The sequence below is a fragment of the Python bivittatus genome, unplaced genomic scaffold (genome assembly GCF_059951505.1).
Source record: "Python bivittatus isolate LINGU-HERP-01145 unplaced genomic scaffold, Pbiv_v1 ctg000070_np1212, whole genome shotgun sequence".
Classification (NCBI taxonomy): domain Eukaryota; kingdom Metazoa; phylum Chordata; class Lepidosauria; order Squamata; family Pythonidae; genus Python; species Python bivittatus.
This window is the reverse complement of record NW_028277034.1, coordinates 15,518,362-15,660,178: the sequence shown is the minus strand read 5'-3', so window position 1 is coordinate 15,660,178 and position 141,817 is coordinate 15,518,362. Positions and strand designations below refer to the sequence as shown.

General features: G+C 37.4%; 3 protein-coding genes across 3 annotated transcripts; 1 reads left to right on the top strand and 2 right to left on the bottom strand.

Moving 5' to 3' along the window:
• Positions 1 to 16,992: 16,992 nt before the first annotated feature.
• On the bottom strand, positions 16,993 to 23,264 carry LOC107326569 (methylsterol monooxygenase 1-like). Its single transcript, XM_088133258.1, has 6 exons — positions 23,191 to 23,264; positions 22,397 to 22,704; positions 20,503 to 20,651; positions 19,787 to 19,913; positions 18,192 to 18,346; positions 16,993 to 17,953 (listed from the first exon to the last, which is right to left on the bottom strand). Exons 2-6 carry the CDS (start codon positions 22,652 to 22,654, stop codon positions 17,746 to 17,748), a joined length of 897 nt encoding a protein of 298 aa, XP_087989384.1. The 5' UTR covers positions 22,655 to 22,704; positions 23,191 to 23,264; the 3' UTR covers positions 16,993 to 17,745.
• Positions 23,265 to 49,476: 26,212 nt separating this feature from the next.
• LOC103059956 (methylsterol monooxygenase 1-like) lies at positions 49,477 to 57,806 on the bottom strand. The gene is made up of 5 exons (XM_088132580.1): positions 57,525 to 57,806; positions 54,361 to 54,509; positions 53,645 to 53,771; positions 51,990 to 52,138; positions 49,477 to 50,333 (listed from the first exon to the last, which is right to left on the bottom strand). The coding sequence occupies exons 1-5, from the start codon at positions 57,780 to 57,782 to the stop codon at positions 50,060 to 50,062; spliced, it is 957 nt and encodes a 318-aa protein (XP_087988706.1). The 5' UTR covers positions 57,783 to 57,806; the 3' UTR covers positions 49,477 to 50,059.
• Positions 57,807 to 60,555: 2,749 nt separating this feature from the next.
• On the top strand, positions 60,556 to 112,412 carry CPE (carboxypeptidase E). The gene is made up of 9 exons (XM_007437913.3): positions 60,556 to 61,240; positions 91,857 to 92,053; positions 93,887 to 94,054; positions 97,148 to 97,265; positions 98,535 to 98,717; positions 101,554 to 101,693; positions 105,918 to 106,017; positions 107,479 to 107,597; positions 109,222 to 112,412. The coding sequence occupies exons 1-9, from the start codon at positions 60,922 to 60,924 to the stop codon at positions 109,318 to 109,320; spliced, it is 1,443 nt and encodes a 480-aa protein (XP_007437975.1). The 5' UTR covers positions 60,556 to 60,921; the 3' UTR covers positions 109,321 to 112,412.
• Positions 112,413 to 141,817: the final 29,405 nt, after the last annotated feature.

The window sequence follows — 141,817 nt, the reverse complement described above, 5'->3', positions numbered from 1 at the left end:
ACTAAAGTGCATTATCCATCAAATCAAAAAAGGTCGTCGGTGTCTTATCTTGGGTAGTTTTAATTTTCTTCTTAGATTCTAGTTGTGGAGAAACCACACCATTCCAATCTCCCATCAAAATCCAATTCTCATATGTAAACTTCTGTAAGTCTTTTATAAACACTTGCTTTATCTTCATTTGGAGCATAAAGTCCCAGTAATAGAGTTTTAAGTCCATGTCGTTCAATTTCCACCCCCCCAAACCTGCCTTGTTAATCAGTCATTATTGGTTGTAGCCTTAAATGGGATTAATACATAATACAACTCCACTAGTGGGTTTTTTTGGTCCTGCTGAAAGAAATTCTTCTCCTAAATGTTTACATATTAAGTACTTTGCATCTCTGTTTCTTATATGAGTCTCTTGCAAAAAACTACATCTTGTTTCAGTTTTTTCAAATACTGAAGTACATTTCTGTGTCTGTGAGGGGAATTAGCCCCATTATTATTCCATGTTAGGCACTTACAATCCGTCTTTAAGCAAATAACTTAGAAAAGTCCATACCAGTAGCACCTAACTCCGAATCTTCCCTCTCTAACTCCTCCCCCCATCAGAAATCTTGGTCTGTTTTCTCTGCAATTTCCATTTGGACCTCTTCCAAATCCCCCTTAATCTTTTGCAAACATTCTTTAGCCTTTTGAACAATATTCATTTGAAATCTTCTCTGTTGAAAAGGAAAAGTTACACCTTCCAGCTTCTGCCAATGGAATGGAATCTTCTCTAATACCTCCTTTTGGAAAGGGTAGTCTTTTCTTTACCGCAAAATTCTAATAGGGATTTCTTTCAGAATAATTATATCTATATTGTCAATTTTCAATTTTGATTTAAAATGTTGTTGCAGAACCTGATCTCTTGTCCTCTCCTAACAAAATGTACTATAAGATCACTTGGCACATGTTTTATTGTAACAAAACAAGAATTAATCCAGTAGGCTTTATCAATTTCCTCTCCTTTCTCTTCTTCTTCGCAGTCTAAAAGTTCCACCGACAGTTGAATCCTCTTTCTCTTAATATTATCATTTGGATTCTCTGGGAAGGCTCTAAATCACAGACAGAACTCTTTCTCTCTCAATTCCAACAAAGCCAAATTATCCATCCCTCTTTCAAATTCTGAGTCTCTGATTGCTGATTTATTCTCTAGAATTTCCATCGTATCATTAGTTTTCTGAATTTCTTCAGACATCTGTTTCATATCTACAGTCACTTGTTTTACAAAACTATTCATCTTATCCATTTTTTATTCAAACCTTTTTTCAAAAGTCAAAAATTTAGCATCCAATTCAACATCTAGTGACTGAGTCAATTTGGCTCCCATTTCATCAATCATCAGTTTAAGACTAGCAGATATTGATTTATCTTGTCTTTCTTTATCTTTCTTTTCCACTGGAAACTCCATAGAAGTTCTTCTAGTTTCCAAATGGCTTCTGCATATTGCCATTATGAAAATTCCCCCAGAAATTATAGCTGTAGCACTGTGAAGAGAAAAGAGAACAAGGAGGGGGAAAAAGCTCCCCCCCAAAAAAGGAAAAAAACCCTCAATAGTCCTTTAAAATTTAAAAGTGTAATTCCAAACACATGACAGCAGATGTCTCTACTGTAGCTAAGCTTCACTAAAAAAAGGGGGGGGGCGGCAGAAAGGGAAAGGAGGATAACTACAGCAATTGCCAGCAGGTGTCTCTCAAAAATAAACTCAGCTAAAAGTAAACTAAATTGATAATCCCAGCCAACTGCTTCTACTGTCACCTGCAGTGTTATATCTCGTAACAGCGAACTGTAGGTCTTTGAAAGTTTCAATTCACAGGGTAAATAACAAGCTACTTATTTGGCTTCAGATTTTAATCTGATTGCACAAGGCCATGTTGTTCGGTAGGCCACTATGAAATTCAAAGAAATAAGGCTACATCCCCAAAATTGAAAGAAAGACCAGAAAATTTGGACTCCGAAAAAGCAAAAATTCTGTTCCTTTCACTTTCTGTTCAGTGTGTGGTATGCCTTGGGAATGCAGCTTCTGGAAATCCTCAGAATTGGGTTTTAAATGAGTAGCAGTATTCTGCATTGAGAGACTAAGGCCATATGAGTATTGAAAATGCTGTTCACGATGCAGACTTTAACTGCATATATGCGTAGCCCTTTCTTGGCTGGTTAATGACTGCATACCCAAATGTGGGACAATTTAGTCACCAACCAGTTTCTCAAAATTGGTTACAGATTAAAAGTGCTGATGATGATCTTCAAAGGTGAAGCAGATGGGTCTTGCTTGCAGAGGGTGCGTTCTGCCCCAGAAGAATTGTCTTGTCCCTGACATTTCTGACTTTCTGGGGCTGTGTAAGATTGCTCTTTGGTTGGTTGGTGGAGTTGTATTTTTACATTGGAACAGAAGGTTAGTCTAGCTGAGATACTTCTTGTGTTTCTGCTGGACACTGATAGCAACCCTATACGTTATTATCATATGCAAGCTTTGGGCACATCAGTGTGGCATAGCTTAGTTTAAAGGTAAACCTAAGCAAGCCCTGCTCATCAGAACAGGGAAGGCTGCAAGCGCTGGGAGATGAAGCGTTTGTGGAGTGCAGAGATGGCAGCATCGGATACACTCAATGACGCTGTTCGGCTGGCTGAAGTCATTGGCACAGCATACGGTGTGCTGCAGCCTTCGCTCCTAGTTGCTGCTGGAAGAACGCAAGTAGCTAATTGCTGGTAATGTTGTCCTATTTGCTTACCTCTTCTGCTGCTTTGCTCATTTCATTACCAAATTGTTTCTCTCAATATTCGATAGTATTTTTGTCAAGATTTTGAATATGTGTTTCAGTCAGCAAAAACTATATATTTGTATCTCTATTTGTATTTCAATACAAAAACAATGTTTTGAAACAATCTATTTCAACATGATAAAAAGGGAGATTGTTACATACGTGGAGATGAATCATTTATCTGAACTTGATTAAATAGTTTTTTAGTTTGTCCAGGTTCTTTTTAGCTTGTTATTCTTATTTTATGTTATTTTATGTATGTCTGTTTAAAAGTTTAGTTTAGTTTATTATTGTTGATTAGCCATTAGGCCATATCAGGATGCAGAGTATAAAACATATAAGACATAAGACATTATTAAGACTATATATTAAAAATAGGACAAGAGAAACAAATTAAAATTATAAAAGAAAAAAGATGGAAATCATTTCTGTATCACCCCTACAATTCACTCCGATCAGATCTGTGCATATGCAGATCTCAACTGTAGTGTTTTGTTCAAATAAAAGGCCGTAATATATGTAATTTCTGAATTCGAACTGCACGTTAAATGTGTTGTTCTAATATAAGGATCCCAATAGATCATTCATCTAATGGGCAGTCCAAGATACTGATACCTCTCTTTTTTATACAGTTGACATACAAATAATATATAGTATATGTTATGTCTTCTATCTCTGGAGCTCTGCGAATACAAGTGTGTTCATTATAAGGGACTTGGTTAAATCTTCCATATTTAACCATTGTGTCCAACTGCTCAAATTCTGTCGAGCAAATACCGCTCTAAGATATTTGGGCATTTCTGTGTTTAAATACTTGGCAATTTGGAAGGTGCGTTTATAACAGCTCATCCATTTCAGTGAGCCAACCTTACTAAGGGTGGCTATATCTTTCTGTGCTTCCATATCCAAGATTCTTTGTGCAGCAATCTTTTTAGCTTGTTCTCTGGAAACAACTGGACATGAGACAGGGAGACCACAGCTCCTGGTATAATTTGTCAATCGTACTATCCAAGAAGTCTGTAACTGAGATTTTGTCTGTTCTAACAGACACAATTTTGGGAGTCTGTCAGTTTCCATAGCCTTGATTCTGCACCAATAATTATAAGCCCTGATTTTAGACAAAGAACAAATGGTATGGATTCCCAGTTTGGCTCTAACTGCAGCAGCTGAAGTTGTTTTATCCACACCCAGGATACTTCTCAGATGCTGTGACTGTGTTTGTTCTAATAGTGATATGTGTTTTAAGCCCCAAACTTCAGCACCATATAAGAGCATAAAAGTAACCTTGGCCTTGTATACTGTGATGATCGGGGCTAAGAAGCTTGGATAGCTATGATTTATTAATTTGAGCAGTAGGTTCATACGTGCCCTTGCTCTAAGTGAGCTCCTTTGCTGATGAGGAAGCCAAGATCAGGTGTCTGAGAAGACTACTGCTAGGTAAGGGAAGGTATTAACTTGCTCTATTGTCTCACCGTCAAATAGCCATCTATGGTTATGATGTCATTTTCCAAAGACCATAATTTTTGACTTTGATTTCTTAATGATTAGAGAATTATTAGGACAGTAGGAGCCAAGTCTTCGTAACAACCTATGCAACCCAACTTGTGAATATGATAGTAAAATCATATCGTCAGCGTATAGCAAGTTGTTACAATATGTGTTTAACACCTTAGGCATATGTTCTTCAGGGTCCTTCATTGGTCCTGGTAAGTTGTTCGTATATAGGCTAAATAACAATGGTGCAAGTATGCAACCTTGTTTTGTCCCTTTACAAGTATCAATCCTTCTTCTCATGGCTCCATTAATCCCAAACCGCACTCTCAGACTAGTGCTTGTATAAAGGGCTTTGATCAAAGCCAGCAATCTGGGTTCTCTTTTGAGAACAGTCAATTTCCTCCATAATATTTCTCTATTTACTGTGTCAAATGCTGCACTAAGTCCTATAAAGGCAGCAAACTTTCCCCTTACTGATCTATTTTATAACTAGATGGTTCAGGACAAAGCAGTTATCAACAGTAGATCGTGTTTGTCTAAAGCTGGCTTGTTCTATGAGAATACACTTTTTGTCTACCCAGCTCTTGACTCTGCTTAGGAGGAATCTAGCATATATTTTAGCCACAATGTCTATTGGGCAAATGGGCCTGTAATTGCTAGGGTTCTTTTTATTCCCTTTTCTGTATATAGGAACTCATATTGCCAACTTCCACCCAGCTGGGATGTGGCAGGTATTATTTATATGTGTAAATCAACCTGCCAATAGAGGGCCGCACTAATTGGGATATTTTTTGAATAGCTCAGCTGGTAGAAAATCCTCCCTGGGAGCTTTATTGCTCTTCAAGCCTTTTATGTTAGATCTGATCTCCTTTTCTGATACTGGTTGCCAAAGAGGTGAGGTTTCAGGAAATGATAAATCACTACTTAGAGATTCTTTCTCAACAGGTTCTGATAGAGCAAACAGGTCATGATAGTAGTTTTCCCACTCCTCAGCAGAGATTGGTATATCGAATGCAAATCTCCATTCTTTCAGGATTCTGGCTACAGAATGCCAAAATATAGCCTAGTTAGGACTTTTTGCTGATAGCTCAAGTCCAGACCAAACTGAGGCAGCATAGTTTTTTATCTTTGACTTAATAAATTTCTTCTATTTGCTTCTTAGAGACAGCATCTTAGCTTGTATATGTACAGAGAGATGCCTTTGTGCAAGTCTCATAGCTGCCCTTAGTTTCTTTTTCATTAGATGGCATTCATTGTCAAACCAAGGAGATCTATCTATAGGGAAACCTTTGGAGGAGGGTTTAGTTATCAGGTGTTTCTTTAAGGTATGGCACAAATCGGTGAATGCGTTGGAGACTGACTGCCAGTCAACCATGGAGGACTGGATTAGTAAGGTCCAACTGACAGCATTCTCTGATTTGAGGCTATTCAGCATTGGCTTGGTATCTACTTTGGACCATATTAAGCTTTTATTTTGACTCACCTCTGAGGTAAAAGTAACCCACCTATCAGCCATGTTATACAATCTCAAATCTGAACAAGCTGAGATTTTCACACTCACTGGCTGATGATCACTTTTTCCTCTTGGACAGACAGTGACCTCTGAAAAGAGGTCAGCTATACCTCTTGATACACAAATTAGATGTAGCACACTGCTTGACTGGACTGAATGAAAGGTGCATGGATATACATAATTAATATCCTTACCTCCCAAACTTTGAAGATTACATTTAAAAATCAGCGATACCAAGTATAAACCAGCAGTATTACTTTTGTTACCTCTTGAAAACCACTGTGAGTGATTATCAAAACATTCATTTGGAACTCCACTGTATCGAGCAAAATCATGAAGAGATTGGCCTAGTTTGGCATTAAAATCACCAAGTAATATGATTATGGCTTGAGTATGCAATGTACTTATTTCTTCCAATATTATTTCTAAACGTACCCAGCAATCAGAGTTATAATAAGAAGATATATTTGGGGGAATATAAATATTTATATTTATATAAGCTCAAACTCTTTATTGCTGAATTTCACGGCCAGTACAGGGGGGAGTTTATCCCCATTATATAATTTCTCACCCTACCATTGCAATTCTTCCGTAATAAGAATGCATAAGCCTCCAGAGGCTCGCCCTTTATTCTTTAATTTTTGGCCAGGGGTATACCAATACTGAAAACCAGGGAGTTGTACTGGTACATCCTCTCCTGCTAACCAGGTTTCTTCTAAGGCTGTTATCTCAAATTCGGAAAGGAATCTCACCAAATCACTGTCAACAGACCCTTTCTACCCAGCTACGTTCCAGGTTACGATTTGTATAAATCTTTCTGAGACTAAATGGTCTGGGTAGGATGATTGGATAAAGGATAAAGATTCACACAGTCAGCTTGTTTCTGGGGCTGGAACAATGTTGTCAGTACTTCCTGTGTATACACAGTTGTTATAAAGTTCAGCTTTCCTTTCTCTAGGTTGTGATTGTTGATCTTCTTTATCATAGGAGTCATTATTCAACAAACTCTGATCTGGTACTGATGACTCTGTATCTGTGAGCCCAGTAACTATTGCTAATAACAATAGACCAAGTCCATCCTTCCCATTTTCTAATTGCTGACCCTGAGGACAAGTAAGATCAGACTGAGAGCTGATAGCAGAGAGCTGCCCCAAATCAGGGCTCCTATGGGTAATATTGGCTTGCAATGGTGAGTGGCAAGGTGTAGATGGAATATCTCCTTGGGAAGTAAGATCAGAGTTGTGGACAATGCTGGGGTCAGCTGTTGGAAGCATTTCTGGGGATTGCTCAGACTGATACTCAGGAGCCAGCAATATTAGGTCATCAGCTACAGGCTTATCTTCCAAATAGTGATGTGAAGATTGTGCTACATTGACCCATTGGATGTCCTTTTTCTTTTCTATACTTTTGCTTTGGGCTGGCACACCTTCTTTTTTTATTTGCTGGGGATTTTGTGCTCTCACAGGCTGGAGTTAGCAGCATTTCCATGGAGGACCAACTAGAAGGAAGTAAGGTGTTAAGAGTCTCAGTTGCAGTGGTAGCTGACTGCAGCATAGGTTGAACTGTTTCTAGCTTGCTTAAGATCAGTTGTTGTTCCTCTGGGTGGAGAGTGGCAAACAGTTGAGTTAAATCTTCCTCCTCCTCCAAAAAATAATCTAAAACCTGTGTCTTTCCTTTAATTAGATGTGGGGCATCTCTTTGCATTTTTCCTGTTCTGACCTTGGCAATAAAGGAGTTCTCCATTTTACAGATAGTGGACGGTTGTGATTAGAGGCTCTAGAGCTCTTGCCATCCCTGGCTTGGCTTTCCTCCCAGAATTTAGCAAAGGCTGGATACAGCTGTTGTAAAAAGCATGTATTGGCAGAATGTGGAACTTCCTTAAACAGTTCTTAAGTTTGAAAAGCACTGATGGAAAAGTAAGCTGCTTAAGAGTTAACATTATCCTTTTAGATTCATGCCTGTTGGGAAGCCAGGAGATATCTGTAAGTTCATTAGAGTGTACCGTACATCAAAGAAGTGGAGAAAGGGAGTTTAATATTACATGTCCATTTTGCCACCTGCCCTTATTCAAAGGCGTATCAGCAGCTTGAAGGAAGATCCTTATCTCTGGAAGATTAGTTTCTCCCCAGTATCTCCTTTAACTGGAAATTTTTGTACAGACTGTATTGTTCCTAGGTTAGAGGTAAGTTTTGGAATGTATGAGTTGCTATTTGTTTCCTGAACTGATTTGGGGATATGTTTTTCAATTAAAGTCTTTAATTCATCTATTCTTTTGTGAGCATCCAGAAGCTGATCAAATATAGCAATGACTGTTTGAGCTGTTAAGAGGCAATTTTTAGCAACCAGATCCAGATCTCCATCTAAATTCTCCCTGATATAAACACCATCCTCCCCTCTATCTCCGAGTAGAGCCTTATTTTCAGAGTAAGGGCAGTCATCCGCTTCCCAGTCCTAAGAAGAGTAAGAATTGTTAATGGAGCTTACAAGTACAGAAGGAGAAAGAAAAGGAGACTTTCATGCTGTGTCCTTAAGCTGGAAGAGGTCCTTTATCTTTGGTTGCCTAAAAGTCATTGTAGCCTTGTCTTGTTTAGGGTTTCCTCTCAGCTGGACCTCTGGTTTGTGCCTCTTTCTAATCTTTCTTTTCAAATTCGTTTTTGTTCCTGCTGTATAATTTGGCATCCTTGATTAGAGTTTGAAGTTATGATAGCAATGTAATTACTAAAACTACTTGAATAGAACTAAATAAAAGCCCTAAAATGAGTAAAAATTCACGAGCATTTTACAGAGCTGTCACTCTATCACCATCTTGGGTCCACCTCCATGTGCAAAAGTGGATCAGAACAATTTGGGTTTTGAGGAAAAAAGTGTTGGTTCTGGGAGTGTCAGGTTCAGCCCAAGAAACTCCATGAGACAGTACTGGAACAGCTCAGTTACTTTATTAGCTCACACCTGCTAGACAAATCTCGCCAAACTAACTCTAAACTCCCAAAGCCTGCAATAAAATACTACGAATTCCTTAGGGTGGTGCCAGTCTCATCCTCTTCACTTTCCCAGGCTCAGGCCGTGGGCTGAGGAAATGCTTCTGTCCTTGAACCTCCCCATTCAAGTCCTCCAACACAGGCAACAGTTGCTTCACACCTAGTCAGCCATTTCTTTTTTTTTATTTCTTTTTTTTATTTTTTATAAAACAAACTTTATTATTTAAAAAAACAAACGTATAACCATATAATTATAAATAAACATATATATAAAACACATAACATATACTAGCATTAATTACAAAATTACACATAGAAGAATACATACAGCGATTTCCAAATCTCTTCACAGTGAATCTATTACTATTAATTTACTATTTTCTTGTCTCATTATACTATTTTATATACGTTTTCCACTTCTATATTACTATTACATTAAATATCAGTTATTTTTATATTTTTGATTCTTCTATGTAACTCAAGAAAGAGAACCATTCTTCCATAAATTTAGCCACATCTTTATCTTTTAATTGGTCCGTTAACTTTGCCATTTGGGCTAAGTCCAAAACCTTCAGTAACCATTCTTCAGTTGTTGGGATGATCTCTTCTTTCCAATGTGTAGCATAAATTATACGAGCTGCCTTAATCCAATATAATAGAAGCTTTCCCTGGGTCCTTCCCAATTCTTCATCTATAAGTCCCAGTAAATATATTTCTGGTGTTTTTACTATGTTTAGTCCCAGAATCTTTTGAGTAATACTGTGCATTTCTGACCAATACTTTTCAGCTTTTATACAAGTCCACCAGATATGATAAAGAGTACCCTTTTTTTTTCTACATTTCTAACAATGGTTTGAGACATTTTTATACATTTTAGAAAGAATATCTGGAGTGATATACCAACGATACATCATTTTAAAAAAGTTTTCCTTCAAATTGTAACTTAATGTAAACTTTAAACTTTTTGTCCCCATTTTAGTCCAATTTTCATATGGAATATTATATCCAAAGTTTTCTTCCCATTTTGCCATACAATTTTTAAATTTGATATCTTCCATTTTAATTTGTAATAAAAATTTATATAATTTCGTAATTAGATGTTCGCTGGTACCCTCTATTTGGATATCCCACCAGGATTGCTCCCTTGAAAATCTAAAGTTTTTTTGGTCTTATTTGGATTGTTCTTTTAATTGTATATATTGAAACCATTGACACTGATATCCATTTTACTCTAATTCTTCCCTTGTTTTCAAGGTAAATTTATTTTCTTCATATTTTAGTAATTCTGTATATTTTAACCAATTATAATTTGTACTACTCTCTCTTCTCCCAAAAGCTTCCTGGGGGGATATCCATAACGGAATATTTGGTTCTAATATCGTTTTATATTTATTCCAAATTCTTAGAATGGATCTTCTAATACTATGATTATTAAATAATTTATTTGCTTTAATTTTGTCATACCACATATAACCATGCCAACTGCATTTTAAATCATGGCCTTCTAACTTTAATAATCTTTGATTTTCTAAGGTGTTCCATTCTTTGGACCAAATTAAACCACATACCTCGTAATATAATTTCAGATCCGGTACACCGAAACCTCCCCTTTCCTTATTATCTTGCAGAGATCTGTATTTAATTCTCGTTTTTTTCCCTTTCCATATAAATTTAGATAAATCTGCTTGCCAAATTTTAAAAGTTTTATCTGTTATTTTTATTGGTATATTTTGAAATAAAAAGAGAATTCTTGGTAAAATATTCATTTTAATTGTTGAAATTCTTCCCATCAGGGATATATTCAAATTTTCCCATCTTATTAAATCTTGCTTAATATCCTTCAATATTTTAATATAATTATTTTGAAATAGATCTTGATTTTTCTCCGCAATCTCAATTCCTAAATATCTGGTTTTCTGAACACTTTTAAATCCTGTTTTTTGTTCCAGATTTGTTTGATTAATCTGAGTCATATTCAACTTCATCATTTTTGTTTTTTGTTTATTTATTCTAAATCCCGCCAATTCTCCATATTCCTGTAATTTTTCCATTAAATAAGTAATAGAGTTTATTGGATTTTGTATAGTAATAATTAAGTCATCGGCAAATGCTCTTAATTTATATTCTTCCTGTTTTATCCTCATCCCTTCTACACATTTGTCTTTTCTAATATCTTCATTTAGAACCTCTAATACTAAAATAAATAGTAATGGAGAAAGAGGGCATCCCTGTCTTGTGACTCTCTCTATTGAACAATCTTGAGTTGTTTCTTGATTTACTATAATTTTAGCCTTTTGGTTGGTATAAATTGATTTTATTCCATTTATAATTAATTCTCCAAAATCCATATACTCTAATGTTTTAAACATAAAATCCCGTATATTATCGAAGCCTTTCTCCGCATCCACGAATAGAAGTGCTATTTCCTTATCTATATGTACATGTGCATATTCTATTATATTTACTATAAATCTTAAATTATCTCTTATCTGTCTTTGTGGTAAAAAACCATTTTGATCTCTTTTAATAATTTCTTGAAGTACCATTTTTAATCTATTTGCAAGAATCAAAGAGAATATTTTGTAGTCACTATTTAATAAGGAAATTGGTCTATAATTCTTACAAAAAGCTGGATCTTGACCTTCTTTCGGTATCAAAGTTATATTAGCTACATTCCATGATTTAGGTATCTTCTTTTCTATTAAAATCCCATTTAAGAGATCTTTAAAGGGGGAAATAATTTGTTCTTGGAAACATTTGTAGTAATCCGCCGTAAAACCATCTGGTCCTGGTGCTTTACCAGTTTTTAATTTTTGAATTGCCTCCATAATTTCTTGGGTCGAGATGGAGTTATTCAAAATTTCTTTTTGTATTTTCGTTAGTCTTGTTAAATTCTGTTTTGTCAAATATTCATCAATTTTATCTAGAGGAATCTCCTTTTTTATATATAAATTAGTATAGAATGTATGAAATGCCTTTTTCATCTTGTCATTATCTGTTAACTCAACTTCATTCTCACAAATTTTTGTTATTACTTTCCTTTCTTTTCTTAATTTGTAGGCTAGCCATCTACCCATTTTGTTAGCATGTTCAAAATTTCTTTGTTTAACATATCTAAGTTTTTTCTCTATTTCATCTGTGGTCATTATTTTAACTTGCTGTTGCAATGTTAATTTGTAGTGCTAGTTCCTTTTCTTTTATTTGGTCCAATATTCTTTGCAATTTATGTTGCGACCTTTTTTTATGTATACCATTTAAATACATGAGACAGCCTCTCATATATGCCTTACACACATCCCATACTACTGATATCTCAACTTCATTATTTAAATTCCTCTGAAAAAACTCAATTAATTTCTTTTGACAATCTTCCACATATCCTTTATTTCTTAATAAGGTTTCATTAAGCCTCTATCTATATACTTTTGGATATGATTTTATTAATATTTGAACTGGGTTATGATCTGAAAGGGTCTTTGGTAGAATTTTTACATTTGATATATTTTTTGCCAAATTTACAGAGAGCCAAAGCATAGAAAATTATTTTAATCTATCTGAGAAAAAGGTATAGTCTCTAGCTAATCCATTTTTATGTCTCCATGCATCCACTAATGCTAGATTCTCCATCAAATTAAAACAGGATTGGGGTAAATTTCCTTGTGTACTTTTAATTTTTTGTGCCGATTTTCTATCTATACTAGGGGATATAACCCCGTTCCAATCTCCCATTATAATCCAATTTTTATATGGTAAATCTAAAATTTCATTTAATAAATTTTGATAGAAACTTTTTTGATTGCCATTAGGAGCATATAGCCCCACTAAAACCACTCTAGTTGTTTGTATCTCAATTTCTATCTTTATATATCCACTATTTTTGTCTTTCTTAATTTATTGAGGTTTTAAGTAAGGCTTCACATAGCAGGCTATTCCATTTTTTTTTTTTTTCATTTGCGGCTATAAATTCAGTTCCCAATCGTTTATTTATTAACGATTTTTTCTTTTCTTTTATATGTGTTTCTTGAATACATATTATAACTTGTTTAAGTTTCTGTAGATAGTGGAAAATTTATTTCTTTTTGCTGGTGCATTTGCACCATTGATGTTCCATGTTGTACATTTTAGTTCATTCATTATTAAAGCAGCCTTCGAACTCCTTAGTGGTTAATGTTGGTTTTCTTATGTTTAATTCTTCTTCTGTACTGACAAGTTGCTCTAAGCTTTCTCTTCTTTCCTGTCTGTCCTTTTTGTCTCTATTTTATTCTGTGTCCATTTTATATGTCTTAAGGAATTCTTTAGCTTTTTGCATTGTATTTAGTTTAAATCTTTGGCGTTTAAATAATACGTTGACACCTTCTATTTTTTCCCATCTAAATGAGATTTTTTTTTTTTTTTTAGGATATCTGTGAGAAAAGCATATTCTTTCCTTTTTTAAAAAAATTGTATGGGTATTTCTTTAAATATCTTAATCTCTACACCTTCAATGTCAATTTTTTTCCAATAAGACGTTTGAATTATCAATTCCTTAATTTTTTTCCTTGCAAATTCGATGACAATATCTCTTGGTTTTTGATATTTAGTTGCATATTTGGAGTTCACTCTATACATATTTTCTATATCCTCTTCCAGTCTTTCCTTATTCCAATCTATTAAGTTTGCCAACATTTGAATTACTATATCCTGAATTTCCTCTTCCTTCTCTTCCACTACTCTCTTAGCCTAATACAGTATTCCTTTTCTTTCATTTCTAAAATTGTTAGTCTATCCCTTTCTATACTTTTTTCATCCTCTATTTTCTCCATCCTTTCTCTTACTTCTAGAATTTCTTCTTTTATTTCCTTATTCCACAATTCTAACTTCTTATCCAATCTCTTTTCAAAACCTTGTAATTTTTCTTCTAATAAGCATGTTATAGACTGAACAGTTTTTTTAGTATAATCTTCAAACATGGCTCTCATACCTTCTCCCTCAGTAGTTTCTGATTTTCTTCGAAGCTGACCTCTAGTGTTCATTTCCCAAATAATTAAATATTTTCACTTAAAATATTATATTTCCTGGCAAAAGGATTCCTTGTTTTCGGACTAGGCACAATAACAATGTCAATTATAGCAAAAATCACATATTACAGAGTTCTATTTTAACAGACCATTATCTCCTTAATCATCCAGTAGCTGATCACAAATATGGTGATTGTTAATTAATTAATTAATCCCTACATTTCTTGTACCTTAGCGAAGTGGAGATAGTCTCACCAAAAAGTTTGAAGTTTTCTTCACTGTCAAGGAAGTTTCTTTTATAGTTAATACAGAAGGTCCCTTTTAAATAGAGAAGAGAGAGGCAGCGGTTCTCTCTGACAACAGGCTGGAACGCGGCTTCTCGAAATCTTTTACTCCCTGCTTCCCGGCTGTGTTTTCCCTCTGGCAAGAATAACAAAGGACACAGATGCAACAAACTCTCTCGCCCAGCCGTCCAGAAGCTTGCAGAGTCTGTCGCTCGCAGCCTCTTCTTCCCGGGGCTGCCTCCATGTCTTGCACTCCTCCACCAACTTCAAAGCCACATGTTTTCCACGTCCCTTGAATGAATTGTGAGAGCTACAAAAAAGCACAACCTGCCGCCATTCCCCTTCCACACCTAGTCAGCCATTCCTGAGTCATATGAATGGGAAATAATGCCACACCTCTTGCCTATTTCTTTCAAATCGGCATTATCTGTTGTGTGAGTTAGTACAGATAAAAAAGTAGTTGTATAAAAACCAGATGTTGTTTATAATGAACTCATGTCACACCTGACCCAACTTTTCTTAACGACATTCTTGTCAGCAGACAAGCACGTTAACTGATCATGAGTTTGCCATAGTTGTACATAAAGCTAGACCCTCCCTTGTGCTCTTTAGCCTGCAGAGGAAATATATATATTTATGTATATTCCTTCCTGGGTAGCAAGGCAAAGGATTGCTCCATCTCTTCTGTCAAAGCAGGAGAAGTAGAGGGGTTGACTCATCGTGGTAAGGATTTTGTTTTTGTCTTCCCAAAGTTAGCCTCTCTGGGATAGGGACCTGGTTCTTATCTGCAAGTTTTCCACCAGTTCTGCTCTTGGCAATATGGCCAGAATCAGAGGGCACTAGCAGAAGCATAATTATCAGATCCTTGAAGATGTGATTAGGAAAGATTTGGAAAGAAACTGGGTAGTTCCTCATGTTAATTAACGTAGATGGAATTATACAGACATCAATTTAAGTCTAATGCTGAAGACATCCCTGAGTTTGGAAGCCACCCCACCTCAGTTAAAGACACTTGAGAAGCTGAGATACACAGCAGCAGATTTAAGGAAATTGCTGCTTTCTTAAATGAGTTCCATCTGTAGATGTTCATTGCATTATTTTGCACAGCGATCATAATTTGAACTGCTTGTAAGTCAAATAAAGCACTTATATTGCGGTCAAAGACCGGTACAAAATAAAACTCAACAGTATAGAACTGGTTACCTATAAAAAAGAACAACTAGTAAAAGTAACTGGCATATCAATCACTCACCTGGGCATTTGGCAGACAGGCAGTCCTAGCCTAATGGCCATGCATTCAACGACCATTCGAAATTATGACAATGCTAAAAAAATGGATTTATGCCCTGTGCGTGAAGATGCCATTGTTGCAACGCCTCTGTGGTCACGTGATCAAAATTCAGGCACTTCGCAGTCTGCCCACACTTATGACTACAGGGTCGCTGCAACTCCCCCCACCCACCTATCTCCCGCTCCATCTATGCCCTTTGGCCGCCCTGCGCAGTGGCACTTGGGGGGAGTTGCAGTGTCCCTGTTGTCATAAGTCCTGCTGGGCCAGGCTGGGCAGCTGAGGATCCCAGGGGAAGCTGTGGCGTCCACTCCCACTCACCCTGAGGCACCCCCATGCTCCTTACCTGGGACACTCCTTAACGGGCTGCAGTTCTCACTTAAGAATAGCAGCCGGGAGTGCCAGGATTGCAGTCGCTAAGTGAACTGGTCACATGACGTCTCATAACTAGCACATTGCTTAGCTACCGAAACTCGGATCCCGCTTGTGATATTTAAGCGAGGACTACCTGTATGATGTAGCAGAATTTAACTAGCTTTAGAGTTATAAAGTCATGGATATCTGAGAGTAAAAAATTCAAATAAAATTGATCAGAATGACTAGGAAATTGGTTTCAATGGGGAGTTATCAGCTCTGACCGTGTGCCGCATAAAACGGCCAATACAATAAAATGTGGGTGACGATTTCTAACTGCAGCACGATGGCCATCCAATCAAACCAAGGAAAAGGCCCTCTTATATTTAGGGAATGTAATCTGACTTCGGTATCTAGCAGGTCTGTGGAGGTGAAGAAGATGTTTGGAGTATGTTCTTGAGAAGAGATGCCAGACCTAATTGGACATCAATGTCTTTAATCTGCGGCCTCAACGTTACTGTTGCACGCTTCTACCTAAATGTGCAGGGCTGGGTTTCTGGTTGTAAGGTGTAGTGACACAGAGGGATTCATCTCGGTGGAGTAAATTGGGCTGATTCTCCTATCTACGTGACTAAACAGAAACAAAATAAAAAACACAATACAAATTAAAACAAAAATAAAGCCTAAAAGTGTGTGTGGGGAGAGAGATAATGAGGCTTGCAGTGGCATCCTGCCATCTTGGGAAAAAATCTGTAAGAATAAATGAACACACGTAGTTTAAAACCTTAAGGCAACTCTTGAAAGGAAATGCAGTTCCCCAACCAATCTTGTTGTATTCAAATTTAGATTTTTCCTTCACTTTATTTCATTTGTGTAAATAAAACATTTTCCCCTAGAAGCCCCTTCTAGACGTATACTGTGTTAAACTGTAAATCACTTTTATTAGTAGGAAAGCAAAACAAGCTTTGAGGGAACATCAGAAGTGGAAAAGGCTGGCACTTACACACTGCTCACTGCCTCAAAGCTGCACAACTTCATTGTCTGTACTCCGCCTAATCTGTACAGCAGATGTAGATGACTTGAGGGGAAATTCTGTGGCTCTCTAAAGCTAGAGTCCAGATTAAGCAGGTTCTACATATTCAGCCTTTTCCATCCTAGGTCAGGAAGCCCAAGAAGTATCCAATATAATCTAAGGAAAGTTGCTGCAGTTCCACCATGAACTTATCGAGAGAGAGTTTTGACTGTATGTGACAGACTGGAAGTTGTACATCATCATCTACGGTCTCCACTGCTGAATTTCAGTGGCCTCATTCCCTAATTATCAGCAGCTGCCATTGCGTAGTGGCAGAGAACAAAGTGGTTGCTGTGGACATGGTGCTTTTTCAGTCCACGATTACTGTAACTTCCGAGAAAGCTGGTATAGATATAGATGCTCAATGTTTAAGAATACACACCTGCAACTATTACTCAGAAATCGTTACTGGGTTTATTTTGCTTGAATAGTTATAAAACAGAACCAGGAAATAATAGCCCAGACCTCAATATCATTTTCTTTGCTGTAGAGGAAGCTTGAGACAAATCAGCCGCCATCCATAAGACAAACTATCTTAAGAATCAGATCAGTAATTTACAGTTATGCGTAATACAGATTACAATAATTTTTTTAAAACCAAGTAAAACTATTCCTTGTAGCAAATTAAGATGTTTTCTTCAATCTACTTTTTTAGATCTCATTAGGAAAAGGGATTGCCACAACAGCTTTATTTAGTGACCCCAATGTGGGTGCTCTTTTTAAACTATAGGGTTGGCATTAATCGAAAAACAAACAAACAAACCTCATTTTAATTTTAATGTACAGGATAGAAAAAGGACGATCATTTGGGAAATGCATCAATGAATGTTTTTTTCCTGCTGGATACCCAAGCTTGGTTGTCTGTTAAAAGCTTTATTTTTCATTGGACTACAATATCTGTTAAGTTTTCTAATTTTAATCAAAAGAAAGACAGGAACCATTTGCCTCTTGGATGCTCCAAACAGTGTTGCAAATGGGAGATTTATTCCATCTTCTTTTCCACTGTGCGTTCCTGTTTCTTCCTTTTCTCTGTGTGAGACTTATATTGCGAATCAGTACCAAAGAGTTTATCCCACCATGTGAATATTGAGGAGTAATTGCCATTGAGGTTCATATGGTGGAAGTCATGAAATCGAGCCCCAGCGTAAAAAGGCAACAAGTTTAAAGGATTCAGAGGAATATCATAGCCACTAAAAAGGAAAATAATTGATTGCACATTTTAATAACATGAAGCCATTTCTCACATTTATTTATTTATTTATAAATCAAATGTATACCCCCCCCCCATCTCACTGTATAATTGACTCAAGGCAGCTTACAAATCAAAGCAATAAAAACAGTAAGAACCTCAGGAATAACCCCCAGTTCCCTTTGAAACCCCACCAGATCCATCAGTCGCCAGAGGCAGACTAAGTAACAAAACATTACCTGTGAGCATCAATGCTCTGAATCAAGCGACAAATTATCCCTGCCCACAGCAAAATCACGTGATTGCAGAAGACCATTATTCCAAGGGAAAACCCAGAAAGAAAAATAACACTTTCTAGAGGATGTAAATATGCAGTTTGGATCCCAAATGGTGCCTGAGGAAAAGAATATATATAGAAAAAGTATATATACTGAAGAAACTATTTCGTATCTATGCTTCAATATTTCCATATTGTTCCAGGAGCTTTTTTTCTCTCATACGCTAAACTTCGACTCACACTTACTTTCAGGAAATGAAGGACTGAATAAATTGAATTCATTTCTAAATGGAAGAATATTTGCTACTGTTAACTCCAGAAAGTTCCTTAAGGCAGTGGGTGCTATAGAACCGTGGATATTGTCTGAGTTAAAGGCACACGAAGAAGAGTCTACAGATCAGCAAACTTATATAATGTGTATTCAGTGAAGTTTTCTGTGACATTTTAAAAAGGTCATGCTAAAGAGGTTGCTTGAACCTAAATTTCTTACTCTTATTTCAGAGACACGAATCAGTTATTCAAGGAAAGCTGACAATATAATAATATTTCACAGTGTAATTTTTTGAAAAGATGAAATGTAAGATGGATCTTGGAGAGAGGATTGATCTCAATGGCCAGATTCTGCAGAAATCCTCTGTCTATCTCCACTTAAAGGATCTAAGGCATGAAGTGATGGAAAAGATTTTTCTTGAGAGCCTGTGGAGTTGTTGCTGGCAGTGTTGTCAATATTAGTCTAGTGGACAGATATAGAGGTCATAAATAGAATAGAACAGAACAGAACAGAACAGAACAGAACAGAACAGAACAGGGCATATATAAAATATATAAAATATAGTGCAGATTATTATGTTTGCAGTTTACATGGCACTCATTACACACTCAGGCGAAATTTTCTGAAGTTATCAGAAATCATCTCAGATTGCAATTTGCTTGATTTGAGGCTACTACCATTACAGAAGGAAAGATATGCCCATCTTGTGAAACTGCATCTGACCTTCAATTATATTACAATGTATGATGAACCGAGGCTGGTTAAGATGTATCACTCCCGTTTCAAAGGCAGCGCAACTGAACACGAACCAATATAGCCCGTATTGTTGGGGCAGTGCCAGGAAGGCTAACATTCATCATGAGGTACGGTTGGTAAAGGATGCTAAGAACAAAAAGAGCTCTGTGTTCTCGATAAAGAAAAGAGACAATATACTTCTTGCTTAATAACAGGTTAGCTAAGAAAAATGCTAATAGGTAAGAAAGAGAAAAATTGTTGGTTTACTGCGATGTTTAAGTTAAAACTCTTCCCCTTCTCTTGTAAATCACTCTGGCCTGATACAAGAAGAAGAATAGTAAGGAAATTATATCAATAAATAATATGCTTTCAGGTTTCTTCTCCCTATTTCCTAAAATATTAACTAACACATGCCCATTGCAGCAAAATTTTAAGGTTGCAATCATACACAAAAGCAGGTCCCAATGAGCTTCATGGAACTTTCTTTCTGGTAAGTGTGTATAAGATTACAGCTTAACTATGTAATCCAAGAAAATTAAGGCAATACATACAGTAAATTCATGATGTACTTTGTGGATGTATTTATATATTCTCTTATGATGAAGGAGTCGATGCACGAAATAATCCCAAGTATCCTCAATCACAGCACATCCCAAACACTGGGCAAGTATCACAAACCTTTAAAAGAAAATTAGTTCCGGAGATACTCACAGATTAGTAAAACCTATCTGGAGACCAAGACTAGAAACCAGAGACATTTAACTCACGCAGAACTTTTATTCAGTTTTTTTTCCTCTTGGGGTAACAAGCACAGCAAAGTAAATCATTGCTCAAGCAAGATAGGAAACTTAGGAGTTACACATGGTATAGTTTACATTAGGTTTAACATAACTCTTAGGATTCGGTTCACATCGTGCATAACGGAAACCCGTTATAACCTATTCCATTTTCATTTGTTTTCTAGAACAAATAAAGAAATCACAAAATTTGCACAACGTTGCCACAATTTAACAGACAATTAGGAATAACACACACTGCCTCCCTGCAACTAGTCTGTTAAATTAAGGCTTCACTCTCTTGCCATTGTATTTTTAATCAGCTTGAATCTACTAAACCAGAGAGTAGAAAGCATTTTGGGTCAGAACGTCTAGAAATTTCTCCCAAAACCCAGTCCTTCATCAACATAGTACTTACATTTTTTTTAATCTCTGAAAATACATATTTTAGCAAACAAATTAATAGTGAAAAACAACTGGATATTACTTACCATCTTGGCATGCTTTCCCAGTCATAGGGAATATTAAAATATTCTGTGAAATAATAGATACCAGATATCAGAGGCAGGTGAATAGCACAGTGATTGAACATAACTCGTTTGAGACATTTCCATTGTCCTTCCCACGTTTCTGGTCTATCCTATAAGAGCAGCAAATAAAGAAAAAATAATTAAACAATGCATATAAGAAACTGTTTACATCTTTCCCACAACCATCTGTTCCCAACTACATAATGTCAATATCACAAAACATGTATCGCAACATAGGTTTTGCACTTCTGTACTTGTGTTACAATGTCTCCTACATGTAAAGGGTGGAGGATGCACGTTTTCTCCTTGCCCCCACCCCACATGCCTATGTTCGTTCCAGTTACCGAGACGAGAGAATTACTGCCCATTCATAGGGTTCTCTTAAAAGTGCAATGCTAGGCATGTTTCCTTAGGAGTTTAACTGCCACTGTGGTCAGTGGGACTTTCTCCATGGTAAATATGCACAGGACTGCAGCAAAGCAAGTTGCTTCACTTGGGTTCCATATATTACCCTGCAAAATGTAAAATAACTGCCAATTCCTTGGGTGTAACTCCTGAAGCTTAGCATTTCTTGTATGGAATGCTTCAACTTTCACATCTTTTTTTGCCCTTAACAGTTGTATGTTATCTAAGACACATCTTTGAATAGATCATTATAGTTAAGAGTAGTCAAATAATATGTTAGTAGGTTAATTTAATTTAATTTAATTTAATTTAATTTAATTTAATGACCAGAGTTTGAAGTCTTTTTTGATCATTGCTTTCAACAGTGCCAGCCAGAATTGAGATCGGATACTAACTTTTTGCAAAAGAATCAATAGACACAAATTTGACATTAGGACCCAAAACCAAGGACAAAGTAATGTCAGAGCATTTTCATCTCCCAGGACACTCTATTGCAGTCCTCAAAGTGACTATTTTGAGTGAGTGGTTGCTGAAGTGACATACAGCTAAAGGTTTCAAGCAATCACAGAAAGTCTCAACAAACACAATGACTTTTTAACACACTATTATTGTTTAATCATAATTTAATTTATATGTAAGCTGCATCTGAGTAACCAACATCTTTCCCCTTTCTTCACCCTGCCTCACCTCAGTTTAAATCCTACATAAATCTAGTCACTCTATGGATCTGATGAAATGAGTTTTCAATGACATTTGCAGGACAGTAAAAGAGCTATCAAACTCCTTATTTTATTTTACCAATACAGACTAACACAGCTCTCCACCTGCAGAGGAGGAGCACCACAAGAAGTACTATGTTCAGCCAGGTGGAACTCAAATCTTACCAAAAAATTGACACGGGAACGAACATTTTTCTAACCAGATTCAAACAACGTGGCATCATACATATTCTATTGTCTATATACTGCACAGAATACAGTCAAAGATAAGCCCATATTCTCTCCCAGGAACTCTTCAACTATCTGGTCAGCATCCTTTACCACAAGCAAAAGTTAGTATCATAGCATTTCAACCTCCCAGGACATTCTATGGCAGATCTCAAAGTGCCAGTTTTGGAAAAACAGGACTTTAAATCCATCACTGAACGAGAGGTTACTGAACTTGCGTATATCAAAAGTTTCAGCAATCTCAGTGAGAAACGCAGAGTTTTTTTAACCCCTACAAATGCTAACTGATAGGTACAGCCTAACTAACCTGTTTTGCCCTCCCTTCCCCTGCCTCAGCCCAATTTAAATCCTACATTAGTCTGGTGAAGTGAGTAGCAAATCATGAAAGTTTATGCATTTTGATAAGATTGGTTAGTCAGATAAGGTGCTACCAAACTCCTCCTGATCTTTTGCCACTATAGTCTAACAGGGCTCTCCTCCTACAATGTCAAATTCTATCTTACCTGTTGTATTTTATATTGTTGCATGTAAGGTATAAACTGAAATAGAAATCCAGGTAAGCATATTAAAAAATAAAAAAGCTCATAAGTGAGAATGAACCCCACAATTGCAATCTGAAACTTAGTGTAGTTATTCAGCATACAGGTCCAAGCATTTTTAAATGGTTGTTGTAGTGGATTCTCAGGCAGCAAAGAGTCTATGTATTCTGCAGCAAGGTAGGCAGAATCCAGTATCTCAAAACTATCATTATTCGCCATCATCCAGTTCTGGCACACCACACCGATAGCTTCTCAACAGAGTTTCTATGAATCTGTAAAGTGTCAAATTATTGAGAGAACTCAGTAAATGAAAAGACTTAAAAAAAAACAGCAGTACAATATTAATCTTTTATCCTATAAAACAACTCTTCAGGCAGCATATATACCCAATCAGATTTGTGATGGTTACAACTTATGTTTGCAGATAAGTATGTTTCGACAGTGTTTTCATCTATATCTCACGTAAAAATTCCAAAAAGAATGAGATTCATAATTGTCCTCATATTGAACATATGCATATGATTTGCATTTGAGTATGGTGTCAGATCAGGTGCCTGTAAAACACAATTTTTACACATCTAGGAGCCAAAACGTTTTACAGGACTAGTTGCAATGGATCACTGTGTGTTTACAAATTACTGATGGAATATGATGGTGGTTTCACATGGAGACAAGGTAAAAATAATTGGCTACCTCGTGGATATGAATTTTATACAGACTTGTTTTAATTTATGTCATTATTTAATATATTCACTTACCAGAAAAAGTATTTTGGATGAGGTAATGTGGTATCGCTGCAGACGTCCCTACTTCTTGCTTCCAGAAGTGTTGCGATACAATTCTAATAGCTCACCCCTACAGCTAAAGAAGATCAGCAGGCTGGGGAAGCTTTGTTTGTAATATTTGGCTAGGATTGGGAAACACAGATTTTAATCTTCACTAAGCAATTTTAAAATATTTGCCCACTTTAATCTACAGCTACGCTGGACTTTTGTGAAAATAATGTGGGGGACAGATACATTGCCTTGAGTGCCGCATAACTTTGGGTAGGGTAGTGTTTGAATGTATTAAAACGACACTCTCCTTCTAGATCTCCCTCTCAGGATTTCTCTGTCATGAAAGTCCGTTTAACTTTTATATCCTAATGATTATCCTTGAAATCTTAGTTTGGGACGCATTTAGGGATTATAGGCTAATCTTTGATATTTATATGAATAAATTCCCTTCTGTCCAAACTCTGGAAATCTAGAATGCTAGTGAAGTGAAGTGAAATGGAAGAATTTAGTTAGATGCCTGGCCAGTGGGGGAAAAAATGTGGCGAAATCATAAAGAAAACAAGAAATACGGAGAAAGTAAGATGAGAACAAAGTTAAACCATGAACCTACACACAGGAAGGGCTGGCCCTACACCCATCATGCTAGGCCATAATATAGTTTGAGTTTTGCTTTGCATACTGGGTAATCCCACCCATGGCAGAGGAAATCAGTCTTTTCTTCGCTGAAATGTAATGTAAATACGTATTTGAATAATTTAGATCTGGTAGGTCTAGGTTATTACTATAGTTTGTTGACTGCTGGTTTACATCAACACTGATTTGTAAACCCTGGTTTGTGTGAACCCAATCAATTTGAGTGTAAGAAACCTTGCTTAAAGAATCCATGACTTAGTACAATCCCTGCCCCAAATTATTGTGCCCTACTTGGGGGAAGGAAGATGTATAATGAAAGAAAGAGGAATTTGTTAATAAACTAGAATATCCTAGTTACCTGACAAAATAACAACTGCCCTGTGCTCTATATCAAACTACCTTTGAAATCCAGTTCAAAGTGTTCCAGAATCGTTATTTGACAGACCTCCTATTTCCAATAGTTTCTTCTCACCTACTAAGATTGAGCAGAGTGGGTGTTCTCCAGGTCCCTTCAATTAAACAATCTCATCTATTAGGACCTAGGAAGCAAGCCTTCTCTATCATGGTGCCCGCCCTCAGTCACAGCATTCCCACAGAGGTCTGGATGGCTCCACCCTGATCATGTTCTTCTTTTTAATAATAAAGTTCATTAAAACTTAATAAAGTTTTAAAAAGCAAAAAGATAAGTGCTAACAAGTACTAAAAATCAAGAAGAAGGGTAGAAAGCAAGAAAGTTAGAAGTAAAGAAAGAAAACAAAAGTGATGGAAAGTAGAGGAGAAGAAAATGAAAAAAATGCAAAAAGAATAACTTCTGACTTCTATTACAGTAGATATACATGCATCATATAATAACCTCTTATTCTAAAACTACTTCTTAACATGTATATTTTGTATAGTCTATTAATTTAACTAATCATCAAATCCATATATCATAATTCCATGCTTTTTTTTCTTTTTCCTGCAAAAAGTCCAAAAGTGGCTTCCGACTGGCATTAAAGTTAGTCAAATGTTTTTTCTTTAAGGAAAGATGTCAGTTTCACCATTTCGGCTAACTCCATCAACTTCACTATCCATCCTTCCATTGTAGGTAATGTCGAATGCGTCCACCTTCAAGCATATAAAAGTCTAGTTGCAGTTACCATATATAAAACAAAGGTCCGTGAGCTTTTTCCAATTGTTTCTCCATCAGTCCCAAAAGGAAAGTCTCTGGTTTTGACTGCATATTAACCTTCAAAATCTTCTGGATTAATATATGTATTTGAGTCCAAATGTTTTCAGCTTTATTACATGTCCAGCAAAGATGATAAGAAGTCCCTTCTTCTTGTTCACATTTCCAACGTATATATGAAACCCCTTTATACATTTTTGATAATCTTTCCAGTGACAAATTCCATCTATACTACATTTTAAAAAAATTCACCTTCAAATTATAACACAGGATAAAGTTTAACCCTTTCATCCACTTATTTTCCCATTATTCCATTGGTATATTATATCCAAAATGTTTAGTCCATTTTCTCTTACAATCTTTAACTTGTTCATCTTTTGTTTTAAATCTCAACAAAAACTTATATATTTTAGCAATAAGATATTCATCATTAGTACACAATTCAGTTTCAAAAAGTTTTGTTCCATATGTCTTTTTATCAGCCGTATGTTGATAAACCATATGTCTTTTTATCAACTTTAAATTTTTCTACAAGTTGTACATATGAAAACCAGTGACATGGATGTCCTTGTAAAGTCAAATCCTCTCTTGATTTTATTTTAAATTCTCCTTGATGAATACTGAGGATATCGCCATAAATTAACCATTTCTGCTTAATTACTATTTCTTTCTTATAAAATGCTTCTTTTGGAGATAAGCATAAGGGTATTTTTGGACACAGTCGAGGTTTATATCTATTCCAGATTCTCAAAATCTCCATATCTAATAAAATGATTCTGAAAATCTACATTAACCTTAACTTTATCATACCATAAATAGCCATGCCACCCAAATCTCAATTCATGTTCTTCCAAATTCTATAGTGTGGTATTTCTCAACAACACCCATTCTTTCAACCAAACTAGACAACAGGCAGCGAAATACAAATTGAAATCAGGCAAGGCTAAAACTTGTCTTTTTTAGCATCTTGTAGCACCTTCTATTTAACTTGTGGTGTTTTTGCCTTGCCAGAAAAATTTAGTTATATCTTTCTACCATCGCTTAAATGGTAAATCAGTAGTCACAATTGGTATTGTCTGAAACAAAAAATACACCCTAAGATAGGGTTAGGGTTAGGGTTAGGGTTAGCCTCTGGGAAGGCTCTAAATCACAGACAGAACTCTTTCTCTCTCAATTCCAACAAAGACAAATTATCCATCCCTCTTTCAAATTCTGAGTCTCTGATTGCTGATTTATTCTCTAGAATTTCCATCGTATCATTAGTTTTCTTAATTTCTTCAGACTTCTGTTTCATATCTATAGTCACTTGTTTTACAAAACTATTCATCTTATCCATTTTTTATTCAAACTTTTTTTCAAAAGTCAAAAATTTAGCATCCAATTCAACATCTAGTGACTGAGTCAATTTGGCTCCCATTTCATCAATCATCAATTTAAGACTAGCAGATATTGATTTATCTTGTCTTTCTTTATCTTTCTTTTCCACTGGAAACTCCATAGAAGTTCTTCTAGTTTCCAAATGGCTTCTGCATATTGCCATTATGAAAATTCCCCCAGAAATTATAGCTGTAGCACTGTGAAGAGAAAAGAGAACAAGGAGGGGGAAAAAGCTCCCCCCCAAAAAAGGAAAAAAACCCTCAATAGTCCTTTAAAATTTAAAAGTGTAATTCCAAACACATGACAGCAGATGTCTCTACTGTAGCTAAGCTTCACTAAAAAAAAGGGGGGGGGGGAGGCAGAAAGGGAAAGGAGGATAACTACAGCAATTGCCAGCAGGTGTCTCTCAAAAATAAACTCAGCTAAAAGTAAACTAAATTGATAATCCCAGCCAACTGCTTCTACTGTCACCTGCAGTGTTATATCTCGTAACAGCGAACTGTAGGTCTTTGAAAGTTTCAATTCACAGGGTAAATAACAAGCTACTTATTTGGCTTCAGATTTTAATCTGATTGCACAAGGCCATGTTGTTCGGTAGGCCACTATGAAATTCAAAGAAATAAGGCTACATCCCCAAAATTGAAAGAAAGACCAGAAAATTTGGACTCCGAAAAAGCAAAAATTCTGTTCCTTTCACTTTCTGTTCAGTGTGTGGTATGCCTTGGGAATGCAGCTTCTGGAAATCCTCAGAATTGGGTTTTAAATGAGTAGCAGTATTCTGCATTGAGAGACTAAGGCCATATGAGTATTGAAAATGCTGTTCACGATGCAGACTTTAACTGCATATATGCGTAGCCCTTTCTTGGCTGGTTAATGACTGCATACCCAAATGTGGGACAATTTAGTCACCAACCAGTTTCTCAAAATTGGTTACAGATTAAAAGTGCTGATGATGATCTTCAAAGGTGAAGCAGATGGGTCTTGCTTGCAGAGGGTGCGTTCTGCCCCAGAAGAATTGTCTTGTCCCTGACATTTCTGACTTTCTGGGGCTGTGTAAGATTGCTCTTTGGTTGGTTGGTGGAGTTGTATTTTTACATTGGAACAGAAGGTTAGTCTAGCTGAGATACTTCTTGTGTTTCTGCTGGACACTGATAGCAACCCTATACGTTATTATCATATGCAAGCTTTGGGCACATCAGTGTGGCACGGCTTAGTTTAAACGTAAACATAAGCAAGCCCTGCTCATGAGAACAGGGAAGGCTGCAAGCGCTGGGAGATGAAGCGTTTGTGGAGTGCAGAGATGGCAGCATCGGGTACACTCAATGACGCTGTTCGGCTGGCTGAAGTCATTGGCACAGGATACGGTGTGCGGCAGCCTTCACTACTAGTTGCTGCTGGAAGGACACAAGTAACTACTGCTAATGACAATAGACTCAGTCCATCCTTCCCATTTTCTAAATGCTGACCCTGAGGACAAGTCAGATCAGACTGTCCAAGCACTCTGTGATAATAATGTATACAATTATCATGCAAAGACACATTGCCAGTGCAACTTCCAATTAACACATCTTGTTTAGGAAGCATTTCATACAATTGATTAACCAATTCCCCTCTAGCACATTCAATTCCCTCTTTACGTACATAGCATTCAGAACCTTGGAATACAACAGTATAGCCAAGTTTAGTTAATACAGGGACACTGAGAAGAGAATAATCAAGTGTAGGCACACAAAATACATCAGAAACCACTTCCCCCAAACAAGGAATGAACACGTTACTTTGCATAGTGACCTTAGCTATAGAACCATCAGCCAAGTTAACTTGTTGAATTTTAGGCCTGCATTTGGTCAGTAACAACTGCTCATTGTTTACAATGATTTCACTACAAGCAGAGTCCAACAACCACTTATCAGTACAATGTTTGTTTCTGTTAGACATCAAGGCAGACACCATTCTAGTGCTTGCTTGCTTTTTAACAAATTGTCCTTTTCCACAACAAGGAGCCTTTCTGGAACTCTCAGTAGGCTGATTTTTCATAGGACAGTCTTTTAGAAGATGTTTGGTAGACTGACAACGAAAGCATTTCCTCACCATGCACGGAGTCTCTGTGCCAATAGAAGAGCGCTGCTTTACGTTATCAAGCCTCTTCTTTGATGGTAATTGTAAATCCCTTGAACTCTGAATTTCTTGCAATCTGTTTGTCAGGTAATCAACAGTAAGATCTGCAGGTGATAAAACATTCATAGCTTCTACAAGCATATCAAACAAATCATCCAGACTCGAAAGTATTATACATGCTTTTTGATTCTCGGGAAGCTGCATATTCCGATCTGCCAACTCCGCAAACAAAGTTTTCATCTTGTTCAGATGCTCAATCACATTAGCACCTTGCTCCAATTTAAGGTTATACAACTGCTTTGACAAACCTACGATGGCAGCTGAAGTCTGTCTTGCATAGATTTCACGCAATGCCACCCAGCATCCATTAGCAGTCTCCAAATTACGAACATGCACTAGTTCTGAAGACTCAAATCCCAATATAAGATTACCATATGCACGGTCAAGCAAAACTCTCTCAGCATCTGTAGGAGCTGCTGGCCCAGGATTGTTTACAACTTGCCAGAGCCCTTCCTTCATGAAGAAAGATTTCATCTTTATACTCCATGTCTGGTAGTTCTTTGAATTCAGTCTTTCAAACGGAAGACTCACCGTTGTCATTGCCATGTTTTATTCTTTATAACAGGCACTTGACACAGAAAGAATCCAAACTTCAAACAAAACGTTGACCAGATGCTCACAAGCAGGGTGATAAATCCATAAATCTCCCATCACTTAGGAATGTCAGTCCTGGCTTCCAGCACCGGCATCCACGGCAAAACAAGCCTGGAATTTCACGCCTGGGCTAGCACACGCCTGGGACCACACTCCTGGGACTAGCACTCCTGGAACCAAAATGCTGGGACACTACTCCACACCTGGGCTGGCACAGCACCACTGGCCATAACCTGGGCCCATAACCTGTCGGGCAGAGTGATAATCACAAACACTCCTGTTTGTGCAGAGCGCAGCAAAACCTCCAGGAAAATATTTGCCATGAAAGCAAACACATTGCAATGTCCATTTCTTGTTTCCCAAAGAAATCCAGTCAGAAAATATGTACTAACTGGTGTTTATTGATAAAAATGCAAAATTCCATAAAATGCAAATATCATACAAAATATAAAGAAAAACACATCTTCTCATTTAATGTAGCATCCAAGACTTATTAGCAACACAAGCTTAACAAAATCTCTAGCTACAAACTCTTAGAGAAGAGGTACACTACTTGGTACTTTGTTACAACTACGTAGCCCATAAACCCTACATAGTGGCTAACACTAAAACAACTAACAACTACTAAGAGAGACTGAACATTTTCCTCTCCTTGTATTATAGCTCTATGCCACCCCCACTGGGTAACTAGCATACACACCCCAATAGGTGGCAGTAAATAGCACAATACACAACACACAATAACAGGTGTTTTTCACATGATCTCTGTAGTCAAAATATTATTTTTTATTGTTGTAAAGATAACGGGATGAATCCTTTCCCATGAGAAAGAAAATCCTGACAGTTCGGCTGGCTGAAGTCATTGGCACAGGATACGGTGTGCGGCAGCCTTCACTACTAGTTGCTGCTGGAAGGAGACAAGTAACTACTGCTAATGACAATAGACTCAGTCCATCCTTCCCATTTTCTAAATGCTGACCCTGAGGACAAGTCAGATCAGACTGAGAGCTGATAGCAGAGAGCTGCCCCAAATCAGGGCTCCTATGGCAGAGAGTGGCAAACAGTTGAGTTAAATCTTCCTCTTCTTCCAAAAAATAATCTAAAACCTTTGTCTTTCCTTTAATTAGATTTGGGGCATCTCTTTCTTTGCATCTTTCCTGTTCTGACCTTGGCAATAAAGGAGTTCTCCATTTTACAAATAGTGGACGGTTGTGATTAGAGGCTCTATAGCTCTTGCCATCCCTGGCTTGGCTTTCCTCCCAGAATTTAGCAAAGGCTGCATACAGCTGTTCTAAAAAGCACGTACAGTATTAGCAGAATACGGAACTTCCTTAAACAGTTCTTAAGTTTGAAAAGCAGTGATGGAAAAGTAATCTGCCTAAAAGTTAACATTATCCTTTTACATCCATGCCTGCTAGAAAGTCAGGAGATGTCTGTAAGTTCACTACAGTATACCCTACATTGAAGAAGTGGCGAAAGGGAGTTTAATATTACCTGTCTATCACGCCACCTGGCCTTATTCAAAGGGGCATCAGCAGCTTGAAGGAAGATCCTTATCTCTGGAAGATTAGTTTCTCCCCAGTATCTTCTTTAACTGGAAATTTTTTACAGACTGTACTGTTCGTGGGTTAGAGGTAAGTTTTGGAATGCTATTTGTTTCCTGAACTGATTTGGGGATATCTTTTTCTATTAAAGTCTTTAATTTAAGAGGAGTAAGAATTGTTAACGGAGGTTACAACGAGAGAAGGAGAAAGAAAAGGAGACTTTCATGCTATGTCCTTAAGCTGGAGGAGGTCCTTTATCTTTGGTTGCCTAAAAGTCATTGTAGCCTTGTCTTGTTTGGGGTTTCCTCTCAGCTGGACCTCCGATTTTCCCTCCTTCTAATCTTTCTTTTCAAATTCGTTTTTGTTCCTGCTGTATAATTTGGCATCCTTGATTAGTGTTTGAAGTTATGATAGCAATCTAATTACTAAAACTACTTGAATAAAACTAAAGAAAAGCACTAAAATGAGTAAAAATTCAGGAGCTCTTTACAGAGCTGTCACTCTATCACCATCTTGGGTCCACCTCCATGTGCAAAAATGGATCAGTACAATTTGGGTTTTGAGGAAAAAATGTTGGTTCTGGGAGTGTCAGGTTCAGCCCAAGAAACTCCATGAGACAGTATTGGAACAGCTCAGTTACTTTATTAGCTCACACCTGCTAGACAAAATCTCGCCAAACTAACTCTAAACTCCCAAAGCCTGCAATAAAATACTACGAATTCCTTAGGGTGGTGCCAGTCTCATCCTCTTCACTTTCCCAGGCTCAGGCCGTGGGCTGAGGAAATGCTTCTGTCCTTGAACCTCCCCATCCAAGTCCTCCAACACAGGCAACAGTTGTGTCACACCTAGTCAGCCATTCCTGAGTCATATAAATTGTAAATAGGGGGGAGGAAACAAGATGGCGACGAGGCTGCAGCTTTAACAACGAGCTCCCACAAAAAGTTTCTCTACTTCTAAATCCACATATCCTTTAAAACTTTAAGATCTACTTACAATATAAGATGGTACAACCCTCCCTTCTGGAGTATTTTTGGATAACAGCTAAAGCTGCAACTAACTCCTTGCGTTATGGGGAAAAGGAAGAAGCGACAAAGAATACCCTCCGCAACGCAACCTTCAGCAAAGCCACTGAAGCAACAGAAGGTAGATAAATTTATAACCAATAAACGTATCTCTTCGGCAAGTAATTCCTCCCTACTTCACTTATCCGACAGATATGATCCATTAGAGTGGGACTTACAAGCAGAGATAGAGAGTCAGCAACTGGTGGAGCTTACCTCTTCCCTGATAGAAAATGCCCCCTTGCCACAGGCTGTTGCTGTCAGCTCAGCTGCCGAATAGTTTACCCAGAAGGGAGTTGGAGCTTCTGACCTCCAAAATTTGAAAGATCAAAACACTGTAGATTTATTATCTAGACAGTTTGTTGATGGCACAGACAGGAATGGCTGACTAGGTGTGACGCACAGACAGAGAGAAAATTGTTCTCTCAATTTTGAGGTCAATCCCCCCCCCCTTTTGAACATCAAAGTAAACGGGCAGATGGAGTGGAACTTCCCATCAGCATTGATAAAGATGTGGTAAAGATACACAAAACACAAAAGCCGGTTATAACATTGGAGTCAGAAGTCCCTAGTACGCATAGTGCCAGCTTCAATTTCTTCCAGAAGCAACAGGAAACTACTAGAAAAAAAATATTAACAGTGGCTCAGATTCATGAGCAACCCTCTGATACACCCAATCCTGGACTTGCAGAAGATAGATGTACTGATGAGATGGATCAGATAGAGGACTCCGGCAGGGAAAGTCCTTTAACACAGATGGTTTAGCAGCACGCGGACCAGTACAAGGCAAAGCCCCTTAAAGATTATATCATGGAATTTAGCCGGTTGGCATCGCAATAATGGCCTCAACCATCTTGAGTTTTTGTCAGACATGGATGTTCTACTGCTGCAGGAAACTTGGACAGCTGATGATCTCCTATTTAATGGGTTCCAATCATATAAATTGGAAGCAACTGAAGGTAAAGGCCCAGGGCGACTAAAAGGCGGTCTGGGAATTCTCATCTCCACCGCCCTGAGAGTTGCCCCTATACCTATCTCCCCTCTTAAACAAATGGCCATGGCAATACTTTTGAACATGGGTAGTATGCATTTGTTAGTTATTAATGTTTATCTTTCTCCAAAGCAAAAAAAAAATGAAACTGCGATAAGTTGGCTGGAACTAGAGGATTATGTTGGCAATCTTCTTTTGGAATTCCCTAATGCCATGGTTCTTCTTGGGGGTGACTTCAATGCTAGGCTAGGCACCGATAACCACGCACTATATTCTAAATTCCATCAGCATCCCCCTTCTGTTGTGCCTAATCTACCGCCTACCGTATTGGTGCGGCTCTCTAGAGATAAAAAAATCTAACTATGCTGGAATACGACTCGCCAAGTTGGCAAATAAATTTAATTTACTCATCCTAAATGGCTCCATTACAAGTAACTATCCAGGTGAGCTCACTTTTATTGCTGGGTACAGAAAAAGCACTATTGACTATATGTTAGTCAATTCAAATCTAACACACCTGGTGAAGAACTTTGAGGTACTTCCACATCCAGAAAATGACCATCTCCCACTCTGTTTGCAGCTGGAGACTCCAGCTATTCAGGAGCTTCTGGTGAGTCATTATATTCCTGGAATTGTCCCAGAAGACCAAGCCAAGTGTCGTGCCAGATGGTCTCCTTCTCTTGACCATAAGATGAGGTCAGCACTCGTAGATTTACAAACACTTTGGGCATCCATTATGTCAACTGATAACATGCAGGACCCCTTGAGGGTATATAAAACATTAATACAAAAACGACAACCTATAATAACTCGCACCCCAAATTCAGTGGCCAAAAGGGGGGTAAGTTTTTCCAAGCCATGGTTTGATAGAGAATGTGTTGACATTAAGAAAACACTTACACTGGCCTACCATCAGTATAAAAATGAAATAGAGAATAATAGCACCAGCACCAAGTCACTTGAACACCTTCTTAATATTAAAAAACAGTATAAGAAACTGTTGGGTAACAAAAAGAAAAATGATATGAAATCCACCTGGCAACGACTTATTGAAGCTGCTAAGATGAAGAATTCTTCCTGGTTCTGGCATCTACTTTCCCATCGATCTGCGAGAACCTCTACCATGTTAGACTCCCACATAGCCCCAGAAATATGGGAAGTTCACTTTCAGAGACTATATGAAGATTCCTCCGCTGAGATGGAAATACAAATGAAAGATGGCCTAAACGAGTGGCCGCCTGTCTCAACAGCTGAAATCAAGATGTTGATTGGTCAACTAAGAAAAGGGAAGGCCCCGGGAGCGGATTTTATTCCAGCAGAAGTATTGAAAAATTTCATGGAATGGTGGGCTCCTATGCTAGCATCTCTCTTTACCTACATTGATAAGATGGGACGAATCCCGGAGGATTGGGGCTTGGCTATTATAGTCCCAATCTTTAAAAAAGGCAGGAGGGATGACCCTACAAACTATAGGCCAATCAGCTTACTAAACACACTCAGCAAATTATATGCTAGACACTTGCAGGAAAAACTCAAGGACTGGATGGTCCAGAATAGCAGATGAGATAGCAGATGAGCAGGCAGGATTCAGAGAGGGACGAGATACCATCGAACAATGTCAAGTTCTTCAACATCTGATAGAAAAGTATTCCAGCAACAAGATAACATCACTGTATGCTCCCTTTATAGATCTCAAGGCAGCCTTCGACTCTGTTTCCAGGACCAAGCTTTGGGAGAAGCTGGAAGCTGCATCAATAGACAGTAGGCTTCTCTATCTAATTCGGGCACTACATACTAATACCACCCTCAAGGTCAAATGTAATAGGCAAGGGTTTCCTTCAAAACCAATTAAAGTGCAAAAGGGGGTGAAACAGGGATGTATCTTGGCTCCCTTACTCTTTAATTTTTACATCAATGACATGGTGAGATACCTAAACCACCCGGATTTTCACCCACCTAAATTAGGGGTTCGTAGCATTGCCCTGCTGCTTTATGCAGTTGTCCTTTCTAGGACACCGATTGGTCTAAGAAGAGCTCTGAGAACTCTGGTCCAATACTGTGCAAACAACCTTCTAAATATAAACTATCAGAAAACAAAAATTATGGCCTTTTCCAAAAGACCAAAACAACACGTCTGGACTATCAATGGTCATAGAATAGAACAAGTGAATACTTTCAAATACTTAGGCATAATTATGCATTCCTCCGGATCAAGGAGAGCTCATTGTGAATATGCAGCTGATTTAGGTCTTTGTTCCGCTAATGCCATTCTAAAATTTTTTCGAAGTAAAGGGGGGTATTTTGTTCTAGCAGCTCTCAAACTTTTCCAGGCAAAGGCACTAGCCCAACTTCTCTATGGGTCTGTTGTCGGCTCTCCAGCTTCAAGTGTGGCATACATGGAAAGAGTCCAAGCTAAATTCATCAGGGCGGTCCTGCAAATCCCCAGATGTGTCTCCAATGCACAATTACGCTTGGAAACAGGCACGATAAAGGTCGAGTCGAAAGTGTGCCTAGCTTCGCTGAATTTTTGGCTAAAAATAAAGCACTACTCGCAGAGCCTATCTCCACTTATCCTTCAAGATAAATTTCAATCCTTGTGGAAAAAGGATATCGAGCTCAACCTCTCTAAGTTAGGCTATTCTTCGGCTGGGATTCTAGCAATGGATTATGAGCAGGCAAGAATGGCCATAAAGCAAAGGACAGAGGATATTGAACGTCAAGCAGATTTAGGGAAGGTTCCATCCTTTTTGTCCCCGCCATGTAGCAAGTATACAGTCACTGCTGCCAGATATCTAGCGCAGCTTGAGCTCCCCACTCAGTGGAAAGCATTCTCTCTAGCCCGCTGCCATGTTCTTCCTTCAGCGGTGCTGGATGGCAAATACAAAAAAATTCCATTAGCTGCAAGACTTTGCCCTTGTGATGCCAAGGAAGTAGAAGACATGGGCCATGTTCTCCTCCGCTGTATTTTTACCAAGTCCCACAGAGTAAATTGCTCACACCCCTGATCAGCAAGCAGCCTGGCCGTTAAGAATCAGATTATCTTCAAATGCTTCTCATGGATGACCGGCCTTACGTTACAGCGCAGGTAGCCAGGTTCTGCGCGGCGGCAATAAAGATCCGTCAACATCGGATAGGAAGCTGCTGAAAGGTTTTGCAGTAATGGATTATAGCCAACTAGTATTTTAGTTTGCATTAACAGTTCCCAAAGAGACCTGAAAATACTACTTTGAGAGTCAGGGGCCTTGCTGAGTGGAATCGATTTGGTACGGGTGGACTAAGTAGGTGATCATGAAAAACAGACAGAAATATCACCAACACATTTCAATTTTAGATATTATCATTTTATCATCACCTTATTTTAGCTAACGATTAATAATGGTAGGATATTATAATTTAAGGAGTAATAATTATGTAGTGTAATAAATAAAACTATAGGATAGGCCGTTTGACTTCATGTATAAATAACATTTCGGTGGCCAAATTATACTTATGATATAGATTTTGCTTGATATCATTATATCTAAGATATTTAAGTAGACATGTTATGTGCATTTTTAGTTGTATTGGTCTATGACTGTAATAAACTTTTTATTATTATTATTATTATTATTATTATTATTATTATTAAATTGTAAATAATGCCACACTATGTAGTTCTATGTAAACCAGATGTTGCTTATAATGAATTCTGTTTTCCCGGAAAAAGGCAGGAACAGAGTGAAAGGATCACAGAGGCTTGCTTGACTCAATCATTTACGTTGTTTACTGTAGCTCACCTTTAGCAATGATTTCTCCCTAGAATTTTGGAGGGTGATAAAGAAGGATTGATACCTAAGCTATAGATAAAGGTGACCAGTAATCATTTGGCGGTATTTTTCTTACTACTGTGCCAAAAAACAACCATTTGGATTGTTAGTAGTCAGAGCTCGGAGACGTTTCATAGATCAAGAATAACATATAGTCATGTATTTTAAAATATTCAGGAAGAGAAAAATTTGGAATATACTAGTCGAAATTTCGAATTCTGGAATAAGATATAACTTTAGTACCGATATTCCCAAGAACATTAGCTATGGGTTTGTTACTTTTTCAAGAAGTTAAAAATGGGTATACAAACCTTTTGTGGATGGAAAGGTATTATTTTAATTCCTTTTTGGTCTCCAGGCACTACAGTGCATGTACAAGGTAATGATACTGTTTAATGGGAATGAGGGTTTTTTATTTTTGGGGGGGGGGGGCATTTTAAGTGTATCTGAGTGATTCACAAAAATTTACAAATTCCAACTACTTGGCAGTAGCAAGGGTCAACTGTTTCTTTTAACTATCTAAAATCTGAGTGATAAAGTGTGAGCCCTGTGGAATTCTGTTTTTAAAAATCAGTTCCTCAATGTAGTGACAAACTATGTTCAGAGGCACTGTCATTCCGTTCTTCAGTTTTTCCCCCCAATAATTTTATTGAAGATTATATTATCCAGATAAAACTAATGCAAACTACATAGTATAGAAATATATATTTTTAAAAAATTAAAAGAGTGAGGAAAAGAAAAAAAGAAAGAAAAAAGAGAAAAAGGAACCTCCCCCTTCATCCCCAGTAAGTATAACTGACATTAACAACTCATCAGTATCTCTTAAAATAAAACCAAACAATTCTTCATTTCATACCTCACCCCATTCTCTATAAACCCATCTCTAAAACCTCATCTCTCCATACTAATCAACAAAAGTTCATTAAGGGTTATTAGAAATAATAACATAAGTATTACAAACATATTTTTGGGCATATGTGCCAATAATTATATAGCCGAAATGGTAGTCCTTGCACGCATGTCGGAGGTAATGGCAGGAGCCATAGTGGAACTGTGGGCAAAAGTATCTGGGGACAAACACATTCTAAGGAGGAAGAATGGAGTACGCTGACAGTTAGGGAGGAAAGCTGAACTCCGTGTGGGAAAAAGCACTGGGAAGGTATGTTGCTAATTATCACCGTTTCCTGCACCTTCTAGTTCAAGGAAATAGACACCACTGAAGACAGGTGACTGTGCAGGTATTCACGCACAACACGCTCCCAACAATCTGGTTCTGTTGCTTGAACTGGGCCACTGCACCCCCCCATTGCTGCAGGACTAGAGGCTTGCCCAAAGATCACGTATGTGCCCTAATTCATAGATGAGTGGGGAAAATCTACATTAGGAGAGAACACCATTGGCCGAGTCTCATTTTTAAGCTTTTTGCCCTAAAACAATGACTGGAATTGTTATGCCATATTTTCTCATCGGAAAGACACTGACTCATATTCCATAACAGGAAATCTTATTGCTACATGAAGTATGTCTGAACTCATTATTTTTATCTGTAAAAGGCACATATTAAATGAAGGGTATTGAAATTACTTTCTATAAGGTGGACTCCATAGATGCAAGCATACATACACACAAGGTTAATACAAGAGGAAAAACTTCTCTTCACGCAAGCCTTTGAAAGTACAATGCAGAAGAGCATTTCCCCAAAATGGTAGCTGGCCAGATAAAACTCCATTTGGCATTTTATCACTATTATAGCTACAATATTCTGGGAAATGGAATTACTTTGTATTGGATTGCCACATTAACAATAATTCCTACTTTATTCCAGCAAATTGAATCCTATCTATTGGATTACTACATTAATAATATTTTAGGAAGGGGAAAAGGGCCAGTTTTCAAAGATTTAATACTGCGATGTACAACTTTAAAGGTCTAGTGTAATCTTGAAAGTTAGGTTTTGAAATATATTCAGCCCCCTTTTGGATCGTTTGCTAATATCAAATCATCGAACAATTTTTGTTTGCTTACCCTACAGCTTTAATTTCTCCATTGTAATTTATATTCTCTTTGATTTGAGCAATATGAAAAGGCTTCTCCAATGTTAAAAATAATATCACAATCCTCACAATTATTTTTAGAATTGAAGTTGCACTTGCCTGCGTATGTGTCGGCCTTGTTCAGAAGCTCTGTGCACGCATGCACACCAGCAAATGCCCGAATGCCCAAGCAGCTGACAGGATGAAGCTGTGTTTCCAGGAAATCACAGCCCCTTTCCTTTATATCCTGCAGCTGCAACAAACCATCCGCTGGGAGCAGTACCTGCAACAACCGGAACAAGAGCCTTCAATGTCATCAGCAAGAAAGGGAAGGAACATCCACCTCACCCTGATGCACAGGTTTAGGCGGGCAGAGACTCAATAACTGACGGGGGCCTGCATTCTAAAATCATGGAGTGATTTTGAAAGCCATTTCTAAGTGCAAGAAGGCCTGTATTTGGGTTAACTTCTTTTATAACTAACAGGTAAATCCACACTATGCCTCTACCTTAATTCTGCTAGATTCTAGCTTTAGAATCTGAGCTGGTTTCTAGGCTGCATTTTGAGAAATGAATCTTGGCTCAAGGGATTGGGATATATGTGATATCCACGCACATGGGCTTTGCTCCTCTGACATTTCTTCATTCCAGCAAGCCGGGAATCAGTCTAGGAAGTTGCTTGCATACCATACTTAAAACTTATCAAATAAGGTTAGGATTTGGAAGCCATGTTGAAGTTATAGTTCCAAATCTTACCTTGATCGGAATAATTCATTGTGCAGTGCTTGCAAAAACTGCAGTGGTTTTCGCAGGAACGCCCATTGCCACCTGAGAAACCAACTCAGCAACATTTTTTCCTAAAGCGTACCAAATGTACTGTATCTCTTAGTTGCTATATGAATTGCTTCAGGCTTCAGATGTTCCTTCAAAACTAGCGCGTCTTGTTGCACAATCATGAATTGTTCTCAATTTTCTCTACAGCACACAATAGTAGTTTATTATGGGATGTGAAGAGAATATAATTATGCATGGATCTAATGCTTGTGACCTACTGTCATACGAGGCCGAGAAGGTCCAATCTCACAGTTTGGCATGAGTGTGATACCTAAAATATAAGTCCCAACCCTCTACTGTTCTCACATTACCTAAATCATTTCAAAAATCTAGGGAAGGAATCTTTATCTTTTTAAATATGGCAGGGGGAGGGGAGAGAGGTAGGGGGAAGAACTCCCTTATTTATCTAGCCTCCCATTCAGAGTGCAGATCTTTTCTGCAATGTTTTCCTTCACCACAGCATTCTCACATATTCAATATGCATCATGATCACACTTTGCCCCAGTCACAGTATCCCGATATGGATCTCCTAGCCGAATGATGTGGTACTTTTAACTACCTGTAATTTTTGGCAGATTAGTCCGGTCGAGAGCCATGGCAAGCTAGATGTCCCTTTTTTGTAATGGTGCAGCATCGCAGTGGAGTCGGCAGCTGGATCAGGATCCGGCCCACTGATGTCTCCCCAGGTCTGGAAGGAGCCCACGTTTGCTTATCGATATAAGATGAAATATGGGAAGAAGAGATTGTTGTTGTTGTTGTTGTATTTTTAGAGAAAATAATAAGTTACTGTGTAAGGGAAGGGAAAGGAAATCGGTTACCTTGTTTAATGTTGTATATATTGTTATTTCCGGTAATTCTTAATGGACCTTTGCTGATTAAGATTGAATGATGAGGTTTTATTATTTACTAATAGATAAAAGATAAGGTATGGGATGATCTTTGGTGGAAATGTTAGAGAAGGTGATAAATTACTGAAATTGTACTTGTCTTGATGAAGGGGGAAGTCGTTTCTTTATATATTCTTTTTTCTGTATATACTTTTTTCTTTTTCCCCCTCCCCGTTTTTTCTTCTTTTCCCTTTGCATTTTTTATTCTCTTTTTTCTTTTTTCTTTTTTCTTTTTTTCTTAGTTTATATTAGTTTTTTATTTCTGTATTTTAAGCTTTAATAAAAATTATTATTAAAAAAAGAGAGAGATTGTCCAAGACTCCGCACAGCTGTTCCTCATGAATAAACAGCAGGAATCACTATTTCACAGTTCGTTCAGGGGTTCAGCAGCTGGGAGGCGAGGGAGGAACCATCTTCACTCAAAGTCATCAACGCAGCCTTTTTTTAAGGACGTTAAGCTTGACCGAGCCTCAGTTCTTAATCACTTTGGATTTGTGTTTTATTCTGTCACTTTAAAAGGATGAAGTCCCTTCAGAACAGAGAGTTATACCGCATTCACTAGGTGAGTTCCCTTCTGCTTGAAAAAGAATTTTAAAATATGATTTTTTTGTGGATTAAACAGCAAAAAGGTGTTTAGAATATGGATTTTAGAAAGTTTAGTAATGGATTAAGGGCTCAGATAGACTTGGAATTAGTTTTGGAAGAGCTCCTCCTGTGAGAAAGTGTTATTGTTTACCTTTTCTTCAGTCAAAACAAGATAATGGGATTTAAAAGTTGGACATTAAGGGGGAGCTAGAGGATAACAAGAGAATGGAAGGAACTATTCTAACAGTGAGCTGTTTGATGGAAAACTATGAGAATTTATGACAAATAGTCTTTGAAACTCTCGGGAATGATGGATAGATGGACAGTTAAAGATGCAGCGGAAGAAGGACAAGATACTCTGGGTAAGTTTGAAATTAATCTTAAAGTGGGTATAAATGTGGTAAATAATGAGAAGGATGCAGAAAAGGATGTACTGGACTTTCAAATGAAACAGGAAGATGCCTCAATGCCTAATGGAGATATACAGGTAGTCCTTGCTTAATGACCACAATTGGCAGCAGAATTTAGGTTGCTAAGTGATGTGGTCATTAAGTTTGGAATACCTGTACAATGATCAAACCTGAAAAGGGAGGGAGGGAGGGAGGGAGGGAGGGAGGAAGGAAGGAAGGAAGGAAGGAAGGAAGGAAGGAAGGAAGGAAGGAAGGAAGGAAGGATGGATTTATTTCTGGACGTACAAAAGAGATCTGTTGATGTTTTGAAAGATTTTCTGAGAAAGTGACAAAATAAAAGGACAAATTTGTCTTACTGGATGTACCAAAGAAACTTGCCAAAGTTTTGAAAGATTTTGGGGGGAAGGATAAAAAAAGATGTCAAGAAATCAAGCTGCAGGACTCTGAATTGATTAAGAATTAAGATCATTAAAAGTATAGGGAAGGAATAAAAGGATGGCTTATTCAGTCAAGAATACTCTTATCTAAGATCGATAATTAGTGATATCTGACAACCCTTACTGGACTTTTGGTGACAAAGAAAGAATGACAAGGATTTTGGATGTTGTTTTTAGCTAGGAGATGAGATATGGTATGAAGAGCGTATATGTTGTAATTGTACAGATGGCGATAAATTTACTTCAGTTGTACACACTTGTTGAAGTTGGGGGAAGTTACATCTTTTTTCTTCTGTTTCCTTTTTCACACTATTTTTTATTTTCTTTTTGTATTTTTGTACTTTGTAGCCTTTCTATTCTTTTTAACTGTGATCTCTAATCAATTCATTTTAAAGAATAGCTCTGGACAAATTAAAGAGTCAAATTATTTGCTTGCTTACCACAGAAATAAGCCAGCTTTAAGAAGTATCAAAAACATTTAAAAGATAAAAAGTTTAACTTCTGCTGACAGCTAAAAACTAGTTGGCTCAAAAATGTACATTCTTGAGAATCATAATGAATCAGGCATTTCTGAAGAAAAGAAATGGAAACCTGACAGCATGATAGTACGTATCATTACTTACTGTCTTGAAATTCAGTTGGGCTTATTCCCAGGTAAATTGATATGGGACTTTTCCAATAGCAAACGTTAGCTGAGAGGTATGATTTGTACAGTAATTTAACAGAGAGAGAGAAATTCCAGTCCTGAATCTTATTGAAAGTTATGTAGATGGAATTATATTCCTTTTATTACACTATATTCATTGTAATCACTTTCTGAAAAGCACTTGGAAGTACCAAAAGATGAGGTAATTCATCTTTGGCAATCTTTATTTGCAGTTCCAGACGCAATGTAAAGTTAAATCAAGCAAATGTTTAGGATCATGGTAGAGCAATGAGAAACCAATTTTCAGTTTTCCCTTGGGATGTGCGAACCTACTCTATTCTAATTCTGGAGTTCCTGGAGCTTCAGTCCCAATCATTTTATCAGAAGCTCTTATGCCCTCCAAAAGGGAGCAGTGCAGCCTCCACAGCAACCCTCCCTTGCTTACGTCAGACACCTTGACAGGGACTGAGAAGAAACGACCTTGCAATGAGGCTAGCATTAGTCAACCCAAACACAGCATGCTGAGACTGGTTGCAGGGTGGAGCAAGATTTGTTTTACCTCTATGATATTACCCCATGCTAATCTACGGTAGGACATAGCTTTGTTTTCTGAATCTGTGCATTGGGTCAGATGAGAGAACCAAGGGAGAGAGCTCTGGATTGGGCACCTGGTGGTCTCTCTAATGAGTTGCAATCTCTCATGCATATATCCAATGAGCAGCAATCCAGCTGTTGCCTTTGGAATGATATATCCTAGCTGTGATAAAGAGCCTCAGTGTCATGTGCTACTTTTGGAAAAGACCAGTTATTTAGCAAGCTTCAAAAGAACATACAGCTTGGAAGAAGTGTCCTATTTCCATTACCCCAGACCTACCACATATTTAGGCTATACATTTAAACATGCTTACTGGGAATTAAACTCAACTGAAGTCAATCTCCACATTGGAATTGGTCTTATGGAGGACAACACCATTCACTTTAAACAAATACAGTAACAGTTACATTTTAAGTGTTTTCCAACTCAGAAAGTCCCTTCCTTCCTTCCTTCCTTCCTTCCTTCCTTCCTTCCTTCCTTCCTTCCTTCCTTCCTTCCTTCCTTCCTTCCTTCCTTCCTTCCTTCCCTCTTCCTCCTTCATAAAAGAAGTGCTCCTTAGCTAAAAATAGCTGTAGCCAGAAGTCCTCTTAAAAGCTAGTACAAGGCATAATAGATATGAAATCAAGAAGACCAAGAGAGTAAATTCTAATTATACAGATCAGGATCCCAACAGATTCTAAGCAACCAGTTATTAAAAACCTAATAAGGTTGAGAAAGGAGTGGAAATATTAATTTTAGACTCGCTTGTTAACATAGATTTTACCTGGTGGGTGCTACTTGTTTGTTTGTTTGTATTGTTCTGAAGATGTGTTATTACTGAGCTAATTTTATGTTTTCATGTTCTACTTGAACTTGTAAACTACTGTCGACACTACATGCATGACACACCATGGCTACTTTTAGACAAGGTTTTGCACGATCACACTGCCTTATGAAGGATCCAGATGATGTCCTCTATTCATGAGCTGCCCTTGTTGCATAACATTTCCTCTGTCTAGTCTGCAGCCTCGTTCCAACCGAATTGAGTCTGCAACCTTTGGCCATTTTGGTTGGGAATCCTGGGAGTTGAAGTCTAAGTCAAGGACTTCTCCAGGATGGGGAAGGGACATGAGTGTTACCACCCGAAAGGCATTCTGCCCTTATTAACAGATCTTTTTCTTCTGAAAAGGAAAAGAGAGAAATCCAAGGCTGTTTCATCCAATCCATTCATAAAATCTGGTAGGTGAAAGGCAGTACTATTCTAAATTAAAGGCTCATCTGTAAACACCATCTGTATATGTGCTGCCAGCTAGACATGTATGCAGTCAGAGAACAAAAGTTTATTCTTGCTTCCAACCTTATAATGATGATGGCTATCAGCATTATGCAATAACTGAGCGAGTTCTTCCTACCTGAAGTTCCGAGCACACAAACAGATCCTTAAATTGGTTCATGGAGATGTAAATATAGGTAGTCCTTGCTTGACGACTGTTCATTTAATGACAATTCATAACTACAATGGCTTCAGAAAGGGTGCTTTATATGACCTATAAAGCAGTTCTGGCCAGCATAAAACATTGCGGCTTCCCCCCCCCCCCACTATCACATGGCCTCATTTCAGATATTTGGCAACAAGCTTGTATTTTTGAAGCACATTTTGAAGCACATGAACACATAATTTTAAAGCGCATGAACACATATGAGTGTTTCCCAAGATCACTGACTTTTATTCCGTCACATAGTACCAATTAGTGGTTCAAAACATCTGAACAGTAATGAGGCAGATGATTACACTCCCATTCTAATTGCAGATTAGAAGTGATTCAAAATGTTGGCCCGCTTTGAAGAGCCCTCGTGTTCTAACTCACACCACAGAGAATGCAGATTTGAAGGAAACAGGGGGGAGGTATGGCATCATTTCCCATTTACATGACTCAGGAATAGCTGACTAGGTGTGAAGCAACTGTTGCCGGAACCAACACTTTTTTCCCGAAACCCCAAATTCTCGTTGATCCATTTTTAAACAGACATACGTAAAATAATATAAAATAAAATAAAAAAATTACCATACCCAAGAACAAAAGGAAACAAAGTCAAGACTGTACCAACAACTTATGAGAGCCAGTCTGATCTAGTGGTTAAAGCACCAGGCTAGAAACCAGAAGACGGTGAGTTCGAGTCCTGCCTTAGGCGTGGAAAAATGGCTGGGTGACTTTGGGCCAGTCACTCTCCCTCAGCCCAACTCACCTCACAGGGTTGTTGTTGTGGGGAAAATAGGAGGAGGGAGGAGTAGTGTATTGGTATGTTTGCTGCCTTGAATTGTACGTGAAAAAGAAAGGCGGGATAAAAATATTAAAAAAAAGAAAAAAAAAGTTTGTCTTGTATGTTTAGATTTAGCTGCCTGAATATGTACTCCTGCCAGCACTTCTGTTAGAGAAATTCTACTTACAATAAATTTGAAAGTAGGTTGTAATTTTCTAGGTTTAAAGCACTGAATCTCTCTACAATGGCATATATTGATAGGTTCTTTTTCTGCTGTTATTCCCAACATTATTGTGAACCTTAGTTGGCCTTAGCTCACATTAGCTGGCAACTGAAATGATGGTTCCTCACTGGGCTATCTTTAGAGTTGCCTCAGCATTTATTTTGCTGAAGTTCTTTCTCAGGCTTCATAAAGTTTAGGCATTTCCCCAGCATGCTCAGATCTCCCTTCTTTACAGACATAGGTGCTGCTGTGTGCTACAGAGGTAATGCCTTTCAGAACCTAATGCAGTGCTGGAAATGTGAAGAGTGATAATGCTGATGATTACAGTATAGCCTGAGTCAACAGTATGGCAACTGTGGATGGCACGAGGAGACTAAATCTGAAGAAGTATCTGCCTGGCTTCTCACTGCCCTGTTTTAAAATAAAAGAGTCCTGCATCTTCCGAAATATTGAAACCTTTTGGTGGTCTCACGATGGATTTCTCAAGATGGTTGTGATTTCACTTCATGCAGTTTCTGGATGGACTGGTTAATTGTGCAATGGCGTGTAGGTCTGAACCTTCATCAAAGCAAAACTCTGTCCCTCATATTCTTAAAAAGTCATCACACTTATGAATAAATGAACTGTGTCTTTGTTTCTTATCCCGACACATTGACAGGTATTCCCTTTCTCGTCTCCTTTTTTTTTTTTTTTGCTTTACTTAAGGGGATAAGTAAATATATCGGATCAAAGAAGCAGGCCATAAAAATGGAGTGAACGCTCATGAAAAACTCATGGCTGCATAGATCTTCCTGCTCAAAATAATAGCAAGTAAGTGTAGGTATTGCACATCTAAAGAAGGTATAGTATTTTGAATGAAAAGACCCTCGGAAGATATTCATAATAGGAATGGGGGCACTTTCCTTCCCAGAGGCTTCCAAGGTCTTGTTTTCCCCCCAGAAGGGAAAAAAATGCCCAAGATTTTTGGTGATTTTGTGATTTCAGGAATGGTAGATACACTTTTGGTTTAGCTCAGGGTGTTACCTTAGGCATTGACTGCTGATGTATAGAGCTACAAGTGCTTTAGCGTTTCTGGCAATATTTTAATTCTTATATTGGACACCTGTCTTTGGGAGGACACAAGGTTTACATTCTTACCTTTATTTAAGTTCTAGAGCAGTCCAAGTTTTGATCTAAGAAAAAACAAACAAACATCACCAAAAACGTTGCTCTCTTGGTCTGGGCAGCAACCGTGGTTGTTAGATGGATTTGGAAATTCTTAACAAATGATGCAGTCAATTAGTATGGAGTGAATGGCTAAGGCAGTAATGTTGCTTCCATGTAGCACCTGACCCAACTTTTCTTAATGACATTTTTGTCAGCAGACAATCACGTTAACTGATCATGAGTTTGCCCTAGTTGTCCATAAAGCTAGATCCTCCCTTGTGCTCTTTAGCCTGCAGAGAAATATATATATATATATATTCCTTCCTGGGTAGCAAGGCTCCATCTCTTCTGTCAAAGCAGGAGAAGTAGACTCATCGTGGTAAGGATTTTGTTTTTGTCTTCCCTATGATAGCCTATCTGGGTTAGGGACCCGGTTCTTATCTGCAAGTTTTCCACCAGTTCTGCTCTTGGCAATATGGCCAGAATCAGAGGGCACTAGCAGAAGCATAATTATCAGATCCTTGAAGATGTGGTTAGGAGAGATTTGGAAAGAAACTGGGTAATTCCTCATTTTAATTAACGTGGATGGAATTTTACAGACATCAATTTAAGTATAATTCTGAAGACATCCCTGAGTTTGGAAGCCACCCCACCTCAGCTAAAGACACTTGAGAACCTGAGATACACAGCAGCAGATTTAAGGAAATTGCTGCTTTCTTAAATGAGTCCCATCTGTAGATGTTCACTGAATTATTTTGGATAGCAAGCATAATTTGAACTGCTTGTAAGTCACGTAAACCACCTATATTGCGCTCAAAGACCAGTACAAAATAAAACTAGATGCTATAGAACTGGTTACCTATAAAAAAGAACAACTAGTAAAATTAACTGGCATATCAATCACTCACCTATGCATTTGGCATACAGGTAGTCCTAGCCTAATGGTCATTCATTCAGTGACCATTCGAAATTATGACAGCACTGAAAAAAATGGACTTTTGCCCTGTGCCTGAACATATGGTTGTTGCAAAGCCTCTGTGGTCACATGATCGAAATTCAGGCACTTCGCAGCCTGCCCACACTTATGACTACAGGGTGGCTGCAACTCCCCCCACCCACCTATCTCCCGCCCCATCTATGCCTTTTGGCTGCCCTGCGCAGTGGCACTTGGGGCGAGTTGCAGTGTCCCTGCTGTCATAAGTGGTGCAGGGGCCGGGCTGGGTGGCTGAGGATCCCAGGGGAAGCTGTGGCTTTGTGCCGCAATGGAGCACCCCCCTACTTGCACGTGGCCTGCGTTGGGTATCCCATGTCCTCTCCCACTCGCCCTGAGGTACCCCCATGCTCCTTACCTGGGACTCTCCTTAAGGGCCTGCAATTCTCACTTAAGAATAGCAGCCAGGAGAGCCAGGATTGCAGTCGCTAAGTGAACTGGTCACGTGACGTCTCATAACTAGCACATTGTTTAGCTACCTAAATTCTGATTCTGCTTCTGGTAGTTAACTAAGGATTACCTGTATGACGTAGCAGAATTTAACTACCTTTATAGTGTCATGGATATCTGAGAGTAAAAAATTCAAGTAAAATTGATCAGAATGACTAGGAAATTTGTGTCAATGGGGAGTTATCAGCTCCGGCCGTGTACCAGCATAAAAGGGCCAATACAATAAAATGTGGGTGACGATTTCTAACTGCAGCACGATGGCCATCAAATCAAACCAAGGAAAAGGCCCTCTTATATTTAGGGAATGTAATCTGACTTCGGTATCTAGCAGGTCTGTGGAGGTGAAGAAGATGTTTGGAGTATGTTCTTGAGAAGAGATGCCAGACCTAATTGGACATCAATGTCTTTAATCTGCGGCCTCAACGTTACTGTTGCACGCTTCTACCTAAATGTGCAGGGCTGGGTTTCTGGTTGTAAGGTGTAGTGACACAGAGGGATTCATCTCTGTGGAGTACATTGGGCTGATTCTCCTATCTACCTGATTAAACAGAAACAAAATAAAAAACACAATACAAATTACATAAAACAAAAATAAAGCCTAAAAGTGTGTGTGGGGAGAGAGATAAGGAGGCTTGCAGTGGCATCCTGCCATCTTGGGAAAAAAATCTGTAAGAATAAACAAACACATGTAGTTTAAAACCTTAAGGCAACTCTTGAAAGGAAATGCAGTTCCCCAACCAATCCTGTTGTACTCAAATTTAGATTTTCCTTCATTTGATTTCATTTGTGTAAATAAAACATTTTCCCCTAGAAGCCCCTTCTAGACGTATACTGTGTTAAACTGTAAATCACTTTTATTAGTAGGAAAGCAAAACAAGCTTTGAGGGAACATCAGAAGTGGAAAAGGCTGGCACTTACACACTGCTCACTGCCTCAAAGCTGCACAACTTCATTGTCTGTACTCCGCCTAATCTGTACAGCAGATGTAGATGACTTGAGGGGAAATTCTGTGGCTCTCTAAAGCTAGAGTCCAGATTAAGCAGGTTCTACATATTCAGCCTTTTCCATCCTAGGTCAGGAAGCCCAAGAAGTATCCAATATAATCTAAGGAAAGTTGCTGCAGTTCCACCATGAACTTATCGAGAGAGAGTTTTGACTGTATGTGACAGACTGGAAGTTGTACATCATCATCTACGGTCTCCACTGCTGAATTTCAGTGGCCTCATTCCCTAATTATCAGCAGCTGCCATTGCGTAGTGGCAGAGAACAAAGTGGTTGCTGTGGACATGGTGCTTTTTCAGTCCACGATTACTGTAACTTCCGAGAAAGCTGGTATAGATATAGATGCTCAATGTTTAAGAATACACACCTGCAACTATTACTCAGAAATCGTTACTGGGTTTATTTTGCTTGAATAGTTATAAAAAGGAACCAGGAAATAATAGCCCAGACCTCAATATCATTTTATTTGCTGTAGAGAAAGCTTGAGAAAAATCAGCCGCCACCCATAAGACAAACTATCTTAAAAATCACACCAGTCATTCACAGTTATGTACAAAACAGATTACAATAACATTCATTAAAACCAAGTAAAAATATTCTTTCTAGCAAATTAAGATGTTTTCTTCAATCTACCTTTTAACATCTAATTAGGAAATGGGATTCCCACAAGAGTTTTATTTAGTGATCCCAATGTGGCTGATCTTTTTAAACTTTAGGGTTGGCATTAATCAAAAGCAAAACAAAAACAAAAACAAAAAAGAACCCCAACCCCCCCCCCACCGTCATTTTATTTTTAAGGTACATCTTTTTTTTGTTTTTTTTACATAGTTTCAAGTAAATGGTCATATTTAATCTTTTCTTAAATATATAATGTATCTGATTTATGTACAGGATAGAAAAAGGACGATCATTTGGGAAATGCATCAATGAATGTTTTTTTCCTACTGGATACCCAAGCTTGATTGTTTGTTAAAAGCTGTATTTTGCTTTGATCTGCAACATGTGTTATGTTTTCCAGTTTTAATCAAAAGTAAGATGGGAGCCATTTGCCTCTTGGATGCTCCAAATACTGTTGCAAATGGGAGATTTATTCCATCTTCTTTTCTCTGTGTGTTCTTGTTTCTTCCCTTTCTCTGTGTGAGTCCTATATTGCGAATCGGTACCAAAGAGTTTATCCCACCATGTGAACGTTGAGGAGTAATTGCCAATGAAGTTCATATGATGGAAGTCATGAAAGCAAGCCCCAGCGTAAAAAGGCAACAAATGTAAAGGATTCAGAGGAATATCATAGCCACTAAAAAGAAAAATAATTGAATGCACAATTAAAGATTTGAAGCCATTTCTCACATTTATGTACAGTATTTATAAATCAAATTTATACACCCCCCCATCTCACAGTATAAGTTACTCTAGGCAACTTACAAATAAAAGCCATAAAAACAGTAAGAACCTCAGGAATAACCCTCAGTTCCCGTTGAAACCCCACCAGATCCATCAGTCGCCAGAGGCAGACCAATCAAATAGGTCCTACCTCTCTGCAGAGGGGGGCAGCATAAGAGAATCTCAGGTCACCAGAGTGTGATCTGACCACAACAGAGGGGACAAAGCTATCTCCCGCCTCAGATCACTTCAGATGAATTCTAAAATTCATCTGCTTTTCTTATATTTCTTATTTCTGTACTAGTCCATTAAATAAATGTCACATATTCCAGAAAAATTAGGTGCCTATTCAAAGACTGTCACCATTATAACAGGCAGAGGAGTAAAATATTGAATTCACTTCTCTTCAACTCTGGGAAGAGGTACGGAACATATGATTACAATTTACTATGTGGTGATTATGCTCCATACACATTCGCAGCCCAGTCAAGTATGAGTTTTTCTCATTCTTACTCATTTTCTCCCATAGTATCTGCCCAGCCAATCTGATCTGGCAGGGTTGGCGTGCTTCAAGTTCCATGGATTAAACTTTGCCATCTATCGGGACCCCAGCACAGTGCCTTCTCTGCACCAGCACCTGCCCTCTGGAAAGAGGTTCCCCCCAAGATTTGAATGGCCCCACCCTACCGGTGTCTCAAAGAGCCCTGAAGTCCTGTCGCTTCACCCAGGTCTTTGGCCAGTGTGACTGAGCCCCCTTTTCTTTTTTTTCTTTCTTTCTTCCCACCCAGGTTTGTTTTCTGTGCCATCTTTGCTCTCTTTTGCTTTCTTTTTAACAATTTGTAAACAGCCCAGGGCTGCTGGGAGTCAGGCGGTATATAAATTTATTACTGATGGTTACACAGTTAACCAGATATTTAGACTGAATGTGGCTTTTTAATCCACCTATCGGGTCCTTTCCAAGCCCTGGGATAATATTATATCTTATGATTATTCAATTTCACTGCAAAAATATATATTCTTGAAGCTGCTGCTGAAATTGATGAGGCTATGCAATTGTCCTGAATGCAGGAGGTACTGACTATATTCAATTAAAGCAGCGAGAACCTTCATGTCCAAAGAATATCTGAAAAATTTACAGGCTTCTCAGTGAGAAGTTAGTGACTCTTTCTTCAAATAGTTATGTGCAAACCAATCCTAACAATATTTAATCAAATGCAGAATCACTAATTTCAATTAAAACTTACTTCCAGGTAACTATGCATAGGATTATCAGCCTTCTATGAGGATTCCTAAAAAAAGATCATTTACAGGGAGTTCTTAATAGTTACACCTTAAGGACTGATTTAAAAAGAATTATCTTTTTAAATTATCTATACATTATTTGGTATGTGTATGTATGTACATATGTGTATATATGTATGTATATGTGTGTGTGTGTGTGTACACAATATACATACAAACAGGCATATACATGTACGCACAAACATTCACCCACGAACACAGAGGATAAAATCTAATAATTTTAAATTTGTGTATGTGAGCACAAAGAATCATAACTAAGTTAGATTACCTGTCAATTGTCTCAATCAAACGATAAATTAACCATGCCCACAGCAAAATCAGGTGATTGCAGAAGACGATTATTCCAATGAAAAATCCACCTCCAAGAATTAAAGTTTCTAGAGGATGTGTATATTCAGCTTGCATCCCAAATGGTGCCTGAGGAAAAGTGTATGTATGTATGTATGTATGTATGTATGTATGTATGTGTATATATATATATATATATATATATATATATATATATAAATAAAAAAGTTTAGGTGTATGTATGGGTGTATCCATACTGAGGAGGAAAATATTTTATATCTATACTTCAATAAGACCATATTGTTCCAGGAGATTTTTTTCCCTCATACGCTAACCTTGGACTCTTTCAGGAAATGCGGAACTGAATAAATTGAATTCATTTCTAAATGGAAGAATATTTGCTACTGTTAACTCCAGAAAGTTCCTTAAGGCAGTGGGTGCTATAGAACCGTGGATACTGTATGAGTTAAAGGCACGCGAAGAAGAGTCTACAGATCAGCAAACTTATATAATGTGTATTCAGTGAAGTTTTCTGTGACATTTTAAAAAGGTCATGCTAAAGAGGTTGCTTGAAACTAAATTCTTACTCTTTATTTCAGAGACACAAATCAGTTATTCAAGGAAAGCTGACAATATAAAAATGTTTCACAGTGTAATTTTTTGAAAAGATGAAATGTAAGATGGAACTTGGAGAGAGGATTGATCTTAATGGTCTGATTCTGCAAAAATCCTCTGACTATCTCCACTTAAAGGATGAAAGGCATCAAGTGATGGAAAAGATTTTTCTTGAGAGCCTGTGGAGTTGTTGCTCGGCAGTCTTGTCAATATTAGTCTAGTGGACAGATATAGAGGTCATAAATATAAAGAATAGAACAGAACAGAATAAGGCATATGTAAAATATATAAAATATAGTGCAGATTATTACGTTTGCAGTTTACATGACACTCATTACACACTCAGGCAAAACTTTCTGAAGTTATCAAAAATCCTCTCAGATTGCAATTTGCTTGATTTGAGGCTACTACCACTACAGAAGGAAAGATATGCCCATCTTGTGAAACTGCATCTGACCTTCAATTATATTACAATGTATGATGAACCAAGGCTGGTTAAGATGTATCACTGCCGTTTCAAAGGCAGCGCAACTGAACACGAACCAATATAGCCCGTATTGTTGGGGCAGTGCCAGGAAGGCTAACATTCATCATGAGGTACAGTTGGTAAAGGATGCTAAGAAGAAAAAGAGCTCTGTGTTCTTGATAAAGAAAAGAGACAATATACTTCTTGCTTAATAACAGGTTAGCTAAGAAAAATACTAATAGGTAAGAAAGAAAAAAAGTGTTGGTTTACTGCAATATTTAAGTTAAAACTCTTCCCCTTCTCTTGGAGATCACTCTGGCCTGATACAAAAAGGGCAACAGTAAGGAAATCATATCAATAAATAATACATTTTCCAGTTTCTTCTCCCTATTTCCTAAAATATTAACTAACACATGCCCATTGCAGCAAAATTTTAAGGTTGCAATCATACACAAAAGCAGGTCCCAATGAGCTTCATGGAACTTTCTTTCTGGTAAGTGTGTATATGATTATAGCTTAACTATGTAATCCAAGAAAATTAAGGCAATACATACAGTAAATTCATGATGTACTTTGTGGATGTATTTATATATTCTCTTATAATGAAGGAGTCGATGCAGGAAATAATGCCAGGTATCCTCAATTGCAGCACATCCCAAACACTGGGCAAGTATCACAAACCTTTAAAAGAAAATTAGTTCTGGAGATACTCGCAGATTAGTACAACCTATCCGGAGACCAAGACTAGAAACCAGAGACATTTAACTCACGCAGAACTTTTATTCAGTTTTTTTTCCTCTTGGGGTAACAAGCACAGCAAAGTAAATCATTGCTCAAGCAAGACAGGAAACATAGGAGTTACACATGGTATAGTTTACATTAGGTTTAACATAACTCTTAGGATTCGGTTCACATCGTGCATAACGGAAACCCGTTATAACCTATTCCATTTTCATTTGTTTTCTAGAACAAATAAAGAAATCACAAAATTTGCACAACGTTGCCACAATTTAACAGACAATTAGGAATAACACACACTGCCTCCCTGCAACTAGTCTGTTAAATTAAGGCTTCACTCTCTTGCCATTGTATTTTTAATCAGCTTGAATCTACTAAACCAGAGAGTAGAAAGCATTTTGGGTCAGAACGTCTAGAAATTTCTCCCAAAACCCAGTCCTTCATCAGCATAGTACTTACATTTTTTTTAATCTGTGAAAATACGTATTTTAACAAACAAATTAATAGTGAAAAACAACTGGATATTACTTACCATCTTGGCATGCTTTCCCAGTCATAGGGAATATTAAAATATTCTGTGAAATAATAGGTACCACATATCAGAGGCAGCTGAATAACCCAGTGATTGAACATAAGTTGTTTGAAACATTTCCATTGTCCTTCACGTGTTTCTGGTCTATCCTATAACAGCAGCAAAGAAAGAAAAAATAATTAAACAATGCATATTAGAAATTAATTACATCTTTCCCACAGGCCTCTGTTCCCAACTACATGATATCAATATCACAAAACATGTATCGCAACATAGGTTTTGCACTTCTGTACTTGTGTTACAATGTCTCCTACATGTGAAGGGTGGAGGATGCACGTTTTCTCCTTGCCCCCACCCCACATGCCTATGTTCGTTCCAGTTACCGAGACGAGAGAATTACTGCCCATTCATAGGGTTCTCTTAAAAGTGCAATGCTAGGCATGTTTCCTTAGGAGTTTAACTGCCACTGTGGTCAGTGGGACTTTCTCCATGGTAAATATGCACAGGACTGCAGCAAAGCAAGTTGCTTCACTTGGGTTCCATATATTACCCTGCAAAATGTAATAAAACCGCTATAATACATATCTGTGTGTGTGTGTGTGTGTGCATGTGTGTATAAATAAAACATTACTGAATCCTTCCACAATTCCAGGTGGAAAAAAGCCATTAGGCACTGAAGGATGACAAGGGAGCTAAAGAGGAAGGAGACTGAAGCCTCTCTGAAGAAATAACAGTGGATAGCCATCCCAAATAAACTAACAGTTTAGAAGAATCCTCCACTGGTATTTTGTGTATAGTGCATTCTTGAAATGAGGCAGTTTGGGTATGAGTAAGTGAACCATTTTTTTTTTTAAATCAGGGAAATGCTCCCTGATTTTATTTGTTCTTGGCTGAGACATAGGCTAATAATTTTAGGTGAGATTTCTTGTAATGCACTTTAATCAATACAAGTATTAGTGACTGTTCAACAAATAACTCATACAATATATTCCACCAACAAGTCTAGTTAAAGCTCTGGTTTCAGTAAAGTCTTCTGTGGGCAAGAACAATGTATGTGTCTGCTTTCACTCAGAAAAAGGACTGCCCACCGTTCAAGATGTACAGTACAGACTTTTCTTCTCTTTCTGCATCAAATATTGTCTGATTTGTAGCCACATTGGCGAGAGCTTTTTCAACAGTGACTGACTCCAAGCCTGACAGAAAAGCTCTTTGTTCTCATTATTTTTTAAAAAGTTACATTTCACTCAACTGCCAATTCCTTGGGTGTAACTACTGAAGTTTAGCATTTCTTGTATGGAATGCTTCAACTTTCACATATTATTTTGTGCTTTACTGTTGTATGTTATCTAAGACACATCTTTGAATAGATCATTATAGTTAAGTGTAGCCAAATAATAGGTTAGTAGGTAAATTTAATTTAATTTAATTTAAGGACCAGAGTTTCAAGTCTGTTTTGATCATGGCTTTCAACAGTTCCAGCCAGAATTGAGATTGGATGCTAACTTTTCGCAAAAGAATCAACAGACACAATTTTGACATTAGGATGCAAAAACAAGGACAAAGTAATGTCAGAGCATTTTCATCTTCAAGGACACTCTGTGGCAGTCCTCAAATTGACTATTTTGAGCAAGAGGTTGCTGAAGCGACATACAGCTAAAGGTTTCAGGCAATCACAGAAAGTCTCAACAAACACAATGGCTTTTTAACACACTATTATTGTTTAATCGTAATTTAATTTAAATGTAATCTGCATCTGGATAACCACCATCTTTCCCCTTGCTTCACCCTTCCTCACCCCAATTTAAATGCTACATAAATCTAGTCACTCTATGCATCTAACGAAATGAGTTTTCAATGACATTTGCAAGACAGAAAAAAGAGCTATGAGACTCCTTCTGATATTTTACCAACAGAGACTAACACAGCTCTCCTCCTGCAGAGGAGGAGCACCACAAGAAGTACTATGTTCAGCCAGGTAGAACTCAAACCTTACCAAAACATTGAAACAGGAACAAACATTTTTCTAACCAGATTAAAACAACATGGCATCATACATATTCTATTATCTATATACTACACAGATTAGTCAAAATAATGCCATATTCTCTCCAAGAAACTCTTCAACTATCTGGTCACCATCCTTTACCACAAACAAAGGTTAATCACCAATGTCATCTCTACCCTAAAATTTAAACCAGACCAGGACTTTGCCAGGACAAGGTGACAAACCTACAGAATACAACTCTTTTCCTACAGGAAACCTACAGATTGCAAAACATGCCTACATGCTTCCAGTTCATCAGCAAATCTGTCATCTATAGCCAGGCTCTACACTACAACTATATGTGTTCAGACCAACTTGACACAGATTCTCAATTGATGGAACTAAACCAAGCATTCAGGAGACTGAACTACCATCCAAGAAAATGAATAGAGAAATCAATAGGGTCAGATCAATTCCTGGGGAGGAGCTATTAAAAGATAGACAACAGAAACAGAAAAACAGAACACCACCTTTGTTGCAGCCCAAACCACTCACCCATTATTAACTACAGCCCATATTGGGTAATATTTTGCACCAACAAAATCATGACAGGCCACAAGAAATACACACATAAGATTAGAGGTATCGTCACATGGTCTTCCTATAATGTGACTCATGCCATCATCTGCCAGTAATGTCCCTCTGGACTTTACATAGGGCAAACTTTGCACAAAAGAATCAATGGACAGAAATTTGATATCACGACTCAAAACAAGAACAAAATAGTATCATAGCATTTCAACCTCCCAGGACATTCTATGGCAGATCTCAAAGTGCCAGTTTTGGAAAAACAGGACTTTAAATCCATCACTGAACGAGAGGTTACTGAACTTGCGTATATCAAAAGTTTCAGCAATCTCAGTGAGAAACGCAGAGTTTTTTTAACCCCTACAAATGCTAACTGATAGGTACAGCCTAACTAACCTGTTTTGCCCTCTCTTCCCCTGCCTCAGCCCAATTTAAATCCTACATTAGTCTGATGAACTGAGTGGCAAATCATGAAAGTTTATCCATTTTGATAAGATTGGTTAGTCAGATAAGGTGCTACCAAACTCCTCGTGATCTTTTGCCACTATAGTCTAACAGGGCTCTCCTCCTACAATGTCAAATTCTATCTTACCTGTTGTATTTTATATTGTTGCATGTAAGGTATAAACTGAAATAGAAATCCAGGTAAGCATATTAAAAAATAAAAAAGCTCATAAGCGAGAAACAACCCCACAGTTGCAATCTGAAACTTAGTGTAGTTATTCAGCATACAGGTCCAAGCATTTTTAAATGGTTGTTGTAGCGGATTCTCAGGCAGCAAAGAGTCTATGTATTCTGCAGCAAGGTAGGCAGAATGCAGTATTTCAAAACTATCGTTATTTGCCATCATCCAGTTCTGGCACACCACACCGATAGCTTCTCAACAGAGTTTCTATGAATCTGTAAAATGTCAAATTATTGAGAGAACTCAGTAAATGAAAAGACTTTAAAAAAACCCAGCAGTACAATATTAATCTTTTATCCTATAAAACAACTCTTCAGGCAGCATATATACCCAATCAGATTTGTGATGGTTACAACTTATATTTGCAGATAAGTATGTTTCGACAGTGTTTTCATCTATATCTCATGTAAAAATTCCAAAAAGAATGAGATTCATAATTGTCCTCATTCTCAGGATATGAACATGATTTGCATTTGAGTATGGTGCCAGATCAGGTGCCTGTAAAGCACAATTTTTACACATCTAGGAGCCAAAAAGTTTTACAGGACCAATTGTAATGGATCACTATGTGTTTACAAATTACTGATGGAATACGATGGTGGTTTCACATGGAGCCAAGATAAAAGTAATTGGCTACCTCATGGAAATGATTTTTATCCAGACTTGTTTTAATTTATGTCATTGTTTAATATAGTCACTTACCAGTGAAAGTATTTTGGATGAGGTAATGTGGTATCGCAGCAGACGTCCCTACTTGTTGCTTCCAGAAGTGTTGCAATACAATTCTAATCGCTCACCCCTACAGCTAAAGAAGATCAGCAGGCTGGGGAAGCTTTGTTTGTAATATTTGAACAAACAAACCTTGCCCAGCAACAAAGGGCTGGGAAACACAGATTTTAATCTTCACTAAGCAATTTTAAAACATTTGCCCATGTAATTTACTGCTACGCTGGATTTTTGTGAAAATGACGTGGGGGACAAATACATTGCCTTGAGTGCCTTAGAGAAAAGGCCAGGACCAAATTACCTCATTCAGATGTTTCCCCATCTTGCCACTCCAGGCAAAAACTATGAGTAATATCCTGCCCTGTCCTTGGAGGGAAAAGTACCTTTCCATTATCCACTCATCTGCAACAAACAAATTAATCCCCCTCCCCGGAATTCAGAAACCTCAGTTAATATGCTAACAGTTAACGTATGTTAACGTATGTTAACATGCTAACGTGCCGAAAGGAAAGGCTTCAACGGCGCCTGTTCCTGCAATTCCGTCCTCCGTACGATGAGAACGGCTGATTATGCCGCGTTAAAAAACGGGGAGAGGCGCAGATCAACAAAGCCACGGACTCGCACTAAAGCGATGCCTGCTTCACTTACCCAGCAAAGGCCAGCTCTCTCCGCAGAGATCCCCGCAAAAAAGCCGCAGATTCGTCCTCAGCGGGGGCTCTTCAATGATACTGTCTTGAAAGCCGAAAGGCTGCGCTGCTCTGATTGGCTAAAACGGGACGAAGCGTCACGATCAGGCTTGCGTTCGCCGGACAACACAGACAACACCTTCCTATTGGAGGAAGGAATGAAGATGGGCAGAATTCTACGGACAGCCTATAGTGAGGGTCACTTGACCAACGTCGATAGGCGGCATGCTATAGGGTGGGAAGGTACCATGGAAACCGCAAAAGCGTTCCTCCTTTCTGTTCTTTCGCTTAAATGAAATCGATATTTGGTGGAAGCGGGCTAAGGGACGCAGGCTTCCACGCCAATCCTGTCGTACAATCTTCCATTCAGAAGACATAGTGAATGCAATAAAACGCATAGCTCAGGCTATCTGGGCAAACGAAGCATGTCGCTTTTCTAATGGAGAGCAAACGAGGGCTCAGTATTGCTCTTAGTACTACCGGATCTGGGCTGGAAAAGTGGCACCAAAGACTCACAAACTGGAGAAACTGGGTTTTGCAACCCAGATATGGTCAATCAATTATTGGGTCTTACTGGCCAGGTTCTTACGCCTTTGCTCCTTGAATTGGGTTTTATTCAATTAACTCAATGCCTAGATCATCTTGTGTCATATTTTCAAGGGTGTGTTTTTTTTTTTTTTTTTTTAAGGGCTCCTCAGGTAATATTGACCAACCTGTTTTACTATCTGTTTTGGTTGACTGCATTTAGTTGACATTTCTCAGAATGTAAACCTGCAACTTCTTTGTGCCGTGTTTTAACAACAGGTTGGTCCTCGCTTAATGGAAGTACAAGAATGCCCCCTCTCCCCCAAATACCGTTAACACCTAGCTTCTCAGCACATTTTTTCAGTCTTAAGGGGTACAGCCCTTCAGCGCAGTAGTCCAACGCTCCAAACACCATACTTAGGTATTACAAATCATGTACCAGAAACAAATTCTAGATCTGCCTCTCAGGATTTCTCTGTCATGACAGTCCATTTAACTTTTATATCCTAATGATTATGGCCTGGAGTGGAATCCAAAGTATATGGTGGGAGAGAAGGATTCAGCTCTCCTATGTTCACAGTACCTACTTTTGCTAGCAATATGTAGTTTTTAAGATGGAAATGGCTTTGAATATCTTATTGAAGAACTGACTACAAATGTCAAAAAAACCCTCCACCACGTAAAAGAAAACAAAGGGCCTTTGTATATGTGGAAACAACTGAGTGATGTGGCATGATAAGCACCATACCTCTGGTTGGGGCATAAGTCTTGGCAGGCAAGAGCCATCTTGGGCCTGCACGGGATGCCTTTTGACGGCTATCCAATTTGCAGGCATTTGGATTAGAGAGTTCTGCCAGGCCCTCTGAAGCCAACCTGCTTCCTTACGTCCTCCAAACGTTAAACAGCCTCCACTCCTATACAGTACGTTTCTCAGCGGCACCATAATTGGCACCAGAAAGAGAACGAGTTCGCGATGGCGTCGCCTCGGCGGGCCTCGTTCAAGCCTGAAGAGCGTCTAGGAAAGGGACGCGCTCAGCAAGACAAGCGCCCCGGACACCCACGCGGCTCCTCGATCTACAGTGCGTGACAGAACGTCCCCTCAGCATCCCCTGCGCGGAAGTGGTACATCCTGCGTCTCCCCTGGGCTCTGGAGCGAGTAGTACAGCCTGCAGGACTAGCGCTTCTGACTCTGCCGCCCTTCCTGAATGGAGCAGGTTTAGCCCAGACGACCAGCAGGACAGCACGCCCGAGCTCAGCTTGCGTCGCTACGGCAAACCCCGGCGAGGCGAGGCGAGGCGAGGCGGCTGGCTGGTCGGGCAGAAGGCAGGCACGGTCCGCCTCTTCCTCCCCGGGGCTGCAGTTGAGGCATGGCCGGGCGAGGTCGGGTTTGGCCATTGCTGCTGGCGCTCTGCGCCTTGCCCAGCAATTTCTGTCTGCAGGATACTGAAGCGGACGAGCCTGAGGCGCCGGCAGCGGCCGGCGGAGGGGCAAACAGGCGGCGGCGCCTGAGCCAGGAGGACGGCATCTCCTTCGAGTACCACCGCTACCCGGAGCTGCGGGAAGCGCTGGTGTCGGTGTGGCTGCAGTGTCCGTCCATCAGTAGGATCTACACTGTGGGCCGGAGCTTCGAGGGCAGGGAGTTGCTGGTCATCGAGATCTCCGACAATCCTGGCGAGCATGAGCCTGGTAAGGCGGGAGGGCGTCTCAGACCCAGCCGCTGCCATGCCCGGCTAGCCAGCCCCTGGGCGGCAGCGGGACTGGGTGATAATCCCAGCAGCGGTTAGAGGGAAAGATGGAGCGGGGTGGCGAGGGAAGATCGGGGCTTCCTCCGTTCTCCTTGTGTCATCGCAGGAGGCAAGCGTTGTCGAGGCGGTATTTATATCCCCGTGAACCAGTTTAAGGATCTGTTCGTGTGCTCGGACTTCATGTAGGAAGAACTCGCTCAGTTATCGCATAATGCCGATAGCCATCATCATCATAACTTTGGCAGCAGTAATGTATTTTTGTGCTCTGACCGCATACATGTCTAGCTAGCAGCACGTAGACAGACGGTGTTTACAGATGAGGCTTTAATTTAGAATAGCACTGCCTTTCACCTACCAGAACCTATGAATGGATTGGGTGAGACAGCCTTCCATTTCTCCCTTTTCCTTTTCAGGAGAAAAAGATCTGTTAATAAGGGCAGAAAGCCTTTTGGGTGGTAGCACTTGTGCCCCTTCCCCATCCTGGAGGAGTCTACTTGACTTGGACTGCAACTCCCAGGATTCCCAACCGAAATGGCCAAAGGTTGCAGGCTCAATTCAGTTGGAACGAGGCTGCAGACTAGACAGAGGAAATGTTATGCAACGAGGGCAGCTCATGAATAGCGGACATCATCTGGATCCTTCATAAGGCAGCGTGATCGTGCAAGACCTTGTCTAAAAGTACCCGTGGTGTGTTATGCATGTAGTGTCAACAGTAGTTTACAAGTTCAAGTAGAACATGAAAACATAAAATTAGCTCAGTAATAACACATCTTCAGAACAATACAAACAAACAAACAAGTAGCACCCACCAGGTAAAATCTATGTTAACAAGCAAGTCTAAAATGAATATTTCCACTCCTTTCTCAACCTTATTAGGTTTCTAATTGCTTAGAATCTGTTGGGATCCTGATCCCTGTGATTAGAATATACTCTCTTGGTCTTCTTGATTTCATATCTATTATGCCTTGTATTAGCTTTTAAGAGGACTTCTGGCTACAGTATTTTTAGCTAAGGAGCACTTCTTTTATGAAGAGAGAAGGAAGGAAGGAAGGAAGGAAGGAAGGAAGGAAGGAAGGAAGGAAGGAAGGAAGGAAGGAAGGAAGGAAGGAAGGAAGGAAGGAAGGAAGGAAGGAAGGAAGGGACTTTCTGAGTTGGAAAACACTTAAATTGTAACTGTTACTGTATTTGTTTAAAGTGAATGGTGTTGTCTTCATAAGACCAATTCCAATATGGCGATTGACTTCAGTCGAGCTTATTTCCCAGTAAGCATGTATAAATGCATAGCCTAAATATGTGGTAGGTCTGGGGTAATGGAAATAGGACACTTCTTGCAAGCTGCATGTTTATTTATTTATTTGTTGGATTTCTCCCCCCGCCCATCTCCCCTACAATGGGGGACACAATGTTCTTTTGAAGCTTGTTAAATAACTGGTCTTTTACAAAAGTAGCACATGACCCTGAGACTCTTTATAAGAGATAGAATATGTCATTCCAAAGGCAGCAGCTGGATTGCTGCTCGTTGGATGTATGCATGAGAGATTGCAACTCATTAGAGAGACCACCAGTTGCCCAATCCAGAGCTCTCTCCCTTGGTTCTCTCATCTGACCCAATGCCCAGATTCAGAAAGCAAACCTATATTCTACCATAGATTAGCATGGGGTAATATCATAGAGGTAAAACAAATCTTACTCCACCCTGCAACCAGTCTCAGGATGCTGTGTTTGGGTTGACTAATGCTAGCCTCATTGCAAGGCCGTTTCTTCTCAGTCCCTTTCAAGGTGTCTGACGTAAGCAAGGGAAGTTGGGTCTGGAGGGTTGCTGTGGAGGCTACACTGCTCCCCTTTGGAGGGCATAAGAGCTTCTGATAAATTGATTGGACTGAAACTCCAGAATTAAAATAGAGTAGGTTTGCACACCCCAAGGGAAAACTGAAAATTGATTCCTCATTGCTCTACCATGATCCTAAACATTTGCTTGATTTAAGTTTACATTGTGTCTAGAACTGCAAATAAATCCAAAAGATGCAAAGGATGAATTACCTCATCTTTTGGTACTGCCAAGTGCTTTTCAGAAAATGATTACCATGAATATAGTGTAATAAAAGGAATATACTTCCATCTACATAACTTTGAATAAGATTCAGGACTAGAATTTTTCTCTCTCTGTTAAACTATTGTACAAAGATACCTCTCAGCTAACGTTTGCTATTGGAAAAGTCTCGTATCTGTTTACCTGGGAATAAACCCAATTGATTTTAAAGTTAGTAAGTAATGATATGTACAATCATGCTGTCAGGTTTCAGTTTCTTTTTTTCAGAAATCCCTGATTCATTATGATTTTCAAGAATATCCACTTTTGAGCCAACTAGTTTTTAGCTGCCAACAGAATTTAAACTTTTTTATCTTTTAAATGTTTTTGATAGTTCTTAAAAGTTGGCTTATTTTTGTGGTAAGCAAACAAATAATTTGACTCTTTAATTTGCCCAGAATTAAAGGTAGTTAAAAGTACCACATCATTCTTCTAGGAGATTCATATTTGGTTAATGAACACTTCAGGATGGTTAATTGGGGTGAAGTGTAGTCATGATACATATTGAATATGTGAGGATGTTGTGGTGAAGTAGAACATTGCAGAAAAAATCTGCACTCTGAATGGGAGATTAGATAAATAAGGGAGTTCTTCCCCCTGCCTCCCCCCCCCCCGCAATTGAGTTCAATTTTCACATGAGGAATGAACAATTGTGAGTCAGTATAAACAAAGGTAAATGATGCAAATCAGGAAAAAAATCCTAACTTAAATGTATGTTTTTAATATTGTGATATAGTTTTAATTGTTATTCTGCTTGTAAGCTGCCCGGAGTCACTTTTTGTGAGATGCGCGCCTATATAAATTTGCTAAATAAATAAATAAAGCTGAGTAGATAGGCATTGATTATTTTGGCAAAGCATCTCACCAAACATAGCTGTCATGGGGTGAAATAATAGGTCCACGTATGGATTGATTGAAGAACAAGAAGCTGAATGTACGAATAAAAGTGCAGCTCATAATATGGACGGATACATGTAGTATATTATATAATATTATCAGTACTTTTTGGCTAATTAATTAACTAGAACTAAGAATGTGCACTCAAGGACTTAATTTGCCTTGCAGTTAAAAAAAGGGTAATTGCAATGAGTTCCATTTTCACATGAGGAATGAACAATTGTGAGTCAGTATAAACAAAGGTAAATGATGCAAATCAGGAAAAAAATCCTAACTTAAATGTTGAGAGTTCAGTTGGTTCATTAGAAAATTGCTTGGTGGGTGATGGTGGACAATTCAACAAATATCAAGCTTTTGCTAAGAAAAAAGATACATTCCAAATTGAACATTATTAGGAAAGGGATTAAAGGCAGGACTGCCAATATTAAAATGTAGAGGCTCTAATATCAGAAGCAGCTTAGATAAGTTCCAGTTCTATGTATATGATGATGAGTCTACATGAGCTTTGCATGTCTGTGATTCTGATTTTAAGGTGTAAAATAAGTATTATTTTAGAGTTTTTGTATACAATTAATTTTTTTACATGTACATACTGAATCAAAACCTTGAAGTTTTGTCGATACCCTAAAGTTAGTAGTATATTTTAAATAATATATGTTCTTTTCTTTTTTAATTAAGAAATTTGAACAGAAATTCTACTTCCTTTAGCAAAGAACTGGAGCACTGTGTTAAATCCTGCAACAGGGCAGGAGGAGTCAGCCACAAAAATTGTTAGTAAATATGGAACAGAATCACAGCAAAACCATCTCACATATTTTTAGCTGTACCAATACGGATCACGAAACAAAAACTTCTACGTTTACACTGGCAAGTTTCTTACAAAAAGAGATCTGTAAAGGAAGTACAGAAGGGAAATATAGAGTGAAATCTTGATTGGGGATTTCACACTTTTGTAAACTGACTTATGTCATTTACATCATTACATAATGATGTAAATATAATTGGAATTCCATCAATTACACTGATGTTTGCTAAACTGAGGTCTCACTGTAGATGCTTTTCTGGGGTCAGTGTAACTTAACATGCTTATGTCAATGTAGAGCTGCAGTAAACTCACCAAACGTATGCCTTTTAATAAAAGGTGCTAGTTGGAAAAGGTGCTACCAAATTTCTGATTTTTGCCACCATAGACAAACATGGCTCTCCTACAGCAACTAAAACTATACAGAAATCATTTATTCCTGTTAAATACTTGGGTTTTAGGCTAAGCTTGTTCCATTGCTTTTGCATCTGATACAATTGTTGGAGCCAAATATCCTTTTAGAACGATTGAGATATAATACACAATTTGGACATTTCCTGCTATTTCTTGCAAGAGCATAATGTAAAAGCATCATTAGATCTTTTTATTATTGATACATAGAATGCCTGACGTCTAGAACTAACATTAGAAAGAGGAAAGAAAAAGGAAGCTGTATTGATAGGGGAATTGGTGGCAAAATGAGAGAACAGGTCCTCTTTGAGAGTTTACAGGCTTATTCAAGCAGCCTGACAGCTCTTTTCAAGACATTTGCATGCTGAAAGAAGGTTTTCTTTCAAAAGCTAAAGCCTAAAGCTTATTGGGAGAAGTTGATTCAATTGCAGGAGTACACTAACTGCATTCAGCATTATGTTTGATCAGTATTGCAGTACAACATTCTACTGAAGTACATAGCAGCAAAAGTAGAGCAGATGGCTTTTGCTGTTCCTAGTCTACTACTAATTTGCTACTACATATAACATTGTGCATGCCTAAGTGTTCTCGTCCATCACGCCTCCTCTCCTAGGCATTTCTTTTTGTCATGATTTTTTTTTTTGGTCTGTGAATGCCAATATAATGGCTGTTGTCCCATTGTTGTAATGGTACAACAATACGGATTTAGAGATATCTGGGAAGGAGGAAGAAGTCCCCTATGTGTGCATTCCTCCTTGACAAGGATTCCTCTAGAAGTATCATTATAGTCAAGTTGAACATCCTAGGACACCATACATGTCCAGCCATTTTATAATCTATTATCAATGATCCTTCCTTCACTTAGCTCTGGAATAAGAAGGAAAACTTTTGCATTTTCTTCCCAAAATCTTGAAAGTCAGTAGATCAAACCTTTTGGAAATTATAAAAATCTTAGCCCTGCATATGCAGATTTTAATAAGGAGCTGTTTAAAAGGAACAGCACTGCCAAATGTCTGGAAATAAAAAGGATCTTATTTCAAAAAAGAGAGAGAACAGAAGAAAAAAGAAAAAGACACTATTTCTGGCAAGATTCATCAAGTCAATCTAAATTTGCGAGTACCAAGTTATAAAATTGAATAGAGTCCTAAGGTGCAGAGGGTGTAATAGGATGGCCTGAAAAAGAACATATTTGATTTCATAATAAGATTATATTAGATTCAGCTTGGGAACATTTCTTGGACTCCGAAAGCAGTGAAAACAACCTCCTAGTACAGATTGACAGTTTCCCCAACTGCAATAATACTGTCCCCTTTCATTCAGTGGCCTAGTCAACTTATCAAAAAATTGAACAATCCCATATTTGGATTAGAAAAATTCTGGCCAGTTCAGTGTGAGGAAATCAACTTAAATTTTGGCTGTGTACTTGGAAATGAAACAGAAAACCTATATATTTGTTTGGGTTTCACCGCATGTTGCCAACTTTCAAGTATTTTAGGAGGCATTGCAATGTGACTCATTTAGAAATCACATCTTTTTTCTGCTGCTTTGAGGAGGTGCTGTATTCATACTTTCACATGTTTCAGAGCACTTCTTTCAACCATTTTTAAAGCAGGCACAGTTCTAATACATTCCTATTGTTGGCTTAACTATGAAATACCTTAGGCTGTGAATAACTTACGATTACTTCCAAAAAGCAGTGCAAGAAATGGCTAGAAAGCTTTGATGCTGGATCATAGACATGGTACAGATTAGTAATATTATCTTCTGCTTATATTGGCCAAAGGTAACAATACAGCTTGAATGGAATTCACTATTTTTCAGAGAGAAATGAGTAAAATATGTTTTTCAGGGATAATTAGGATTTCCTGAATCCTTCTATTCTGTTCTCACCGCAAGTTGGAGATGACAAATTGAAAACTGAAGAACTGTCTGACATAGGTTGCTATGGTTACAGAATTAGCAGGCTGAAGTGGCTTCTGTCGGTCTGCAACTAGCACAAGTTGCTTGTTTGACTAACATTAGCATGCTGTCTCCTGCTGCTTTTATATGCCAAGACCATCTGGCACAGGCAGTTTTTAAAGGTGCAGCTCTCTGTTCTGAAGAGAACTGAGCGCCTTGCTTTTATTTATTATCAATTATGTTGACTGAGTTTTTAAAGAAGGGAATGATATATTACGCCATCCTTTCTCACCTGGGGTTCTGCAGCACTCTAAGGTTCCACAAGAAGTTGCTAGGGGTTCCTTGAGACCTGAAAATTATTTCAAAGGTTCCTCCAGAGGAAAAAAAAAGTTTGAGAAAGGCTGCCAGCAAAACTTCCTTACCTGTTTTTGTTGATATTAATTAAGGTATAATCGTACTATGAGTGTTTGCTTTTTTCTCAAGGATCAAGATAGCTATTATTACATTTTCCTTACGTATATACATTCCTTTTTTTAAAGGTATCCACTAGAGAAGCCTCTTTTTCAAAATGTGTATTGATGAAATGTTCCACTGAGAGTTCAGAAGATTATTTTGCTAAATGCCTTTGGATTCTAGTATGGGAATGGTTATCCTTTTATTTGTATGGATTCTATTATTCTTTCGTTCTGATTTACGTCAACATCTTTTCAATTGTGCTTTTCCCTGTTACAATTTATGCTATAATATTTCATTATTCCCAAGAATGTAGAATGAGAGAAATAGTTCCAGCAAAAGCCCATTCTAAGCAAAACCAGATCCCATCAGATTATGGAAAGAAATGTACTTTTAAAGCCAAATACTATGATATACATCTTATATTAGGTGATTTCCATGAGGTTACCATGAGTGTAAAACAACAGAGAATTCAGCCATCGAACTGAATCTAAGCCAATTTAAATTCAGTTCTTGATGAGGATAGAATTATATAGTATAACAGGAATGCCTCCTCTTTTTCTTAGTTTCTTATTATGTTTTTCATTTATGCTACAGATTTTGCACTTGGTTATTCAAGTATTTTCTGTAGTTTAAGCCAGATTGTGTTAACAGGACAATTGCCTAATGAAGAGGGTTTTTATCTAATTCACTAATCCATAGATTTCAACACCTTCCAATTAAAGCTTCACTTTCATTAAAGCCAAATGGATTATAAAGAAACATGACAAATAGTTGACTAATATTCTATAGTAGCGATAGTTCTATTTATCTTCAGTCATTATTACAAATTAACTACAATATTATATTTTATTTATTTATTTATATATCAAATTTGTCATCACCTATCTCGTTGAAACGACTCTGGGTGGCTTACAAAACGGTTAAAACAATTAAAATTGCAATATACAATAAACTTAAATAAATAGAAAATAAATCTGTTACTATATTCTTTCATACATATAGCCTGCTGCTTATTTCCAGGAGGCACGCATTAAATGGGTGATAAAGAACATAAACACTAGCGGTAAAAAGATACAAGAACTTTGCTTGTCAATGTGATATTTGTATGTGAGTGTAAAAAATCCTATAGACTTGGGAGATAGTCTCTCTTAATATGTCTCTGTTTTGTGAAACCACTTGGGCCAAAGTGTGTTGCCTGGAGAACAGAGCCTAGGGATGGACTGTAAACACAGCAGCTAAGCTCATCTACAGTATATATTTACCACCCCCAAGGGCTATTCCAGTTACCATTCAGGAAATACTAAATGAGTCTTTGCTTTTGGTGCCGTATTCAGGTGTGCAGGATGTAGTTTAAGGGAAGGGTAGTCTGTAGAGTAAATGAGATTGGTAGTATTGTCTTCACTATGTTTCATAATTTGCTCTTTTCTGTTCTTTATCTGCCAAGACACCATTGCCTTTAATGACTAGAAAATAATTATCCATTTGAAAGGGGATATTTCCCATCGTTTCAGCTTATTGAATGTTTTGTTTTTAAGAGAAGCACCAAGAAATTCTACACTTACAGAGGCTTATAGCAAGGTCAGAAAAAGATAATTTTGCATCACAAGGTTTAGGATAGAAATGTCAATCTCAAAGAATACACATATGGAAGAGGCAGAACGCATAGATGCTGGCTTCTAGAAAAATAGAGCCAAACCTATAAGAAGATCTATTGGAACACCAAACAGATTGTGTACCTATAAATAGTACCTATAAACCATATAGATTTCATTTAAGCCTGTATCTGTGTTAGACTTACATCATGCCTTTCCTCCAGGAGCTTAAGGTGACTTACATTGGGTTCTCTCTTCATTTCATCCCCCTCATCCCACAAGACCCATATTGTGAGATTGATTGGGCTCAGAAAGACTGTCTTCTCAGTACTTGTCAAACATACACTAAGTAGTGTTTGGTGCTGTACATTATGAATTTAACATTCTGTTAAAGTAGTACGCAATCTAATAAGCTCAGTAAATGTTAGCTGTTCTCGTAAAGCATAAAGTTTAATGAAGACATAAAGTTCATAAAGTTCTAAGAAGATGCAGATCCTGTCCATTAGGGTTATAATCACATCCTAGAACACATGTTTAGAAACAACAACAACAAAAAGACTATTGCAAACAAAAAACACCCCCCAAATCCCAGATATTTCCATATTTCTAACAAGACTGGAAGAAGCTCTGGTCTGAAACCTTGGAAAACTTCCTCTATTTAGCCTGACAGTATTGAACTAACTAAATAAATTATCTATATAGAAAGCCTATTGTCTATAGTTAAAAAGGATTTTAAGTCAATGCTAAGGTTTTAATTACTTAACTGCACAATTAGTTAATTTAGTTAGGTTATCTTAAATTGATTAACCTAAATTTAGGTTATTTAGTTAATTTGGTAATTAATTGATTTCCATATAGGTAATAGCAATAGTTCTGATGCAAAAAAAAATTTTTTTCCTTCTACATAGAGGTTTACATCTATATGCAAAAGAATGGATGGTGCCACTGTAAAGATGATATATTATAATTTTTATAACGTGTATTTTTTTAAAATGCAATTAAATGAAATTGGGAATAGCCAACAGGTGGCAGCACATAGTACCCTTGACTGATCCCTTAAAAGCTAATAGACATAGTTAATGGATAGATGGGGGACCACCAGGAAACCTCAGGGCTGTAGGGTAGACTGGGAAGTTGAAAAATTTGCCAGGAAAGATATTTGCCTAGAAAGCTACATGGACGTCCTAAGATTATAATATTTAAAAAGAGATCAAGATCCCCAACTATGACATTAATTTTAGGAGTTGAAAAAGATTTCAGATTTGCGTTTCTTGAACTAGCCCCCATGTCCATTCTCAAAAATAAGGAAAGAGCCATTTTCTGTTCTTGTTTCCTGATCTCATGGTCATTGAACCATTTATATATAGTTGGGATATCATAAAGCTATACTGTACTTATAAGTATACTCACTCTCTGAAATTTATTTGAATTACAAAATTCTGGAGTAAATATTTTTACCTTATTTTATCTACTGCCATCTTAGATGATAGTAGCTTTATGCCATAGATTTCAAAGAATGGTGTGTAATGTTACCTTTTCAAAAACTATGTCACAATATGATAAATTCTAAGCTTATTTCTAAACTAGAGAAAAAATTTAAAACATTATTTTGTATGCATGTCTTCAACAAAAACTAGCAAAATCAGTCTTGTGATTCCTTTTCCTCCTTCTCAGTTTTAATACCTTTCTCCTGCTTTTCAGTTCAAAGGACAGGATATTGAAGCAGGGCAAAGGGCTATTAATCGCAGTAACAGACTCTCCTTCTCTCCTTAAAAAACCCTCAGCTTTACATTTTTGCAATATGTGATGGAGAGTGGCCTTTTTCAAGCTATAACAGGAGTCACCATTTAATGTTGTAGTTTACTACGTTGTACCTGAAAGTAGCAGTGGATTCCACCCCCACCCCCCATATTAGATTATGAACATTAGGAAGTTGATTGATGAGGTATACCACTTCAGTCACAATAAATCCTAATCGACATAAGGGAGAGAAGCACACAAAAGAAGGGAGATGTTTTAACTATCTTTTACAGCTCTCCATCAATGAGAAGATGCATTTCATGTTCTCTTTGCAAGGCAATTGTCACACTGAAGGGATATAATATTCACTTGGAGCCATTCATACAGTAGTTTAATACCACATAAGGGTAAGATATGTAAAAGGAACTTGCAACTAAGGAACTATTACAACACCCTTTTCTTATGGGCATATTTTCACCCACTGTGTGCTAGCTATATCAGTAGACAATAAGAAGAGAATCTGATACGTTCCTGGCTCTTGGCTCCCTGTTCAATATTTCCCCTTTACACTGTGTCAAGAAAAAAATAAATTGAACAATGTCTACATTACTTAAGGATCAAATCCTACAGTTTGGTGATGGTGGAACCCAAATAGGTTCTTTTTGTTCCACTTGTTTACAAAATTGGCAGACACTAGAGAAGACAACAGGGTTCTTGCACCTCTATTGGTTGTGAAGAAGAAAGAATTTCAGCAGGTCCCTTTTGCTATGGTGCTGCAGAAGCACCTGATTTTTTTGTATCCTGGTGAGAAAGGAAGAAAATAGGGCACACATATTATTTCAAATTATATCATGTGACATATTAGAATTAAAGATAGGTATTGAATCTGATAAAGCTGAAAATTACTCATAAAAAATAATCTATTGGTATTTATCCAAGAAATAGTGAAAGGAATGCACAACTGATGTAGATTTATGAACTTTCAAGGAAAAGAAAATGAATGGCTTTCAGTCACAGAAGAGAATGAAATATTATGTGTTGAACACATGTTTATATTTTCCAAACAAAAGGATGGGCAAAAAATGCATCAGAACTGATAAAGGCATTGTTTAATTTTAGAGTACAGGTATTTCCCAGTTTAAGAACAAGCTCCGTTCCCAAGGTCTATCCTTAAGTCAAATTTGTATGTAAGCCAGAACAGGATTATTGTATAATACTGTATAAGTAGTATTGTGTAATTAAGTCGAACCATTGTATATTTAACTTGAATCATTGTGTATTTAACTCAAACTTTGCTACAATAGGTTCTGTCCTTAACTATCAGTCATCCTTAAACCAGGCATTCTTAACCTGTAATTGTTTTGCATGTACGTTGTCCCAGGTTAAATACCTAGATACTGTAATTAAAAGGATCAATGACATCTCTGCCTGCAGTCCTGGAAATTCACTGCCACCTAGAATAGAGAAGTACCTTCAACTTGGGGCTGTTTTCAGCAAAGTGGAGAAGTAGACCGAGTCAAATGTATGTATAGCAAAATTCTAGATTGTAGTTCATTTATTTACTTATATACTTATTTAACCAATTTATATGGCCGCCTACATATCCAAGAAATTGGGTAGGAAAAAAAAATAAAAACAAGGTATTTCATTAAAGAAAAAAAAATGGAAATAAAACCACACCAAGACTCAGTAAAATCACTAAACCAATAGTAGCAAACGCCCATATCAGTAACATACACCCATACCAAAATCCTGGCCCCAGTGCCTACTTATAAATAATGCAATTGCTAACTTCATGGAGAAATGGATTGAACTGAATTCAGTGCAAAAATGACTTCATGCGCAATATGCCTAGCAGACTGAATGGAGAATTTACTGCAAGCTTGTGATTCAGAGGCTGAAACTGGCTGTATGGATAAATGTCAGCATGTTTCTTTTAATTTACTGTTTTAAAAAACAGAGCACATTAAATGTTAGAAGACATTTGAAAACTATATTGCTAAAAAGTAGCAGATATCAAATTAAATATCTACCTAATGTTTTGTGTGACTACTGGTTACTACTATACACTAACATTTTACTATAAATGTTTTACTCTAAACTGTAGGATGTGCTTATCTTAACAAGCAACAACTCCCCCCGAATATTCTAGAAAAACATGGTAATGAACTAAATTTTAAAATAAAACATTTTGTTTTACGCTAATACAAGTAGGTCACGATTAGCGCAATTTTGAATAATGTAATATTTGATTTAGTGCAAATTGTAAATTGATACCAGGTTGTGTTTAATGTGACCCAAAATTCAGTTAATGCGAGGGTAGCACATGTGTGATTGTGACTAGTCTGTGTGTAGTTGCAGTTGGGGTTTTAGACACTGCTAATCTTTGTGTGTACAAAATGGAGAAAAGGAAGATTCCGTCAGGAAACCAGTTCAAGTTTAAAAAAGAAGAAGCTAGTTGTTACATTAGAGCAAAAATGTGATGTAGTTGAATGACATGAATGTGGTCGTAGCAATGCTAAAATGGGACAAGATGTAAGAATGCCTGAATCTACCGTAGAATTTTTTTTGTTTTTATTTTGCTTTCTATAACTACTCTGTGGCTTTGTTAACCATAAATTTAAATTACAGATGGATTCTTTTTATGCTTTACTGTACGTTTCATCAATATACACATAAAATTTTACGTTTAAAATTTTTCCTTGCCTATTTCCATCGAGCTGGAACCAATTACCGTATTTTCAATAGAAATATCACTTTGAATGGTGTGAATTCGAATAATGCAACCATTTTGTGGGATTCATTAACAACACCAGCTGAGATCTACCTGTATTTCATTATTATGTCATTCCATTTCTATCTTGCTATTTTGTATTCAGTTCAATGTCAGCTGCTGCAGCTGGATATGTAATATAACTAAGAGTAAAGCCAGCACCCCCCACCCTTAACATCAAAAAGTAAAGCTGCAGCATATCACTATAGCAATTTTTAAACCACAAGGTTCTAATAATTAGAAGTCTGTCTGAAGAAGGATATTTACATGATTTGTCTAAAGAGAGGAGATGTGTCTTCTCCTCATGGAGGACATTATGCATTTATGCAAATGGAGTAAAGAGTAAAAAAATAAAAAAGAAACAAAAGTAACAAAAGAAAAACAGAAATGTCAGAAAAAAGAGGAAAGTAATAAAACAGCAGCAACAATTACGCATAAGACATTTTGCTATTTTGGTATCACTGATAGATCGATCATGCACCACCATCAAGTGGGTAGCAACTCTTAGTGACAACATAGACCTCCAGAATGGTTTCTCCCCAACCTGACCCTTCAGGTCTTGCAATGGTGCACTCATTGCCGCTGTAATAAGACCATTCATTGGCTACTGGTCGTCCTTTTCTTTCCTTCCACCTTTCCCAGCATTGTAGACTACTCAAGGTAGCTGCATCTTTTCATAGTCCAAAATATGTTCATTTGAACCTGATAATTTGTGCCTCAAGTGATAACTCTGGATTGATTTATTCTCTGATCCATTTGTTTGTTTTATTATCTGTGACATTCTCAGGAGTCTGTTCCAACAGACCAAAATCCAAAAACATCAATACTCTCTCCTGCTTTTTCAAACCCAACTTTCACTTCCACCCAGTGTGACAGGGAAGTACTAAAGTTCTTAAGACTAAACAAACAAACAAACCGTATAGTTGTTGGAAAATGTTTAAAAAATGGTTACACGCTTCAAAACAGAATATTAATAAAGTCATTTCTGAAGCTTTCTTCTATGCTGAAACACAAAGAATAGAGATGGCAAGACGATACCATGCATTTTAAATTGCAAAAGAAACACAATTTGCCACTCTTTGAAGCTTTATTGAATTAAAATAAACAAAAATGAATTTATTTGGAGTTTTAATGTGTTGCTATGAGAACAGTTATTATTTGCCCAATTAAAAATGTTTCCAAAGTGCCATCTTTTCTGAAGAGTCTAATGAATGCTTTCAAAAGGATCAGAAGACTTCCAATTTTTTTCTGTCCATTAAATAACAACAGCAGCATCAACAAAAATATTTTTTCTCTAAAGGGCACGAAGAAAAGAAAAGAAGAATAAAAATGTGGCTTCTCTATGCCCCTCTACTCGGTGAGAGGCGTTATCAGTGGCTTGTTTCTGTACAACTGGGAAAACAAACAAACCAAAGCCTGGTGGCCCTGTTTTATTACAATAGCCCAGAATCTCTTCATATGAGCATCCTCTTCAACAGGACTGTTTCTTACAATAACACTTTGACCATTGCAACTTTGCATAATTACCTGGAGATTCCAGGAAATCCTTGGTGCTGTTGCTTGTGACTCCTGTGGGGTTGTAGGAATTAGATGCAGAGGGAACACACCACATGGAATATTGTTCTAGGGCCAATTCTACTGCATTCCAGCTTTTAGGATCTGACCTGAAGAGTGGCAGGCTGATTGCTTCTGTTCACTGTAATTTTAATTTCTAACCAGTTGAAGGCATGTGTCTATTTACCTCTTTTTATATATATATATATAATATTTTATTGAAGTTTTAAAATTACAAAATTAAAAGTTAGAAATGAAAAAGAAAATGAAAAATACAAATTATAAAGAAAAGAAAAAGAAAACGTGAGATAAAGTAAAGAAAAGAAAACAGACATGAAAAATAGATAGCTTCCAATCTATCTCTGGTCTTAAGAATAATAAGAATGTCCTAGGTGCTAGTTTTTAATGCATTTAGTAGGAATAATTCTTTGTCAAAAGATATCCCATTACATTTATAATCTAATCTTCAAATTCCCATGTAAGCTTCGCCCCGCCTGCATTTTGCAAATAGTCCATCAATGGTTTCCATTCCTTAAGGTAATAATTATTTGATTTTTCTTTTAATAAACAAGTCAGTTTATCGTTTTCTGCCATTCCCATCAGTTTTACCAACCATTCTTGTCTTGTTGGTAGTGTCTGGGTTTTCCAAAATTGTGCATACAAAAGTCTTGCTGTGGTAATCATGTATTGAGTAATTCTGATAAGATGCTTTCCAATTTGAAAGTCCATTATCCCCAACAAGAATATTTCTGGTTTAAATGGAACCTGTATCTGTAGTATGCTCTGCATCAAAGATTGTATTTGAGTCCAAAATTTCTTTGCAATTTTACATGTCTACCACATATGGTAAAACGACCCTTCTTGTTGGTTACATTTCCAACAAATGTTGGAAATTGTCCCGTACATCTTTGATAATCTTTGGGGTGTCATGTACCATCGATACAGCATTTTATAAAAGTTTTCTTTCAAATTATAACAAAGTAAATTTTAGTCCTTTAGACCACATATTTTCCCATTGCTGCATATGTATATTATATCCAATATTTTTTGCCCATTTAATCATGCATTCTTTAACTTGTTCTTCAACCATTTCTTCTCTCAACAATAATTTATACATTTTTGCTATTAAGTGCTCATCTGTTTCACATAGTTGAATTTCAAATTCCAATTTATTCTGTTCAAATCCAAATTCTTTTTTATCAATTTTGAATTTTTCTTTATATTGCATATAAGAAAGCCATTGAAAAGTATGTCCTTCTAAAACCAATTGCTCTTTTGATTTGATTTTACATTCTCCTTGTTCTTTTTCTAATAAGTCTTTGTATCTCATCCATTTATTTTTATCTCGTTTCAGTTCTATAAAATGCTTCTTGTATAGAGGTCCATATCGGCATCTTAGGGCATAAAAGTGGTCTACATTTAGTCCAAACTTTTAATAAAGATCTTCTAATATAGTGGTTTTTAAAGTCCACGTTAACCTTGACTTTATCATACCACAAATATCCATGCCATCCGAATCTCAAATTATAACCTTCCAAATTTAATAGTTTTTCATTTCTCAAGGTAATCCATTCTTTAAGCCATACTAAACAGCAAACTACATAGTACAATTTCAAATTAGGAAGACCCAAACCACCTCTTTCTTTCACATCTTGCAAAACTTTATATTTTATTCTTGGTTTTTTCCCTTGCCATATAAACTTAGAAGTATCGTGTTGCCATTGTTTAAAGGGTGCTTCTGAAGTCATTATTGGAATTGTCTGGAAAAGATATAAGATTTGCACCAAAATATTCATTTTAATCACCGATATTCTTCCTAATAATGACAATTGTAACTTTTCCCATCGGTCTAAGTCTTTTTTAATATCTGTCCAGAGTGGAACATAATTATTCTGAAATAAACCAGCATTCTTAGATGTCAAATATACTCCCAGTGTCTATTTACCTCTTTATGCTGCCAACATGCATGTGGTACACATGATCAAGTTGGCAGGGAAAAGGATCTGGATTTTTTTCCCCCTGGTGTTTGCTCAGTTGTGTAGTTCTACCTTTTGTTCACATTTTCTGTTCCATGATTAACTTGGTGCAGCTATCTCACTCCTCAAGTACTCACATTTATTGGTGGGAGGATCTTAGAAAATGCATACCATCCAAGCTACTATGGCTGTTACTGTGTCCAATCACTGTTCCCAAGATGGTAACAGAAGATAACTGTGGATGTAGATTTAAATATTCTGGAAGATTAATTGAACTTTGGAGGAAAAGTGAGGGAATGCTTCTTGGTAGCTTCTAATAAAAATGAATAAATGCAGAGATATCTGTAAAAGCCATGGTGATCTCAAAATGATGACACACGCATCACATCTTTGCACAAAGGACATAACTTTGTATTTGCATCACAGTGTCTAATGCAAGTAAATAAGTTGCATCATTTGCCTCTCCTTACCCACAGCAGAAGCCTGTGGATAGATGCAATGAACAAGAGATCAGTGGCTTATTTCAAGAAAGGTAAGTATAGATTCTCTCAAGTCATGCTCGACCCCAGTGACCAAATGAACATGTCCGTGTAATATTCTTGGTAACAAAATAGAAACAATTTGGCACCGTCTATACTGTGTTTTCAGCTTCCCACTCTAGGCTACAGCACTGGTGCTTGCCCATCTAAATACTCACCAACTGTGAGCCTGTTTAGCTTTTTGATCAGTAAGGGTCAGCTAGGTGGAGCCATCTGCTGCAACCGTTGTAAGAAAAGGACAATAGAAAAATAAGGAATCTTGAGGAGCATCTTCTGTTGGAATAAGAAATTCAATATTTGCTATTGCATTGTTTTGATAAATAATAAAAATTTCCCTGCAAATTATTTGATGAAATATTGTTTTATTGCAATTAAAACAACTAAAGTAGAAAAAAGAGTTAATCCTGGTTTATCAAATACTTTGTATGGAAATCATTGCCTTAAAATGATGGTTCCTTGTCATTTGATAAAATCATGTGAGAGAAGATTGTAAAAAAAAATCTAATACCAGGTATCTTTTTTTTTAAAAAAAATGCCTGTGTATGTTTCACACTTCAGACTGTCTTTTTTAACATGTTTTTTCTGAACCAACAGCATTATCAAGAAATATTTAAACATGCAGCACACATATTTCACTGGCTCCCATACATTCACTGGCATGGCAGACAAACTGCTTTTGTATGCACTGAAATTTACACTTCAGAACTGTTGCCATCCAGAGCCCCTTTGACATTTTCTACCTACAAAGGTTCTGGAGTTGAATCATATGGATTAACTCTCTGATGTGTTCTGTGCTAAGGTGTAATTGATCTGAAAAAAAAAAACTTCAGAAACGTCATTACAGAGTGTTCATTAATTCTTCTTGTGCAACTGCTCTGCTCAAGCTTGTTACACTTTCTAATCATTTTCCTAAAAGAATGAATGAATGATATCATTTATGCACCACATGGAAAATGTCTTGTTTTTCTAAATCTGTAATGTTGCTTTGGTTTAGTTTCCTTTATTTTTGTTACTGTTTTTAGTATCACTTTTACTGGTTTATTCTATGAATCCTAATTGGTTTTTATTCTCATACTGGCCTGTGCTTAACATTTCTAAGTATGCAGAGATAAAATAAATATAAGGCCCACTGAGATAAATGGGATATAGCTTAAAGTTGGGCTCTTGGTGTTCTATGAGCTTGGTTGTTTCTCTGCAGATGTTTCATTACTAGGCAGTTTATTTATTAGATTTAGAGACTGCCTGATTCCAGAACAATTCTGAGCAGATTAGACTTAATAACACACACACACACACACACACACAACAGCAGTAAAAAAGACCTATGTGCCCACACTTCAGACAACCAACCAGGACTTCATAACCACCCTACCCCAAGGCTAGATAACATCATAAGTGCATAGTTTAAAGTAAGTATGCAAATAGGATTTCAGTAAGGCAGCCATATTGAGTTGAATGAAGCTGAATTATGAATCAGCATATAATGGATTATACTCCATAACGTGTTCAAATAACTGCTGGGTGAATTTAAAAACTCTTATGGCTTTTTGGTTGGTTTGTTTATTTGTTTTCTGGTGTTTTTGCTAGTGTTGATGAAATGTGCACTTTTCCTGAAATATATTTATTTTATTAAAAAATTAAGCTATTTTTACTGAAAGTGCTTAGAACTTGTTAAAATTACTGAAGGAAAGAATTTTTTAAATGAATTTGTTCATATGAAGGCAGGAGGCAGATCACAGAACACATGATTTTGCAATACTTCGCTAATATTCACAATTTATTTTATTTAGATTATATCTTGGTTCCTTAAAAATGTTCCCGGAGTGGCTTTTAGCAGAGAACAAAAATTAAAAATGATAGGTCTAGAATAAGTCAAAGTGCAAATGAGATCTTCTCAGGAATTTTCCCTTTATAATTATCAGTTCTAATCATTAATACGAATCTTTGACTTTGCCTTTTTTAATTGTATAAAATGGGGAAAAGAGAGGGTGGAAATTCCACAGAATATCACCTGTTACATCATTAACACATAACAGAATGATGTCCCTTTAATACCTAAGTTTGCTGCTCTTACCATGCCAAGGATACTAGGTGAGTATGATGAGCAGCCAAGCTTAATTTTGGATGACAATTATCTTAATAGTTGCACTCCACCTCTCTTGCTTCAAAGTTGCAAGTAAAGCTGTAGACCGTGTGGTGTTTGTATAGCCACATGAAAAGCTAAGGTTACCCAAGGGCTAAGCTGGGGATCAAGGGTGGGGTGGAAGATGATCAACCATTTTCCAGCATGCCATTTGGTTAGCCTGCTTTGAAGTTTGAACCTCCCCTGTCATTTTGCATGGACAGCTCATCATATAGCTGTTGCTGTAAATATTCCCAAGCAACTTGCTTTTATCTTAATATTATCATGAGAACATATTTCTCCAGAGGATTTAATCGTTACATTCCTAAAAGGCTTTTTCTGATTGTGTTCCATTTCAGTTTCTAGCCTGCCAGATAGAAATGTTGTCATGTTTGGACCTGATTAAGAAATATGAGTGTTGGCAACAGGGAGGGAATACGTGGAAGAAAGCGATTGTAGTATTCCTTTCCTTTCCTTTCCTTTCCTTTCCTTTCCTTTCCTTTCCTTTCCTTTCCTTTCCTTTCCTTTCCTTTCCTTTCCTTTCCTTTCCTTTCCTTTCCTTTCCTTTCCTTTCCTTTCCTTTCGTCTCTGTGGATCCTAGAGTTAGCATGATTCTTCATGGAAAAAATATGCACGCTTACACTGCAGGAAAATCCAGTGTGCCAGTAGGGAAAGATGCAAAGGTTCTATTTCAGAGCCAGTGTGTATGATTTAGAGAGTCATTCGATAACACTTTTTTCTGGCAGATATTGGTATTACTGTATGGTATTACTTGCAGAAAAAGGGCTATATCGGTTCAAATATATAGTATACAAAGATGGGTGATGTTAAAAAGAAGGTCCTTCTACCTTCTACCTGGTCCTTTGAATCTCTTCATACAGGGAGCCGTGCTGCTATCGTCATTGTCCATTTCCATGAATATTCAGGTTTATGCCAGACCTTGTATCCAACAAAACAAGTTTGATTTAATAATCTCATCTATTCTACCTTGTATGCTAGTGATGCTGAAGCTTGTTGCACATACTACACATTGGCAGTATCTTCAGAATAGCTCTGGGGCAAAACCATTTAAAGTATTCACAGCACTGCTAAATTTATTTGTTTATTGCATTTCTATCTTTCCAAGGAGCTTATGATAGTGGTTTAGCTTAAATACTGTACTAAGCCATAACATGGTTTCTTAATTTTGGTTTAGCATATTGTATGAATCCAGCTTTGCAGTTTATTCAGTTACCATATTTTTCCGACTATAAGACGATACTTTTTTCTAAAATCCTTACGCTAAAAATTGAAGGGCGTCTTATTCAAGGAAGTAAGCCGAGGAGAGAACCATGCGGTTGCAAAACTGCCCATACTTTGTCTCTGCAAACAGGCTTCCTCCAATCATGAGCCTCCAATCACAAGTGAAACTGCCCATACTGTCTCTGCAAACAGACTTCCTCCAATCACGAGCCTTATGTAACTGACGTCAGCTGATGCTGAACAAATCAATTGGAGGAAGTCTGTTTGCAGAGACAAGCTATTGGCAGTTTCACTCGTGATTGAATGTAATCAGTTATGCAAAAGAGCATGGAAATAGAGCTGCAGAGAGATGGTTTGGACCTCCTCCCACTGAGTGTATCAAGTAAATGTTACCTAATTACTAAATAAAAATGTGTTCTGCACTATCTTTAAAATATTGATTTCTTAATTTTGGGTTGGAAAAGTGGGGGTCATCTTGTACATGAGGGCATCTTATTGATGGAAAAATATGGTATTTATTTGTTTGTTTATTTAAAACATTTGCATATTTGCCCATCTTAAAGAAATGCTGGGCGGCTTACAATCCAAAAATAAAACAATTATACAGCAATAAAAACAAAAGAAACAATAAAAACCAGAAAAACCTGGCACCACAACCACACTTCTCAGATGCAACTCACTACACTCTCATCCTGCTCTAACCTCACCTTATCCCAATGCTTGGGGGAAGAGCCAGGTCCTAAGTGCTCTCCTGAAAGTTAAAAGGGCGGGGATTTTTTAGTCCTTGAGCGGGGGAGGGATTAACTATGCTTAGAATGATATGTGAACCCAAGCAGTGATTCTTCACCCCATTTTCTCCTCACAGCAACCCTTTGTGGAAGCTTAGGCAAAGAGCTAGTGATTGGTCAAGTGTGAATGCACATGTAACAAAGAGAGGTGATGATAACTGGGCACAGTGACCAAAGAGAACAAATAGCACTAACTAATGGAGTTAGTGCTATTCGTCCAGAACTCCTGGTCCTGAAACTGGTAGTAGCAAAGCTGAATAGAGTAGCTGCTCAACACATGAAGCCTTCTTCTTACACCTGACCTCCATTTAGGTGTTGCTGTTCCAAGGAAGAGAAAGGGAGAATGTACACTCTGTACATAAATGCCACAGCTTGTTCATTTGTTTTGCCCTTATAATTTAGGGGGGAGAAATAAAAATCCATTCCCAACATCCAGGACCCATCCTATGCTGCATTTTATTCTTCATGGAATCCAAAGGCTTTCTCTCTACCACATTAAACAATAGTAGCTCTATTGAGTAGCAGCTCTATGGATTGAACGAAAGAATAGAAGAGATAATGAATATGAGAATGTGGGATTTACAGAATGTGTTATTTTCAATAGAACGTTGTGATCATGCAAGATTTTGAAGGCAGGGGCCAGAGAACCTAGAAGTTTTGGTTTCTGCAGGAAGTGGGGGAAGGTCTATTTCCATTGTAATGAGTGGAGCTTATCAGGCAAAATTCTGAGTACATTTTTTTCCTTTTAAACTGAACACACATCTTTCATTATGTCTGGTGATGAATATGCTTGCTGTGGCTTTGGTTAGTTTCTCTGCTAGCTTAACCGCATGCTGGAAAGGATGCAGTTTTCAGCTTTTTCTGAATGCTTGCAGATGTACTAGTTGTAGGAAGCAAGTGGGATCGATAACATCTATTCATTCTCCATCTTTTGGAAAAGAAGTGCTAGCCTGCCTATTTGACATCTGCATACTCTGTCCCCTTTTAGGTCAAGTGCTGTAGGATGGGTGTGCATTGAAAGCACTTGGTGAAAAGGACAAACATTTTATTTTCCATTCCTTAGTTCCCATTAAAGGTGTTCTTGGGCTGAGTGCTTGGACTAAGTCCTGAGTAAAAGGAAAGATTATTAGAAAGATATATCTTCATGTTGCCATCTTCTGTTACCTAGTTATCAGCTCTTCTTAACAAGTACTATTTTGAGGCCGTTTAATTGGAAGCCCGAAGCATTCTAACACCCATCTTCAGAACAGTATCACAGCCCTATAAAAGTGTGCAAATGCTAAGTACTGACACTATCACAATACAAGTGATGTGAAGAAGGTAACAAAGTGACAACAGCCTTGTGCTTAATAAAAGGAGAAGAGAATGGGTTTAGGTTTCTGGTCTCTCTGACATTCTTTGGATACTTGAAGTCAGTATGTGGAAGGATGACAGAATTCTTCAGAATCTAGTCTTTAAAAAGAGCAGGGGGAATGGGAAATACTTTATGGCAAGGAAGGGCAAGGAAGGTCTCAAAAATGAACTTGCTGAAGCACTGTACAAAAAGAAAAAAAGTATTTGTTTTTGAAAAGGAAATGGAGGAAACTTACATTAGCATATAATAATAAATGGAATAGTTTAATGTAATGTTAAGATCTATTAGGCTGTGCTCATAATATTTTTGGCAAATAGTAGGGAATTCCCAGTTTTCATTATTTTCAGCCCTTTCTTCTTTATGGAATGTTTGATCACTGGCCTGAAGTAATAAATAATTGTTTGAAATCATATGATACAGTGACTTATCTGAAGCTAGTCAAATGTGGGCTTATCAGACCCAAACTGGGTGACCTCCTGGATTTAAGAATCCAGTTTATGACATTTTTATTTTAATAGTGTATAAATATTGGCAATGTTATAGTCCAAAGTCCATTTCCTCTGGACTCAGGATGCACAGAATGCTTTACAGCAACTGTTCTAATCTTATATAGAAAAGGGGGGGGGACCCCTTGGGTTATTTTTATCTAAATTCAGAGTTGGCATTTACCAGCCAGAAATTTTCAGTGATTTAACTTGTTAGGAGAGCAGAAAGCTTTTTATGTTGATGATTCAAATTTAGTTGCATATTTAGATAAGACAGAAGAATGCAGAAAGAGTTTTTTGAGAAGAAGACTTGTGGAAAATTAGTGGGTGTCCTTTCCATAAAGTCATTTGTAGGATTATACAGTGAGGCTCCAGTCCCAAAGATTGAGACAATATGTGGAAATTGTTGCACCTAAGTGCAAGAGACAAAGGTACACAAATAAGACATACACTGAGATGCAAAGATAACACACCAAACTGTATAAAGAGAAATGAATTAACAAGAAGTGAAAGAAAATACCAAAAGTTAAATTATAGCAAAAATACTTTAATTATTAATGATAGTGTTAATTTAGCCCTCTTAAATTAATACAGATATAACAAATGGATCTCTGGGTTAGTGAGAGTTACACATCCTGCAAAATATTCTTTCCTGATTTATTTTTGCAGTACTCCTATGTACTACCTATGAAGTAGGATGCACAAAGTGAGACTCGAATGATGGTTCAGAAATAACCTATGAGCTTCTTAGCTGTTTACTTGAATTACCCACTTTCAGGATTTTTTTGATTTTTAGTGCAGTTTTCATTGTGTCGGAACTGAGTAACCTTTTCACTATCTCCCACAATACTGAATCAGGAAGCTTTGAATAGTAATATGATTCCATCAATTTGCTAGAATATTTACCAGAAAATGTTGGTTCCCTGTTGGGAGCAGCTGCGCTGTCAGCAGCCTGTGTGCTTCTAGTTACATTTGTAATTTTCCATTTATTCATATCTCTGAGTAAGGAAAGAAATGAACACATCTAGCCTAGTTGCATTGAATTGATGGATGCTTGACAGAAATGAAATGATTGGTTCCCTAGAGTCTGCAGAAGGCATTAAATGTAATGTTACCTTATTAATGTACAAGCTTGCATCTACCTTAATCTGTTGTCAGGATAAGTAGCTTCCTCTTTATCAGCTTACATTTCTGTGATCCTTCAGATGATCAGAGTTTATATGTGTTTGTACTAACAATAGATATCAGAGGGATTCAGGTAGATCATACTGGTATCAGGGTAGAACAGCGAATACAACACAAAGCCAGGGAATATCAGTAAGCCTTCAGACATGTCCTTAGATGCATGGTACATTGCTTTCACACTTGACTGTAATAAACAAATAGGAAACTGGAATGAAGCAGCAAAGCAAAATTGAGTGTTATCTTTTCCCATTAAGCATCATTAGAAAAAAAAAATGGTGGGTGTTTGGATCTTGTGGTAATATGCCCATTGTCCAGGGGGGAAAAAAAGTGGGGGGGGGAGCAAATGGAAGGTAGAGAACATTTTGGGTGCAGAAGGAATGGTAGGCAGTAACCTCAGCAAATTGTCCTCTGGGAATTGGGTATTTTATGTTTGGCCACACATCATGGCAGCCATTTTGTGAATAAGCAAATTGTCAGGATCTGTGCAAGCTAGAAATCAAAGCTTAATTGAATGTAGACTAGTGATGCATAGTTGATAGGGTTAAATGTTATAATTGTTAATTGGAGGCCCGCTTGCTTGTTCCTGCCATCAAAGTCAGGAGAGAAGGGGGAGGAAGCCAAGCCAGGTGCTAACGTTATCTCTGCAGAGGCGCCAACAAGGTCAAGCAACCATGAGACCAGAGAAAGGCGCGAGGAATTTCAAGCGGGAAAAGAAAGTAGAAGGGGGATGGGGGGAAGGGGTTAAAAGGAAGGGTTTTTCTTAGCAATGCTTAGACTCAACAACCTATAGATGCTGTACATTTCTCTCAATAAAGAAATCTTTAATGGAACTAATTAGAGTCCAGAGGATTTACTGAACTTTGGGAATGAGTGTGCAGACTCTGACACAAATAGCCAATATGTGAGAGGGCCTACGCCCAAAAGAGTTTCCTATTCTAGGATAGACCAGCCTACATCAGAAAAGACATCCTGAACAACCAGGAAGCCTGGTAGCTTTCTCCCAAACCAAAGACTTCTATTTCTTAAGTCCACCCTTTTGTCGCAGTTCTGGAGGTGTGAAGTTACATACTGTCTCCAGTAGCTTCTTACAGAAAGACAGTATTCCATCAAGGCCCCTTGTAGTCATTAGCAAGATTCTTCAGTGCTTGCAAGCAACATAACATATAAATTGTGGAATATAAGGTCAGTGAATCTTGAGAATTTAGTGTTAATACTCGTGCCAATATTCATTGCTTCAGAAAGGTCTCTAGTGACCTTGATTTTGAAGGCCAACAATTTGAATTTGCATGCAAAACATCTGGAGTTATATAGGATGAAAATAATCTTTGACTTAAATCAGCACAGCACAAGTTCAGGGTCTGAGGGTAGTCACCTCGCTATTTGAAAAAAACCTGGTATTTCATAAGATGCCAAGTCTGATGTGATTTGATCCTTAGGTTTATTGATACAGTTGTGAAGTTCTTTTGCCTTCTGATTCCAGCTGGCTAAAATGATTTTTTCTTCTTCTGTTGCTGCTTTTAGGGAGCAATTTGTGAAAGTACAGAGAAAATCATAGCATTTCCATTCAGTTTGTTACAGAGTGGCTGCGGCATCTATCCACTCTTCATGTCAATGAGACAGTACTCTTTGTGGAACTGCAACCAAACAAACAAAACTGAGAGCCGTTCCATACACAGTTTTGCCACTCCCAGACCTGCAAGTCCTAATGATGTCAGCTCATTTTGAGGGCTGCGTTTACCAGGAATAGAATCAAAGCTGGACAACTCCTTCTCTGGTTTGTGGGCGTTCTGTTTTTCTACCGCCTTTGCTTTTGCTTAACTCACCTCCCAGTTTCTGGGTATAAATAAGTCCATTCACTCAACCTAACAATGCAAGAAAAGAAATACTGGGAATCTTACCAGTAAAATTAATCTTAATCCTTCTAATTACTTTCCAGTACAAAACTGTTGAGAGTCGAATTCTGAAAGAATTCACCTTCACTCACTTTAAATTAATGGTTGATGTTTCATTAACGTTAGCAGGAATAACTCTGAGATTACCTTGAAACCTTCTGGAATGTATTTCTAGCAGCTTTATTGCAGCCCGATTATATGTAGTTTGCTCCAGAGGAAGTTCGTGGAACTATATCAGAGTTAAGTAAAAGCTATTCTACTTTGCTTGGTTGTGAACTAAGCTGTGGAAGCTGTGCAGTATCTTTCTTTACTAGATAGGGTTAAACCTTTACAAGTTACACATTTCTTTTCTGTCAGATAGCAATTTTAAAATTGTTTCTCTGTTCCCTGAGAATGGAGTTAGCTATAATGTCACCCTTGCTGACTTTTAACTGGGACTGAACTAATACATTGTACTGCTTCAGATCCTCTCTTTAAGGGATCTTTGGATAAGTTATTTCTGACTGAAACAAACAAACAAAACCAAGCCTACCAAGCCCAGCAACAACCCAGAGTTCAGACTTCAGCTATCTTTACATTAATTAATGTCTTGTTATTTATGGTGCCCTGGTTGCAGAAGTTGTACAGTGGCAAGAAAGGTGCATAGTACTTAAAACTGTTGAGAAAACGGAAATAATCAAAATACCAAAAAACACTTTTTAACGAAGGAGTACTACTGGGTTTCCTCTAATGTAGGGTTCCTCAACCTCAGCAACTTTAAGATGGATGGACTTCTTAAAGTGGCTGGCTGGGGAATTCTGGGAGTTGAAGTCCACCCATCCTAAAGTTGTAGGGTTGAGGAACCCTGCTCTAATGGATGGGAAAAAATATTAAAAATACAATTCTGAGTTTTGCATAAATGCTGATCATAAAATATTCCTTCACTTTTAAAACTAATATCCCCGTCTTGTCAAAATTAAGCATGCAGTTGTTTATTTTATTGACATAAGATTGAAGAAGATATTTAGGTTCTTGAAAGAAAGCAAAGGAATATTTGTCTTACTATCCTATTTTTATTATGCTAACTGTGCAAAAGTTCCAGGAATCTCACAAGTTTTATGGATACAATTTTCATTTCTTCAAAAGATGTCTTCCATGAAGCATTGGAATAATACATACAAAATAGATTCTAATCTTTGGCTGTCTCAGATGTGAATATGTGTATGTGTTTTTAAAATGGGACTATGGCTGACATTCCAAGGAGATTTATTGACAATCAGATTGAAATCCGTAAATCTGCCTTGTTTTTAGGTAAAGCTTGGCAATAGTACAATACAATTCATGTACAGAAAATATAACTATATTTGTACATTAAACATCTACCATGTGATTGAAAGTAGGAGTCAGTGTATTAGCTGTAACCCTCCCCCTATCCCATCTCCCTCAATCAATTGAATGGAAACTTCAGCATGGAATCTATTCAACTGGTATAGTTTCCCTGAACGAACTAGAAGCCATGGACTTCCCCACTACAGAGATTTTTCCTCCAGCTTGTGGAAGGCATGTCTGTGTGTGTGTGTGTGTGTGTGTGTATGTGTAGATATAGATATATAGATATAGATATAAATTCCCTCCCACCCCTATGGGTGCTATGTGTCTTCCTCAATCTTAGGTCCCCACAAGAGGCCTGGGAGTTTGCAGGTTCTGTGCAGTATCTTAGCTGTTCCTAGCACTGCACTCTTCTGGACAGAGAGCTCTGATGTTGTTCCTGGGATCTGTAGGAGCCACTCTCCCAGCTTAGTAGTAGCCCTGGGTGTTCCTACCACCACTGAGACCCTTACTTTCCATATCCTCTCTAGTTCCTCCTTCAGGCCCTGGTACTTCTCCAGCTTCTTATATTCCTTCTTGATGTTGCTGTCACTTGGCACCGCTACACCTATCACCACCACTGTCTTCTGGTCCTTGTCTACTACCACGATGTCTGGTTGATTGGCCAATACCTGCCTGTTCATCTGGAACTGGAAGTCCCACAGGATCTTAGCCCTGTTATTCTCCATGACCTTCTATGGAATCTCCCAGCTGGACTTGGGAGGATCTAGTCCATACACTGTACAGATGTTCCTGTACAGAATGCCAGCTACTTGGTCATGCTGTTCAGTGTATGCTGTTCATGACTACATTTTACACCCTGCCACTATGTGTTGGATTATCTCTGAGGCCTCTCTGCACAGTCTGCACTTTGTCTAGTGTGGTAAACCACTGCTTCCATGAATCTGGTACTTAGTGCCTGTTCCTATGTTGCTATGATCAGTGGCTCAGTACTGTCTTTTAGTCCAGCCCCTTCCAGGCACTGGTAGGATTTTCCAATGTCAACCACCTCATCTACAGTATCTGTGGATGGTACATCCCATGCAGGGGCTTGTCTTGCCATGGCACTTCCTCCACTTGAACTTCCTCCCATGTCTGCTGCTGCCTCAGGCATTCTCTCAGCAGCTTATCCTTGAGCACCATCTTACTGAAGTACTCCTGGATACTCTGGGTTTCGTCGAGGACAGTGTCTTTGACACTTACCAGATGCAGCCTGCCCTATTTCTGGCTGGTGTACAGTCTCTGAGTGTTGGACCTGGGGTGGAAATCTCTGAACATTGTGAGGAGCTTCTGGGTCTTCACATCGGTAGCCTCCATGTCCTCCTTTGGCCAGCTCATTATACCAACAGGGTATCTGATGACTGGCAGGGCATACATGTTGATGGATTCCCACTAAGCTGCGTCTTCAGGACCTGTCTTATCCTTTGATGGTACTTGGATGTTGCTGTGTTCCTTGCCCCTTCATTGTGATTCCCATATGACTGTGGGATACCAAGATGGTAGCTGGTCTGTGTGGCCTGCTGGTAGTTCCATCCCATCAGTCTTAACTACCTTCCCTCTCTTTACTACCATCTAACCACACTTCTCCAGCCAGTCCAACTGACATCCCAATATCTTCACTGTAGATCTGTGTCAGGTGGGTCAGTGAATTGATGTCATCCATGTAGAGGAGGTGGCTGATGTAGTTCCACTCTCAAACTTGTATCCATATCCAATCCTTGTGATTATCATAATCATCATCATCTTCATCATCTATATCTAATCTATATTTATATCTAATCTGTGTGTGTGTGTGTACACACACACACACATACACATTCCCTTAAGTAAGTTTGAACTGCAGAAGCTTCTATATGTCTGTGACTGTGATTGGCTCTTTTTGTAAAAAAATTGGAATAGGCACTGTCATTTATGCATATCCCATCTCCTGTTAGTACAGGAAAGATTATATAGAACATATCCCCTATAGCTTGTGTTTTTGTATATAATTTCAATAGTTGTATTCAGAAATTGTTGGCTGTTGTCATATACGTATCTCAAATCATTAACAGTTTAATAGCACTTTTGCATATGAAATTAAGGGATTATTGTTTTGCATCACTGAAATTATACTTCTGAGCACCTCTTGCTAAACAGGTTTTACCTTAAGCCAAACATAAATCATATTTAGTCTTGATGATAGTATGTGCTACAAACAAGATACGTTGAAAGAAGAGGTAGTAAAACCTTGAGTGCTTTTTGTTTAAAAGCTCATATAATCCTAAAATATTTGGTTGATGATTATGTGCCATCAAGTTGTTTTCAATTCCTAGCAACCACATAGATTTTCTCCACTGACGATTTATCCCTAACCTGTTCTTTCAAGTCTCTGAATGATGCACTCATTGTCACTGTAACTGCGTCCGTCCATCTTGCTGCTGATCATCCTCTTCTCTTTCCTTACACCTTTCCCAGCATTAGAGCCTTTTCCAGAGACCTGGGTCTTCACATAATGTGTCCAAAATAGGATAATTTGAGCTTGGTCATTTGTGCCTCAAGTGAGAACTCTAGGTCGATTTGTTTGATGATCCATTGGTTTGTTTTCTTGGCTGTCCAAAGTATTCTCAGGAGTCTTCTCCAACACCAAAGTTCAAAGGTCTCAATACTCTTCCTATTCTGCTTCTTTAAAGTCCAAGTTTCACTTCTAAATATAGACTCCTGTAAATATTCATTCCTAAAATATAGTGATGTTTTATTTCCAGTTGTTTCAGTGTGATATCTATGGAGATATCTGACAGCATCACTTTCATTCAAGAATATGATGCTACTCTGACTAGTGAAGATGAATGCATAAACACCCCCTTACTTACACTCACACACACACTTACTTGGATCTTGGGATCATGTCTCAGGATCCCTTCAAGTCATTCTGTGAATATTGATGTTCTGCAGAATGTATCTTCTCTAATATTGCTAAATCCCTCATCTTTACTCATGCTGATTGAAGCTGCTGGGAATTATCATTCAGCTGTGTTGGAGGGGAGGGGCAATTTCCACTTCACTTGTGTACTGGGCTTTAGCTTAGATCAATGTGATCTGGTACACATTGGCGTGATACCTTATTTCCCCTGTATGAAGAAAACAGTTCTTGTTCATAGAACAGGATGTCTGATCACCCTGCTGCTCTGCTTCCTTTCCAGTATGATTCTTTGAGTTGGAGGATGTGTAGGAAGGGTGCAAAATACAGCACAGTGGGCTGAAGATAGGGAAGTTGATATAAATTATCTCCTCACTAATATAAATGGGGAAATGAGGTAGATTCTGGGTTATTGAATGAAAGAATTGTAGAATGTTCGTGATCTGATATGCATTTGCTTTTTGTGCATCTTTTACATCTCTATACATCTGAGATCATATATTTCTTTTGTGTTTTAGGAGAGCCAGAATTTAAATATGTTGGCAACATGCATGGAAATGAAGCTGTTGGAAGGGAACTTCTTATCTTCTTGGCTCAGTACCTGTGCAATGAATATCAGAAGGGAAATGAAACTATCATTAATTTGATCCATAGTACCCGTATCCACATCATGCCATCTCTCAATCCAGATGGCTTTGAGAAGGCAGCATCGCAGGTATGTGAGTCATACATTTGCATTTGTATTATCTGTTTTTAAAAATAGTGAAATATGATTGCATTTTAATGATATAAAGAAGCCTTTGGGGCAGGGCTGGAGAATGGTGTCCTGATCTGAATTTGTTGAGCATGAATACCAAAATATGAGAAGAAGAATAACCTTCACTAAGAAATCTACCTTTTTCACTCCACCTGGGTAACAGTACCATATGCACTTAGAATGTTCTTTGACTGAAATTTGCATATACAATACTATCTTTGGTGACTTCTGCAGTGCAAATGCAATGTATATCAGAGACAGGAATCATAGTCTTCCAGAAGTTGTTAGAATCTAAATTCCTATCATCCATGTCTGTTGGTCATGCTAGCTGGGACTGATAGTAGTTTAAATCCAACATTTGGATACTATATATTTCTCACCTAATATATCTAGTGAGCCTACATTGTAACTGATTTGTAATCCATATTAAGCATTTGATCTACTCCCTCCCACCGTGACACTTGGCATTCTATATGTAATGTAGCCAATGGAATGCTTGCATACTAGCCAGCACTCTTTCTGTTCCAAATACATTATGCTAGTAATCCACATTAATCTAAAATCACTTTAGATTACTGGGTCTGAGTCTTTATTTTACATGCTAAAAAATTTACCAAGTTGATTAGGAATGTTCAGTGTCAGAGCTCCCCCATGTGGCTATAAATAAGTTTATACATTTAAATAGCAGTTGGTCCCAAAGAACTATTTTTGTATTTGTTCTCAAGGTTTATTTGAGAACTCAATATTGTTACACTTTGATCAACCAGTAGTTGATTGTTCTATGTGCCTTGTGCCGAATCATTACTTCTGAATTTCAGGCACTCTAATTTTATAGGCAGAGGCAGTTTGGTGTGGTCCCTAGAAACTGGGAGTCCGTAAGTTCTACTTCTGCCTTAGGCATGAAGCCAGCTGGGTGACCTTGGGCCAGTCACTCTCTCTCAGCCCTAGGAAGAAAGTAATGGCAAACAACTTCTCAAATCTTGCTAAGAAAACTGCAGGGACTAGCCTAGGCAGTTGCCATTAAGTCATCACTGACTTGAAAGCAACAAAATCATCATCATCATCATCATCATCATCATCATCATCATCATCATCATCATCATCATCTTTACTTGGAACAGCTTAAATCCTGTGACGATACCTTTAACACCATCAAACAACAACATCTGCCTATCCCAGGTCCTTGGGAAGGACGCAATAGGTGGATAAAAATGCCAAATCTAGTCTAAACATCTGGCTGATTGTGCAACCAACCACAACAACAACAACAACATATGGGCTATAAATTTAAAACATGTGCTGTATTTTTCTCATGTACTTTTTCAGGTTAGTTTTATGTATACAGTAGGTCTGTCGATGTTAATTAGTTGTGCTATTTAGAAGCACAAACATTTAAATTAGAAGCTAGGCATGTTGAACTTGCCTATCACATTCAAACATAGTTAATAGATAGAGTGGAATTTAGACTTGATCATGTATACAGTAGAGCCACTGAAATTAGTGAGACACCAATTGGTCATTATTAACTTAAACCCCATTTATTTCAGTGTGTCTTCTCCAAGCATGGCAAAATTGAGTAATGAATATGTGTGTATTATTCAGTCTTCAGAGTTGGTATGTCAGTGAGAACCAGGTACTGATGATTGAAAATAATTGGCATATGTTTCCAGTATGCCATGCATTTGAACTTCTGAGAATACAAGAACTAAACAGGCCATTATTCTAAATTCATCATGACAGTTCATAATGAAATGATCATGCTGTTTCACAATATTTCCTTCTTCTCTTTAGCCAGGTGAACTCAAAGACTGGTTTGTTGGTCGAAGTAATGCACAGGGAATAGACCTAAATCGAAATTTCCCTGATCTTGATAGAATTGTCTATGTCAATGAGAGAGAAGGTGGTCCAAATAATCATTTGCTGAAAAATCTGAAGAAAGCTGTGGACCAAAATCTAAAGGTATGAAATATTTCATCTAGAATATTTCATATTTTGAGCAATTGCTGCCCCCACCCTCTGGAACAGCATCCCCCCAGAGATACATATGGCACCCACTCCCTTGAGGTTCTGGAAGGCCCTTAAGACCTGCCTGTATTTCCAGAGCTGGAGCTAATGTGTTTGTGAGGGCTCTGTCCTGTTTTTATTGTTATGGTGGTTTTTAGTTTTATTGATTGTTTTAATTGTATAATTGGATGTTCTAAGTTGCCAAGTTCGTATTTTGGAGTAAGTGGCCAATAGCAATAATAATAATAATAACAATAATATGCTGTATTTAACTTTCTGCAAAGTTCTTCATGCAAATAAAAGTGAAGAATTTCCTTGTCCATTTTTGAAAATTGTGATAATTTGATGAAATGTGGGAAAGGGGGTTCAGTTGCACTCCACTCCACCATTGGAAAACTAGTACTGTGCATGGTAGTCAGAGGGAGATATTCCTTTAGGCCAGTGTTGTCCAAACTTGGCCACTTTAAGATGAGTGGACTTCAACTCCCAGAATTCCCCAGCCAGCATGGCTGGCTGGGGAATTCTGGGAGTTGAAGTCCACTCATCTTAAAGTGGCCAAGTTTGGACAACACTGCTTTAGGCTGTAAAATGACAGATAGTACTGTTGGAGATCTTTCCAAGGCTTTATGGAAAACCTTAAAAGGGACTCATTTAAAATGCATCATTCTCGTGTGCTGCAGGTTCCCTGGCTGGCACTCTGTCTGGATTGCTCATGTTTGGAAAAATGTAAGGTCCTCTCACGGATAGTTCAGGAAGCTTCAGAAATGCTAGAGTTTGATACATTCCTTGAGGGAATTTTTAATGTTTAGACCCTAAACATGAACTTTAGAAGAAAGACTCTTTTTGAGCACTTCATACAGTAACAGTAAGATAAGCACCACCTACTAGAATACACAATTCTGTTATTTCTTTACCAATACCCTGGAGCAATTTTGCCTCTCCTCCATGCAAGTATTTGAAAAGTACATGGCCCAATATGCTATTTTATAATTTGTATCTCCTTTTCCATTTTTTTTTTGTCAGTCATTTTTGGAAAGTTCTAGATGGCCTCTCTAGCAGGCAAATTATTATTTTTTAAATCATGGGTATCTGAAAATGTTAATAACTCAATTAAGTAGAGTTACTAAACCATCAGGGTAATATTTCACAGTAGTAAAATAGTACTTTTTTCCAGAAGTAGTGTTCCTTTACTGAGTTTCTTCTCTTCCTCCTCCTCGATTTTTTTTTTTTTAATTGAAAATTCTGCCTGCCTTTTCTTCTAAGGCATACATCCTTTTGGCTGTAGATGAAATCCAGTGGATTGCAAACAGGCTTTATGATGCCCTTTCAGCTGCTTTTTGTGCCCCCAAAACCTGCTCCAGAGCATTGAGTCTGGCACAGAATTTAAAGGTGGAAAGCTATAATGAGTTGGCAAAAGGAAACCTCTTTGTTATTGGTAACAAAAGTAGTTCTGTTGCTGTAAATACCTAATTGGATTTCACCAAATGTGGTTGTAAGGTACTCCAGACAAATGGCCAGACCTGTTTTTAATAACATTAAAAGCAAGATGAAAACTAAATCTTCTACAAAACCAGATAAACATTTGCAGGGAAGCAGGGAAGAAGCCGTGCTAGGATTTGCAGCTTGAGTTCTTCTCTGGAGTAAGTATATTTAGAAAGCAGGAAACATTTTTATTAGTGGTACCTCAAATAGGCATTTAGGTGAAGCAGACTGGCAAATAAGCAAGGAAAGATGTTCCCTACAATGTATATGCTAGGCTCCCTTCCCTCTCCTACAGAAAAGCTAAATTAATCTTTGCATACTAAAATAGTGGGGTAGAGGACTGTAGCAGCTTTTTAAAAATTAAGTTTATATTGTTAAATGAAAAAAAAAAGATAGCTAAATATAAGAGTTAATAAAAAACAGCAATAAAATAGGAAAGAATGGGGTCCAGAAAAACTAAATAATTGAATATATTATACTCAAAACTCTTCTTTGCTGCCTCATTGTTGAAAAGAACAAAGTCCTAATTACAACTCTTGTACTGTAGCTTTAAAGGAATTCTATAAACATTTAATTATTATAGACTACTTTATTATAAGAATACCTTATGATAAGTAGACATCATAATCAAACTTAAGAAAAACTCAGCAGGAAGAGCTACAGAAGAAAGCAACAATAACAAGCAACATAAAACCATTCAAATGTTCCCGTAATAATAACCCCTGTGCCATCTGATGAAATACATGCCACAGAAATCACATCTACAGGGAGGAAGAATTCCACAGAAGTCTCTGTCTCAGCTTACAATTATCATATGTAGAGCAAGATGTCACCTAGCAAAGTCAACCAGAAAAAGCAAGAATGTGACTGGTTTGCCCTTTGGTTTTCACTACTTCTGTTATTTAGTACAAAAAAGATCTGAAACAACCAAATGAATTGATTAGTGTTGCCACTGATCAGTTTTTCCCAACTTGGTGCTATCCAAATATATTGGGACTACAGGTGCCACTAGTAAGGGCAGGGAGTGGGGCATTTTGTAAGAGAGGAAATGGCTGGCAAGAGAGGAGTGTTTTATCTTTCCTGTGTTCCCTTCTTCCCTTTATTCCATCTCACAACAGCTTTGTCCCAACTAGAGTCCAAGATGGACATTTACCATGACTGGTAAGAAGTGCCAGGATGGGAGAAAAGTGGCAAAAGGAAAAGTTGAGTGATATTTTCCATCTTCAAGAGATTTCTTCCAGAGATTTCTAACACTGGCCCATGTTATGAGCTATTTCACTGTAGCTTTTTATGTGACGATTGAGAAGGTTGACCATTATGCCATGTGAGGAGGTGGATCACTGCAACCTCTGAATGAAGAACCTTCTGAAGTGACTCCACCCAACCCACTGGCTCTTCTGGATGCAAAAAAAGAGAACGTTTTCTTTGGTTAGGGAAACTTTATTAAGAAATAGTCTACATGATTTCTGATATTTTGGTTGCTTGTTGGACCTGACTTATAATTTGTTCTCTGTAGTACTCTAGCAGGGTTAAATGAATTATATTTTTTATAAATTTCTGTCATAGCTTGCACCAGAAACAAAAGGTGTGATTCATTGGATAATGGATATTCCCTTTGTACTGTCAGCCAATCTTCATGGTGGGGACCTTGTGGCAAATTATCCGTATGATGAAACTCGGACTGGTACGTATAGTTAATCCAGGTGTGCATAGCCTTCGTCAGCTTGATGGCTGCACTGGGTTCTGAATAGCATGCTAAGAACACATTCCCAAAAGGGACAGAACAATTTTTACTGTTTCCTTTATTTAAATTAATTCATTTTTTGTATTATTTATAAGTTTTACATTTCCTCTCTTTTTGTCTGTTATACCAGACTCCCCACAATAAACTGAATTATTTTTTTTATTAGTAGAGAGGCAGGCTTTTTTTTTTTTAGTATGTTATAATTTCCTCTACTGATGTAACTCTGCAACCTGTTTCTTTTTAAGGCTAGAAGAGCCCATGGAAGAGGGGAGACAAGAACTCTGGGGTGGGTTTTAGGGGCATAATAGTGAGGATGAGGATGAGATTATACCATTCTTCCCTCTGAAATTACTAAAAACAAAGAAAAAAGAAAATTAGCCTGATTTTTGAGAGGGGTGGGTGTATTATTAAAGGATGCAATATATGTCATAAGTCTTTCCAAGATCAAAGACATCTATTTTGCCCTTTAACCCATTTCCTAAAACAGGTACAAAAATAAATTACAGTTAACTCTTATGGCCAAACTGGATCTTTGCATTAAAAGCCCTGAACTTTTAAAAAGGCCATCCAAGGCACTGTGGTAAGCAATCCAGATTGGTATCTGAGTCTACAGTTAAAAGCGAGCTGGAGCCATTGCCTGTTCCCTGGTGTTGCACTTGAGTTACATTCACACTGTCTATGCCACTAAAAATGTAAATGCATATAAGTCTTATTTAGTTACTCTGTGTGCTAAATGGAAAATATGCAGTGCTATATGTGGGCTGTGCTGTGTGACCCCAGGAAGGGGAATGACTGCTTTGAGATGCTATAGATAGGCACTACATTTGTGTTCCCACACACTTCAAAGCACCCCTTGGAGACCGAACCTGAAATGCTATACAGCCCTAATCCTTAGCAGGAAAATTATACTATGACCTAGAGATTTGTATTTTTCTATCCCTATTAAAAATTATTTAGCTTAGTACTATTTTCACAAATTATTTATTAATCTATTTTTGTTTTCATTATTTCATGTAATTGGAAGAGCTTATTAAGAATATGTATTTGCAATGAGTCTGCTGTAATTAAACACCAGCGGTCTTCATATGAAGCTCTTGTCCTGCATAATCCCGAATATTGAAGCAATCTGGGTTCAGATAACTGATGTAGGCTTATGTATTCTGTTTTTCTTCCTATTTTCCAATATGTATTTTACGATTGTTCCCTCAGGAAGTGCTCATGAATACAGCTCCTGCCCAGATGATGCTATTTTCCAAAGCTTAGCCCGCAGCTATTCATCTTTTAATCCAGCCATGTCAAATCCAAATAGGCCACCATGTCGCAAGAATGACGATGACAGCAGTTTCATTGATGGGACAACTAATGGTGGTGCTTGGTATAGCGTTCCAGGAGGTTTGTGTTGATGAAATGCAACATTTTAGTCTTATACTTACAGTATGTCAGAGTATGGCTGAAAGTAGAAACAGCAGATGCTAATGCAAGTCTGACTACAATTAGTGCATATTTTTATAGTTCAAATAATGTATTAACTGCTGCAAATATCATAGAACTCATATAGCTGTTGCCAGGAAGATTTACAGGCTGTTGGTGAGGCTGTTCCCTGATCTGTTGCAGGGTGATCTACCTACTAGTGGTGTTTCAGTCAACAGTATACAAACAGTTGCTGGCTAACTGGAGGCCTTAGCATGAACATACATTGTTGACTAGCATTGATGGGGAGCTATTAACTAGTCAACAGTGTTTGTTATTGTTCTTAAATAGTCATATTCTGTTTCTATCCAGAAAAAGTTGCTTATATAGTGCTGACTGAGATGACTTTACATGTCTCTTAGTGTTATTGTTCCAATATAATGTTGGCACAGCTCAATATGATGTTTTCTAAAGGGCACATTTTAAAAAAAGACGGAGAAGTGATTCTCAAGTGATAAAGGCACTGGCAGTCAGAACAGAAATTGTACTGTCCACTCCAGCATACCTATTGTCTGCACTGCTATTTCTTTTATCCATTAAAGTAGCCTGAGTGAGGAGATAGATGTCAAAACTTGTGGAAAAATAACCCCTGCCACAATATAAGGTTAATATGCAATGTAGAACCAATATGGATAGGAGGTAAGGCAAATATATAAAATATAAATACATAAAGTTGGAAAATATAAAATTGGAAAGGGTGGCTAGATATGGCTGAGGGCAGGTTTTTTGTATCCTAAAGTAGTTAAGCAGAACAACAACTTTCAGGAAGTGCAGCTATTCTGCTTATATCTGCTGATACTTTACTTAACCAAGCATAGGAAAACAGGCTGATGTGTGCCTGGTTAAACTGCCATTGTTGATGAATAAGTAGTCTATGCTGGATAATTTTGCATTTCTTTAAATACAAATAATATTGCTATTCTCATGTTCCCAAAAAACTATATGCAGAATTAAAAGAATCTAATCTCTTGGTAGTATAGAAATAGCTTCTTGAAGTATCAATCAAATTGTTTGTCCAGGGTGACTGTCAGACTGCTTAAGTCTCATTAAAATCAGCAAGAAGTAGGCAGCCTAATTTGATGAGGGGTTTTAATATGAACTGGAAACTTTAAAACTGTGAAAGTTTCCAGTTCATATTAAATTAATTTTAACTAAGTGCCTAAAGTTTGGCCCCTAACCAGCATTAAGAATCTACATTTACTGTGGGTTGTGAAGACTAGCTTAGCATATGAAAATGTGGATTTATGGAATCAGCAATCTAATTAATGTGCAAAATAAATATTAATATTTATGCAAACTATATTTGCACTAAATTACATTGCTAATTTATCCTTTTCTTAGCTTAAAAAAAAACAAAATATGACACTAACTCCTTGTTCAATGTATTGCAGTATTTACTGTGAAAGCAGGCCTTTTTCATATTGTGTAGCAACAAATTATTTCATAAATGTTAAGAACTAATTCATTAAATACAGCATTTTTTATGATACCATGGACTTTACTTATGAGAGAGAAGAAAAAATGGAATGGATTAATCTATTAGCATGGTTTTTCCCCGCTTCCTGTTACATACTGTTTCACTGATATAAAATTGCTGGTTCTATAAATTAATGCTTCCTGGCATGAGTTGTTAACTGATGTAAGCTCTGTAATATGTAGAAAAGAAAACATAACTCATGTTAGTCTGTCCTATACATGAAGCAAAAAATCACAACAGCTCTTTTAATTAATTGAAACCAATTTATATTCAGGAAAACAAAAGACGTAAAGATATATTCTTTCAGAAATGTTAGAGTTGAAATCAAGAGGTGATTAAATGTGCCTGTCAGTTTTACATCATTATTCCTGGTAGGCGGGGAATACATTCAGGCCCACTTTCCTTCCTTCCCTGATTTCTACCTTGATAAACAGCTATCTTTATATCTGTACTGGTACCTTAACAATCAGGTAACCGTCAGAGAATATGATGGGCATTCTAAACCACCTCTGGAAATCATACACAGAGGCTATTGTGTACATGTAGTTTCTAATGACGAATTCGGTTGCATTAATTCTTAACACAGTGAAGAATTAGCAGCTATCCAGAAAAGGATCAAGAAAAGTGTGTTCTTATTGATTCATTATGCTCCCCCCTTTTTTTTTTTTTTTGCTTAAATTGTTTAGAATGCACTTCTGATTGATATTGAGTGATCCACATATAAACAACTATTATGTGGTCAAAGATACTAAACACTGGCTTCATCATGGGTAGGTCTCCATCTCATAATTAGCACTGCATTTCTTGAAATTGTACTACTTTAAAAAATCAATTTCAAAATCCTTAGTTTTCAAGGCTTCATTGGTCATGTTATTTTCTATCATTAACTCATTTTATCTGGGAACAACTGAATTACACCTGGAAATTCTTTGACTCCTAAGTAGAACTTTTGAAGCCAAATGTACCTCAGTAAAATATATAGACCAAATCTAATATTAGATGTGGTATGATCATTACATATAGCTGTACCTGCAAATCAATTTACAGCACAGAAGTTCATTATATTGCACTTCAGACTTTGGTTCAAGAATTGTTACCTGCCCTGAAGGTTTTGCAAACAGAAGGAGAATATGCATATAATATTGCATATTGTTCTTGAATTTTCTACAGCACACATCTATTTATTCTAATTGATTCAAGCTAATGGTTTCCACTTTAATTTGATATGGTTTAGAGCATACTGCTTATTAAATGTCAACTTTTTATATGCTAATTACACAGGTATGCAGGATTTCAACTACCTCAGCAGCAATTGCTTTGAAATCACCGTGGAACTTAGCTGTGAAAAATTCCCTCCTGAAGAAACTCTGAAAACCTATTGGGAGGACAACAAAAATTCACTTATCAGTTACATTGAGCAGGTAAAATTTTCCTGCAGAGTAGGGCTAGGACATCTATTGATAGACAAATGTCATACTTAGTTTTGGGTGACACAAAGTGGGTCAGGTTGGATCACAATGAGGCAGGACTAGTTATGGATTTGTACTGCAGCTTCACTCCTCCAAATGTATCCTGTTTCAGGTTGCAAACTCACACGTATGCAGTTGCTAGGTGATGGTAGCAATTTACTTAAGGTTGATTAGATAAACAGCAGATAAATCAAGCAGTCTTTTGGAAACAAAGCTTGCCTCAGTAGTTTTTCTTTAAATAGGAACATGCAGAAGAGAAGTCAGAATCCAATTTGAGGTTCAGATAGCCAAGCCAAGTTCATCACCCAGCCCAAAGGTCAGAATTTCAGGGTTTCTTGTATGAGCAGAATACACGGGAACGATATTGCTAAACTCAGGAAATTGGATGGTTATTTCTAACAGAGAAACATGGGTCAGGACTGCCTCTTAAATCAGGCTGTGGTCAGCTGTCATCTAATTAAAAGAGTCACTCCCTTGCTTGGCAAGGAGCATCTGCTTTCTGCTCTACTCACTGAGTCCGAGTGTTTGGAGGCATACCTCATCATCTGACTGTTTTAGCTGTTTTGATGATGCCTGTGTTTGATCAGTCTCAGGTGATTTCTGGCTTGGTGTCTCCTGAGGCTGATATTCCACTGGCTCAGCTGGAGCAGCTTCTTCATTCAGAGTCACCTGAGTCCTGAGCCATGATAAAATGTCAAGGAACCACTGTCAGTTTTCAGAAATCAAGGACAGACAGGGCACAAGCCTGAATAAAGAAGACTTGGAGATGAGCACTACAGGTTTCCTGTCATTGTAGTAAAACAAACCAACCACCCTTTTTTCAGTGGCAAAGGGCAGCTTCTCAGTGTTGCATTTGCACAATAAATATTACTGTGCTCAGTTGCACCCCTTGTGTTGAGATTTGAAGTACTGCCAGAAAGCACAGTGAACAGCTCAGTACAATACAAGTTTATACAAGTAGGCCCCATTAAGCTCAATGGATTTGTTTTTGAAATAAATATGGTAAGAAAGAAGCAAATTTTCCCTATATGGCTATAATTATACATAATTTGGGTTATTTGAAGTGGGAATAAATTAAAGGTTGGAATCAGGATTCACAGACATAATTTTGAACCTTTTATTTGTATCTGATTTCAGTTTCTACTTCGGAAAAAAAGCTCACATCAAAAAATTTGTTACATTATGTAGTTTAATCCCAAACCTAGGAGAATTTTGAAATTGGCAGCTGATTGTGTGGTACTATGATGCAATTGGAAAAACTGCCAAAGTTTGCCAAATAAAATATTCCCAGTGACTAAGTACTGAAGAATATCTGTTCAGTTTAATTTTATGTATGTTGGAAACATAAAAAGGCTTCCCTTTTGCTGCAAGAGACTTTACTTAACTATGAAGAATTTGGTCTATCACATACGGTTAGCCTTTCAGAATTCTTAAATGCTATCACCTACTTACATACATTTTACAGACCAGCATGTGTTCACAGGGCTTTGTATCATGGGTATCTTTTTTCAGTTAATAAAAATATTTTCCTTCTGAGATTCCCTGTATATACCAGTGGCCTAGTTCAGACACAATGGAGACTGTGATTGGTGGCAAGCTTGGACCAAACTGCCTTTTCTTATCCTGAGTTATTCTGCAACTCAAGTTTGAAGTCATGTTTTTCCAAAATAGGACATAACAGAACTGCTTTTGCTTCAAAATATAACTATAAGCTTCAAGAATCTTGAATCACAGAAGAGAATGAAACAGGAAGAGGGGATATTTGAGTCTTAAGTTTAACACAACTCTTTCATTTAGCAGGAACTTGTGTCCTGCTACATTTAAACACTACCAATGTATGTTCAGTATTTCCAGTTGGGCTATTCCATATATTGCAGTAGGAACAACTAAGACGGTTCTGCCGAGTTGTGGAAAGACAGAGTTCTTCCCGTGTCCAACAGAGTAATGATGCCCATATGAAATCACTATATCTTTCATTTAAACATTGCCTTCAGTTTTCACAGGTACATGCCAAAATTGTGCATCAGAAAGGTACAATAAATAGTAAACATTAGTATCATCAATAATATGGGGAGCATACAAATAAAGTAAATAAATATTGATTGTCTATCAAGCTGTAATTGGTAAATTCACCCACTGCAGCCTATTTCAAATTCTGGTAGCCTTCACCAGATATTGTTTTGGACTGTACAGAGCACCAGGCTTGTGACCAAGCAGGAATCCTATGAAGACAAACAGAGATCTTCCTGTAGGATGTTCTACATATACTGTGATCACAGTGATTGCACTATGTGTATAAATCACACATGGAGTAGTTCACTTTATCTAGCTCTAAGAACTAGCTGGCACTTACAGATAGTTGCCATTTCCTTCTCCTAAATTATCTTAATGACCAGATGCATTCTATAACCCAAAGATGACCCCTTCTGGGGGTATGCCCTCTCAATTCATGACACCAAATAACCACTTCTCTAGAATGGGTGTCTGTGTCTTTTAATATACCTTGCTTTCTTCATTGCTCTACAGTTGGAATGCTCATGAGGGACCAGCCAGCACAGGAAACATGTTTCTTCAGAATGTGCCTGTAGACAAACTATCTACATGTAGTTTTATGTAACTATATTAAGATTCTTTTGTCCCAAATTGTATTTAACTCATACCTGGAATTTTTATTCTTTCAGTTGGTTAAAGTCTTTTTGTTTGTCAGCATGATATCTTTCTGAAAACTAAACAGGAACAGGACCAAATTTGGTGTGGCAGCAGAAGCTGCCCAAAGAAAGGTGGAGATTAAAAATGGGCATCATGCTGAAGGTGGTGGAGAAGAAAATGTTCCCAATGCATTCCTATAGAAGAGGCAGTTGGACAGCAACTTGAAATTTGATGACTGCTTTAGTCTAAATCCTTGTCCTGGTCACATGATCCAGAATTGTTGTATGTAGCCCATATCATGCTTCCCAATGCACACGGACACATGCAGATGCAACATCTGCAGAAACACATACAGAGATGCACAAGGTAGCATCTTCCAGAAAAAAATAATCGAGATGCCTTCTATAACAAATGTTGATAAAGGGGCTAGAAATAAGTCCAGAAACCATGCTGTGCGTGGTTTTCCTACTTTTTGTTGTTGTTTGAGTGCTGAACATTTCACTGATTAGGATAACAGTCTTATTAGAGCTAAGCTAATATATTGACTCTGAAATGAGATTATAGCATCTCTTTGAGAACCTAATTCCCAATTAACTTCTGTGAATAAGGAAGGACTTATTTCCTGAAACCAGACACTCAGCAGTTGAGTCCAAAGCTTTATGTTCTTGACATAGGAAGCCACTGATTAAAAACTCACTTCAGCCCTAAACCACAAAATGGCTTTATTTATGTTGATGGCCAGTTTTAGACAATTTAGTTTAATAAATTGGAAAACACATTGCTTGCCTCTACACACATCTCCTTTGTACAAAATGCAGTTAAATGAGGAAGTCTCTTTTTAATGATAGCTTCCTATTTTATCAACCCAGTTTCAAAATCAGCCACGTTTTTAAATCACAGATTAAGGTTACTTTAATTTCGTAGTTTGCCCTCAATCTAGTAACTGTAGTTCACCAGTCTGAGTAAAATATGAAGCCTTTGAGAGGAGCCTTTGAGTCAGTGTTGACTCCTGGTGACTTGCCTGGACTTGTTGCAGTTTTCTTGGTAAGATTTCAGAAGTGGTTTGCCATTGCCTCCTTCCTAGAAATGATAGTTAGAGATTTTTAAAGTGAAATAAGTATTCAACAATATTTTATACTTATATTTATATTTACATATCAAATTTGTTACCACCCAACTCATTAAAAGTGACTTTGGGTTTATAGAGAAGATAAAATTAATTAAAATGTAATATAAAAGTATATATTGTAGTATAAAAGTATAAAATATTCAACAATATTCAAAATATTGTTTGAAGAGGCTCTTGATTCAGGTTATGAGCAAAAGACTCTGGAAACTACATGTTCATACTGAACACTGCACTTAAATGTGATTGCCCAGTACAGACATTTTCTCTGAAACTGAATCTACTAACTTTAATAGGGAGCTAATAGTGGTGAATTGTTCTGGGTTCTTTCTTTTCTTTTCTTTTGTAAATGTAATATTTAGAAAGAGAAATATTGAGACCTTTTGTGTTTTATTTTTAAGATACATCGAGGAATAAAAGGATTTATTAGAGATCTTCAGGGCAATCCCATTGCTAATGCCACAATTTCTATAGAGGGGATAAACCATGATATTACATCAGGTAAGTATTCATATGTAACACATGGAGACAGTTGATGAATGCTGATACAATGGATGAATCCAGCAATATACTTTTAGATCTGTGGAGGGGTTTTTGTTTTAGTGCTCACTGCTGCTGAAGGATGAGATAAGTGATTTTCACTGGTTGCCTTGTGCAACCTTCCATGCTATTCTTGATGATCCTGGACTCCTTGCATTTGATTTTGGAAAACAAAGAGGATCTCAGTAGAAGAATCATAGCCTCTCTTGCCACTGATGGAAACTTCTGATGGCCAAAACACCCTTTTGTATATGGATTGGCATCACCAGAAAGAAAAACAGTGTTTCTACTTATAATGTGTGTGTACAGCTTTTTTAAATCAAAATTGAAACTAGAAAATAGCATTGTTAGACTGATCTAGAACTAGCCCATTTTTCTGTTTCATTCAGGGCCAAATCTGAATCTCAGCTCAGAAATTCAAATCTCCAGGCCTCTATTTAACTATAATTGGATGGCAACAAATTACTAAAACTATTTTTTAGGAACAAAATTTGCAGGATTAGTGGCTTCTTATGAAGGTACAGTATGATGTATGTCAGTTATTGGGCAATGGGTGGAGAAAACTTTGTGCTGAACTGTATAAAAGAAACTGAAAGTAACTTTTTAAATTTCTTTGCAGAACTGGATGAACTCAGATAAAGTTGCCCCCTCTCAGCCACTCAGACCTCCCATATTAAAACTGAAATTGCAAAATTGCAATCCTCCTCTTATCACCAGATTCTTAATCCAGTTGTTCTATTTGCAGAAGAGAAAAATATATCAATATTCTGAATCTCAACATCATGTGCACATATAAATTTCATCTTCATTATGGACATCTGAGATCAGTTCAGTTTAATTTGACACATGGTATTCAGTTCAATCTGATGCATGTGTTTAACATATTTAATTAAAACATGAAAAGCTTAATAGTTTGTATTAAAGGTGCATAGGACTGTAGTTAGTTACTTTTCATTAACCAAAAATTTAATGTGAGCAGTTTTGCCTTTAAGTGGTGATCACAAAGTAATACTGAGAAGTGTGTGTATATCTGTACACACACACACACATCTATTATATATAAGTACACACTCACACCTAAATTTGTAGGCTTAATGTTTATAAACAAGCACTGAAAAACAGGAAATATATTAAAATTATTAGAGCTCATGAATGTCTTAACTTTTAAATAATGCAAGGTTTTATGTTTTCATGCTTTAAGATGGGAAGAACAAAAATATACTGGGTTCCACTGAGAGATTATTCAATAATGAAAAGAAATTCCAAAATTCCTTCCAAAATCACCCGCATATTTTGCTCCTGAGTCCAGTTGATGGATCTTGAGATTCTAACTAAAAACAAACCAGACTGAACATGTTTGAAGGCTACTTAAGCATGTTCCTAAAAGTTTTCAGAAATAGTGGTATGTTCCTTTTTCCTCAGCAAAGGATGGTGATTACTGGCGGCTACTGGTACCTGGAAATTATAAAGTGACTGCCTCAGCACCTGGCTATCTAGCAATCACTAAAAAAGTAGCTGTTCCCTTCAGTCCTGCCATTAGGGTAAGTGGTACCATTGCTGCATTTAACTTACCATGCCCATTCATACCTTGATGTTGGTTTTTTTATGTTTTATGTAATACATAAAACCTCACTGGTACTCTGTGAAATACTTTCAGTATTTCTTATGTGGAAGCTGAAAATCAGTCAGAGACTGAGAGAAAAGGGCAAACAAACTATAATACAACAAAGAAAAAAAGATAAATGATGGTTTTATGATGAACAAAAAAAACCTTGCTTGATATATTATGGTGATTAAGGTAAAGCAAACATGACAACAGAAGAAGAAACAAGTCTAATCAAGAGAGAGAGAGAGAGAGATCCATATATAGCAATATAAAATTCAATCCTTCAAATCTAGACCATGTACAGTGGTACTTAACAGTTTGTGAACCCATTTCAGTTTTAAATATTTCTGCATAAATATGACCTAAAACATGATCTCTTCTCCACACAAGTCCTAAAACTAGATAAAGTCTTGACCATAATACTATAGAAATGTTCTGCAAGGACCTGAAATGGACAGTTCATGGAAGGAAGCCCACCAACATCCCTGAGTTGAATCTGTTCTGTAAGGAGGAATGGGCTAAAATTCCTCCATGCAGATGTGCAGGACTGTTCAACAGTTTTTGGAAATGTTGAGTTGCAGTTTTTATACCCCAAGAGGAGCACACCAATTACTGAAAGTGAAGGTTCACATACTTTTGCCACATATCAATATGTAGCTTTGGATCATTTTCCTCAAGGAATAAATGAACAAGTATAATGTTTTTGACTCATTTGTTTAATTGGGTTCGCTTTATCTAGTTTTAGGACTTGTGTGGAGAACAGATTGCATTTTAGGTCATATTCATGCAGGAATAATGAAAATTCAAAAGGGTTCACAAACTTTTAAGGACCAGTGTATGTGATCTGAATGGAAAACCTGTCTAGAAGAGCTTAGTTTTTATATAGCTTGGTGTTTTCACTATAGGAGGTCTTTAATTCATTCCCAACTTAAAAGGTTGTTAGCTAAAAGCATTGGAAACCTTTCTCTAAATTCCCCTGATTCTGCTAAAATAAACCCTAGACACCTATAGCTCTCAGCCCACAGCTATTCCTGCTTTTGTGTAAGATTTTATGGGAGATCAAAATTCAGTAAGATTTAATCAGAAAGGTCCTTTGGGGGTGCAGGTAGGGGAATTGTTTTAAAAAAATTTCTGACATCATATGTAAATATATACTTATGGCAGAACCTTATACACTTGCTCAGAAGCATTGCCCACTGTTTCTTAGCACAGTGTGCATATGATTGTAGATTTAAATATTTCATTGGAATGCTCTTTCATTGAGGAGATTTCAGGGGATATACATTTAATGCAGAGTCATTGAAATAAGTCAGAATTAAGTTGGTTATTCTCATTGATTTCAGTAGATCGACTCTAAGGCAGATCTTCTAGAATCATTCCGTCATCATTGTAGCAATATATATTGTCTCAGTCATGGCTGGTGATTTGAGACAGTGCTGTAAGTCACAAGTGGGAAAATGGACTAAGTCTAGAACATATACAATTTCAGATATTAAATCCAGTCATTTCATCTACAAATTAAGAATATTCAAAATTCATGTTTGCTTTCTCTTGCCTAGGTTGATTTTGACTTGGAGTCATTGTCTGAAAGAAAAGAAGAGGAAAAGGAAGAGCTAATGGAATGGTGGAAGATGATGTCAGAAACATTAAATTTTTAAGCCCGAAGTTCTGAATTCATATCTCTTAATCTACTATGTGTTAATTTAGTGTAATGTACTGTGAAAAGTCCCTACATTTTAGATTTTGTGTAGCTCGTAATACGTAACTTTGGGGGTCTTTTTCCCTGAGTATTTTTTTTTTAATACCAATAACCTATTCTTCACAAAAGCAAGTTGCTAGAACCTTTTATGTCATTTTTGCTATCCTACATATTCAACTTGAAGGGCAAATATCCACAAAAATGTCTCCTAATGTGACTGTGAATTTGAGTGTTTCACTTACTGTCCCAAATATACAGGCTAAGTACATTAAAAAGCTATAATAATTAGTGGTCACTTGTAACAACTGCCACAAATATTTGTCCGTACAGATAAACCTATTTACATTTTTTTTAAAAAATCTCATAATGGCACTGAAAATATATGTGATAAGAATTTAGTGTTGTACATAACTAAGTTTTTCTCTGTGGAAGAACCACGTAAAATAAGAATCACAAGTACTTGGGTATTACTCATATGGAATTGTTCTTAAGAAAAAAATAGTACAATTTTTTCTCTTGTGTTTGTTAATGATCCTAAGTAACTTCATAATCAGATTAAAAATTCTGGATCGATAAACAGTTGTCATATAGTAAGTGGATATTACTGGTTTCTTGTGCTTGCAATATATTATTTGTGTTATCCTGTTTCTCAGTAACTGTATGCATTAAGTAGACATGAGAAAGCTTCAGGATTTGCGTGAAGAACAAAAAGTTCCTCCCAAAACTGCTTCGCCTGCTGCTTCTTTTAATGTGGATGGGAAATTCAAGATATGTGATATTCTCTTAAAAATCAAAAATTTCAACATGTTGTCTATGAGAAGCAACTTCTCTAGGTACAGTGGAATTTATTTCCTGGTCACCCGTCATGAATTCAACCAATGCTAAACGTGATAGTTTAGATTGTAAGGGTGCTTCGTCTGAAATGAAGGAATTTCCAGATGACCATGGTAATTTAAATTGGCACCAGCACTTTAGGGAGCAACCTGCTTTTCACTGTAAACTAGCTCACAGAGGATAGCACAATCAGCCTAAATGGTGGAGCTCATTCTGTCAAAATGAAATGAACGAATCTCTACTATGATGTTTCTCGTTAGGGCTGTGCAGCACTTTAGATTTGGTTCCCCAAAAGTGTTTCAGGATGTGTGGAAGCTCAAATGTAGCATTTACCTGCAACACCATTAAAAGCAGTTGTGTCTTTTCTGGGGATGTTGTGTTTAAGATGCTGCAGACGGAGGCTGGGTTTGCATTCTCATCTGCTCTGAAGCAATGCCGGCCCTACTTTCTAGATCACATAATTTAATAGCTTTCCACTGTTGCTTGTCAGTTTTAGGAAGCACCTACAAGCTTTCTAGCAAGCTAATTAGCATAATAACATTAGACTTAGACCTCAAACTCTCTGTCTAAAGAGAAAATAAAACCTTTATTTTAACAGCAACAACATAAATACAATTTAGGAATAAAAACGCCATTTTGCTTCCCAAACACTGAATGTTTTGCAGTCTGTTCTTACACCAACATACTGATTTATATATGCATAAATAGCTTCAAGAAGTAAAGGGTTAACTGCAAATGTATTTTAATTGAGAAGCTAGCCTTACTGTGCTTACCCCCAGCTAACATAAGAAAAACAAATCAGTCTTGTATTGAGAAAAGTATCTGTACAGGGTGAGTGACTACGTGGATATGTATACAGTATGTGTCTGTGTAGTTCCTATTCTGAATTTAAGTTGGAAAAGTTGAAATGAAAGGATGAAGTTGAATTTAAGTTAGAAAACACAGGCATGGAGAAACTATTGTCCTGTATTCGGTATAGTTATGCAGTCGATGCTGTGGCAAAGGGTAGCACAGGCATAGACAATTACTTAATTCAGCTTGTAGTTTGTATATATGCTTATTGATTTTCATGCTGAGGAATTGAAACACAAATGTTTCTATGGGTAAATTTGTTGGCTTTGTTAATGTATGCTACTAACTATTCTGAAAGCATTTAAAACAGTTGACTATAGACAAATCTTCACAGATCTTTTATCTAGCAACTCTAATTCTTTCTTGAAGTGCATGATATATATTCCGATCCATGTTTTCCTCAGTATTTTTTCTCCCTGTCTGCTTTGATGACTTTCTTTTTTGGGGTGGGGGGTAGGGGTGAGTGCACTATTAGTTAAAATGAATTTCAATCTTATTATATAATGTCATAAGAGAAGGTGAATTCAAAGATGGGTGGGAAAACAACCTATTTCCTGCAAATTAGGCAGGGGCTGATTGTAATAGCCATTATTTACAAGCCATAGAATAACGGCATGGCTGAGAGCAAATAAATAGCAGGGAAATCCTTTCACCCAACATAATCAGGGCCAATAGATGGTTAATTGCTACTTATGGTGTTTCAAGTTATGCTGGAGAAAAGGATTAGCCTGTAAGAATATGTAAGAAATGAAAATGTGAACCTGTATGTAAGAATAAAGAAAGGAACGTACGTGTATATAAGCACACAATTTTGAAGGCAAAGTCTTGTCTAAGTTAAACTTGAGTGACTTCAGACAATTAGTGGACTGTTAAAAATGACAGCAACTGGGACTCACAATTGTGGTCCTGTCACTTGGCTGTTTATTTTTTAAGTAGCACCACTGGCTCCTCCCACACTTATACTATTGGTGGATGTCTCTGCTCTTGTTTTAAATTAGGTACATAACTACTAATGAGCAGCAGCTGAATTTGAAGAGATACTTTTATCATATATGCTTCATATGTAAAAGATCCCTTGAAGAAAGGTGAGAGGGAATGAAAAGTTGTTGCTTTGCACACTGTGGGTTCTTAGTTCAGTCTCCCTCCAGTGTCTCCTGCTGATGGATTTCAGATACCATAGTAGTGAAAGGTTAACCTGGAGAGCCACTTAGTGCAAGTGACCAAAGTGTGACATTAACTGGACTTTCTGGACTATCTGTAAAAGGTTTATTAAATTGCTAAAATATGCAAGGCTGTAAAGCAGTTTATGATTTAAGGAATTTAGTGTTGGTTTTAAAAGGCATAAATGATCTTACAATTAAAAAGTCTATTTAATCTGAAAAACAAAAGTCTAATGGAATGCATGAGATCCTTTGCTTTCAATTTATCAGGAGATGGCTTGGGTATTTTATCAAAACGTTTATGTCCCCTCTTTTTACTCTGGGGACAGTGCTTAAAGTCAGTACTCAGTGCTTATTTGCCTATCTTTACATCACATCCATATCGCATGAATGAAAAGAAAGACCTTTGTTGAATGCTCAGAAGTAATTAATTTCTCCCCGAGGCCTTAGCATCATTTGGCATTCTTAAATATTGAACTATTAATAAGTATCTTGAAGTTACAGGAATGCATACATTAGTCATATCTGTGTAATGCATTTAGGCCTTTGGGATTGGATAGGCTAAACTCTACAGAGTAAAGGAAAACTGAATATTTTAAATGGAATATATAACCAAAGCAAACCACCTCTACAAACATCACTGCTTATAAATAATTTATCATAGAAGAAAGGCACTAGTACCAGAAATTGAGGGCTGTCAAAAATACAACCTTTCAAAGATCCTGTTCTTGCCAAAACAGGGAGGTCATCTCAGGTTACCAGTACTCCAGGAAGGAATATTAGAATTCTAATCTGTCTCCCTCATGGCTGAATATCAACTCGTTATGTTACTGCCGAGAAGAAGAATCATAATTCTAGCCTTTTCATTGTATGATTTTGAGTCAAGAACTTTTTGCAAATCACTTATAAAACAGAGTTCTGGAATTAATCAGAATAGCAGAGCACATTACGAGTACTCCGTCTCCTAGCTAATACTGATTGGATGGAGAGATGTACTCCCTGTTTTCAACAACTTGTCTTTCTGCTTCAGTTTGCCAAATGTAGGCTGGGAGTAAGCACATTCATTTTAATAGGAATTGTGATGATTGCTGAGATAGTTATAGCTTTAGGCAAAATAGTTTAAAAACAAATTTAATAGTAGTCACCAAGACGTCAATCTACAATGTATTTAATCTACTCTGACATTTTCCTAGTAAAGGTGTTACAATAGTTCCAACACAACATATAACATCATAGAAATGGATATTGAACATAGCACCTACTTAAAAACCCTCAGCTATAATCTCTTCCAAGAAAAGACAACATCCACAAACAAGTACTTCCACATTTGAAGCCTCCCTTGTTCCTAATGCCTGACATTGTGGGAGAGCTAGGCTCCATAAAGGTCACATGTTTTACAAGCTATAGCGATGCATTTCCAGGCTCCCATCACTGCCATAGTTTTTAAAATTGTGATCTTCAGATCTGTCCACAAGTGGAACTTTAAAATGCTCTGGTTTATGTCTTCTCTCTTATGCCTTTGCATCTCGGACTGTCCAGTGCAGTCTTTCTCAACCTTGACCACTTTAAGATGTGTGGAGTTCAACTCCCAGAATTCCCCAGCAGCATGTTGAAGTCCATACATCTTAAAATGGCCAAGGTTGAGAAACACTGGTCTAGCGCAATACATTTGCAATTTAACTTTGTGGCACTAATGATACTAGGTGGGGGAATTTCTTTGCCTGATGGTTGTCTGAGTTTGTCTCTCAGCAGCACTCTGCTCCTTTCTGGCACTCAAAAGGATTTACAGCTGCCTCTGGTAGTTCTATTTCCCATCCACACAATGGATCTTGAAATCACTTCATATCAGGAAGGTTTACAATACTCCTAGATGAAATACACTTATTAAATATTGCATACAGAAGCTGTGAGCATTCAAAACTCACTCCAAAAGCAACTCTCAAGAGCAGGGAAATAATGCCAGGAGGACCAGTTGTACCAGATTTCACAATGCTGGATAAAATGGATGGATCCAACCCCACATTCTGTTAGATACCACACGAGGGGGGGGGGGACTTCGCATTTCTCCAAAGGATTTCCAATGGTCTGATACATACAATGCAATGCTAATATTACATTAGCAAACTAATATTAAGTCAAAACTAACAACTGATTTATCAGATATGCTGAGGCATGGTTTAGATGCAATACCCATCTCCTAAGGCAGATCCAGTAAAAAAATATTTAGATTAGGGCTCAAAGTGCGTCTTGTTGAATTAAACAATCTTTTCCCATTAAAATATTTTTAATAAAAAATATTAAAAGACTAAAGAATCAAAGTATACATATAATTACAAAAATACAACAAATTCAAGGTATTTTAGTTGGGGAGATTTTCAATCCAATGTATAATCAAGTGCAAATTAAAGGAAGCACAAAATAAGTGTTAGTGCACAGAAGAAAATAAGCTTGGTTGGAGTGAAAGATTTGGTAGTTTTAAATGGTGTTTGGTGTCTCAGGCTTTTGATTATTTGTCTGTGATCATCAAGAATGGGAGCAGGGCTTGCCTGAGAAAGGTAATCTTTAGGCAAAGAAGGAGGAGGCTTGAGAATTATGCTAAAACAGGGGAAAGAGTGTGGAAAGAAGGGGTTTTGGAGCCCCTATGGAGGTCTGTCTTCTCCCATAGGCAGTCAGGGAAACCCTAATTCAGAGACAGAAATCCTCCCAAAAGATGGAAAAGAGTCTTCACAAGGTTACATTTCCTATGGAGCTTGATCTAGAGGGATACTGGAGAACTGAGGTGACCTGGATCTAGGACACACAATTAAAAAAAGAAGAAGAAGAATGATCATAACATTACAAAGCTTTGGGAACTCACTATCAGCACTGTAGCCTTTGAGAACATTTTCCTCAGTTTTAAACTATTAGCTCTGTTTACTCCACCAGATGAGAGGCACTGAGATTTAGTTTTGGGAGAAGAGGCAAGTACAGGTCCGTGTGTAAAGGGCAAGAAAATTTATCTCTAGTCTTTTGGAATCCTGTATCACTTGAACTGTCAAGACTGAAAATCAGCAACTTCTGGATTCTCTATAGGCCAATAGATGCTAAGGAAAGGTTGTGAAAAATAGAGAAGATGGGTTTTCCATGCCTGTTATATTGATTTCTGTTTGGATTGAAATGTGAGATTGCTCTAACCTAACATAATGGATGGGAAAGACAAATTGCTGGTATTGAGATACTGTAGTTATAGAACTAGAAACAAAGCCTAGAGAAAATTGAAGGAAAGGGGGGAAAGACAAAAAAGTGACATTGAATCTCACAGGTAATCACTCTTGTTTGGACTAGCACAGGATCAGGAATATTGATACAGATGGTTTGATAAGTCAGGCCCAGCCAGGAGCAGGTTCCAAAATAGCCTTATGAATCTTGTGAATGATGCAGTTGCTTTAATTATTCAAAACCATGTTTTATATGTGCTCTTTCTGTGCTTATGAAGACTCTCTTTCAAAGGCTTTGCAAACCCTTGTAGATAATTAATAGCATGAGATCAGATGGAAACTATCTATAAACATTAAAGAAGATTTGGACATGGTCGTCATGCTGAAGCCCTATAAGAATTAAGGTAATAATTCTTGAAAGCTCTAGTTGAGATACAGCCAAACATAGCATAGATAATGAGGTCAACTCCTTGGACAAACTTGAAAAAAGAAAAACAGGCCTTCTTCCCCATGCAAGAAATGTTGGCATATCTATTTTGTAAATAAAGCTAGGATAAGGTTATCACCACATAATTTATAAAATTGTACCGATACAAGAAAACTAAGAAATAAAAAGATTATCTTTTTAAAAACATAATTGTCCCAAAACCAGATATTCAGAGAACCCTGGAGCTGATACAGGTCTTTTTCTTCCTGTTTAAACCAATGGGAGAAAATAATAACTGTTACTTCTGGAAATGAAAAATGGTAATTTCACCCTTTCAACTAATGAAAGCCAACACATTTCAGATTAGTCTGCTTGTGACCTTTCATTACATTTGTAGAAAGCACCAATATTTAGGCTACAGAATTAGTACATATATACTGTTTATATATAATCTTAAAACAGGTCACAGTACATCTGTAGGATACCATTGTCTGGTAACCGTTCTTCAACTTAAAAAAAAAAAATCATAACATTTACCGTCCTGTTTAATCTGAGTCTTTGGGGAGATGAACTATGTTTTAAATAATAGTGTAACTAATTTAAACTCAGCCAATGTTTATAATCTGTGTGTAATTTGTAATGAATTGTTGAAAAGACAGAATGAAAGAAAATGTTGAGACAGGCCTTACGTTACTTAATCACTTTAGCTTCCTTCATGCCTTTTAGCGTTTTGTACATGAGGTCTCTGTGTCTTACTGTTCCTCTTTCCCTGAATAAGTGGGTTTCTTCTCTGGACAGTGATACCTTCAGAAAGTTTGGGGCAGAGATACTACTAGCAAATAAGTGAAAGGGCTCCAAACCCATCAGGGCGGTTTACAGTCTGAAAACAGTGAAATACATATTCCCACACAAGGTGTTTCCCTGTCCATCAGCCATTAAGTCCAGAATTTAAAATAATCTAAGTATATCGCTACCCTTTGACCTACCCTTACAATATTTAAAAAACGGTTGTGTAAAATGAGACGTCAGAGAGACAAGGGCCATCTTAACTTTTTCTACAACGGAATTATCTGGGAATGGTTTTACTTCTTCACTTGCTATTTGCAGGAAGCAAGCTTCAGGCTCAACCTGGAGCAAGAATATCATTTAGATATTCAGGTATACATATGTTAGTCTTAAAAAGTGCTACCAGACTCTTTCTGATTTGGGGCTACCATAGACTACCACAGCTCTCCTCCTATAGGTTCTGTTATGCTCACTGACCACTAAGGGGCAATATACTTCCATGTATACAGCAACCGATCTCTAGTATGATTTCAAACCATTTTTAACATATAAGGATACATTCACTTGCCAGCATCCTCAATGAGTACTTGTAGAGGTTAATGGAATCCAATTTCTTTACTTTTTATGGACACTGAGGGCTAAATGTGTAATAACCTTTGGAGCTTTCCTATTAGGACAGGACACAGAGGCAATTTTGATATAATTGGCCTTCACTCTTGCACATGCATTCCACCCTATCTGAACCTGCAATTTTTATATGTCTTAGGCTGGCTACTTATGCTAGTAACTTTTGCTAACAAGGAATTCTGGAAGTTGTCATTCTAATGCATCTGAATTGTGCTAGGCTGACTGCTATAGAGGGAGCTGCTGGAAACTCTTATTGCCGGCAGGAGTTGACCTCTCTAGAAGTTTGTATGATTTCAGGCTGCTACAGGCATACCCCTCCCCTCCAGTCACGGGTCATGGTCCTCCTTGGACTGCAGGAGACTCTGGACACCTGGCTTCTGCAGAGGCTCCTTCTCACATAGTGCCTGACTAACTAATTTATTTATTAATCAAATTTATATGGCCGCCCATCTCACAACAAGTGACTCTGGGTGGTGTACAACAGTCCAATAAAACAATAAATATATAAACAATTGTTACATAAAACCCTTGTATAGTAATTATTTAAAACATTAAAAACTATAAAAACAGAACTAAAACAGAAAAGGAAAATAATAGGTGAAGGGATGTTAATAATACAGCTACTTCGCTAGTTCACCTGCCCCCTGGGGTCCCCAGGCCTGCTGACACAATCAGATTTTGAGGGACCTTCGAAAACCCAGGAGTGATGAGGCCAATCTCATCTCTGGTGGGAGAAGGTTTAACAGTGTGGGTGCCACAGCAGAAAAGGCCCACTGCCTAGGGCCCACCAAATGTAGGTCCCTAGACGACAGAACCCATAACATACCCAATGTTTTTCTTAGTACTTGTCATGCCCTAAGCAGGTTCCTGATGAACATACATTAAGCACTTTTTTAAAAAGTGTGCTAGACCTTTTTAAAAAGCACAAGTTTTCTGCTGTTTGAAAGAATGTTACAGTAGTCCTCTGCGGCAAAGAAGAATAATTTAAAGCAGCACAGAGAGATTGGTTCTGCCAAATGTGGGCTGATAATTCTTTCACCAATGTTACAGCTAACAAGGGGTTTTGCTTGACCACTTTTTTACTACTTTTATTCTTTCTGTTGACTGTATAAGTGTACTGCGACTGACATTCTGATCAGTCAGTGCTCCCAGGATTGGTCCCATGCAGTTGCAGCTTCCAAGGCTTTTTGTGCAATTGTGCATAGTTACTTTCGTTGTCTTTGTGGAGAGGGCAGTGTTACTTTGCCTCCTCTATTCCAGTTTGGGCAGCACTAGGTGCCATGGTGATAACTATTGTTATTACACACTAACAAATCACAATTGCACAATTCTGGAAGTTTGCTCTAGCATGCATGTCCTCCAAGATGTCCACATGCTACCAGCCATAAGCTCAGAGCTGGAACCCTGGGCACTTGCTGCAAGCACTGTCTTTTCCTTGCAGCACTACTTGGGAGTCCTGTTTGCTCATTATCAATCACTTTCACTCAGTGCCCCCCTCCATACCTGTCACCTGGGCTATTTCTGAACCTGGCTTTAAACTCTTCCAAAAAAGCACCATACTTGTGCTCAGAAATAGCCAACTGAGAGATACAGGGTGGCAAGGAACATCAGGAAAACTCCCTCCCACTTCACTCTATGGTTTCTACTTTACCTCTTGCCACATATTAGTCAGGCACCTATTAGTTGACAAATATCTAAACCCCTGTTCTAAGCATTAACTCATCACAATTTCATCCCATACCAGATTACACAGAATGATTGGTGGCTATTTTCCCACTGGTAGATGATGCTTGATTGGAAGAAAAATTAAGCCAGGGGAACTTAGCTTGCAGTAAATAAGTAAGGACAACCCAGTTCTCCAGGCTTAAGGACTTACGGATAGCACTTTATTGAGACATGGGGCCCTTAGTTAGATACTATGCAAAGTTCTGTTTTCATCTACAGTTATTAGTACAAGACCCACAAATGACTATTAACACCCACCCTAATTTTTAAAGAGATAAAATGCAATTATTATCCAAGTCCATCTCTAGCCTTAAGTGGACTATATAGATTCTGTATTAATAAAGATTTGAGATAAAGGATTGGGTTAACAAGCATGTTAAGACATAATGTAGTTGGTTTTATTTTGGTTTAGAATGATGGGTGAATTCAGTCAGTGTAGTTAGTAAACCATGATTGTGAACCCCCAAAACCAGACCGGTTTATTCAAATTGTGGCAAACTATAGCATAGTACAATATATAAAACAAGCCAAAGAAAAATGATCACACACACACATAAACAAGATTAATGTATTTCAGGAAGTACACCAAGTAAAGAAAGTAAATTGAAACTAAATTGGTTAATGTTATCTATTAATTGAAAGAAAACTAATCCTAAAAAGAATATCCCTACTGAACAAATAAATGAGGTATACTCCAATACACAAAAACCAACAGATAAAGCTTCCAAACTCATTGTTTGGCCACTGCAATATAGCAGTATTTGTCATATTTTAAAAATACATTGAGCTGGCTTTCAGTGATTTATCATTTTAGCAAGCTACCCCAGTCCAAAGAATCTGGATGACATACAACAAAGAGAAAGAATAAAAGGAACATTACACAGCTCATCCCCAAACATTCCCAACAGAGGAATGCCCCAAACTATCAAGTAAGGATTAAAAGCACAGCAGAATAAAATGGTTTGGGCAGCTTTATGAAATGCCAGCAGGGATGGCACTGCATGGGCATTCTGTGGAAGCAAGTTTCACAACATGGGGTCAATGACAGAAAAGGCCTGTCATCTACTCTAGGCCATGCGGACTTCATGGGGAGAGGGACTTTCAGCAGGTCCTCACAAGATGTTCTCACCAAATAGGTAGATTTGATTTTGGTAACAAAGTGCCTGCTACAACCAGTGCTGGGCCATTTAATTCTTGTAGGTGATGACGAGCACTTTGAATCTGGATCCAGAAGCCTGCTGGTAACCAGCAGAGTGACTTAAAAGTAGGTGTAACCTGCAAGGACAGTTTAGCTGCCACTTTCTGAGCCAGTTGCACCTTTCAGGTAATCTCCAAAGGCTGCTATGCATACAGCTCATTATTGTGGTGCAACTGCATAGTGATCAGGGTGTGAGTTTCCATAGCCAATTGTTAAACATGGCAGGGAATGTGCCACCTAGTGACCAATGATGCCCCAGTGCTATGTTAGACATTGGCAGAAAAGACTGGGGGAATGTAGGCTCACTATTTATTTGTTTGTTTGTTTGTTTGTTTGTTTGACTTATATGGCTGCTCATCTGAAGAAACACAATTTTGGGTGGCTCATAACAACAGCCAAAACAAACAAACAAAAATACAAACAATAAAACCCAAATCTGGTGCCTCAACCATACTTCTCTGGTGCATCCAATGAAACTATCCTCAGCCTCCAGCCTCACTCTGTCCCAAGAAAGCATTAATAAAACTGCAGTAGCAACGTAAGTATTTTGCAAGCCAAGTTGGTCTTTACAGACAGAACAAGAGAGTCTACAAGAAAACTGGGATAGGTTGAGGAAGAGTCTGAAGGAAACAGGAGCAGGAAAAGAAGTCTTAGGCTCATGGTAATCTCTCTTTCCTTGAGTGTAGATTGTGGTTTGTACATGATCATATATATGCCCATTTGGATGTATTCTGTCCCTGCAATCTACAAGTGTGTGAATCTGACTGTAATTGCTTGGGAAAAGGCATTCAGATTGTCAGTCCATCATGCCAGGATACTGTGCCAGCACCTAAAGTACAACTAAGCAAATGTGACCTTTCAGGATATTTCTCAGCATTCTTTCATTTCCCTATAGCTTTCCTATTTTGTCATCTGTGTCTCAATGATAAGAATGAATCAAGTTTTAATGCATCAACCATGACTCATGCTAATTTCAGGATTATTTCCACTACTGTACTCTCACTCCAAATGATCACATTCATAGTCCAGTTCTAGCCATATGAAACCCAGCCATTTCTGCCAGAAGTCTGTGAACCAAGAATATGCATTGATATAGCTAACTATCCACCAAGTACCACATTACTACAAATCCAAGGCTACCTTCATTCTCAAGAATCACCTGATGGCCATATGGTTAGCTCATCTCAGGGTCTAGCATAATTAACTTGCAATCTTTCTCCAAACCCCATAGAAATGACTGTTCATGAATTTCTCCATAGTCTTTAAGGGATTGGATATCTATGAGGTTTAATCTGTCCTGTAAAGTTCTAAGTGCCTCAGCTATTATGGAGTTATCTTTAACAGTACCTCACTAAAGTTTACTGTTCAGTTTTAGTTAGCTCATTCAATTACAGTACTTTTAGAAACAAGTGCTCATTTCTGAACTTCTCTCTGGTTGGATCAGACATACTCTTTTGAAAACTGAAGTTGATTTAGTTATTTTGCCTAGTGTGTGGTTGGTCTTGCCCATGTTTTAGGAAGCACAGTTACCTGTTTTAATGTGAATAACTGTCTATCTTTCAACAAATATGTGAAAATGTTAAAGTTCCTATGGGCACTCGACTGAGTTATTGTGAATGGAAGTGCTTTTTCCTTGAAAACTACTAAATCAGAAGTCTAGCAGCATATCCTATTTTACAGGATTGAAGATATAGCTACTTTCACATAGCATGCTCATTTACAAGTAAGTCTTGCTGATTGATTGATTGATTGATTGATTGATTAATTGATCAATCCTAGGCTTACATAGTCCTAAAAACTAGAAGAACAAGCTTATAGAATTTTATTCAGAAGTACTCTTGTGTCCAAAAAACTGGCTATAATATTTGATGTGCGTTGAAACAACAATGAGGGCAAAAAACCTGGAAATAAATAATTGGATAAAGATGGATGATATGGAAGAGTACTACTGCATAAAGCAAGGCTTTGTCTCCTGAGTCACAGAACTAGTTTATATAATGCAATAGGAATTTGTGTGTTAACTTGAAGTAGGAACAAGTCAGTATCTGTGAAATTTTTATTACAAGGAAACTGTGTTATAGTCAAGATCATATCCAAGCAATTTCACATACTAACACCATATTGATGTCCAATCAACAGCATATCTAGAGATGCCAAGCTGAAGGAAGCTGAACTAGATTATATTGAAACTGCATGAATGTTTTCACAGATGAAGAGGTGTTTGTTGACCAGGCCTTTGTAGGATAACAACTGCTTCGGAATCAGACAGGGCAATCGTCTGTTTCAATTGTCTTTAGTCAATCTAGAATTGCTTACAAATATCCCCAGTTTTATTTAAAAGAGACTTTTCTTTTTTCTTTACATTTTAAAATGAGTGCTGTTTGCTTTTTCTAACTTAACAACTTAATACAGAGTAACACATCCTTCCTTCACAAAATAACAGATACAACAGCTCTGATATTCTTTTAAAGATTATTTATGCATTCATTTACTTTATTGTTTATTCTTTGTTTTATTTACTTATATAGATTTAGTATTTCCATATTGACATGTATCAAACTGGAATTGCTGCTTCTGCATATCTTTCTTTTTTCATCCCACGTATGATAGGATCTGCGTGATGCAGCATGAGTAGTGCCAGAAGGTTAGACCTCAGGCTGAAGCTTCAGTGCATCATTGTTCCTAAGTTGGCATGTATCTTCTATTTTTAAAAATCAGATGAATCCTATTTTATTCCCCTGTGGTTGTTTGGTTTTCTCTATTTTAGCCCTTCTCCTTGGTAAGAAGGGACTGTGGAAAAAAGTTGGAGTTTTCTATGAGTAAATGCAGGGTCCTACCCAAGGACAAACTACTCAGAGCTCCCTCCAATTCTGGTAGCACCATGGATGACTTCATCATTTTTCATGGTTTCCTTCTTCTACTTTACATCATTGGCTGCTAACACGGGGAGTGGAATGGATCAGAAACACATTTACTTCATGTCATATGAGATGTTAGGTGAGGAAGGCTCTGTTTAATAGAAAGAGATGAGAAGAATGTCAGCTTTTTATCTCTTGCCATGTCAAATCTCTACCAACTAGTTCAGCCTTCTCTTCACCTTTACCACAAACCTAATAACCAGAATTTACATGTTTGCTAAAAATAATGAGAGTTGTAGATCCAGCACAATGAAATTCCAGATTAGGAAAAACTGGACTAAATTACAGTATATTAAAAATGTATGACAGCTTTCCACAGATCTGTCGATTAATTTTAAGGAAAACTGGAGAAATCCTTGTTCACCCAGGCCGACATAGGGCAATAACCTTCCCAGAACCAGACTGAGAAATCTTTCTAAACTGCTTTTAATCAACTTAGTAATGTCTGTTTTCCAAAACTGTGACCACAGTAAGGACAATCTTGATCTAAACTACATATAGTTGATATGGTAATATGGTTTCAAATATCCTGAGAAGTGAAAGCTAGTTCTCATGTACTCAGAAGCAATTTATACACATACACACACACACACCAAAATCCCAAACCCCAATTCTTTTACCTCAGAAGGAAAAGACATCCTGCACTCTGATTCTGATGAAAATTAAAGTAATAATCCACCTGCAAAGATAATTTATATAGAACTTCTGCAGTGAATAATATTGTTGAAAGAAGAATTAACAACTTACATAAAAATCGTATTAGTACAAGAAGATTAGCGGGTTTTCCCCCCCCTCAAAACAATTGAGGAATTCTAACCTTTCATTTTCTTTGCTAGCACACATTTTATAGTGGATAGGAGTTAAATTAGTAGACATCAACATTTTCTATAGAAAGTTAGTCCAACTTCTGGCTCATAAGTATTTCTCTGTTGAACCCTTAAAAGCAGACCAGACAAAGAGTGCAAACTGCAATCTCCAGTATGATAAACGAGTCAGTTTCAGCTTCTATCTGCAATGTTCTGGCTTCCTTCCTGAGTTAGTGTCCCTTGGCTGAGTTACAAGAGTGGTTAGAGGAAATGCCCCTTTCAACACTTGGGGCAGCTGCACACATAACCTTTTTTCCCCCCTACAATAAATAGAAAAAATGAGTATGCTACAGTACATGTACTTTGTAGCACGTTATTTTGCCATGCAGGTATGCACATTTTTGAAGCCTTAACTGAAGAATTTCAATTAAGAAATATGCTTAACAACTAAAATGGATTGTAACCTTAGTCATTTTATCCTTCTTCAGGCTTTGTATTAATAGGAATAAAGTAGAATGGAGGCACATCTGCTAGCTCTGCACCTAGGATCCTTACATATACTAGCTGTATACATTTCCAACATATTAGTGTTCAGTGTCACACGTTTATTACAGTCCTAAGGCCAGATACAATCAAAATATACAGTAACAACCATCTTACCTTTATATATATATCTATAAAACAAAACAATTAATATTATTTAATCTAGTAATTAAAATAACAGTGCTAAAATATATCAAAGTAGGCTACTATGTTGTGGAATTTTAACTCTAAATAATGGTGGAGCGTATTGTGCAGATGGTAACACAGAACTGGGCAACTTGGGAGGATATTTCCAGGTCTTTGTCCGAAAGGAGTAGCATTAGATAGACATCACACTCCCTGCCAGGAAATCTCTTCAATATCGGGTATATCTATCTATCTATCTATCTATCTATCTATCTATCTATCTATCTATCTATCTATCTATCTATCTATCTATCTATCTATCTATCTATCTATCTATCTATCTAGAATGCTTATATAGGGACAATATAGTAGTATATGGCTTAGTGTTTCTATTGAGCCATCTCCACATGGGCATAATCGAAGGTACATAGGAATGCCCTTAAAATGTCCAAAAAGGACTGCTGAGGGCATTGCGTGTTCAGTGGCACATCTGCAATGCATTTCAACAGACTTGGAATCTTGGGGATCTTGGAATCTTGGGGATGATCAAGTAGCATGATAAACAAGGTTCCTGGTTGCATGCAGGATTCTACTTTTGTTTGAGTACATCCGAAAAAGACCTTTTGCAGCTCTACCCCTCACTGATGAATTGGAAGAACTGGGTGACAGGCCTGAGAACGCTTAGGACAGAATCAACACATGGAACCTCATTCCTCCATGCTTGCATGGTGGTAAACTATCCTTCTTATCTCTTTTTCAATATTAGCATAAGAAGAAGCACCTTACAAGACAAAGGATGCTTAATAGTTCTTCCAGGCACTTTCCCACCCCTGCCCTGCAATACATCTATGCTTTTTTTTAAAGTCCTTTTGAGCCAATGGAATCTTTTAAACTACTGTATCTTGCACAGATACTCTGAAGAATCAGTTTTCCAAAACAAAGAGCCAAAGGGTATAGACACACACACACATGCACGCGTGCACACACACGTGTAATTTGCCTCATGGGCTGGAGGAAGCCTGAAGTACACTGCCTGTTCTGTGACCCAGCCTAATATTTTGCTGTCAGCAACTTGTGCCTATAAACAACAAAAACAAGTATAGTGATTCTGATTGCACATAAAGAAAATTACATGTCTAAAGCAGAACATGCCCCCAGTGTTTCCATGATGACCCATTGGCAGCACATCACAAGCAGCCAAGTACTCTGGCTACTTAGAAATCTCTGAGAAGGAGATAAATTTCCACCCTGTGCCTCACTTTGGGAACAATATGAAATTCTACCCAGTGTTTCTGTCCTCTGTGTTTTGAATGAAAAACCTACCTTCTGTCATACCTGATTCCTAGCCATATTTGCACATAGAAATAGGTGACAGCAGTGAGGAGACAAAGCAGTTGAGGATAGCTTACAACCCAATACTGTGTGATGTGCATGTGGCACTATTGATACTGACATGCTTGGAGATGGGGTTACTTACATATTAGGCATGTTTACATCTCCTCACAACAGAATCTAGCATCTGCTGAGGTGAAATTAGTTGAAAAATTAGAGACGAATGGTATTCTGATGAGACAGGGATCTGAAATCTCACTTTTCAGGCAAAAATACCCCTCATAGTCTTCCAACATTTTCTTAATGTCCAGGATAAGTGTCATAGGTTCAGGGATGGTGAAAAACTCAAGCAAGACGCCCGAATGACAATTTCCTTCCTCAAAGGAAAGGAAATGGTATTTTTGCATATCATTATTTATTAAAATAATGGTATGCAAATATACAACAGTATACTAAATAAAGTGAACATGAATTGTTATCTCCAAGTTTCTGTCTTCTATCTCTACATTTTCTTAGAATTTGCCCTTCTCGATTGTTTGTTGTAGCTTTTTTACTATAGTCTTCTATCATATTCTACACTCTTATTACTGCTGTAATTCTTTTCAGCATTATAATCTATTACTACTGCTAATTTCTATACTATTGACCTACTTCTTCCATTAGTTTAGTTTCTAACTGCCTCTCGTGACTGTCTTGGCTTCTGGTGCAAACCTCTACTGTCAGCTGATCTGGTTGGGATTGTTGCAATGTCACTTGATGTCACCATCTGGGTTGCATTTTCCAAGCCTTGTAAGGCTTCTTCCATCTCACTTGCTCCAGCTGTTCAGATTGGCTAGTCCCTGCAGAGGATTCTGGGATCTCTTTGTATGCAGGCTTGGCTAACTGCCAGACGATTTTGGGATTTAAGTGACTGTGAACTTCATTGTTACAGCTATTAACATGAATAGAGCTACCAGGTCTTGGCATGGGAAGACTGATTAAAGGACATGAAGTGACATGAAGAATAATACCAGGGATTTGGAGCAGAACATCCTCCATCTGGAATTTGAATAATTCCATCAGTTATATGCCTTTTCCATATATTATCAATGAGTATTGTATTACTCAATACAATATATATTGTTAATATCTTAGTATGAAAATTTGGCTATACTTTTCATCCTACTGCAAGCTTCATTATGTGAAGTAATGCAGTACTTGGTAAAGTAAAATTATACAGCTCAGGTCAAGGTTCGGCTTCTTCATGGCTACAAGAAGGATCACCATGGTGATTGGTTTACTCAAAGTCTTTGCAGTATCTTGTCTTACAATCCTGTCTTCAACTTTGTAGCCAATATTAAGAAAGATTTTGATGGGCTTGTTCTGTCTTGGGGAACACTCTGCTCAGACAAAGGATACTATACAGAGTACTTGTGTACTCTTCTTTGTATTCTTCAGTGCAGTTGACTATAGAACTGCTCAGCTTAGTAATTTTTTTTTTTTGCTCCCTTCCCACTCCACCTGTCTCTCTCTCCCAGAGCATGCTGGGAAAGTCTGGTTGGGAATGGTTATCTTCACATGAGTCCAGATGAAGAACAGAGATGTCCCTTTCACTGTTGCAGTAATCACACTCAAACTCCACCTTGCACTCTTCCCTGTGGTTATATACCCTTCCAAAGTGACAAGTACACATAGAAATTCAATAAATTTATTTTTCCTGTGTAGGTGCCAGTTTGGAACAGATGGATTTAAAGCAATGGAAAGATCTAGTAAGTGTTTTCCTTTTAGATATGGTGTCATTCCAAGACATGTAGATAAAGTTTATATAAACTTTTATCATTGCCATTAACACACAGGAACTAGGTTCATTCCACATTTTTTTTCTATCCGTTCAATCGTGTCCCATTCTCGGAGGCTGCCCAGACAAGTTTCTGCAGTTTTCTTGGCAAGGTTTTTCAGAAGTGGTTTGCCATTGCTTCCTTCCTTGGGCTGAGAGAAAGTGACTGGCTCAAGGTCACCCAGCCAGCTTTGTGCCTAAGGAAGGACTAGAACTCACAGTCTCCTGGTTTCTAGCCTGATGCCTTAACCACTACACTAAACTGGCTCTCTTTATTCAACATAAGATTAGGCTAAAATGTGGTCAAATAGTTTGTAGTTCAGTCTGTTGTGGGAACTCAAAGCAGGTCATTTCATTACATTAAAATATAACAAAGTCTATTTATTTAGGAATAACATGCTATGTAAATACAACAGATGTGTTTTGTTAATCCGTGTTAAAGGTTTAGTTGTTGTGTGATCTCACTTTGAATATTATATGGCTGTTCAGTTTATCTTAACAATCCGGGTGTTGTTCTAATACATTTTGTCTCCAACTAAATGTTTCAGTATCTTTATAATGAGTAATATTTGTTTCAATGGTTATTATTTCCGCCTCATCAGCCCATCTGCTTATTTTAGCTTCTCATTCCTTCCTCTTTTTTGGCTTCTGCATAGAAATCTCCAAGGTCATCGGTTTACATTTCAGCTTTGTTTGTACAGTATAAGAATGTAGGCAAGTGCATTTAATTCATTTCTTCTTTATGGATTTGTTCTAGCTTTTGAAGATACTAGAGGAAAGGTCCGTTTCCTTCCTTGAAGTTTGCTTGTGACGCTTGTGACTTCCTCAGTAAAGCTTTGTCCTTGATTTGGAATTACTTTTTAATATTAATTTGAACATTTGCATGAATTAAACGTGAGGCTTATTTAGGATAGCTGGGAAGCTTCATTCAGTCAATTATGCCCTGACTTATGATCTTTACCCAACAAATCAGTAACTCTTGGCATTTTTGGATAAGTCACTAGTCTGAATACAATCACCATTGTTCAAGTTCTCATAGCATTCCTCTATCCTCAGTCGGCAGACAATTATTGCCATGTTGCCCAATATTGGTATGCAGTAGAACAGAATGACAGATTCTAGTTGTGTCTTTTATCCACAACTCTTCAGTTCAGATGTCATGATAAACAAGCCATGAATGGAAATACAAGTCTGTTTATCAATTTCTGTTTGCAGAAGAAGCAAAGCTGGAATGATTGAGTGGTGAGCTCCAGTAATCTACTTGTTCCTGATTAAGCTAGAATCTTTAGAATTCTGCTTACATAACTCAAGCAATGATAAATTTATAGAAAATATTTAATATTTATAAATCTCTGGAATGATAAATTTCAAAATAAGATCCAACTGTATCTTTTCTCTATTTTTATAGTTATGGATTTGAATTATTTGTTATGGATTTGAATTCATTATGGAACTGAATTATAGCACATTTATCAGATATAGTTTCTTTGATCTGTTCATACTGTACATTTTCTTTGTGCTTCCCACTGTGAACAAGATGAATAGTTGTGGCTGAAAAGTATCATAAACTTGATGAAAAATTCAGTTTTCATTTGTTGATCCCCCCCCCCCCATTTCTCATAGAATATGTGCAATTATAGATCTATCAGGATTGATGTTTAGGCAGCTTCTCAGAGTGAAGACAACGGTTGTGCCAAGGTGTCAACTAGCAGTCAGAAATTGAAGTCGGGAATCAAAGATGATGACCAAAGATTACCCAGAAGTCTGAATTAAAGAACAACTCAAAATATCACTTGGACCCAAGATTGTTTTGGGTCCGTGCCCAAAATGGAAAATATTGTTAACCTAGGTTTGAGATCATCTTAAATTCAGGATTAATGTTCCTTTCAGGTAAGTATAATTTTTACAAATGTAGGTAGGCTTGTTGAGAGCCAGTTTGGTGTAGTGTTTAAGGCATCAGGCTAGAAAGCAGGAGACTGTGAGTTCTAGTCCTACCTTAGGCTTGAAGCCAGCTGGGTGACCTTGGGCCAGTCACTCTCTCTCAGCCCTAGGAAGCAGGCAATGGCAAAACACTTCTGAAAAACCTCACCAAGGAAACTGCAGGGACTAGTTCAGGCAGTCTCCAGGAGTCAAAAACTGACTTGAATGCACCAAAAAAAAAAAAAAAGTAGCTTGTCAAGAAGGAATACATGGCATTTCATTTAACTACAGGTAGACTCTGGAACTCAACTCTTTCATTTGCATTCTCCCTAACTTGGACTGTTTCAGTTTAAGAATTTTTCAAGGAACTTTTGCAGCAGACAAGAGAAAAAACAAGAATGGTCTTGAAAATGTATTCAATAGTGCAATTAAAGTATAATTATGAACCAGAATAAAAGCAAAACTATTTTTGCTTCTGAAGAAATGTAATCCCTTGAATGTAAGTGTGTTTTGGGAAGGTTGAACTATAAAAACATATCTTTGCTTTAGAATGGAATTCAGGCCAATTTGCTTTAGTTAACAGATGCTAAAGAGGCCTCACCCATCACTCCCCTGTCCCTTGTGACTCTTATCTAAAATTGTTGTGCGCAATTCATGCTATTTTCCCCCAAATATTAAGTCAGCAGGGTCACATTTTACATCTGTTCATGTGACCTTTTCTTTTATTTAAATCTGCTTACTGTCATGGGGCCTTAGACAGTGGCTAACCATGCCTAGGCTTCAAAGCTAAGCAGGATTGGGCCTACTTCCTTCCTGGATAGGGCTATCAGACCTAGGCTGCAAAAATCCAGATGATTACTAGATATCAGGAAAGAAATATAGAGAACTCTAATTCTTTGCTACCATCTAGTGGTTGTATGGATTTTTCCATCCCAGATTTGCTAGCCCAATACTTTGATGGGATTCCTCCAGGGAATATCAGGATTACAAACTAGGCTGGGAATTTGGAAAAACATCCCAGAAGAACAATCTGTACTGCTGCACTGAAATTTTTGTAGGCCTGTCCATGATGTCATCAAGAATTGACCCTGATTCAAGGGCTTCTTTACGTTTACTGTCAAAATGAACCTTAAGAGACCCCAGTTGAACTGACCCCTTTAGTTGTAATAGACAATTTTCTTTCTCCCTGAAAACAAGCCATAGAGCAGAAGTTGCCATTATATGGGCTTTCTGTACCATTCCTAATTTCTTTAGGATATGACCAAGCCAAACAACTGATTGCTCAAAGAATAAGGGGTATGGAATTTCATACTGAAGTTAACAGGCTGCCCCAACGTGGCAGAAATTGGATAAATAAGGGCACTTGGGAATCAGCAAGATATCTACAAAAGCTAACTTTCCCCAAGCTGAGGATAGTATTTTTCCAGTATTTAAGCCAGGCATAACATCTTACCATCTGCACTACTGCAAGGCAGATACTCAAAAATCCCATTAACTGAGCGTATCTGCCCATGTGGTCACAAGGAGACTGAAATCATTTCACATGCATTACTACACTGTAAACTCTAGGGATGTCAGGTCTGCTTATGTTCTGCCCCTAATATGTAAATTTCCAGGAAGACCAGGCAATTTCTGTGTGAACCATCTTCTAAAAACCATGCTGGCTGGGGAATTCTGGGAGCTGAAGTCCACACATCTTCAAGTCGCCAAGATTGAGGAACCCTGTTCTAAAAAATTAGAAACTGTTTATCACCTATACTGTACAATAGCCAAATTCTGTGTTGCCTCAGTGAAAATAAGGCATAGCTGGTTACAGAATTAATCAATTCTGTATTATTTATCACTTTAGGTTTAACACATACTAGCTATCTTGTTTTTAGATGATATGTATTTTACTTCACAGTCTGTAATATTTTAGATTTACACTTACACAGGTAGTTAATGCATCATCATAGCAGCATATGCCACATTTTTATGTGCTATTTTACAGTATCTTTGATCTGCTAGTATTTTATCTCATCTATTTGATTTTACTTTGGTGTTGTATTTTTTTTTTTAATTGCTGGTAATTGACTGAATAAACTATTATATATATATATATAAAATCTTAAGAGAAAGCAAGAGACACAGACGTAACTTCATTGGGAGCACAATCTTTTGGGATCTGGGGGCAGCACTTTTTAAAATGCCAGAGGCCGCACTTCAAAAAGTATGTGGCCAGGATAGAGAAGTCAGTATGGCTAGAATGAAATTTAATATGTAATTCAATCCAATTAATATAATTACTCCCCATACTTTTAATAGCCTCACATATAGTTCATTTAAAATTATAGTATTTTTTTTTAAAAAAAAACCATGTGACAATATCAGCCTTGTTAGCTGTTCTTGATATGGCACCTTCCGTATGTGTTGGACTAAAATTCCCATTGTACTTTGTGAGCATAACCAATAGCGGGGAAAGACTGCTCTGTGCTATTGACCGTAAGCATAGATTTGCACCTATATAAATTGCTCTTTTGTCATCAAAGTGCCTTTGGAAAGATGTAGAGGTGGGTTAGCCATTTCTGTGCACTATTTAATTGATTCATTTTATGGAGTCCACATGATTTCAGCTGGGTATAATTTTCCTAACTTTGCCTAGTGCTTCTTCCTTTTTTCCTTTTCTGTGGAATGTTTAACTGTCAGGTTCAAAGGTCAACAGCACTGCCCTCCCCAAGGGCCCCTCCTGTAGTTTGTAGACAATTTTTTTTTTCTCTTTTTCATAGTTTGACTGACATGTGTTGTTAGCAGGATCTGCATGCAGAGATACTGCAGGGTGCCTATCCCTAACAGCTTCAGAGGTGAGTTCCCCTCCTAGCAACTTTTATCTTATTTGAAGAAGTATGAAGGAGCTCTAGGCTGTAAACCAACAGGCTCAGAGGCATTGTTTCTTCCATGAAATAGTAAAACCTCCTCTCCGGCTGATGCAACCAACACGGCTAATGAGTTGCTTTTAATGTGCCTTATGCCTGAACAACTAAGAAGGCCTGACAAAATGTCTTTTTCTAATATGTATCCTGACACGACTATTTGAAAAAGAAGTAAAAATAGCATAACAAAACCTCAGTTTGATCAAATGGAATAAGGTTTTACATGCTGCACCTGCAGGAAGAAAGTGAAAGTTTCTAAAAGCAGCGGCTAACGGGATGGATTAGATTTCTGGCTCCAGATGAAGTACTGTGTGTTTAGATTTAAGTAAATAAAGTCAGAAAATGGAGTAGGGAAACAAGTAATGCGTGTTTTGTCTGCTTTAGCTCTGAGCTGGAGCCCTACTGTAGGCAATCTTCTTGCGGTTGGATCCATGTTTTCATTTCATTTTATTTTATTTTTTGCTGGGAAGGGCCATAGGGAGCTTGGCCAGTTTTATATCCCTAGAAAAAATGGGACCCAAACTCTTGACCTATCTAGTACAGGGGAGAGAAGTTAAAAGAAAAATGGGTGTGCCGAGTCTGGCAGAAGCACAATATACTGTACCCTTTGGGCACATTATTTTAATTTGTGTGTTTGTATGTGTGTGGCAGAAAGACAGGGTGGAGGGGAGAGAGAAGAAAACGTGTGCCGCTAAAAATCTGTATTTTTGCCACCAAATTTCAGCAGAATGATCTATGGTGCAGGCGAGAGTTCTGGGGATGTTAAATGAGTGCTGGGGAAGCTGGTGCTGGAGCCTTTCTGCAAGCTGTCCTAGAGTGAATCTGACAACGTTATACTGCAGTAGTTGTCTTGTCTTGTTTTCTCATTGCATACTGAGTTTGAGGCTGCATTATACATCGATGTGTACAAAAGTATATTAATCAATGTGCACACTTCTCAGGACTTTAGAAGGATTAGCACGGTGACATAGCAGTAAATTGTTTTTATGTTTTTAAACAGTTTTTACTATTTTCATGGGTTTTTTTACTGTTTTTTGTTATGGTTTGGGTTGTTTTGGTATTGTTTTTGTGTTTTTAACTTTGTGAGCCACCTAGAGTTGCATATGTGAGATGGGCAGCTATATAAACTGAATGAATGAATGAATGAATGAATGAATGAATGAATGAATAAATTAAGTTGGGAAATTCTTCATATACTTATACACTTCATACATTGGAACTGGAGACTTATGAACCCTGAGGGAGCTTGGGGATTTCCCTGGGGATTTGGTGGGTGGTTCAGCCAAGACCTAACTCATAGCCTGGAATGATATCCTCCAGAAATCTGTGTGGCCCACCCTAAAAATGTTCTGGAATTTTTTAAAAACTTGGCGGTTCTCCCAAGCCTTAGGTAGGAGGGCTGTGGAGCCCTGTCAGTGTTCTTTCATATGGGGTATTGTTGTCCAGACATTTTAGATTTTTTCTTTATTGTCTTTCTGTTTTAGATAGTAAGCTTCCCAGAGTCATTCTAGAGTTGGGTGGTCTCCAGTCTAATGGATGAAATGAATAAATAATAATAATATAAATGAACAGATAGCATATTGGTAAAATATGTTATGGATAGGATATAGTATGTCTGTAATGAAGGTGCGGTATCCATAGGAGAGGGTAAACAAAAGTCAAGTTAATGGATGTGATCCTGTGATCCAGAACACCACACTTTTTTGCCTGCAGGGACACATGTGAGGCAAGTAAAAATGGGGCAAGTCTTCAATCACACAACCACATCAGCCATCTTGAATTTTTTGCTCAGCTATGGATGCTCCTGAATGAAGGCTATTCAGTTATTTATTTCAACTGACAGCATCTATCTTAGCCTTGTGACTCTGGGTGGCAAACAGCAGTTAAAAACATAAAATAATAATATCACAATACAAATTGGCACCCAAGGTAAACCATCACAACCATCCCACAGGCTCTGTCACATATTCCAACCCCCATATCTGCTGGCATAACCATATCTTCAAAGCCACCCAAAAAGCTGCCACGGTTGAGGTTAATCTAATCTCTGGGGGGATGATGTTCCAAAAGGCACACATTATTTGGCATGTAGTGCGTTTTATAGCTGCTCAGATTTGAGAAAAGTTGTATTCCCAAAGTTTTATTCTCCATGATAAAAAAGTAAGTTTCTTTTATGTAGTAATTGTACTAAATGTATAGTTGTAAAATATATAGTTGTAAAATATCTAATAGGAGCTTCCATTATTTTTCCCAAACTTATACTAGGAATTGGCAAAAATTCTGGCTACTTCTCTGTTGTTGCTTTCTTAGGGTATTTCTCATTCTGCATTCTGCAAGAACAGTCTGTAGGGTGAATCCATTAAGAATGTGTATATGGGAGATTAAGTGTAGAGAATTGATAGGATCTTCTGGTTGTTGTTACTTTAAATTAACTTTTATGGCAAATCATAAAGGGTATATACACAGGCAGAAAAGTTCCTGATTATAGGATTCTTACTGATCCTGGTATCCGTGAAGAATCAAGCTTGAGCAGAAAACTAACAATAAAATGCTTACAATTAGAATACGGATAAATTGTGACATTGAACAGGATAAGACTTCAGCTATTTTTAGTTCCTTGAATTCTGAAAGATAAGCAAATCTGGAGGTGTTATTCATTCAGAGCCTTATAACAAGATCTGCTTGATCTGCTTATATACAGTACTTTAGAACACAAACAGCATGTTGGTTAGAATGGCCATTAATTTAGTTGAAAATTGAGATTTTCATAGGAAAAATGTTCTGAAAAGAAAAGTATATGTTTAGAATGAAGGCATGATTTTGGAACTGCTTTATTGGATCTGCTTTATTTAGTAGCTGCTCAAACTGAGAAAAAGGAAAAGAATTGTCAGAAAATGAAAAAAATGAAAGATGGAATAAAATAGTCTAGGTTTCAGTTTCAGGAGGATGGCAGTAGAAAGAGAACATAAAAATACTGTATTTTTTTTTTTTTCACATAGAAACTGTAGCACTTGGGTGGGCAAGACAAAGCCCTCATTAACCCTAAAGGTGATCCAGCAATTACATTAGATTATTAACATTATGCAGGCTGTAAGACTGTCTGTAAGCAGTTGAGTACAGCACAAGCAGTGGTGATTATTGCCTGAATGAGATTTCTTGGAAATTATTAACATTGAACTTGCAAAGGATGGATGAAGCATCCCAGTCCTGAGATAAAGTGAAGTGGGTTCATGCAGTTTTAGAGAGCCTGAGAATGTAGCCTGTAAGAAATTCTGCACTATCTATTCCTAGAAGAAAAGGAAAGAGGATACTAGATCCAGGGAAGGGGACTGGAGGAGATATGGTGCTCATCTTCCAATTCTGGTGGTGAAGAAGGAAGAATCAAATAGTGGATTTTCTGAGATAAAATGTTGCTTAAGATCAAAAGTTGTACTGGGACTGGAAAAGGGGTGACAAGAAAAGGGAACAGCTGACTACCTTGCATGAAGAAAGGAAATGTCACATGGGAAGTATAGAACAGCTCCCAGCTGCTGCATTTGCAATCATTCTAAAGACATTCCCAGAAATTCTGATCTCAGCACACTTGACTGGAAATTGGCTGTACTTTTGATTTTCCTAGTGTTGTTTTGGGAATAGAAGTTGCATCCTACTAGCAGAGATACCCATAACAATGGTTGAGAAACACTGTTGTAGAATGTGTTTTTTAGAAACAAAACAATATTTTTCCTATTGCATGTAGCTTTTGATTTGAAATTAAACTATTTTGACTATTAGTCACCTGTGAACTTTTATGTATACCTTAAAAGAGACAGCTTTAAAAATAGTAACGACTACCAACATATTAAAAATCCAGGGGAAAAATTCTCATCAAGAAAATATAAGTTAATATTTTTACACCAAAGTTTTGGCAGAAAGGGTTGGACTTAATCCCATTTAAGTATGACAAAGATACAGCCCTCATGTCTGAGTACCTTAAGAATCTAAGAACTCTAAGCTCAGGTCATTATTCAAACCAGACTCAGCTTAAATGTAAAATGAGACCAAGATGCATGAGGAATAAAATAATATATACACTACATTAAAGGCTCCTGTTTGAAGAGATAGCGAAATAATATTGGCAACAAGACAAATTCATACCCTCTTCTTAATCTACCCATAGGAACTGGACAACACAACTGACAATGTAAAGAGTGATCTGATGGACTGTGAATTAGGAAGTGCATAAATTAATATGTGTTAGGAATACATGATGAAACAAAGAAAAAAAGAACATAGACAGGAAAGGATAACTGCAGGGAGTTAGCTGAATGTGAGGAACTATGGTTTAAGACAATTGAAAAATAGTGTTTTATAAGGATTAATAATTTTGATATATAGCACATTCTTTTTGGTAATTGTGATTTTTTAAAAATGTATTTTTTTTAAAAAAAGTACAACCAGCAAAGCCTGTCTGTCATAGTAATTGTGCTACAGGTATGCACAGTCACAACATAATTGATTTACTTTCTGTCCCTACAGCTTGAATGTAATTATTTGAACCATTTGGGAGCAAGGAATGTTATTCTGCAAAACATTTGACAGAAGAGAAAAATCTAAAATTGGCACAAAAAATTGGGAAGTTGCTGCACATATTTAGAAGGGATCTAGACTTAGGTTTTTTGAATCCCTGTAAAAAAAGAAAGTGTTTCCTGCTAGATTTGCATATTCTTCATGTGACTTTTGAGATGATGGAGCCGGGTTCTCCCAACAAGTCTGCCGTTAATTTACCAGGGCATTTTTGGACTTTCTACTTTGATCAAAACATCTACATTTTTTAAAAATCAGAGATGATACTATGTTAAGATAAGAGTATGTACATTACCAAAGAACATTGGTAATGTATAAACAATTTTTTAAAAAATCAGTCAGGAGCTGTTTGTGTGAAATATATAGATTTCATTTATTTTAACTCTTTTCAAATGTTTCAGTGAATCTTCACTGTATGGATAACAAATGAATAACCACCCCTTAATTTCATTATCATGTTTACACAGTGACATGATATCAGCTATGCTGGGGTGCCATGAAGATTACATGGGAAACAGTGACAATACATCATCATTAAAGTAAAGTCAGTGTGGTTTTGGATCATAATACTCCAAGTTCCAGACAGCAATGTCACTAACTGGAAATATTCTATATATAATTTGTTTGTTATTAATTTACTTTCCAATCAGATTTTTATTTCCATAGCATTTTACCTGTTTAAGGACTAGTTTGCTTGTCTGTTTAAGAGATACCACACCTCAGTATGGTTGTACCATGGAGAACCACTTAATTTATTCAGTGAATTATTTTCTATGATATGTTTACATTAGCATTCATACACAGCTGAGAGAAGTTCAGGGGTACCTATGAGACACAAGAAGCTTTAATACTCCAGACTGGCTCCATACCTTCAATGAAGCCAGTCTGGAGTATTAAAGCTTCTTGTGCCTCATAGGAAACATCAGATACATATATTGCCCAACATGAAGGAATGCTATTCAGAGAACAATCGGAGATTTTAATGGGCCACAAATGTCTTTACCTAGGTTTACTGTCATTGTCTGGCTTATGGAGCATGATTTTTCCCCTCCAATGCCTGTATCAAGGATAGACTGGGGTTAAAATTGTAACAGTCTTATTTTCTCAAAGGATTGCGTCTGTTTTACTTAGGTTCACCCCACTTTAAATTACCAATAGAAGCAAATACGTGTAGCTCAGGGTTGAACTGTGGAGTCTTTGGGGTTCTCTGAGCTTGGTTGTTTTCTTGCAAATGTTTCATTACCTGGCTAGATGTTACCTAGCCAGGTAACGAAACACTTGCAAGAAAACAACCAAGCTCAGAGAACCCCAAGGACCCCACTTTAAATTGGCCAAACTTACATTTCCATCTTTATGTAGGGTAGTTGGTTTATGATCCAAACATGTATGAAGCTGTTTTCAGAACTGAAAATCATGTAAGTTTTTTTTCCCCAGTTTAGTATTGAGTTCAAATATATGTCAAGAAAATCATACATGGTGGAAATTAGTAAGCACAATACCTTTTGAAAGTTAAAAATAATATTACTTTGGTTGAGACTGTCCTATTTCCAGTACAGCAATATAAGCCATCAGCAACAATAATTTTATGGTATCTCTTGATAAGTAAGTGCAAAGTTGTTGATTCAAGAAAGTCAGGCTCTTTTTAAAAAAAAGTAGGCTGTAAATCTACACAGTAAATGATTAGTATAGAACTGTAATCAACCATATGTTAGCAATATACATAACTTTTCTTACACATTATGCATATTCTTCCTTGTTCCAAAGATGCATAAAATACTAAAAGGCACCCCTGAGCTTCTTTCAGCTGTGTATGAATGTTAATGTAGACAACCGTAGAAAATAAATCAACAGTGGATGAAAAATCACACACATTTTACTGACAAACTCAAAACTGATTTAATGAAAATCCAGTTTCAGCTTCATATCTGAAAATGTTTTAATTCCCATTTTGCATCTTAGAAAAAAGTTCTTCATTCTTAATGGTTATGTCAGAGTTTTACTCAAAGGACTAAGCAAAGAGATCTTGGCAGGTCATAACTATACTGTTATTTATTATGTGCACTGGAATATGACTTACACAGCTTGTTGATGGCATGCTGAGGAAAACCTGAGAGGTACATAATTATTAAACATAGTACAGGGCTGGAAGGAATGCGTGCTTTTTAGTAAACTTGCAATTGCACCATACTGGCACAGGAATGAGATTTTATAGAGTAAAATATATATATTTTAGTCTTGAAATATTATAGCTCAAATAAACATATCTCTTTTCCTGCTGGCAATCAACTGAGATGGATCTACAGAAATCTCCTAAATTAGCCTTCCTCATCTTCAAGGTTTAAGCACTTAGCTCCAATTGGCTGCAATCACAATGGTCAGTAGTCAAAAACAGAAAGTTTGGGAACACTGCTTTGAAACATAACCTACGACATTGTTTAATCCTGGGAATATCAAATGTTTTTTTGTTGCTCTCTAAAGTGCTTTTTCTTTTCTGTTTAGTTCTGGTAATAGGTTTTGTCCTTTACTATTACGTTCTTTATTAGTGTCAGAGCAGTTCCTTGTCGTTGAAATGGCTACCTCAGGAAGCAAGCGGTGAACATCTTATTTCAATGTACATGGCACTTTTGCCCTCTGCAGCCAAGAAACAAAAGTAATTATTAAATGCTTTGTCAATGGTTATTTAATGTACATGTCATGTGTATGTAGATGAATTATCATCTAACATCCTCCATTGATGAAGAATATATCTGAAAACATGCTTATAACCCTTCTGACCACTTATGACAATCCCCACTCAGATAATTCATAGTGAGTCCTCATTTTACTACTTCTATTTTATTACAAGTTTCATTTATCATTACCTTATTTAAACATACATTATAATAATCTTTAATAGGCTTAAAGAGGCAAAGATCTTTCACTGCACTTCTGGTTTATATTTTTTTAGATTGCAGTGCTACTATGTACACTTATCTGGAAATAAACTTACTGATTCTTTGTTTTTCAGTGGACAAGTATTGTTGTTCAGTAATTCAGCTGCTTTGACTGTTCGTAATCCAATGGACATAATTTCACCCAGATGGATTTTGCTTGCTGAGATGTTAAAATGTAATTAATAACAATAATCCCAGTTAAACTTTGCCAAACACGATGAAAACTGGAGGCAAACCAAAATGAAAATGATGTGGAATAGACTGTATGTTGCCATTAAGATAGTACAAATTTCTATTTTCATATTATAGTAGGTGACTAGATTATCTCAATATTCTTTTCAGAAATGAAGAAGCTTTACATAGGTCTTCCCTCTTCTCCATTTTATCCTTACAATGACCTGGTAAGGAGGGTAAGATTGAGAAATGGTTCAAGAACCTCAGCCACCACTGAAGTAAAAGAGATTGAAAAGTGGATTTTCTCTGTCTAAAACCAAGATACGGCTCTCTGTACCATCCTGACTTACTAATTAAGGCCTCCTTATGTTAAGGTCTTAAAATTTTATTAGTATTGCCAACAGTATTTTAAAGGGAAATTTATTATTGGAAACAAGAATTTGTCTCAAACCATTCTTAGTTTGAAGTAGGTCTTTTTTTCACTGACATATCAAGCCATGTGTCCCCTTTCTTTTCCCCCTGCGCTCATTTTAAAAGTGTATTGAGAAATCAACATTGCAACATTAATTCAAACACAGCATTATTCCGTTAGTGGGAAAAGGAGGTGAAAACTATCACTACAAGGGTAAGGGATGATATTTATCTCTTCTTTTCCAGCTCTAGCACACATACAGAGAGTCATGATTTCTTCCAGTCTTTGAGGCAGCAAAAAGTATGCTGGCATTAATTTGCACTGTCTGTTCTTTCAGCCCCAAAGCCCTTGCGGCCTCTGAAACTCTGGAGGCACTGAGTGTATTGGAGAACCCTTCATATGGATTAAATCAGCAATTTATTATCATATTTTTTAAAGAAATACAAAAATAATATAGAAGAAATTTGGAACAGAGAATTGGAGTATCCTATATTGTTGAAGAGAGCCAGTTTGTTGTAATGGTTAAGGCACCAGACTGAAACCAGGAGACTGTAGGTTCTAGTCCCACCTTAGGTACGAAACCAGCTGGGTGACCTTGGGCCAATCATTCAGCCTAGGAAGGAGACGATGGCAAACCACTTCTGAAATTTTGCCAAGAAAACTTCAGGAATGTGTGCAGGCAGTTGCCAGGAGTCAACACTGACTCAAAGGTACCTCCCCCCGCCCCCAAAAAAAACATATTGATGAAACAACGGCTTTGGGTTTTAAGAAATGTTAGAATTGTTTTATATAATTTAAAAACTTGATTAGTTCAACCAGAAAATATTTTTGAGCTTTATTTGGCCCTTTTAACAAACGTTTTTTTAAAAAGTTAGCTGTCACCTTTTCTCTGATGGAAATGTAATAAAGTTGAAGGAAGCTTAGTGCATATTCTATGGACATCTGCGGGTCACTCCTTATGGGTTACATATTAATATTTTGGTGATCCAGGTTCTTGGAAAGAGATTAATGATAAAAATGTTAATGTGTTGGTAAGCCAAATCCCTAAATTTAGATTTCTTATTTTGTGGAGAACTATGGATATATTGCATCTGAATTGATGTGAAAAAGGTGATTATGTACTCCTAGAAGGCTGTTTATATGCCAGACTTTAAAAGTAGACTTAATTAAGCTTGTCAGCCTTTGAAGTGGTTTT

Coding starts and splice junctions, on each gene's coding strand:
- LOC107326569 (XM_088133258.1), bottom strand. CDS start 22,654: ATGATGGCGAATAATGATAGTTTTGAGATACTGGATTCTGCCTACCTT. Junction 20,652..22,396: donor AACAATATAAAATACAACAG/GTAAGATAGAAT, acceptor CTGCTCTTATAG/GATAGACCAGAAACGTGGGA. Junction 18,347..19,786: donor AAGTACATCATGAATTTACT/GTATGTATTGCC, acceptor TCTTTTCCTCAG/GCACCATTTGGGATCCAAAC.
- CPE (XM_007437913.3), top strand. CDS start 60,922: ATGGCCGGGCGAGGTCGGGTTTGGCCATTGCTGCTGGCGCTCTGCGCC. Junction 94,055..97,147: donor CTGTGGACCAAAATCTAAAG/GTATGAAATATT, acceptor TTTCTGTCATAG/CTTGCACCAGAAACAAAAGG. Junction 101,694..105,917: donor TTATCAGTTACATTGAGCAG/GTAAAATTTTCC, acceptor TTTATTTTTAAG/ATACATCGAGGAATAAAAGG.
- LOC103059956 (XM_088132580.1), bottom strand. CDS start 57,782: ATGATGGCAAATAACGATAGTTTTGAAATACTGCATTCTGCCTACCTT. Junction 54,510..57,524: donor AACAATATAAAATACAACAG/GTAAGATAGAAT, acceptor CTGCTGTTATAG/GATAGACCAGAAACACGTGA. Junction 50,334..51,989: donor TTGATTGAGACAATTGACAG/GTAATCTAACTT, acceptor TTTTCTTTTTAG/TGGCTATGATATTCCTCTGA.